Here is a 144179-nt window from a genome sequence, read left to right as displayed (position 1 = left end):
GATCTGCATACTTTGACGGAGATTTTTGTAAAATTTCAACAAGATTTCTAAAAAAAAAAATATAATTATAAAAATTTTTTAACATTAAAATTCTTGGCGACTAAAGAAGACCAAGATCTAAATATAAAGTAAGAATCTGACGAATTTTAACACGACAAGTATGTGTAATGCATTTGCCAGTCCATAGTAATTCTATGAAGGAGTTAAAAGCAGGTATTTGCATTATAAACCTAAATTATGCACACAAAAAAATTGTAAAAGATTTAAGAAATATTATTAAAAAAATAATTGTAGTGTGAAATAAAGTCCCATATGTGTAGCATCAAATTTTATGGCCATTAATTTCAATTAAAAATTTGAAAGTTGTCAAAAAGGAATCGGACCAAAACAATAGAAATTTAAACGAGCACACTAGCACAAATTATGTTCTTCAAGTAGAGACCTTTGTTAGTCCATCCATAGATAGTTTTAAATAATTGTGTCACATCCGATGTACCCAAGAATAATTCCCTGTAAAAATATTAAATGTTCCAATCAATAATTTTAATATATGAACTAAATTTATTGTGCAATATTACCGGATAAAAATCAAAATAAATTACTATAAGAATTTTCAGGTTTTTTTCTCTTTTAATAAAATTTCATTTCAATTTGTTTATTTGTTTTTTTAATAATAAATTTCATATTTTTGAAAAAAATAAAAATAGTCCATTTGAATCATCATATACAAACTTATATAAACAGAAAATTGTGTAAAAATATTTTTATTACGTTAATCAAATTTGAAATAAATGACAATTTTGTACATACATACTCGTATAGAGAAGAAAACATGATTGTATAGAACTCCTGTAGATGACATACATTTTATAAAAATTTTTTTTTTTTTTTTTTTCCGGGCTCACAATATTTGTAATTATACTGTGTTTTCCATATACACATAGATTTACTTGCAATTCTCTTGGTTTTAATGGAAATTTTTATGTAATAAAAATAAAACATGTAACGTTAGAATTAACTATAGGTATTTTATGTGTGTGTATGTGTATTGTAAAACTATATAAGGAAAATATATACACACAACCATTCATAAACACATGTACAAATTGTATCTGTTACTATCAAAATATTTTGTTTCTTTCTTTCCATTTATCACGTAACTGGACCAGTGGTAGCAGTGATTTATTTATAAAGTTTTTAACGTAATCTGACTGCTTTTCTTTGAAATAAAATGAATAACAATAAATAGTTAAATATTCTCTCTCTCTCTCTCTCTCTCTTGTGAATTCGATCCCCCATTCAACTTATACGAGTAGATATTGTGTATGTGAATTTTTGTTATTATGAATAAAAATTGCCTAAAAATAAAAAACGAATCTCATACAAAATAACTGACTACATACTTACATAAAGAAATTGAGAAACCAAAAAATATAAGGATGACATCAGTAATTTTTGTTGTCCTTTCCGGCTGTTGTTGTTTCTTTTGTTTTATTTTCCTAATTTTTCGTTTATATTTTTCGCATTTTTTTTTCTTTTTGTTCTTTGTCATTTGAAATAAATCTAGAAAATTTGTAGAGGATACAAGTGAGCTAAAATTATATTTTACTACTCATTCACAAAAACATTTTATAACGAAAAAAAAGGAAGAAACATAAGAAAAAAATTCCATTTTTTTGTGTCAGTCATCTAAAGTTATTACAGTTATTTGGTGTACAACGTAGTTTAGAAGTGAATCATCCCTAATGTTATGGACATTTTACTATTACTATTACATTACTACTTTCACTTATCATCATTATCACTGGTAAAATTTTACAAGATGTTATAAACATACACAACAATAATTTTGACAGTATACCAAGTACAGGGTGAATTACATTTTTGACCAAATCAAAAATTTAGACTTGTCACTTAAGTGGTAAGAACTTGTGCTCGTTTTTAATTATTTCGATAAGTTTGAATTTCGAATTCAAAAATGTTGTTATATGAGAAAAGTTTTCTTAAGTTCATGTATAAAAGTTTTATAATATGTTTTAAAAAATTTGAACTATTAAATATGCGGGATATCCGAAATATTTAATCGAATATTTATCCGAACAATAATATCAACATGTCGAAAAGAACAAGATTCAGATTAATCATCTCGGGATAGAGTCTTATCCGTTTTATATTTTCAACCCATTAAGAATGAGTAAGACGTTGTTTACCCATCCATTCATCGACTACCGCTCTAAAAATTTTTCAAATCCATATTTGGTGATAATTAATAGGAAGAGTAATAATTTGAGTTGTCCTTTACAAGACTATTCAAAAAGTTGTTCAGTTTTTAATGAATTAAAATTTTAAGAAATATATACAAAATTTTAGATTAAATGCTAATCATTTTGTTGAGATGATAATTTAATAATTAAGTTGGAGAAACCAAAAATTTAATTTATCTTCAACGAATTTTAAGTTTTTTTTTCTTAAAATAAAATTTGCTTAAAGTTAGTTTTGTTAGCACACACTCATTGTAATTTAAGCCACATTTATAACTTGCTTTATCATTATTTCAAATTCTTTCACATCCTGTAGATACTATAAAATTTAAAAAATTCTAAAAGAAGATACAAAAAGAATAAGTTCTAAAAAATTTCTGTCATTCATAGATTTGAATGGAAGCTACTTATACAATAAATTTCCTGTTGTCTATATTACATAAAATCCTGTGACATTTATATGTTATGCATATATTACTGTAGTACAAGTATTGTACTTGTAAAAAGGATAAAAAGTATAAATACCATTTATAAAAAAAAAAAAATGATTCACATTATTTAACTTTAACATGATTGTGGGCTCCTACATATGTACGTACTAAAGTTGTACACACTAATTTTATATTTTTTTAAAATGTTTTCGTGAATTTTATGTACCCCCATAATCTAAAGCATATTATACACAAACATGTGTGTTCTTAATAACTTTTATAACATTAAAACAAAAAAAAAAAAAACTGTTTTAGTTTGTGTAAGTTTTGTATAGGAAATAACTGTGTTTTTTATCTATTCCCATTATTTTGAGTACAAAATTTATAATTTTAGGTCAATTTCAATATTTTAAGTATAGCAAATAAAATTTGATATAGTATAAACATTTCACTTGTATACTATGTAAGAAAAAGAACCTATAAGAGTTGTTTGGCAACAGCTCATTTCTTTTTTGTTCTGATTTTTCAGAAAAGTTATGATGGACAGGTCCTTTTTACAATTTGTTTTTCCTTTCTTCTTCTTTTTCTAATAAAATTTTTTACTTTTGAAAAATGTATGTATATCATATGCGTATACAAATACGTACAAGTTAATGTGTAATTTGTGTAAATACAAAAATTGTTTTTGTAATGTAAAATTCTTATACTTAGGCTAATTTGCAACAGACATTTGGTAAAAGTAAAACTAAGGGTATAATAATATTGTACACAGAAGAATAAAAGGGAAATAAAGGTAGAATGAAATAATACTTTGGCCCGATTTTTTTGTATGAGAATACATTGAGGGGCAGATATCATGATACTACTGTGAAGTTCATTTAGTTTCGATTTGCACAATATTTAAATTAAAGCTTTTGAAGCCCGAAATTTATAAATACTTTTTATTGTCGTTGTTAAAGTTTTTGGTTTAACGTAATTTGAGGCAGGATGCCTGAATAGTTCTTTGACGAAAGATGAAAGCAAGCTGTTCTTTATGTCCATATTCTTTGCTATAATCAAATTTTTGTTCGCAACTGAATTATAAAAAATTTACTCTACATATATACAAATATTTTAAATTCAAAAAATTCTTCTTCCAAAAAACAAAATATCTGACAAAATTACTTTGAGCATATTTTAAATGAAGGTGTTACAAAATATGCTTATTTGTTTTTCTCAACTTGTTTGTCCTCTAACGTGCCTGTCTATTTGTGCTTCTATATTTTAAAATTTTGTATAAAAGTGTCTCAGGCTGAGAAACTCACTCTTCAAGAAGAAAATTTTTACATTCCTCGACTTGTTAAATTTTTTTTCCACTCAAAATTTTGAAATTGGCGGTTTCGGACAAATTAATAATATATAGGGATTTGCTTGTTTTACCTTTTTCCAAATATCTTATACATTTAGTCTCTCCTAGCCGGTGAATTGTTCAATTTTTACATTTTCAACAGTTAAAAATTTATTTTGCACAAAACACTTTTTAATTTATTTTGTTGTTTACCTTCCTAAAACTGCTAATGCTTTTTCAAATTTTCTCTAAAAGATAATATTCATGCTAATGGTGAATACCTTGACATTCAAAAATCTATATATATATATAGGACTCACTTAATTACCCATTGAATTCGATTGTAATTCCTACTAAAAATTTTTGCCCTTTCCCTAAAAGTATGCAATAAATATTTATTCCACAAAATCATTTTGGTGTGTTAAAGAAAATAACTGAAATAGAAGATTGTTCTTCCAGAAAAAATATTTGACACTTCTTAAAAGAAAATGTACTATTTTACAAGCCTTTGATTTGATCTGAATAAATTTTTTTTATAACTTGTCAGCCAGCAATATCATATAAAATTTTATGGTAAATGTTTGAAATATCATAACATAACACCCCAGCTACATTTAATAAAAATGCTTAAGGCGTTTTTATAAAATTTTTACACTTGATGAAATATATGAGTATAACTTAGATTAAAAAGAAAAAACAATAAACAAAAAAATAATAACATGAAGAGAAACAAAAAAACAAAAAAGGAAATTTAGGTAAGGTTTCATTCTGTGGTAAACATGAACAGGAAAAATATGAAAATAATTCTCTATAGGATAATTTAGTTAGGTGGTGTGAAACTTTACACTGATAAATATAATAATGAAAACTAAAACAACAAATAAGAAAAAAGAGAAAAAAATAAGGGATCAGAAGGCAATTTTAATTGAAAATTTTATCAAATTATGTTATACACAGTTGTTAGGGTTAAAATTAGGTTTAGATTTTTTTATTATAAGAGGTTAATAAACCTAAATAAATTTTAAGTCTAAAAAAAGTAAGTAGATAGGTAGGCAGGTATAAAATAATATTTCAAGTAAGAGAAAAAAAAAATTTATTTTAGTTTTATAATTTACTAGAAGGGGCAACGAAAAATTTTTAATAATTTTTTCTTTATTTCTATTAAGAGCCTTAAAATAATAAATTGTAGTGCTTTAAAACTAAATAAAAGAGAGCACCAAATGAACAGAAGTAAAAGAACGAACCTAATGAAAAAATATTTAAATTAGAAAATTTTAAATTTATTAAAAAAAATTAATCTTTAAAACGGGAAACAAGGAAAATACATACATATGTATGCAATTCAGCTGAATTTGGAGCAAGTTGTCCACAAATTAAATAAATTCAATACGGTTAGTTACGTTTAAATAATACGGTGATGACTTAAGTGAATAAACTAATAAAAGCAAGTTAAACTTATCAGTATCCTAGAGAAACAAGTTCCCATTTTGGAAAATATAAAAAAATGAAGATTATTGGGAGAAAATACTTTGTATTTAAAACTTGCAAATATTTTATAATTGACTTACAAAGTGGAAAAATTCAGAAAAAAAATATTAGTCTTTGTAACAAGTGATTGCATGAATTCCGCTAAAGCTTATGGAAAAGTTAACCGACATAAACATTCATAAGCCTCTTCCTTCAGTTTCAGTTTTGTTTGCAGAACTTGCACATCCTTTAACGTGAAAGCTGGAATTTTATATGCAGATATGCATCTTAGTGAGAAATTTTCCTCCTATTCTCTCAGTAGTTGTATTCAATCAGAGTCCTGAAAAGAATAATTTACGTCAGTTGATTTTTTCCAAGTCACAAACCTTGCATATGGACTATTATACAAAATCACCGTTTTATAATAGTTTAATGTTTGCAAAACTTACCACTACCATGAATTCATTTTTCTCTATGCTAGTTTTCTCTTTCTCGTTCGTTACAAGTCTTCATTGTCTTAAAAATAGTAAAACAGTAGTGCGATAGTTTGTATTGTGTATAAGTATACAATACAACTGCATTTAATAAAATAAAATTTTTATTTTAATCTATACGTCCTTTTAATCTACAAATCCTTTGAAATTCGTCTCATCTTCATTGAGCTGAAAATATTATAATTTCATTCATAAAATTCATTTACAATTTTCCGTATATTATAAAATTAAAAGAAAATTTTTCTATCAATGAATTTTAAATTAAAATATTAACAGTTCTCATCCTTCATTGATTTTATTTACAAAATTTTTATATATATGTATAAAAATAATTTATGATAATCAGCATAAATAAATAAATTTAAATCTGAGGAATCCCAACAAATTCTTATCTAATTGCTTATCTTAATTTAAATGGATCTAAAACCAGCAATCTAATACAATATTCTTGAAAAGAACAAAATAGAAAAAGAAAAAATTCTTATATCTTACAGATCTTTTACAATCAAATAAAATATTCATTATGAAGAAAAGAGATTATGCTAATATATGTACATTGTAGACGTACCTACATATATATATATTCCATTTACATATATAAATATATATATATACATTGTTAACATGTGCACACCCAAAATAATTTTTTTGTTTTTATTTTCAGTTTTTGTTCCAAGATTTCTAAATTTGATTGTAAATTTATTGAGCCATTATGCAAATAAACCATCTTGGAAGAAGAAAATATAAGCATATCACATGAAAAAGAAAACTGATGGAATCATCATCATTATCATTATTATATACAATGTTCAAATAAAGTATAATATAAAAGATGGAGTAGGAAACTTCTTTGTTTCCATTGAAGTATTTCTTTTTCTGATGTTATTTTATCGCGATTGTGGAGTGAATAGACGCAAATAGGTAAATGTATGCAAAGGGAAAAGTGTAAAATTTTATACGATCGTTACAAATTGTTTTATTGTTTTTATTTTGTGTTTTGTTTTTGTTGTTTTTCATTTATAATCGTCGTGACATTGCATTCTTGTATATGTCTTATTTTATTCTGGATATTATGGATTCTTATGAGGAACGTTTTACTCTTCATTTAAAATTCTCTTTCCATTAAACTTTTTCTCTCTGTCTTTTTTATTTCATAGGAAAAAAAAAATGTTCGTCATAGGGAATAGTCTAAATCAGGTATATAAAACTATGGAAGCATTACAAGCGGTTGGAAAATTAGAAAAATTCCAGAAACAGGAGAACTTTAACTGAGTACAAAGAGTAATTTTTACCGACCGTATTGTGTAAACAATAGGTAGGTTATGTGATGGCAACAAATTTTGCATATCGAGTTTTCGGTGGGAACGTACTTCTCCATAGTAGGGAAGTGTAAAGAAACTATTTTTAGCAACCTGTCGGTCTGTCGGTCTGTCGGTCTGTCGGTCTGTCCGTCTGTCGGTCTGTGTGTGCACGCGTGTATCTCAAGTTCGGCTGAACCGATTTTGATGAAATTTTATATGTAAGTTTGTTTCCACCATGGCACGGATCGATCAACTTTTGGTATATATCAGGCCTCGGGAACTGCACTTTTTAGCGGGCCTGTTTTACATTTTTGAACATTTTGAAGAAAATATTCAACTGATTTACTTGAAATATATATAAGCTCAGCTCGACCGTCCGCAAAAATTCGTATGTTTTGGAAGAAATCAGGCATTGGCAACTAGACGTTTACTACGGGCCAAATATACATTTTTGTGTATATAAAGAGAAATAATCAACCGATTTCATTGAAATTTAATATATGAACTCCTCGTATTAAAACAATGAACATATAAATTTTTTGGAAAGATCAGGGCTCGAAAACGGATTTGCGGGCCTATTTTACATTTTTCACCATTTTGAAGAAAGTATTCAACTAATTTACTTGAAATTTCATATATAAGCTTTGCTCGATCATACGCGAAAATTCCTAACTTTTGGAAGAAATCCGGCATCAGCAACTGGGCGTTTACTACGGGCCAAATATACATTTTTGTGTATATAAAGAGAAATAATCAACCGATTTCATTGAAATTTAATATATGAACTCCCCGTATTAAAACAATGAACATGTAAATTTTTTGGAAAGATCAGGCATCGGCAACTAGACGTTTACTACGGGCCAAACATACACTTTTGTGTATATAAAAAGAAATAATCAACCGATTTCATTGAAATTTAATATATGAATTCCTCATATTAAAGCAATGAACATATAACTTTTTTGGAAAGATCAGGACTCGAGAACTGATTTGCGGGCCGATTTTACATTTTTCACCTTATCCACAGAACAAATTGATGGAATTTCTTGAAATTTGATATTTGAGTTCTGGTTGTTACCGAAACTAACTGGCGAGCATTTCAGGGAATTCGGGTAGCACAAAGCGAAACTCTACTAAGAGCCAAATTTACATTTCTCTAAATTTATGTTAACTATAAGCTTACTAATGTCCTAAAAATTGGAAAGAAGTATTTAACAGACATTTTTATAATATTCTGTAACACTTTCATTTAACTAGACAATACACAATGCGGTCGGTTATGTGCTGACCACATCAGATTTTTTTTATTTTTGACAATAAATATATGAAAAACTCAAATGAAAATATATGAGAGTTATCTGGCTCAAATAAGGCTATAGAACTTAATGTGAACTTTCGAATTTGTTAAAGCGTCAGTTTTTCAAAGCATCAGAATTAGTTCAAATATGTGTAAGATTTTAAAAAGAGGATTTGAAAATAAATTAAAAATTTTACTATCATCATTAAATCATCTTCCTCTGGAAATAAAATTCAAGTTAATATACGAGATGCACCGATGATTTGAAGACGTTCTTCGGGTAGTCGATTGTACATGCTTGTTGTAAATAGTATTCAAGATTGAATGAAATAATTTTTAAACAATAGAGTGAAAAAAGGAGAATTCTAATGATATTTTACTATTTGTATACTTACAACTAAATTTAAGGATATTGAAACAAAATTATGACAAAAATGGAAAGAATAATAGCAATAAGTGTATACGAAAATCATTGAAGTTTTTTTTTAATTTACGCTATGGTTAAAAATGTTATCCATTATTCAATATCTATAAGACAAATCAATATGATAGGTCAATGTTCGGCTGAAATCACAAATGGACATAACAAAAGCAAATAACAAAGAAATAAAATATGTACCTAGATATTGTATATGTAGAGTGAAAATAAAATTTTCTGTTAAATAAATTTTAGTTAAAGGGAACATTTATATATTAGGATTACGGGTTAGGCGTATTCAATTCGATTTGAATTTAATTTAAATTTCAACATAATTAGGTAGTATTTTCAAAACTAGTGGCTTAAAATTATCAAAAGAAGCATTCAGCGATCTGCAGGCTATTACGTAACCGGCCTCCATTATCATATATTGCGAAATATTTCGTTGGTACTGAGTCTGAATGAGGAACCTAAAAAATCATTGTTCTATTGACTATATTTCCCAATTTTCAAAACAATTTGTATACAAACACTGTTGAAAACTTAATCTTTTGTAGTAATCAAATCATGAGCATATAATCTGTTATATTGATTGTTCGCATCGTATTGAAATTAAAATTTTCATGTGAAATGTAATTCATAAAATAATCTGGGTAAACACTAATAAACTAATATTTTAATGCCCTTTCTTTGATCCTTTATGTTTTTTTTTTTTCAAAAAAAAAAGAAAAACTTTAAATTTGTCAACATAACATTTAATATTCTCCTGGCATGAAAAGTTGTTTTTACCGCTGTTTTACCATGCTAAACATTAAATATTCATTTATTGTAAGTATTGTACTTCTAGTCGACACTATCATCACCCAGAATAACATATATACGTATATATTAATTCATGTTTCAATATAATGTGTACAAAATTCAAACGGGCAGCTGACAAACGTTCATTTAACATTTCACCTGATACTCAGTATTTCACATTATCCGACAACATCTATTTACATATTCAATATTATCACATTTATAGAAGAAACACACACTCATATAAAAAATGAAAATAAGGGGAAACTATTAGATTTTAGAAGTCAAAATCAATAAATAACGAAAAATGTATATCTATAAAAAGAACCATATATTAAGTACGGCGTCCCATGTAGGTATTGTTGTATTACTTGTACAAAATGATTTTTATATTGATGGGCAACAATATTCTGTTACTCACAAATTTCTACTTTATCATTATTGAACATATCAAATAACACTACTAGTATACGACTAACATCTGTAACACTAAAAAAAAAAATACAATGGTTACAACATAAAATTTGATGGGGCTGTCATTGTAATTCAATATCTTATTTTCTCTATCTCATTTCCTCTTTCAATATACCATTACAATTTACTATAAAATTTTTGTTTCTTACTTAAGTTTTCTTTTTTGTCTTCAAACATACATACATAATATATACATATACTAGTAAATGGAAATTTTATAAATGTAGCTTTAAGTATTTGAAAATCGTTTTAACTCATATATATAGGACAGTTTCGGCTAAAAGAACATGATCAATAATAATAATGTAACGTAATAATAATATAAATGTAAATATTCTAATTAATTTTCTACTTTAAAATTTTACTGTGTTTTGAAATATGTGAGGTTATTGCTTAGTGTTCGAGGATAGGTTTTTGGGTGATCGATTTTAGATTTAAGCAAAACCACTAAAACGGCATTGCATAAGGATGGAAATTACTGTATTTGTATTTATTACGGAATGTAACGAAATATCTCCTATTAAAAGGTTCTTTGTGACAGAGTATAATTTCTAATGATAATTTCAAAATAATCCACTGAGAGACAAAGTTTAAGTATAGGTACACTCAAAAGGAACCTTTCCTGTATGGAAATATGGCAACAAAAGTTTAATGTTTATTTAGTTTTTATATAACACTAACTAAACATCCTTCTCAAGGAGCAATACGAACTCCCTAATGGTCAAAAATAAAGCTGTTCGACTGTATGCTACCCTAAACACTTATGCTACTATAGTTTTATAGAAAAAAAATTAAGAAATAAAAAATTGAAAATAAAAATGAGAATGAAAGAATAGAAAAACTGTAAGAAAAGAGGAAGAAAAAAAATAAAAATATAAAAATCTATAACAGTATATAGAAAATCACCGGTCCGAGGAAGCCTTAAGAAAATTACTTTTATTACGGATCATTTACTTTGTTCACAAGTCCGAATGAATTGACTTGACTTGAATTGAATTGAATTCAGCTGAATTCATTTGGAATGAATGTTTTTTTTTTGCCACTTTTTCTGTATTGAGTGGGTGGACTTTAACTATAACCACTAATAAAGAACAATATAGTATAAGGTAAAGATATAAGTTAAAATTGCATTCGATAATATCATTGAATAGAGTGCCGAATGTTTTGTTATTACAAAGTACAAAATAATAAATGTATACAAAAAAAAAACAAAGTGAAAATAAAAAATATCGTAAAAAAATATAAGTGTTATCTAATGTTGTTTCAATTTTACAAAATGTCCGATAGCTTCATTACTTTATCCCGAATTCTATATAATTTATGCAAAAGCAGCTTAAGAAATTCTACAAATTGATTGTCATAAAAATAATTCTACAATGTTTTGATGGTCAGTTTATTCATTTCTATATGGATGTGTAAGTAAGAATTTAGACATAAAAAGAGGAGTGATAAGCATAACAGAACGATTTCATGTATGAACGCATCTATGAATTTTATATGTAATGTACGTTATTGTAGAACATTTGTGTGTGGTGTACAAACAAAAATGTATTTGCATAAAATTAGGAGTTTGAAAACTATGAAATGGTGGAAGTTTGATTTGATTAAAATTACCTTTTGAAAATTTTTATTGCCAAAATGTTCGGAATAAGGAAAATTTTAACTTAGATTTTTATATTTCCAATTATTTTAAATTGATTTTTTAGTTTGAGATGCAATAAAATTTTATTTTTGTGAAATTAAATATGTTTTAATAAAATTTTCAGTTGGTCGGGAGTTATTCCAGATTTTCAATTAATTAATGAAGTAATCTAAATTTATATTGGAAAATTTTTATTAGCGTGGATCTGAATAATTGTTTTTTTATTATTTGTTTTTTTTTTTTAACGGTTTTAATACCATAGTTATTTTGTCCTACCTTTTGTTGCTGACTGTTGTGTCAGGTAATATCTGATATTTTACTTTGTTAACAGCGAAAAATCCTCCCCCATAGTGATGATAGCAATTCCATCAACGTAGACATGAACTCATGATGAAACTTTTCAAGTTTCCCGTCTTCCACTTGGCCTCACCTGAGTGAAGAAAAACCTAAACCCTATGGACACCTCCTGGTAAGTAGGATATACATACATAATTTTCTGCCCGATTAGAGTCTCCGTCATTCCCGTAATCTTCACTTAAAGCGATGTAGTTGTATTGCCTCGTGTGAAATATTATCGAAAACTCGCTCAACCGGTTCAGAAATCCGCAAGGCGCCTCCATTTATGTCCTTATAGTGTCTTGCTTAGGTGTTCGTCAGTTATTAAAGAGCGATGTCCATCGACTTATAATGTACCCAAAAGCCATGCTGAATATTCATATTAAGAAAGGCATAATCTCCTCCAGATTACTTTGCAGAGCATCTAAACGTTGGTGGCGTCCAGGCTCCTTTGCTGTTCTTTCCATTACATATTGAATCAAACTTCAATTTCATATTGAGAAGGAAGAAACAAGTAGTTAAAAGAGTTTTCCAAAATTCTCATGGAGAGTCAAAAGTCAAACGTTACCTTTTGGTAAGTTGAATATTAATAGAATTATATGGAATAGAATTATATTAAGAAGTTATTTCAGTGGAATAGAGCAAAGTCAAAAAGGTTTTGTGAATTTTCTATTTATTGTTAACACGTAATTGAGATCAGAGTTTTACCGGACATAAATTACTATGTTTTTATAAATGTAACAAAAATCTTGCCTTCATTTTGCGCATTTTTTAACATGTCTCGTTTTCGTACTGATTTACGTTTCTAATGATTAAAAACTTCTTTCTATTCCCTAGCACTATTGTATAAATTATAAATTTTAATAAAGAATAATTAAAAATATCTACCCAAAATATTTTGAAAGCGAACGTGTATCACAACCATGATTTACTGATTCCTTGCATTCACATAAAAATAGTCTTGTTTTCAATAAGACTTGTCCAAATTATAATAAAATATTTCTGTGACGTAACTTTCGCAATAATTTGCAAATATTTTAGGAAATGACACTGTTATATTTTCGTTATCTTAAGATGACAACGAAATCATTAACCGAACTCAATATAAAATTTATGACTGATCTGGTTTTTAATTGATCTTATTTTTTCTTTCAATTTATGAAAAACATAAAATTAAATTTGTTGGCAAATTAAGTGGCAAATTTCTTCCAAATAATTTCTAGTTTATCTGCTGCCCAAAAACGATTTGCTTAGTTTTTTTTTCATCCTCTCAGAGTTCTATTCGAGAGACCTAATAAACATTTACAGTTTCTTGCATGTGTTTATAATTCTTTACCATTTTATAGTCATGCATTAACATCCTCATTGTTATTCCTATCTATAGCTCACTTGAAATCAATAGAATACTCATCAATAAGTAATATTCTTATAACAATAAATTCAATTGATATTGAATTGAATTGTAGAAAAAAGATGGAGAGAAAATAATAATAAAAAATTTTGGTTGTTTTTTTTTTGCTTCTTATTGAATCCTTCAATTTTTTCTTCCCTCTCTTTAGTACAATTTTCCACTTGTTAATCAAAACTGTGGTCCGATGTAAATAGATAAAATAAAAAAATGTATGTGTATTGAAAATTAAATGTATGAAAAATGTTGTCTGTATGCATAACATATTCACATTTTTCATAGACTCAAAATGAAAACCGGTTATACTACAAAAATATTGTCAGGTTATTGTTTACTTTAAGTTGTTGAAGAGGAAATGTCCGAAACACTTTTAAGAAAATTGAAATTATTTTCTTTTACTCCGTTCTATGTGTTGTCTCTTAAATAACAAAAAACAAAAATGTTTTCATCATCACCCTTATCTCTTTTCTTTTTCCTTCTCTAGTTAGTTGTTGTTCCTTTAGTTTGGATGTTTGTGTGTAACAAGTAAAGTGCTGCTAGTTTTACAAGTTGTACGTTATTTTCTTTTGATTATGGTTGTTGTGAATTTTTTAAAATTATTGTTTGAAAAAAAAAAATTGATTTGGTTTTTATTTTCTTATTGCCTTTATTCTTTCATATCTTCCATAAAATATGAATAAATAAATATTATTGAACAAAAATTTATTTCTATGTTTTGTAAGAGCATCAATCATTTTGATGGCAATGATATGTCAAAGTCAGATGTTTAATTCTATAAAAATTTAGGTCAATAGATGTTAATCAGATTTTCGTTTTTCCAAGCAATTTAAAGGATGGTTATTGTTAAAAAATATCCTTGTTTTGGATTTTTTACTTTTAAAATAATGTTGACAAGCTTCGGGGTAGCCCAGGAAAATTGAAGTCAAAGCAATAAGATCTTAGGCAAATAACATAAAGAGAATATTGATTACTGACTTCAACTAGTGGGCTTTTAAATTAGAACATTGACAAATCTATATGTACATTTTTTATGAAATTTTAAGAAAAATCTACTTTTGTTGAAATTTAAATCTCCCCACATAAGGCCAGACTAAATGTTATGGATATTATTCTTAGACAATAAAACCATGTAAGCGCAGCTGCAATTTCATAACACATTCGAATTTACATTATCTTTATTGAAAGAGATAAATATTATGACAATAATAAAACTATTTTGCATATGAAAATTCCCCCAGAAGTATGCAACACATTTATTACTTAATTTGAAAAATAATTTAATTTAAACACATTAGTAAGCTTATGCATGTACACATTTCGAATTTGTTTACTCAAAAATTTGACATGAATAATGTACATTGAAATTTTATAAATAAATCTTTCGATATTGTTGGATAAGTGCCATTTTTTAAATTGTTTTATAACGTGTTTGTAATAATTTAATTTTTTTTTGAAATACAAATGTTTGTTTATATCAAAAAAAATTTGTTGTTAGAAATTACAAACATATGTACGTACAGTTTTAAGAAAATATTTTCAAAAAAAAATTTCCAATTCTTGAGCTTCTTGTTTACTTATCTCAATTTCAAAATTAAAAAAAATTATAGCCTCTCATTTCACACATAATTTGCTGGTGTTTTCCACATTTTGAGTGCAATAAATTTGCTTCGATGTTATTAAGTAAAGTTTTGAAAAATTGTGTTTTGTTCAAGCACTTTTCAATTTTGTATGAGATTTAAAATATTTAAAAATATAAAGCAAAGTTTAAAAGGAATTTGGTAGCACTTTCTACCCATACAATTATTAATTGTGAGTACAAATTTCAAATTACTACCCGATTATTATTGCTATCCGAACTACACACAAGAATATACATGTAAGTATAGATGTTATTGGTTATTTTTTAATTAATTCTTAATCGGTTCATTGCAACAATATTGATAAATTCAAAAACTAAAATTTTAATATTAAAAATTTGTACACTCATTTTAAAATTTCATTATCGAGTGTAAACTTAATTCCTACTTCCAATTATTAAGGAATTTAAAGGATTAAGAACAACGTAACGTACAAAATGAAATTAATGATATGAAAATTTTAAATGAATAAGAAGATACACACTTACAAAACATTAAACTTTCATTCTAATATACAAAAGAAATTTGAAAAATTGCTTATTTAAAATATTGATCCGATTATCTGCATAGGGAACCGAACGAAAAACAACCCTAATAGTCGAAATTAGAAGAATGTGAGCACTATGAGATTTTAACATTGTTAAAGCTTTTTGGTTTTGATTTTTTTGAAAATATGCAGTTTGCTTTAATTTTCATCTTAATTTTGTTGGAACCTATGCCATGATTTGTAAAATCACCCATTTATAGGAACTTCCGTTAGCCATCATACCTTTTTAAACAAAAATACTTTCTTCATTTAAAATTCGTATAATTAATCAGTTTTTTCCTTTATTTTATTTCCAGAAAAACAAAAATTCTGTTTAACATCCAAATCCTTTTAAATATCCTTTTGTTACAAAACTTAGGACACAATTATCTTAAATGATTATTTAAATAATTTATTTTTGGTTTTATGTAAAATAAAAATTTTTACAATTTTAATTTAATTAAAAAAATTCAAAAAAGCTTTTGTAATGCCACAATATAGAGAAAAAATTAAATTCCTATGAAAAACCTTTGTCCATTAAGAAAAATTATATTATTTATGTAATAAAAATTTAAATCAGGACAAAAAATCGAAAATTGCTTGTCAATATTCATTCAAAACACTCGAATTGCTTGATATTATCATATTTGCAATTCTTTCTAGCCCAAACATGAACGTGAATGAAATACTGATCAGTACACTACATAAACAGTAATCTTTTACAGTTTTTACTTGACTAATTGAATAAAAATTCATTGTAATTGAAAGTCGATAACTAGAAGGTTAAATTACTGTTCCAAGTGATTTTGTTCATCAATATATATGGATGATCGGTAGACAATTAGTAGTAATTTTGTGACTTATTAAGGCCAAGCTGGTGAAAATTTAGATTTTTCAATAAAAATACAAGAACATATTTCTATGCTAATATATCTAAAATAATATTTTGCTTTATAGTTCATCCGGAATAGCTATTGCTTTTTTTATATTTATTCAAATTAAAAATTCATAACTATATTGTTTGGCGTAAAGGGATCATGTAATTTAGTTACAAAATATGCCAAAGAGATCATGTAATTCAGTTACAGACACAAAATGAATAACTTCTGTTAGAAATAGACGAAATTTGAATAATATTATAATAATTAAATTTCTTATAATAGAGTGTCCAAATATTAAAATTTTCATCATAACAATTTAATGAAAAAACAATTTATATAGGAATTTACAGATTATTATAGGAACTTACAGATGTTTTCAAACATTTCAAAAACCAAAACTGAACAAACCATTTTGTATCCAAAAATTTTATCATTCTTAAAATTCAATTTCAAATTATAATTTTCGTATTATAGTTGAGGAAAATCAAAGTTTTAAAATGATTTATGAATTCAATTTCCGCTTCCTTTTTTGTTTTTTTTTTCATCCTGAACACTCTGTTTAAAACTTTTAAAATCACAAAAAGGAATAAATTTTCAAAAGGGGTTTCTCATTTTGTTTTTTACAACTTCTTTTCAAAATCTAAATGACTTGAGCCATTAAGAAAAATGAGGGAAAATGAAACGTTTAAGAAAAATAATCAAAAGAGAAAGAAAACCAACTGTAAGAAGGAAATAAAAAATTAAAATATTCTAATATAAGATTTTACACTATAAATGAATACATACATGCACATATATATATTACCGTGTATAATTATAATATATGTGTATATTTAACTTAAATAATATTAATGCATAAAATGAAAATAAAGAAAATTCAAGGAAAAATCATATTTTAATATTCAAAAGCGATTTTCTTTTAATTTTTCAAAATTTTCAAACACTTACACAAACACATGCACATCTATATTTGTGTACACAGCTTGTATATGTATGTATATATTCACATTTATTTTTATTGTGGCAATGTATAGTTATGGGGAAGTTTAAAATGTTTTAAAATGAAAAGAAAAAAAAATAATAAAAAAAATAATTTTTTTTCATGAATATTCAAAAAAGGATGCCATAATTCTCATTAAACTTCAACACGTTGTTGTTTGCATTACCATTTCGCATAAATTATGATCACAAATAAACGTTTGCTTTCATACTAATTTTGTTTGTTTTTTATTTATTTTCTTCTTTTTCTTTGTTAGTACGGTGTAGTCTCTATGTTTGTTATTTTTAACCATCTTTTTTGTTAACTACATTAAATTTATTGTGTAGAATAGAGCAAGATTTTATTTTTTTATTATTATTATTATTGTTAAATACGCAGAAAGCTTTTGCACGTACAATTACGCTCTTCTATATATTTGGGCATCTATTATGCATAATAATGTTATACGAATATTTATTAAGGTATCCGAGAAGGTTAAAAATATAAGGAAAAAAATTTTCTTTTCTGCGTATTTTAAATTATGAATATTGTCGTATTGTCGTAATTGTGATTTGATAATTATTGTATAAAATCAAATATTGTCTGTTCTATTCGAAAAATATTGTTAAAATAAATAAATATCAATGTTCATTTTGTCACATAAAGATGGTCTATTCACGTAACAGTGCAAATTAGTTCTCTAACGAACGATTGGGGAATCAGTTGAAATTTTCGAAAGAAATGATTGTTCGCCACTTTATTTTTTATTTGTCTAAAATCGGACTAACTTTGAGAATGTGAAAATTTCCTAAAAGAATCTCGAGTATGTGTGTAGGAACTTTTCATTTTGTTTTTTAATTAGAAAATTATCGAACTAAATTCACTGGGTACCGAAACAAAATTTTCGTAGTTAATTAAAAATTAATAATTTGCAGTTATTAACCGTCTTTAACTCAATTTTTTTAAAAATTCCAATGACTTCCATTGAAATGCCATTTCATTGTACAGTTCGAAGGAGCTTTCATGATCGTCTCATTATAAATCGCAGGTTTATATTTAGGGTTGTTTTTCTCTGTCAACTTAAATATGAAAATCCAACAATTTTAAATCTTAAAGTAAGCTTCTGTTATTTATCTTTTCAGATCTATATTAAAATCTAGAACTAGATTTCCTTATTACTTCATAATTATTCAAGTATAGAAAAACAGAACTACATTTTAAAGTATAAAAATTGTTATAACACAAAAAAGGTTTTTTATTCTATATAGACCTAAAGGTAAGGACACGACAACCTTGTCAATCAAATACTTTAAGTAAATTTTAATAATTCAGAAAATTTAATATTGTGTAGAAATAAGCAATTAAAAAAATTATATTAAATATTTAATTTACTCTCCAATGAAGTTTTGGTAGCACAGGTGACATCTATAGGTATTATTTTTAATTTCCTAATTTTTTTTGTTGTTTTTGTTTTTGTTTTTTATACTCTTAACTAATGAAAAAAGAACAAACGCACATACACTTGTGTTATAATTTAAAAATTTGCCACATGTTATGTTTTTAATCACTTTTAGTATAATTTATGCAAATAATAATATGAAATATTATAATTTAAGAAACACACGCACATCTTAATTGTTATAGCAATACATCTCTCTTATTATATAAATCCTTTACACTTAAGAATTTTTTAAAACTGAAGCTTAACGAATAAAGTAGAATAAAAAAATTTTAAAAAGTGTTTAGACATTAAAATATTCTTCAACCAGTTTCGCGGGTGAACATAACATATTTCACATTTATCGTCAAGTTTTCAATACTGACAAATGAAATTTGTGTTTAGAAAAAATGTCACATAAAAATGATTCCTGTTCGGGAAAAAGAAAAACCGAGGGTCGACGTGAGCCGAGTATTCACGAATCGAAAAATTTTAAGCCTTTCTAGATTTATTAAAATCTGATAACAATATTCAATTCATCCATTTGTTTCGTTTGCTCAATTTCGTCAAAAATATTCTGAAGTGAAACAATATTCTCGGGCTCTTATACATCAAAATTTGAAAAATTTTTACGACAATGCAATTAAACAATGCACTGACAACTTTTAATGTGTAAACGACAACTAAACCAACAACAAGAGTATCTTTATGTATGCTTATAAAGTAATGGAATGATGTATGTGTACCTATACTCTGATATATTTTCATCTACACAAAATATCTAATATCTGAAACGAGGCTGTCTTAAAGTATTTCTTTATTCAGATTCATTATGTTAATGTAGCTTGAATGTTATTTTTTTTCTTACTTTTCAGATCCTCTTTATTAATATTGTCATCTTTATTAAAATAATAATAAGGGTTTCCACATTTTTTTCTGTTTTTTATTTTTGTGTTTTTTGTTTTTATTACAACAAGTATTATAGGTTTAGAAATTATTCACTCCAGTAATTTTAATGTAACGAAAAAATAAACAGGAAAAAAAAACAATAATCGCAAAGGACAAAGATGAAGAAAAAAAAGAACAAAATGTATGTAGATGAAAATATAAAAATTCAGGTGAATTTATTACACAATTCGCAAATCTTTAAAATTATTCGCTTTTAAATCTTCTTGAAGCAAGGATCATATTAGAATATTTTTTAGAAAAACTTACTGTACAAATGATATAATAATATAAAATGAATAATATTTTTTAAAGTTTAAGATGAAATTTCTACTCCGTTTGTAATATATAATGAATAAATAACCCCGAATGTTAATGAGTAAAACAATAATAACCGAATTCGTTCCGGTGATATTGCGCCAATTGTATTAGCCATTGTAAAAAGTTCATAGTAAACCAATCAAGAACCTATAATATACGAATATACAGGGTGCTTCAGAAAGCTATAAAACAACATATACCATTGGTTAGAAGACAGAAAATGGGTGAAACTTTTATTCCAGACTGGGTGCCAGATCTCAAGGGTTTTCGAGTTCCACCGATTTTAACGAATTTTCACGAAATTCTAATTTATTCAAGTTTTTTGGATTATAACTAAAAGCTTTCTAAATATTTTTTTTAATTAATAGATTTTTGGATTATAACTAAAAGATTAAACTATAAGATTTTCTAAAAGGCCTCCTGAAGGACTTAAAATAGACGTGCTACTTATTTCTGTATTTTATGTACCTTGAATTTTTTCATAGAATTTTTCCCAGCTGCTTAAACATTAATTTAAGTCCTCAAATATTAAAAAATATTTTATGGTATGGAACATATAGTACAAAAACCACAAATACTGTGACCAACAAATTCAATTAAATTCATAAATTCCATTAAAATCAAATCAGATGTTGATAAAACTAAAATTAAATTCAATTTAATTTTCCTTAATCCAAAAAATTTTGCAAAAATTTCTTAAAAAAAAACACCAAATTCTCCTATGAAATTCTTCTAGTTCGGCAAAAATTTAAGTTTTTCTTCTTTCAAATCTGTTTCTATTCAATCGCATATTTAAAATTGATTGCTTTACTGGAACACATCTTTAGTTGCATCAACCGTACACCAAGTTCAGCTTTTGTAGAAATAGGTTTAAAGTTTATTAATCCCATTAAATTATTTATTAATTATTTATTAAATTCATAATGTACCTACCATATCACTTACAAACTCCATTTTGTATAAAAAAATTAAATTTTCCTATTAAAAAAAATTTTTTCAAATTAACATAAATGTCAAAATTTATATGGGATGACTTTAAAAATTTGCTCCAGCGGGATAATTTTCATAACTTCAGATGCTAAATGGTGTCTAGATTCCGAAAATTATTTTTTTAAATTTTTAAATTGCACCCAACCTGAGAAAAATGCATTTAAAAATTTCAAACCATATAGGTACCATTTCTTATAAAAATTGGCAAAAATTAAAAACCTATCAATTTTCTTACCAAGAAAAGTTTCGAAAAAAAATTTTTGATTACTAGATTTTTTTTATTTTTCGTAACACAAAATTCTAATTTTCCTTTTCAAAAATTAAAAATTTTTTAAATTCAATTTTTGTTTTCCAATTAAAAAGTTTCTATAAAATTTCGTTTCAATTTTGTTATTATTTGTTACACTTCAATAAAAACATTAAAATTTAGATTTTTTATCAAAATAACGGCCCTTCAAAATGTCAACTGTGTCTTCGAGTGACTGTTACTACCAAAAATTAATGATAGTTGACAATTACAACCCTTAAAATTCTTGCTTTGACTTTCAAGGGTTTTCAAAATCTTGACATAGTTTTTGTGTTACATCTTCTGTAACATAAAAAATTTTTCAATGTTTGAGGGCTTAAAATAAAGCTTAAACAGCTGGTCAAAATTATATAAAAAAAATTTCAAGGTTTTAAAAAATTTCTTACGAAATTATCTAGCTAGAAAAAACTGAAAGAATCAAAGGAAAAATTTTATTTTCTTTAAAGTTCGAATGCTTGGTATTCCGAAGGCACATAAAATAAAGAAACAAGCAGCATTTCTATTTTAAACTTTATTGCTTGATTAAAGTTCCTATCTTTTTCAGAATGGAAGTTGTAATCTAAAAAACTTGGATGAGTAAAAATTTCGTGAAAATTCATTAAAATCCTTGGAATTCGAAGACTCTTGAGATTTCGCATACAGTCCGGAACAAAATTTTTACCAATTTTCGATCTTCACCAATGATATATATTGTTTTATAGCTTTTTAAAGCACCATATCAATAGTATAAAAGGAAGATATCAGTAGAAACCCTAGCCATAGGGCTGGTATGTAGTTTTATTTAGCACCAATGTGTTATTACTTAAGGCTTATTTTAAATCTGTGAAACTAAGTTATTCCTTTCAAGTTTCAATATCAAAATAAAGTTGTGTTGAACCATTGGTTTGTAAAGTAACACTTTCCCCATCAAAAACTGCTATTAAAAATAATCTGCTCAACAACATTATTTAAGTTGCTTTTATTCATATACCAAAAGATTTTGAAAGATTGCATGTATTTAGGATAAAACAAAGAAAAAATTTAAAGAGACGTTTTCATAATGGTGAATTGAAGTATTAATTACATCATCATATTTTTGATGGCATGGAATTTACCCATACTTTTGTAGATTCGTGACTAATAAATAGTCAAAAAATGGCATTTTTAGTACTTTGAGGGGTTTTAGTACTTTGAGGCCATCTAGAGAGAGGCGGTAGATAAAAATTTTGTTCTACTGAAATAAGTTTTCAGTAAAGAACTATGCACATATGAGATTTGAGCTTTCTATCTTAAAGGGTATAGAAGTTTTCCATACCGGTTTACGGACGGAAGGACGAACGGAAATTATGCAATTTAGAAGCACATTTTTTCAAAACTTTTTTTTAAAAATAATAAACTGTGATACTTCTTAGAGAAATCGAAAATGAGTCTGAATTAACTTAGTTACAACCTAGAGACCGGTTTCAATCAACAAAGGAAAAAGAGGAAAGTTTATCTACAATTGGTATTGTCGTTAAGACATCGCTTGTTTTATGATATTTCCTTGTACCTTTTGAGGTATCCTAGAGTTAGCCAAATCAATTATATATTGAATATTTTCATAGTGTTGATATCTTTTACATTTCTTATTTTTTGGTGAATTTTCCATATTCATTTTGTATAATTTTTTAATTTATTATTTTTGGTTTTGTATTTTTAAAGGATATTTTACCTATCAGCAGGAAAATTTTTTCTGGTTTTCATATTATTACCCTATATATCATTTAATTCTCCCTCCATTTATTTTTTTCTACTTCTTTACCGTTGTATCTCTTTGATTCTCTCTCTCTCAAGAAATTTTAATCAAAAGAAGTAATAATTCATTTTCTCAAATTATTGTATTACGCATTTTTTTGTTTTTCCATTTTCCTTATATAACAGCACACTTCTATAATAATTATAACAGCAACATGAGCAACAAAAAAATAAAACTGGAAACAGAAAAAACAATGTTAAAGATTCAACCATTAAAATATAAGCACTGCTTAACGACATTAACTTAAGAAAAATATGACAGCTTTAGGTATACCTACTCCTATCATTGTGATTGTTATTATTAGTACAGAAAAATGTAGAAGAAAAACCAAATAACAGTAAGAGCGCAAATATATTTTAATAAAAATAAGAAAAAATTATATTTTATACACCTGAATGTGATAGCAAAAAAAAGGAAGAGAAAAGGTTCAAAGGTGTCATGTTGCTTTCCAGCCTATACCAAAAATACCACATACAGTTTGTATCTACTTCTTTTTCATTTCTCTTATCATTACCTAAAAAAACTTATTTTTGAAAATTTTACATCTTACCTTAACGCTGCGTTTTGTTTTCTTTTCTCTTTCACATTTTTATTAGCAATTTATTATTCATTAAAATATTTTTTCGTTTAAATGTTTTCATTTTTTTTGTAGGATTAAGGATTCTATGAAAAATGAAAATGAATATGAAAGAAAATTATAAAGAAGAATAAATAATAAAAATAATGAAAATTTCAAGACCACAACGTAATTACGATAAAAATTCCATCTTGTGATTATATGGGTTAAAAATTGTGGGGAAAACAAAATGAAAGTTATTTGTTTTATTTTGTTTTTGGTTATTCCTATGTAAACATTTTTCTTTATTCTTTGAGGGAAGCGTAAAAGATGAAAGAAACTGTTAATTTTTTACAGAAAAATTGAAACAGAAAAAAAAAATATCAGTTTACTATCAGAAACAATAAGGTATTCAATCTAAACTCCAAATAAAAGCTTTTTAAAGTTTTGTATCAACCTCTAAATTTTTCATTAATAATTTGTTTGTATAAGATATGGGATTATTGCTCCGAATATGGTTTCTTTTGCCAATTCGAGGGAGCCTAATTTTGACAGTTTATAAATTCAGCGGTTTCACGTATCGTCAAATGCATGTTTTCAGGGCGTAAGATCCTAATTATTTTGGCAACCAAAGTATTAATAGATAAAGCAAAAATATTTTTAAGCGAGGAAGCGGCCGTTTTATGGTTTTATGCAGTGATGTTAAAATCACTGCGCGAAATTTCGTAACACAAAATAATATTAATATTCTTCAGAAAGAAAATCATACGTTATAGAAATAAAACCAACAAATTTGTATCGTCATTTAAGCATTCTTTGTTTCAATATAAAATAAATAAGAAAAAACTATTATAAAATTCACGGGGAAAACGTAACGAAACTATGCTATTGTTTTTTTTTCCAAAATAATTAAAAAAATTTGTCGACTGGTTTATTTTTCCAATGGCTACCCATTCTTATTTAAATTTATTTTAAATTTTCTATATAGTATTTATTTATTTTACTAAAAATAAAAAAAAAATTCTGGAAATGCCAACATTTTGTAATGAATTCCACCGCGTTAAACAGAACAAGAAAAATAATAACACAGAAAGTAGGTAACTCTGTGGTCATAGGAGGATTCTCATATTATTTCAAAAAAGACAAAAGGAACTATACCTAAAAACTTTTACTTTAAGTTGATAAAAAGTAGGTATATACAAAGGGGAAAATTGTTAATTAGTTTTTTCGGTTTACAAAATTTCAAGGAAGTTTTTAGGTGAGCTTTATTTAGAAAAAAAAAATATATGTGATAATAAAACTTATTTTAGCATTAAAGGGAAAAAATATTTTAAATTTTTTAATAAATTTTGTGAGCAATAGTGTCACGTTGTGAAGTCATGTCAAATGCCATAGTGTAAACGATGTAATTAAAATTTTTTTAAATTAAAATTATTGTTATTTATTGTAATTTTAGAATCTTGTTAAATTATGAACTATTCCAAATAATTATTATAAAATAATTGAACCTTAATCGATAAAGAATGCGCTTCAAATGTGCGATTTTAAATTATTAAAGTTACAAAATGGAAAAGAAGAAACAAACGCTTTTGTTGAATTAAGTTAAAAATTAATTGATAATAACAAAATTCTTGAATTCTTTATTCACCTCTTCTCAAATCTATAAAAAAAAGACATATTATATACTTTTCTGATACACTGGTAATCCGCTGGAAAAATACGCTTATATGTATGTATAAACACATGGCATGGAAATTTAACACAAAATTTATACCCAGAGGATATCCAATGTCCTCATCAGTTCCGCTAAAAATTTTGTAAAATGATACCCTTTTAGCACTTTTCTAAAAAATTTTTGAAAAAAACTGCTTATTAGTTTCACTATGTCCGTCCGTCCTACAAAAACTCTGCACAGTTCAAGATAGAAACCTTAAATTTTATATGTACTTAGATCTTTACTAGAAACTAATTTTCGTAGAAAATAATTTTTACACACCTCGCCCCCCCCCCCCCCTTCCTAAAAGTTATACCCACCCAAAACCTTAAAAATACCATTGTTCAACTATTTACTATAGTAGAACCGTATGCATTTTTCAAATTTTACAAACGCAGAAAAGCAGTGGGTTGCTTCATCTATCACGGCATAACAAACTTTTACTTAAACTTTAAAAAAACAAAATGGCCGTCAAACGGTTTACTGTTACATAAAATCTGTTTTTTTTTAAATTTTAGATGTTGTTTTTCTTCTAGACCCCAGGTTGTGGGAGCCTGAAATTTTGGTAGACACTAACAAATAGTTCATTTCGTTAGCAGAAAATTTTTTTCCATCTCCAACCTCTCTCAAGTTATCGCCTCTTATAATTTGTAAAATTTGAACTTTTGACGATTTATATTTCCGAAACCGCAAGCTTTTTCTAATTTCTATAAACGCAAAAATGTAACGGTGAATTCCATAACCTTAAAAAATATAATTATTTCTCTTAACTCTCGTAAATAACTCTTAAAATCGAGCATTATGTTAATCCCTCTTTAAATTAATTTTTGCTTTATTTCAAAAACTGCAAAAACTGTCCATCCTAAATATATGCAATCCTAGAAATAATTTCGTACGTCAATGAAAATAATAATTTTAATAGTGGGTTAGGTATACATAAATTGTTTTCCAAAGCAGTATTTTCACTTGTTGAAGGGAAAAGTGCTACAATACAAACCATTTTTTTGATTTTATGCAGTAAAAATTTTTTTGAAACGCAGTAAAAACGTAAAATTTACAATGTACCATATTACATTTTGTATAATAAAAGCTCTTGACATTGCACACTATTCTAAATGTGTTGTATACTCAGTCGAAACGTAAAGTAAGAACAGAGCGAAAAAATTGAGACTATGCTTTTCTAGAGATGTTATAAGAAGACTATTATAATTATTTATTTACCATAATAACATTACCCCTTTATTGTCAGCGGTTTCAAAAGCTCTTCCTTGTTGTAAAACTGTATATGATGCGTTTCGGAAGTTACGGATTACTAATAATAAATTTTATTGCAACACTTTTATAGCTTGGAACTGTTGTGTATTTAATACAGAAGATTATTATAAAAATCTGCTTCATTACAAAATATTTAATTATTTAAAGAATAATTTGATTTAAAATTTTTTTCTCTTATTCAAATAATGCCCACATTCACTTCACTTTAATTTTGCTATTGGAGTGAAGTTACTCATGACATAATGAACCCTTCTTCTATAATTTCATTCGAATTATTAAAACATCGCTACTAATTATATTTTATTGATTTTTCTAATTGCTTTACATGTACTTTATCATACATTTTTTAATTAAAAGCTGATAAAAAAACGTTGAACTGCTTGAACTACATACATATAATATTATTATACATAAATACATTCATATTCTTGAAATACACGTATGTAGGTGTTTTATGAAGTTAATCTTATAAAATTTGTAATTATTTTTACGTTTTATAATTTCACTATAACACATTCATTAAGCGTATTATTTTTTTAATTAATTTTAAATTTAAATACAGAAAAACTTTTTTATTTTATCTAAGTATTAATTTTACTTTTTTCTTATATTTTAATTTCGAGTGATGCACTCTATTAGACAAGCTATTAACTTTTTAAATAAACGAAGTTTAACATCTTGCATATTAAATATTAAATGACTAATTTGCATATTATTATGACAAACTTTAGAGTTTCTTTATAATAGGTGTATAACAGTGTCGCCAAAAAGACGAAGTAATTTATATAATATTTGCAAACTTAGTTTTATATTTGTATATCACTTATAATATTATGACACAAGTACATAAATTTTATATTAATGAAATATACACGTATGTACACATGACAAACCGCATTTTTATAATTATACAAATAAAATGTGAGAGTTAGTTCAGGTTAGAATATTCTCTGTAACCTGAAGATTTTGACAATTTTATGAAAGAAAATTTTTAGAGCATATCAGAAAAGCTCTTGAAATTTTATTAAAATTTTTAAATTTGAATTTTCATACAAAGAAATTAAAATTAACACAAATTATGAATAATTATTCTTAACCCAACTTTAAAAATTTTAAGTAATAATTTTTTTTCTTCATCTTAATTTCTAAAAATGCACAACATAATATTCAAGCGTGTTTAATATTAAAAACAGGTAAGTACCTTCATTTATGTTACTATCATTTCATTTTAATTACAAATTTTTTATATATGCTTTGGAATATATTGTATAAGCATCTACCCATCTAGTATAGTTGTATTCAGACATACATAGATGAATACTTACATTACGTATAATTTGATATGCAAATAAGCATACAAGAAGACATTAACATCAAGTAAGAAATAATATTATAAATTCTAAAACTTGTTAACCTCTTTTGTATATAAGAAAGTTATTAATATTTATAATACACAATAGTCTGTATATGATATAAATAAAACGTATACATACTTATACACCTACAAGTTGTTATACAAGATAATGTTATGATAAGAGATTTTGACAAATCAGTTTATTTCGTGATTTAATACCCTAATATTAAATATTTTGCAATAGATATAGTGATATTTAATGTTCGCTGCGATTCATTCAAAAAAATTAAATTAGTTGAACATTGATCTGAGTTAATTAATATGGTCTGATAATAATCATTAAGGTAAAACGCAAACTATAATAAGATTAATACTATACAATTAAAATTAAGCATATAATTATTATCACAAAATATCTAAAAAAAAATTAAAACGCGCTAGGCAATAAAAGTAAATTTATAAAATCTAAAATCGCCAAGGCAAGTCCAGCCAAATGAATACATTTTCTCGAAGAGTTTCGTCGTTTTTTAAGCCCTCATAACTTAAGATTTGGTATTATAAGCGGACTCATTATATACACGTATATAAATTTTCAATTGTGTAGCTCTTACAATTTTGATTATTATTGACATCTAAATAATCCAGATTTGAGCATTGACACATTGATGGTAATCTAAATTAATAAAATGTACTCTATAAAGTTTCTGAAAGCTGGAATTTGGTATGTAAATTAGTTTATTATTAGAACAAAAATTATAACAAAATATTTCTAACATTTAGAATTTTAGTGCTATCAACACTTTAAACTAGAAAATGGAAATTTATACGAGACTTACGATACATGGGTCCTTATTATAAACAAAAGTAATAAAATATAAAGGTTGCATCCTCGGTCCACAGTAGTAGTTAAAATTAATCATCCTTAACATAGTAAGCTCGTCGATTTTCCATTGTACTGCTTGATTTAAAATTTTTTGGAATATTTTTTCAGATCTACCTTTCAAACATTTACAGGGACGTGTCGTGCATCTTATATTGTCGTCAATCAACATACAAAAGTTATTAATATCCCAATTTTGCCAAGACGGGGTCGTATGACTCGCATTGTCAAAAATTTATCGCATTTCCTATAGAGCAAAGCTTTTTACTCTGCCCGTCTTTATTTTAAAAGACATAACTTCACAAAATCTATATCCTAGCCTAAAATATGAGGAAAAATTTTATTTATGCATCTCTATGAGAACTTAAAGTATTTAAACCGTAAAATATTGTGCCTTCCTTGTAAATTTTCTTTCACAATTTTTTACCATAAATTTTAGTATGTATTACATAGAAGGCAACAGAAGCTTCACATACATTTCAATACTTAAATATGAAAATTTAAAGAGTTTTATTTTTACTTTTACTGAACCATAAATATTTCAAGTTGATCATCTTTTGAAATATTACATTTTAATTTGGTACATATAAAAACTAAAGTACTTGGTGACAAATTTGAAAAAAAAAATATGTTTCTTATTCAAGTAAGGCAAAATTTATTTCCGTTTACAGTTCGCTTAGTGTTTGTTTTTACTATAAAAGTTTGTTGTTCTTATACAAGTATAAGAAAGCCAAGTCTGGAATCAACAGCACATATTTTAATAGTGCAAGTATGTGTTTAATGTCTGGCACTATTAAAAAATGATAACATGGTGTATTCAGGATGTCCTTTTGAATATACCTGAATTGACATCATTAAATATTTATATTTGACTCTTGAATTATAAAACAATTTTTTAAAATCAAGTGAATAAATATTTTTTAGAAAAATATGAAATAAATATGAAAAAAAAAAAATTTTTTTACAACTCCAATTTTGAGTAAATTTAAATGATTTCTTGTTTTTATTATTATTAAAGGTAGCTTTATGTTAGAACTTGAAAAAATTATTTTTAATGTCATCACATCTCATTATAGTACAGCTGAAGGGAGTATTATATAAGCGCTGCAAGGATTCCTTGCATAAAACATTTTCCAATGTAATTTCTTTTTAAGGAAGAGGAAACACGATTTATATTTTTTTAGAATTTCTATATACGATATGACGTATTGTTCATATTAAATGTATTAGAATGAGTATGATGATGAGTGAACAAATGAAAAATGCATCAGTGCATAATTTTAATGTTCTTCGTACTCATTTTGTATGTATATATGGTTATGTTAGTAATTAGATATACTTACATATACACTTGCTATGATTGCGTACAGGTTGTTTCATTAATGCAGCTTGCAAAAATTGTAAATAATTGGAAAATGTAATAAGAGTGAATAGGCTTTTATATTTCTTAAAATAATTTTGTCTTGTCCTATTCCTTTGGCAGAGTTTTAACTGTTCCGATTAGAAATATTCTAATTTATAATAAGAAACATTATTTTAATTTTCTCGACATTAGTAATTCTATAACTTATAATCTACTCAATATTGAAGAGTCAATTAAAATAATTGCCCTGGAAAAATGAGAAAAAATACTAATAACTCTTGAAATAACTAGTAGGCCAAATAACTAGTGGGTAAAATTTACAACATTTCTGTAGATAATTATTTAAGTTAATGAGGAACATCTTTTATATAGAACCCAACTGTTCAGTAAATTTGTTTTTATCAAATTCTGTGGTTATGTACTTTTAATTATTTCTATATAAAATTGTCAAGATATTTGAAGAAATTGACCGGGATACATAAAAAGTAATAAAAAATAGTTAATAAAGGCGTGTTTTTAATTCTTGCTAATATTCTTGACTTCACGGAATACTAGGTAAAGGGCGTCAAAAAAAAATTCAAAAATTCATTAATATGTGACTCGTTTAGGTTCAGAACAATGTGTTGTTCGAATATGGAAAAATTTACCCGGCAAATTTTTTCCGGTAATCGATCTAAATTCAAATACCTCGTTGTTATATGGAACATCTTGTAAATGAGCTCATGAATAATATTCTAATCATATGCAATATTCTATTCTTTATGTCATGATACTGCTGCTTTTTGGTAAGGGGTTTCTAATAAAATATCACATGTTTTATATTGTGTATAAATATAATAATGACGAAAGTCATATGAGAACTATAAACAACAGGAGTCACAGACCCTAAAGCAAAAACAACAAAAAATAATAGAAAATTTAAAAAGTATGTACCTACATATATGAATAAATATACATACATATGTACCTTAATTATATGAAAAAAAAAAACTAAATCTGTTCTGAAATAATCAAAAATGAGAAAGAGAAAGAGAGAGTAAGGAAGAGAAAGATACGGAAAAAAAAAAAACGGTGATATAGAGGGTGGGTTGGTTGGTGGTAATCGTTAATGAGAATGAGATGAAAATGAAGAAATATTGAGTTTTTAGAGATTTATAAGAGAAGGAGAAAATATTGCGATTCTTAAATTTTTTTTTTTTCATTTTGCATTTTGGTTCCTTCCTTTTTGCAAAGAATCCCTTTTAGTCTCATTTAAGTTGTTTTCAGTTTTTTTTTTTTTAAATTTTCTTTTGTTTTATGGCCGTTTCATTTTTTTTTACCGTTTCGTTTTCACTGATGTGTATGTTTGCTTTTTAATATTTGCTGTCAAGTGCTTGGTTCCGTCATGTGTAAATAATTTCGCTTTTGTTGTTATCCTTTTGGATGAAAATAAAATTGTAAAAAAAGAATCACATGGAGAAAACAATTTTTTTAATAATTTTATTTTTTATAATTTTTTTTTTTTATTTTATGATTGTTTTAATTTTTTTTTTTCATTTAAATCCACGATAGAATTGTGGTGCATTTTGTATGACATGATGTGCATATGCCATATTGCCTTTTCCAATTTTTGTAGTTTTTTCTTTCTGCTGTTATTTTACTCTTGTACTCTTGTACGTAAATTTACATATTAAAATGTGTGTGTATATGGTTAGCAAACCTTTAAATGTAAAAAAAATTTACATTGACAAAAAGTGAGACGACATTTTTTAAATAGAAAATAAAAGAAAAAAGAAAAAATCCATAGGAAATTCGGAATTTTCTTACTGTGTCTCATTTGTTAGAGGTTCGTTAGACTGGAGTGTATTTCGATTCAAATATCTTACATATGTTTTTTCTACAATGAATATACGATACTGTTGCTGCTGCAGGGTATCTGGTTTGTTTTCTGTTTTTTAATGATTTGTAATTTTTACAAAGATTTTAAGAGTTTTTTTTTCCTGCTTTTATTCCTACTTTTATGTTTATTAATTTTTTTCTGTTTTGCTTATCATAGCAAGTTTTTCATACATACACGCATACATCAAATAATTGCATGAAAAAAGGTACACATATACAAACTTAAAAAAAATAATCCAAATCGAATCGAATTGTGATTTATGAGAGGAAGGATCTCTATACACTTTTAAATTTTTTATTTTTAAAGTTGTGCTCTTTGTAGTGCAAATGACAAGAAAAATTATATATGAAAAAAAAAACCGAAAGCAAAGGAACACTGCCTTTTGATGTATAAAAATTAATATTGATAAATAAAATGTACGAGAGTTGTTCGTTAAAATTTCAATTTAATAAATACTTTAAAAAGAATTTTCCTAAATATATTTCGTTATTCTATTCGTTCACTAGTGCAACATGAATTTTATGTAATAAACATGACAGTTTTATTGCTATATTATCCAGAATATTTGACATAACTTCAGGTTATATTACAAAAAAAAAAACTTTCAAGTTTATCGACTTATAAGCCTGCAGCCAAAATGTATCAAACTTTTAATAAAATAATGTCCGAATTAATTTTAATGTTTAAATTGTATGTTTGCTTTCAGTTGGTTTACAATGATTTTTAATCACAAAATGATTGATATTACATAATCGTACTTTTATACCAAATCGGAGAGAGTTTTCTCTAATGTACGAGAATTATTATAGGGAAGAAACAAATATTATTCCTTATCACTATTTTTTTACCTAAATATTTATATATCCGTATTAATATTCGAATATTGCTTTAGAAAACTTATAACTCTCACTTGGTTAAAAGATTCCATTGCTGAACGTATTTTCGTAAGATAAAATGGAATTCTGAACTTGACCCATGCAGAGTTGGATCTTCATATTACATTAATTGCCGAACAAAATAAATTGAAAATCAGTTTGCGCTTAGGTGAACACTCTTAAGTTTGTAATAATGTCATGACCAGTTCCGAAAATACAAAAAGCGCTTCTGATTTCGATCGGAATCTATTTACAGAACTTTAATATTAATATTCTCGGTCTTAAATATTCTCATTCTTATTTTATGATTTCTGATGAAAAATATTATAAATGAATTTTTTTTCTTTTTTTCAAAATTTTCATTTACATTTTAATAAACAAAAAGAAAAAAAAACAACTAAATCACTTATGAATAAGTCGTAACACATCGTTATTATTTACGGTAGTTCTCTTACAACTGGATTTTTACATATACACATAAGCATTTTCATATAATGAAGTAAAAACAAAAACGTAAACACACATCACCTTCGAACTTATCTGTCACTCTTCTACAATATAATGTAGGTCTACGAAGATTCCTTTTTTTTTGTGTTTTTGCAGAAAATTCCCATAAAACATGACTATGGAAACCTGACAAAAATTATTTTTTTTTTGAAAAAAAAAAACATAAAGAAAATGAAACTAAGAGTTCCAAAAGATAAGAATTTTTCTCTTTATTTTGTTTTTGTTTTAATTTTTCAGTTTATTGTTTTTCAAGTAGTATTATCATAGGAAACAGGAGGCGGCTTCAGCAACACGCTACGTACACGTAGAATAAATGTACAGCCTTAAGCATTTAATGGGAGCGTATATTTTTACGTGCATACATACGAATATGTGTGCTTACAAATATGTGCATGGTGTATTGCATGTATGTATATATAAATATATTTATGTACATATGTATATCAATGTGTTTACAAATGAACAAACATAAAGTCCTGTATGTCTATATATTTTGAAAGCAATGTGGGCTTTCAAAAAAGCAAAAAGGTGATGTGTTTTAGTCTCTTCTCTATGGGACTGTATCGTCATTATCATCATTTGAAGATAAATATGCCACAAATGGAATGAGATTTTGGTGCTAACGATAATAGATTTTACAAAAAAAAAAAAGAAAAAAAAATTAAAAAGAAAACAAGCAAAAATAAGAATAAACAAAAAAAAATCTAAAACAAAAAGAGAAAAACATTTCAAAAATGACTACATAAGATTTTCGCAAGGACCACAAACAAAAATAATATTTGATATAACGTCCTACATATTGGTATGCACATATATATGTGCACATGTGCTTGTGAGTATGCACAATATACGAAAAAGATTGATATATAAAGTGTATTACACGTTAGCTACCATAATACTTGCCCCAAAGAAATATTTTAATGATGGCACAACCGTATAAACAAGATTGCTATATTATGGGAGCTGAGAACATATCGTTAACCGTGTAATAAAAAATAAAAATTAGAACGAAATAAGTTTTTCCCCTTTTTTTCAATTCTAAAGATGACACTTAAGAAAAGTCAGAAATTAAAAAAAAAAACAAGGAATGCAAAAAAACTAATTTTTTGAAGGAGTAAAAACATAAAGTTTGAACATGAGTACAGTGGAGTTACAAGATACTACTAAATTTATAGTTCCTTCCTGTCGGTTACCTATTATGCAAAATTATTCCATATATGGTTAACATTAATCATAACTCTTAATATCAGTGAATTCGGCTTCCCATTGCGGTTGCATCATCTATAATCTTTACTTTAATAAAACTATCGCAACTAACTAACAATAGAATAGGCGGAATAATGCTACAATGAAACAGAAGCACTTGTAATGTAGAGAATGTATGTTATTCATTATAACTTATCGTCTCTTCGATAAATTGCTGCAGAATACAATCAATAATTTGTATAATAAATCAATATCACATATCTTAATATGATCCTTATATATGAATCTATTATGCATATGGATTCACCCTAAAAATTTCACTGTATTAATAAAGTCGATCTTGAGGTTAGGTTTTAGAAGAATGTCATTGTGCAACCAATAGTGTGAAACTCCTTATCATTTTCCTTTTCTTTTGAAAAGGAAAATACTAAAAGTCTTAGTATTTTCTAGAAGGGATAATGAGATCTCCTATACCTCGCATTAAAATCGACATATGCTTTTAAGTTTCTACGCCCAGCTATTTGGGAATCTTTAATTTTGCAGTATTTTTAGAAGACATCCGTGGGAATCCGATTCTTTCATTTTCCTTTAATCTTTATCCGCTTCCAATGGTAATCTTCAAGAAGTTCTATTGGCTTTTATACGAGACCTATTCAGTACCTTAATCGCAGGTTTTCCATTCTATTCTTTAATTCACCACGAACAATATGTGATACAACTCTGAAATATGAATAAAGGAATCCGATTCAAAAAAAAAATTTACTTATTTGTCCATTCGCTAATGCGTCCATCGATTTATATTTCTCTATGTCGACATATTTAGATTCTTATTATACTTAATGCACTTAATTCACACGATTGCACATATCTGTATATGTATTTCCTTGAGATTCAAAGACAATCACATGGTTTTTTAAATTTTAAATTTGATAGGGCAATGAACTAATTTATAAAACCTCTTCTTCTGATCAAGTTAAGATTGGAATGTAAATAATCTGTTTATTTTTGCGATTTTTCAGCCAATTTTGAAATTTGAATTTCAGAAAAATTTTACGTTGTAATTTTGATTTAGCATCTACAGTTTATTTGTTTCTCTGTTTAATCCAAATAAAATTTTAAATTGGTTTCCTCTGTCAATTTCTTGTATAGTCCGTTTAATCATAATATTGTTCTACTCAAACTATGTATAAGAAGAAAAAAATAAAATTAGAACATACGAGTACTATATACATATTATTTTTTGCTTTTCTATTTTGTGGTTTCCTCTGAGTAAAATCTCAAAATGAAAATCTATTTCAACATTAATAATTTCTGTTTTTTTTCTCTCTCTCTCTCTAAAATACTAAATACTACTACTATAGTATAGTATCATTCACATCATTATGAGAATTGTAAATTTCAAGAGGTAAAACATAATATAAGAGAAACCACTTAAAAATCTGTTAAGCCACAATTTCATCAAAATATGTATATATGTATAAAATGCTTATAATATTATACTCATATATACGTAAAATATAAGTCCATATGTTGGAACATACAGATACACACACAATAATAAAAATTGATATATGGGGTGAATAGTATATATGATAGGGGTAAATTACGATTTTAAAGAATGAAAAAAAAAATTAAAAATAAAAAAACAAAATATGAAAAAAAATAATTTTAAAAAATTCAAGGAGAATAGAGACGAACTAACATTTTACCAGTTCGACAAGAAGAACCATAAAATAAAAAGAAAAAATGATATCCTGAACAGGAATAATTTACAATTTTTTTAAGCACATACGTACGTATGAATTTGAAAAACGTATTATAATGTATGAGTAGTAAGTACTTCCTTTTGATAAATAAATGATACAGTAGAACCATAATATATGGGATCTTGATTTATTAATCAAATTTGCATTAATTTTTACTAAAAATTTTTAATTGTATTTGAAGGAATGCTTTTTATATTGATCACACTTTAGTTTTTTATAATAATGTCAAGAAGAAACTGCTAACAAGGGTAGGTAATATTAGGTTTATGTATTACATTTGCCATCTATAAATACTCGTAGATCTAATTGAATGAAAAATTGATCGCAGGCTAATTGGTTATCAAGAACCTTACCGCGCGTATACTATATGCTCGCGCGTGATACTCAGGTAAAATATCAATTAAATTTCACTGTAAAATTTTAAAAAGGATATGTCAATGTGAACATTGTATGCAAATATAAATATGAATTATTATTTTACAATTTCTTTTTTGTTTTTTATTTCATTTTCCTTCTCTTTATTCTTTTATAATTTGCAAACTTATATATATACTCGTATGTAGTATAGGAACTAAACAAATATTTGTGCCACATTATTGTACTTGAAAGAGATAGGTATATTATATTTATAATTGAAAATCTACAATATTCCTATTAATATGATATCCTTATAAAGCGGCTCTGTTATATTACTATACATTCACATTTTCATATATACGTATGTACCTACTCGTACAAACAATGTATTATGTATTAATGTCATTATGTAGAAATTGTGTGCATATTTATTTTATACTGCACATATACCATTTATTATAAAATATTTTGATGTTCTAAAAAAAAATTATAAGATTGTATATAACATGTGTGTTTGTATATACAAGTATAACAAAATGAGAAAAAAAAAATTTAAGTTTTTAAAAAATATCATAGATTTTTCTTCCAGATTATAGAATTTTCTATATAATATGTTTATTTGTTATATATTATATGGCATTTAATCATTGCTTTATTTGTACATGGATGGATGGTTGAATATTAAATTATAATTTTAGTAAAAAAATTTTTATTTAAAAAATCCTGTTAATGGTGCATACTTGGGTATATTTTACCATAATATAAAATGATAATAAATGTGTGTTAGAATGACGAGATTTTTTTTATTCAATTTCTCATTTTGCCCACAAATTAATTTTTTGAAAGGTTTCTATTGTTGTTTTTTTTGTATAATTTACCATTATGTAAGAAAATGAAATTTAAATCTTCCTGTTATATTTCCTGAAATTTGTTTTATTTGTTTTGTTTTTTCTTTTTTCTCTGTGTAGCATAATAAATGCTTTTATAATTATAATTTAAATTAGAATGTAGGTTTTCAAAATCAGGATTTGAGGTGATGAGATTTCAATTTTCTTTTCTATTCTATTTTTGTTTGTTTGTTTGTTTGTCATTATTGTTAAACATAATTTAATTCTTTTTTCTTTTTCAATATAATATTTTTGTTGGTTTTTAATTATGATATACACGAAACCACTTCAATAAAAATATTTTTCAAGTATACATTATAAATATGAGCCTGATGATTTTTATCAAATAATGATGTTGAATTTAATTTTATTGCGACATAAATTTTAATATTTTTATATTTTATGGTTTTGGTTACCATTTTTATTCCAACTTTCAATAGAAAATTTGAATATGTGCAAGTATATGTGTATATATGAAAAAAAAAATTGATTTGCTGCATTGGGTATTTTTTGTTTTAAACATGACGTTTAGAAGTGCTTTAGCCTAATTTAGATTCAAGATTAATATGTCATATAATTACAAAGTATTTAAAATTTAAAAAAAAATATTGTAAATTAGCAGGAACATAAACTTTTTTGTTATATATAAGTACAAGAGAGCCTGAAAATTTTAGGATTTGATTATAAGATAAACAAAAATTTGACTTAAAAAAAAAATACTTCATTTAACTGGAAACAGTCACATACACTAAGTCCTCGAGATACGACATCTTCTAATACAACATTTCTAGTAACGAAATGATATAAATTTGGACCATTTCTATTCAGCTTGCAACATTATTCCTGATACGGCATTACTGTTTACTGTTTTTTGAATAAAAATCTATACCGAATTTAGTTGTAAGACAATACAAAAGCAAACACTTCAATAATGAACTCTTTCTATTCAAAAATTCTAGTCAGTAGTTAAGAATACGAATTGAAGTGATATATATCAACTTAATCAGATTTAATTTTATTTATTTTTGTTACAAAAATTGAATTTTTTTGGTTTCGTTAATATATTTTTTTGTTTTCTTTTAAAAATAGGTCAATTATTATTATAAAATAGTTTGTCTAATTCACCTTTTTGTTTTCATACATTTTTTTTCTTCCTCAAACGACAATTCGAGTCACGAAAAATGTGGTATCTCGAGGATTTAGTGTATTTTAAATTTAAAAATTTTGTATATAAGTAAAGCTATTGCAGTGGGATATGATATTCTCGAAACCATAGTCTAACTATAGTCAAAGCATGGTCTAGTAACATAGTCTAAACGCAGTCGCAACAAACTAAAATTTTTTAAATTTCAAATACGCGGGGTGAAAAAAAAGTGAACTACATAACCAAAAATTTTTAAAAATCATATTTTACATTGTAATTTTTCGATAAAAACGTAAAATTGTTTAATCGTGTAGTAACTAAATTTAATTTGAAAATCATCAAATGTGATACGTAAAATTAAAAGTTGTTAATGAAGAACTGGTGAAATAGTGTCGTCGAATCCGATAACTTTTGTTTATTGAAATTTTTGGAAATTTGAGATCCTGAAGAAGCTATTTAAAAAAAATCGTATATTAATATAGTGGATATATTCCGTGGACATTCCACTACTATGATTCTGTGTAATTGATATTTAATAGATTTTTGTAAATTTATGAAGAAGTTTATTGGAATTCAATGCCCTCGTATCCCCGGAAAAGTTATACATGAACAAATTTTTACCATAATTACAGGGGGTTTCAAGAAACGGATCACAATGCGTTCGCGAACTTTCACAAAGTACGCCAGAATAAATGAAAAAAAAATTCCTTCTGAGATTGCAGTAGAGCACGACGATCTAGCTGTACCTTGTTTATAATAATTAAATAATTTAAATAACTTTAAATATTTCACAGTAACTCTATAGCAAAGCAGCCCTACAGAAAATTTTAACATAAATTCACGAAATTTAAAAATGTAATTTTACAACATTGTATGTGGGTACAGAAAAATATATGTATTTTTGAATATAGCCCTTTATGTATGACATATGGTCAATATTTTGATTGATTGCATTGTTATTTTATTAATTGTTTATATATTACAGTTTGTACGTAACATATATATATGTACATAATGTGTTATACACATACATATATTATTTTGTGCTTATATTTAAAATATTGAATACCTTGTGAATTATCATTTATGAATACGTTTTATAACCAATATTACATTAATTTTTGGAAGCAGCCATTTCATATAAAATATTTTAATGTACGCTAAAATTGTATTTAATGTAATATGCATATATGCATGTATATAATATGTTTAAACATATTATATGCCATGAAGTTATACATAAATTGATTTCTATGTATATAGATACAGCATTATATATTTATAATGCCATGTAAGTGGTTGATGTAAATATTTTAAAAAATTCACTCGACCACAAAATTGGGTTAACATAATCTACATTTTGTATTAAATATATAATTATATGTACATATATACATACATATGTATATTATTTTATTTTTATTTATTAATTTAATTTTAATATTCTTTACTCTACATACACACATAAATATATCTTTTTAGCACTTTAAAAATAAAAAAAAAAATAGAAAAAAAAGCTCTTTAGATATTCCAATGTATGTGTGTTTAAAAAGCTGCAAGACAAAACTTCAATTAGAGTTAAGTAGACCTTTACTAGAAACCTTCTCTAGGGGAAAATTTTTTATTATCTACCAACTTCTGGAAGTAATGACCCCTCAAAATCCTTAAAATACCATTTTTTAACTATTTATTGCAACGAAACCACAAACATTTTTTAATTTCTTTAAACTCATAAGACAAGCGATATACCTGTTTTACTAACACATTGTTGAACATTAAAATGACAAGGTTAACCATTATCTAAAGCCTTTTTTTTTTCAATTTTTTGATATCTTTTTTCTTCTAGACAGTAAATTTCTAAAGTCTGAAATTTTAGAAGCTTTTAGAAACTGAAAAATAGTTCATTTCAAAGCAAAAAGTTAACCGTAAATGTCATGCCATCAAAAATATAATTTCTTTTTTCATATTTAACTTTCAAAATGGTCTAATTCAAATGTTACTTTAATGCTTCTATTAACTATTTTTGCTCTTCCTAAATGTATGCAATTATTCAATTATTTGGAATATGAATGAAAATATGTATGCAATTTAAATTATGTAGTAGATTTTTTAAAAAACAGTGTTTTCACCTGTTCAAGTGAAAAGTGCTACTTTTAAAAACATTGGTTTAAGCCAACTTGATTTATTTTTGTTTTTGTATGTTTACATCATTATTAATTACGCTAATGAGTTTCATATTTTTCCAATACATATGCAATAATTGTTATACACATACATAAATGTTCTTACATTTCCTATTACAGTTTATTTGTAATAAAATAATTTTATACCTTATAATCCAATAATAATCATTCCTAAATTAAAATATTTTTCACATTTCATCTCGTGTTTACGTAGCCATACACATATTTATTTATACATATGTACATTTATAAAAGATTGTAAAATTAATGTTCAGAAAAATTCAGAAAAATTAAAGAATTTTTTAATACAAAATTGAAAATTATTAACAAGTTAAAAATGAATAAAATTTTAAAATGGAGCACGAACCAGCACAATTTTTAAAACTAATTGTTCTCTCAATTATTTTGTGAAAAAAATTGATGCTATTTTAATTTATGAAGCAATATTTTAATTTGACCTATTTTAATGAATTCAATATATTAAAAGCTTGGATTTGATTAAATATGTAGAGAACTGAAAAGTTTTATATTTAAAATCAAATAAAAGGAAAAAAAATAAACATTTTAATTTCCTTATGTAAAATTGATTTACACAACTCAGTCCGCAACTTAGATGCATTTTGAAAATTGTGAAAATGTAAAGAATCTCGTTCCTTGAAAATGTCTACGTCAAATGACTAATTTTAGAATGAGTAGTTTTTCCACGACTCCCAGCAGTAGGCTTAATTTTAATTTCAGTTTTTTACTCAATTTTAATATGCACTTATTTTATGTATACATTAGTAAGATTATCACCCACCCACTTTCAGTATTTAAATCAATTTCAAAGAATTTTGTTGATAACAAATTAAGGTTCCTTATTTATTTTACACCTACATGTGAGATTGACCCATTTTATGTGATGAGCATCGACTTGTAAATCCTCCTTTATATTATGCTCTACATAATATTATGCATTATTGTAAAAATGAATATTATATTTTAAATAAAATATGCGTAAATATAAAATTGATAAAAATTAATGAAGTACGTTGAATCAGGAAGAAAAATATTTTTTTTTTCTCTTTTATTTTATACAATTTTATATTTGCATATAACATGCATGTAGTACATATACACAAGAGCATTTATTCAAATAAAATTTTATCAAAAAGGACAGCAATAAAGAGAAAACAGAAATGAAAAATAAAATTTTAATAACAGGAAATAATAACACAACAAAAATTATTTCATCAATAAACACATTTTACACACCCAATTGATGGGAAACAATATTGACCTACATGCGTAAATCAAAAAACACAATCTTAATATACAAATGCATATACATACATATTTTAATATATTACCATAGAAAATGCATAATTTTGTAGGTCGACTGATAGATAATCAGCCTGATTAGAAAAAAAAATCTGATGTATTCAATAGAATTTCACTTTGTGCATTTCCTGAAAAGTTCACCAGTTAGTTTTAGTCACAATCAGAACTCACATATCAAATTTCAAGGAAATCCCTTCAATCCGTTCCCTAGATATGATAAAAAATGTAAAATTCGATGTCCGAGCCCCAATTTTTCGAAAAAAATTTTAAATTCATTGCTTTAACACCATTAATTTATATATTAAATTTCAAGGAAATTGGTTGATTATTTTTCTTTATATTCGCAAATATGTAAAACTAGCTGGAAAAAGATCTACTTCCTGATGTCTGATATAGGCCAAAAATTTATCATTGAGATAGCCAAAACAAACTTACACATAAAGTTTCATCAAAATCGGTTCAGTCGAACTTGAGATATGCGCGTAAAAGAAGTTTATTTACTCTCCCCTACTACGGAGATGTGCATTCCCACTGAAAACTCGACATCCAAAATTTGGTGCCATCACATAACTCAGCTTATTCTCTATAAAATGCGATCGGAAATTAGAGAAAATATTAATAGGTGGAAAAAGAGGCAAAATCTGAGCCTTCGATTTCTCTCTAGTGTTCATATAAAAGATTTATTGTCTGGTGAGTTTTGTGAAATGAAGTTAATGGTATCAGTAAAAAGGAGTCGTTTGTCTTCTGTAAGTTTTGTTACTGTTAGAGTTTACTACTCTTACTGTACTATTATACCATTGTTATTGTAACTACTACGTCACTACTAGTACTAATATTTCTTTTAGAACACACTAGCATCAGTTTTTTATATCATTTTACCTGCGATTTTAGTAATTAATCTGTTTAGTAATTAAGGCTGTGGGAAAATCAATAAAATCTATTGAGATCTAGGAAAAAATGAAGATTTTATTGTTCAAAACTTTTTCAGCGTCCAATGTATTTTGATAAAATGTATGAATACTACCTAAAGGTATATACAAAATTTGCACATATATTTTAAATATATTATGCATATTTAAATTTTCAGGAAAAATTATTGAAATAATATTTTTTTGCTTTGGCAAAATATGTACCAATTTTTTGTTATTTTTTCTCTCTATGTTTTTATTTTTGTTATCCACCTGAAAGCAATTAACATTGTAACAAAAATTTTCCCATAACTTTTGTAAAAACTTGCATCTAAATATCCGTTTACCTACACACCACACACATATGTATAATATTATAAAATATATTTTATATGGCAGTATGTAGGTAATTTTAAAAAAGGAAACAACGTAATAGGCTATGAATGTGTACAAATTATTTTAAATTTCATTTAATTTGTTTCTTTTTAGTTTTTGGTTTTTGTAAAAATTTTGCATATAACGGAAATAATAATTATCCTTTTTGATATTTCATATAAAATTTGTTCTCTTATAGTCTAAAATAGCGCATAAATGAAAATTTTAAAATTTTTAATTCAATAAAAATCAATAAGGACAAAGTAGATCAGTGTGAGGACACAAATAAATTTAAAAAGTATTAAAAACTTAAAAGATAAGTAATAGTAAATAAATGTGAAAAACTCAAAAGATAAGTCCTAAACTTTTCCGAAGTAGATGATTCCATGAGATTGATTTTTGAGCTAGACACTAAATAAAATGTTAAATGCTTGACCTTCTCACGAATATATGAAGCATAACCATTCTTAACATTTTCTTATAATTCTTAAGAACATTTTATACATTTGTATAAGAGGAAAACATTCCAGTCAACCCATTTTAATCTTTTACAGTGTGTATATCATTTTAAAGAAAAAATGGGCAGGAAAAACATGCATGTGTGAGAAATCTTTAGCTTTTTTTTTCTCAATGACTCTCAGATAAATTGACGTACATCAAATTAAAATCTGATTGCTAACCTGTGTATTTTGTGAAGTCAAAAATATAGTGGTTTGATTTCTTCCTTTATATTACAAAGTATAATTGTGTGTTTCTTCAAATGTAAAAGCATTGACTGAGATACCTTCTTCAGTTATACGAGAGAGCGACCTCTTTTATAACATTAAGAGGCACAATATGTATAAAAAGAGAAATATATTATTTGCACGTAAAAATGTTTTTATTAAAATCGAATATCAGAATTACGCGTGAAACTAAAAAATATTTTTCTATCAAAAAAAAACATAACTTTCAATACAAAATCTTATTAAAGGAGCCTAAACATATTTTATTAGAAACCATATAATTGCAATTATTATGTAATTACGAATCGCATATACCTAAATTATAGATGCTTGAGGAAAATTATAGATGTACAAAATTTAACACCTTCCAAACATCACCAACGCTTCTCAAAATTTGAAAAATTTCTTTTGAAACTACAATCGAATTTCAATAAAAGCAAGAACGTATTGAATAATTAAGTTTGCTTATCATAAAATACAAATTCCTATATATATTTTTATTTTAAATAACCTTGTAAACGGATTGATTCAATTATCATGATCATTTCTTTTCTCCAATTTCTTTCCAATTCTTAAAAAATACAACACAAGACACAGTTTAATGATATTAAATGGATATCGTAATTGGTCTATGGTTATTATTTCAACAAAATTTATTCTAAAACTAAATTTCACAATTAAATCAGATTTTAATTTCCTAAATTTTAAACTAAATCAATTTTGAATGATTATTTTGTTAAAACCATAAATATTACCGAAGAAACTAAAATTTTTTTACAAGAAACGAATTATTCGAATTAAATTCTTAAATATATAAAAATTTCATTCTATATCAAAGTTATTATCATTGTGAACTAATAAAATTATAAATATCCTTTTAGTTACATATATGTATATGTATATAATTTTAGTGTCACGCTATTATTGCAATAATTATCATTAGCATCATTGGCTTGTATCATAAACGAATTTAAAAATGTAAGTGAATGCATAAAATTAGTGTATATATTATATACAGGCATATTTTACATATTATTGTATGTATGTTTATGTATTATATTAAAATATGTATATGCAAATTAATATAATATAAAAATAATATATTTGCATAAATGAATTTGTATTGCGTATGATATTGTGTACTGTGTACTTATAAAATAAAAATGTTAAATCAAACAACAAATGTGACTATACGGTTTACTGCAACCTGAAAACAACTTGAAATGGACAAAACATAAGAAAAACAAAACAACAGAAAAAAAGCACACAAAAATTCGTACATGTATGTACAAAAAGAGGAAAACATAACAGAAAATATAAAATGTTAGGGCGTTGGCTTTAAAACATTTTCATTACAAGTGAATGCATTTAATATTTCCTTCTTAATGACAGTAGCCTACTATCGTTATATAACAGCATATATACATATTGGGGTACATGAATAATGTGTCCAATATAAATATATTTAGAAAACAAAATTTATATATACATACACGCTTACATGGGTATTGATATATGGAAAAAGGATATTGTTGGTACGCTACCGCAAGGCTTTGTTTAAAATTACGTTTTTTCGTTCGTTCGTTGTTTTCTTCTTTCTATACGAAAATTTTGTTTTCCCATTTTTTTTTTGTAATTTTTTTTCTTTTTTTCAACCTACATTTTGCCGCACACACAAGATATCGACTCCTATTCTACTTTAAATATAATAAAATTTCGGATGTTATCGATAAATTTTTATCATTCACAAAATTCTGAACAAAACAAAAAAATAAAACACATAGATTTGATACATACATAAAAAAATTACTTGATTTTTCATAGTTACCATGAATGTAAGTTTGTAGCACATAATAATGTCCTTCCATACAGCTGTTTTATGTATATAGTATATTTGTATGTATTTAGGTACAAGTTTATTTGTTTTTACATGCACATAATGCTATTTATTTTTTCTTTTTGTTCTTTTTTTTCCATTGAAAAATGTGAACCCATTCGTTTATGTTTCCTACATAAATACTAATTAAATGTATGAATACAATACATAACGGTATTTATGCATTATATACATACATATTGTGTATACATACTCAAAATATGAATGCAAAAATATTGGTGGTCATTTTTTTTATTGTGTGTTTTTATTAATGTATTTCGATAATAAAAAGATCCTTTAAAATGTTTAAAACAATAAAAACAAAATTACAATAATAAAAAAATTTTTTATGTGCAAAAAAAAAACAACAAAAAACACAAATTTTATAAACAAATTACGTAAGTAAAATATTGTAGGTGATCCAAATTTTATTTGATAATAAGTAATACTCGTATCTACCAATATTACATAAGTATATAAGGACAATTACATAATAGTATGACGACAGGCGAGAACGCGTAAGTGTAACTCTTCAGGACTCGAAAATTTTGTTTTAGTCATGTAAATGTGCACATATTCGCATGTATCTGTTGTGACTAGTTATGCGCTAATTGCAATACTTCTAGAATTATTATTATTTTTTTACATATTCAATTACCTGAGAAGCATAGTCAAATTTGGACACATCTGTACCACTTCGACTATAAGTTTGTAGATAAGCTCTATATAGTAACGAATTTTTCTTTCTATTGTAGATCGGAATAAAATTTTTCATTTTCATAAAATGCATTCAATCCATTCGAAGTTATGTTGAAATTTAATTTTCTGTCCGGTTGCTAGCCTGTTCGCTTGATAACAATTTGCCCGTTTCAGCGATAATATAGTAAATTACAGAAACCTATTTTAATTCAATTAGAAAATATTTTAATTCAAAACTCGTTCCAATTATCAAGTATTTGTGACATAGAGTCGTCTGTTTCTAGCAGACAAAAAAAACAACAATACTTTAAGAAGCCGCTGGATATTATGATTAAATTTATCCCACAATACAAAAAATTTTAGAATGTAATTAATTGTTTTTTTTATTTTAATTAATTTAATTTGCTTGAAAAATTATAAATTTTAAAAATAGCAACCCACACATTTTGTGTAACTAAACATTTTATTCTCTGTCACTCGTTTTTTAAATAAGGGAAAGCTTGAGGAATAAAGTGACAGCAGTCATATGACATTCAACAGATCTTTTTGTCATATTTTAAATGAATGTCAGAATAAATTCCAATATATGCCAGATTGGAAATTTAATTGCTTTAAAAAGATTTCTGCATTTGTGTCAGAACCTAAGAAATAGAAAACGGAAATTTAATACTGTGAACCATTGTAATGCGATTATTGGGCTTATTATTTAAGTACTTATCCTTTCTCTACTGTATTTTAAATATTTCTATGCATACTGTAAATGCGTATGTATATGAAATACAAATTCTAAAATAAAACATATATTTTTATAGAAATCCTTTTCAAGTGTCATTATTTTAAATATCATAATTTTATTTGGAATAGAATTAAAGCAAAAAATAAAATTTTATAATGTAAAAAATAGGAAAATAAATTTTTTTTTTAATTTTTTATGTAATAATTCTATTTTTATATATTTATGCAGTTACCGCAAATATTAAATTTTAAAATGTTTGTAATCTTATTACAGTAAAAGGTCTTTATTTAGCTGTCCATAATAATCTATAATAATAGTTTTAAATATTATGCATTCACCAACATATTTGGGTACCATATTATTTGTTGTTTGCTTTAATAACTTTTAAAATTTCAAAATAAAATAATTAAATAATAGTATATGAAAAAAGTGTGTAGTTAAAAATTTTAAAAGTGTGTTACATGCAATTTATAGAAAAAATTTTTATTTTGCAGTATGACATATGTATGTATGTGTATACCAAGAGTATATTCGGATTTATGAAAATATCATTGTACCCAATGCATTTTGTAAAATTTGCATATTATTGTAAAAATGAAAATATAAATTTATATCAAGTAAAATTCAAAATATGCTTGTACATATAAAGTTTGCAATTCTTCATATTAATGTTATTCATTTAGTATATGAGATTAAATTAAAATTTTGCTTTTAAAAATATTGTCATTTAAATCCATGGTTTGTAAAATAGCACGTTTTCTTATAACAATTTGAATTCAGAGTTTGTAATTAAATAAATTTTGATTTATAATTAATTACACTGAAGTTCTATTGAAATAATTCTCTTATTATCATAAATTGAAATTCTCTTAAAGTGATAACAAAAGATACAAAAGATTGTAAAACTTTGTGAATAGCAAATCTGGAGAGAAATGAGGTAGAAGGAAATTTAATCGATAACTATAAACATTTAAAGTTGAAAACAGAGCAGCAACGCCACGTAAGAGAACCAGACAAGAGTAACTCTTGAAAAACTGCAATCTTCATGACTTTCAACAGTTATGGTTGCACGAAGGAGAAATACGAAATAATTTGGCTCCAGAGAAAACGTCTACTTACTGAATTGTGTTTGTTAACACGTAAGAGCATTTTCAATATTTGCTTATTTCATCCCCATACCCTTTGAGCTGCAGTTTTATAAGCAATCCGACAGACAAAGTGAATTTTCAAAACATATTTTTTTCATTTTTGTTTTCAAATACCCAAAACTTAAGAGTACTTGTAATTAAATTGTATTAATTATTTTTAATTAGCATATCCTTTTAGAGTCTTGAAATATTAAATACGATAGTAATAATGCACTCAAAATCTTCAAAAATTTTTGAAAATCAACTTAAAAAGTTATCAAGAAATTAATAATTTCAAGTTGATTTTCAGTTCATCTTGAATCAAATATTAAAATTCTTTTTATGTGCATAATAAAAACTTTAAATTTTAAACTAGAATGGCAAAAAAGTTTTATATCAATTGATTTTGTAATAATTTATTTTGAAGAAATATTACGGACTACACAGTCTGCTTTTAGGAAGAGCTCATAATAAAGAGAACAAAGTAAGCAAAGTATCGTTTTTAAAAAAATATTTTTGATTTAAAGTTATTTAAGTAAAAATCTAGTATTACAAGTCAATAAATTTTAGTTCTAAATCAAATGGTAAAAATAAAGTAAGAAAATGAAGGTTCAGAATTATTCAGAAGTCAAATTATTTTTATAATTTTTAACTCCTGAAGAAGCATATGAAGAATGTTAATGGAAAACAAATTTAACTCATTCTATTTTCCATCTTCTCATAGGGAAATATTATCGGTTGAGAACATCATCCAGTCTCAGATAACTTGAATACATAATACAGGGTATAAACAATTTCCTACACGTGTATAACAATAGTCTTCCAAATTTGGTTAAGTGTTGAAATTATAACGCACTTTTTATTCAGCTTTAACGTATGTGACATTAAGATAAGGTTTTTTTACGGCAAAAAAACAAAAAAATTTCGGCAATAAAATTCAAATTTCCAACATTAAGAATATTTTTATTTTTATTTTTGTTTTCGTTTTCTTTTTTTCCTAATTTTAATCAACAAAACGTCAACATACAAAATATCGTACATCATTTTTATTTTGTTGTAAAAAAACAAAATTAATAATTTTTTTTTACCTTTTGAATTTACATGTTTATAAACTGTCTCCATGTATCATAACAATAGCTTTACTTAAAAAAAAACGAAAACAACAACGAAAAAAAAAGTAAAAATAAATAAAAATGAATGACAGAATTACAGCTATTTTTTTTCTTCTGAATTTGTTGGGGAGCCTCACCATAGCACCATCATCCTTCTACATTTCTCCTATACCTATATGATCTTCTGTACAATTTATATGCTTATATGGAAATTACATGTACACATACATGTATAAAACCACAACAAGTAGATATAGAGCAAAAATTATAATGAAATACAATTTTTAAGTAAATTGCGCGTTTTTCATCAGTTTTAATAACTTTTCACAATATTTGTTTGTCACATTTTTTGGAAAATTTTCTATTCAAAGGTTCTGTGTATGTGCAATGTATAAAATATTTTTTTGCTAATAAACTTACATAACTTTGTTATTAAAATTTTTTTTTTTTTCAAAAATTTCTATTATATGAGAAAATCTTCTATTCCCATGAAGGTGAAAAAACTCAATTATATTTTAAGGTTTTTCCTGTATAACATGTGCGAATTCATATATTTGACTACATAAACGAACATAACGTACGCACACATATAAGTAGGTATATGTAAGGAATTAAATGGAATTTCCTGATGCAAACACACAAAAAAAAAGAACTTAAAATTCTTAAAATGCCTCCCTGAATTATCATTATTATTATTTTTATTGTTATTATCTATTTTAATTACCATAATTTTTACATACAATTATATTACAAATATGAATAAACACATACTACTTATAGATAATATACGTACGTATTAATACATAGTATATTTTATGTAGATATACGAGTACATTCTGCTTATCTTATGTGAAAATGAAGAAAATAATGAGAGTAAAACAACTGGTAATTCAAATATCATAATATACATAGATTTTAATCTGTTCATGTATTGTTGTAGGCTGAGAACCACTTTCAAGTGAATAACAATCTTTAAAATGAAATTTGAGTTATTTTCTGAATAGAATATTATAAAAATTACGGGGAGAAACAATAGTTCCTCTCTGTAATTAAGCATCCTCGCAAGCATCAGTTACTTAATTCAAATAAAATTAAACCAAATCAAATGAAAGTGCAATTTTTTATTTAGAAAAAGGCATTAAAAGTTCTTAATATTGCTGATCAAGTCAACTCTTTTATAATATGCAAATATACAAAGTTGAAGGAGTGAAATACAAAAACTATGAACTATTTGTGCAATTCATTTTTTTAGCCATCTTCCTGCTAACCCCCCCCCCCCCACCACCCCCCCCCCCCCCCCCCCCCCCCGGCCTTCCGAAACTTTCGTAGATTTGCAATTAAAACACTTGATTACAAAAAGACTAGCTTTAAATGGATTGCTTAATTTTTTGTTTTAAATAAGTATTCGACGCTTTATTAAGAGTAAAATTTTATATTCGGAATTTATTATAATCAAAATTAAGAAGCCCCGTAGTTTTGATAGTTTATCATAAATTTATTTTTTCAAATATTCTATATTATTTTTGCTTTTTGCTTTTATTCTGCTTTAAAAATGTCTAACACTATCATTCAGAATAAACAAATGATCGAAAAATATGTGCTATAAATATGTCATTTAATTCATTATTTAATTTGAGTTCGATCGTTGCAGCTGTTCGACTTGATAATATTGGTCAAAAAAAACGTTTACTATTTTTAAGGATGTAATTCTAAACTCTTGTAAATATGTCCATTATTTACTAATGGCTATGGTCGTACAAGCTCTTGCGATAAATGACATTATAACTTCCTATTCAAAAACCGATTAAACTACAATGTTCAAGCTTTTCGCTGAAAAGTGTTCAAACAGAAATTTCTTAAAAGTAATTTACTGGGTGCTGTCTGTATACATAGCTCGAATTTTCAGTTGCCAAATATTTCTCACAAAATATTCGAACAAGTTGTAATGTCATTGTGTTGTAAAAACTTTCTTTGTTCGTTTTTCTTTTAAATTTTCATGAAAGCTGCCGCTTCTATATTCAAACGTCTTGAAAAAATTTAATATTATTTTATGACAAAATTAAATTTAAATTCATTTCATGTTAAGTGATCCAAAATAATATAGGCACCTTGGAAAAGGAGTATTTCTAAAATATTATTATGCAAAACACAACAATAAGCAATAAGACTTAAGTAAATACCGTCATTTAAGTGTAAAAACAAAATTTTCATTTTCTTTTGCTTAAAAAAAGAAAAATTACATGTTTATTTTGTTAAATTAAAAAACGAGTTCGCTTTCATTATAGTCTTGGAAAAATGAACACATATTTATGTTTATGTGAAATGCCAACTTTATTATTATTTATAACTTTTCATATATGAAATGGCCTTATTTTTCTAAATAAACCACAAGTTATGATTTAAAAAAAAAATCCTTTTTTTTGTTGTCCTAAATAGTCATTTATTTATTTTTCTGGAAAAATTTTTCGCAAACAATTAATAATACGGTATTTTCAAAATTCCAAAAAATTTTCATATTTTGTAATTATAATTCTGTCATTTTATGTTAAGGCCTAATTATAATCTACATTCATACATACATAATATACCAAAAAAATATAAGGTTTACAAAATTTTCAATTTAATACGGCAATTCAAATGAATATAAATGAATAGATGTGTGTGTGTTTGTAAACTGGAAATTTTATTTTAATCTTTCTCCATAAATGTAGAACAGCACTAGTCAATAAAATTTTATTTTTTGGTTTTATCTAATTTGAAGATATCAGAGAAAATTGTATGAATAATTGAGTCTAATAAAGTTGTCAATTAAATTTTGTAAAATTTTACAGGTTTTAATTTTAATTTTGTAGTTATTAAAAATTTTAATAATAAGTAACATTTAAATAGCTAATCCAATTCCTAAATAAACTTAAAAGTTTCATTTAAATTTCAATGCGATTTAAAACACTTTAATATTGGACTAACATCCTTAATTGGTGCATTTTCTGCAGTGTTTGTTTAATATTTATTTGCAATGTAGTTTTACGTTTGATTACGGTCCTCTTAAACTTTAGGACTTTTAAGATAAATCCTTGTTATCTTCTTCGAAAAAAAAAATCGACTGTTGTACAAAATTGAAAATCTTAAATATTGCGAAATATTCTGCGCCGCCCATGATTGTTTTGTAATATTAATAAAGTTGGTACAAACCAATGGTTTGTAAAATAGCACTTTTCCCTTCAACAAGTGAAAATACTGCATTTAAAAACAATCAATTAAATTATTTAAAGCACTTTCTTTCATATAACAAACGATTTTAAATATTGCATACATTTAGGATGCGCAGAACAAAAAAAATTTAAAGGGGCTTTAACATAAAGCCCGAATAGGATAATCGCGTCTGTTAAGAAAAATAATTATATTTGTTGTTGTTATTGCATTCCCGTTAGCTTTCTGTATTTATAGAAATTTGAAAAAGCTAACAGTTCCAGAAATATAAGATACCGCAAATTAAAAGCTTTAAAAATTTCGAGAGGCGATAACTTGAGACGGGATGGAATAGGAAAAAACTTTATTCTAACGAAATGAACTAGATAACGGCAAATTTTACCGATTTTGTTTTTTTTTTTTAAAGGGGAACAAAGCCGTCCTGCGGTAGAAAATGTATCCTCACTGTATTTCCAAGTTTGTTGAGTTTAAAAAATATTTGTCGTTTCGCTACAACGAATAGTCAAAAAATGGCATTTTTAGGACTTTTAGGGATTATAACTTTTAGGACAGATATGTAAAAATTTTCTAGTAAATTTCTATGCACATATGAAATTTTAGCTTTCTATATTCAAGGGTGTAGACGTGTCGTAAAAATTTCCACGGACGGACAAGCAGGGTGAAACTAATAAGCAGTTTTTTTTCATAATTTTTTTGGAAAAGTGCTAAAAATTAATTTTAAAGCATACATACACTTAAATTTTACGCAATATTTTAGGCATAAAATTTTAGAGATGATAAAAAAAGAAATTCGTTGTATGTGTTTTTGAAGCAATTACTTAAAAATGTGATAATAAAATATGGCGTATATATAATGTAAAATATACATACGTATACATATACACAATTATTTTCTAAAATATTATTTAATTTATAATATTTTTATTGTACATTATTTTGCTAAAATAGCCAATAACGTGAATTTAATAAATTTAATTCAATTTCTTTTTTCATCCATTAATTTTAATTTTACATCCATATGTACATATTGTGTATATACATATATCAAATGATGTGCATACACATATATAAATCTGTATTAATTTAAACCATTGACGTGAAAATTTATTGATTTTTTGACCTCATCACTTCAACTATATTTTTTTATTTTCAATTTTAACTCTATTTCATTATTATTAAAAAAAAAAACAAAAATATTATTTACTTTGAAAATTATTTACTATACAATTATTTTATGCACAGGTAGGTATATATACATATATATATACAATATATGCATAAGTTTGTATATAAGGATTAATTTGCTTGTTTTCGAAATTTTATTTTAAAAAGTTAATCAACCAAATAACTTTAATTAATGTTTTGCACTATAAACAACCCTAATTATTATTTAATTAAGTTTTTGTTTTTACGCTCTCCTTTTTTTTTTTGACGGTAAATTATTAAAACATATCACGCTTAAACTTTTTATTTAAAATTTTTAACAATTTTACATAAGCTATACACGGGTGTAAGCCTTATATCGCACATTGGGAAGAATAACAACACAACTTTAAAAATATAATTTCGATTTCTGGAATTTAAAGTATATGTAAGTGTAAACTACTATCGAAGGCTAACAATCATTGGTATAGAACTATTATACAAGTATATGAACAAATTTCCTGCACTATTTTGTCACAGAAAATCTTTATATATTAAAGTACAATAGTAATAAAAGTAAGTTTGCAACTTTTGCATTTTGACTTATGTCTGTCATTGTTCTCGCAAATGTGCGATATCAACTTATAAAGCAAGTCATTCGTTTGAATGTATGTATGTATTTGTATAAAAGAATATTCTTTGCTTTTCTTGAGTTAATAAAATACCTTACATACGAGTATTACAATATATATACTCGTAGAATATGTATAAGTTTATATTAAGGTTTAAAAATTTTAAAAATTTTTGCATATACATACATTTAATTATATTGTTGGTATTTATATGCCAATGTATATTTTTCAGGTGCAAGTGAAAAACATTTTTCCATATTATAAAAACGTATAATAATTCCATTTAATAAAAATGATGAAGAAAAAAGTAGCAAAAGAATAGCAGCTAAATATAATAAGATGAAAATAAAATAAAAAGTTGAACACTTTTTTTTTTGTGTGTGTGTTTTTATTTATCTTTCTTTTTTTTTTTTTTGGGCCTTGAGCTTAAAAACACGTTTTTACACATCAAATCATACACCAGAACACCTCTAAAATAAACAAATAAATTTCTTCCATCCTTCGTCATTTTCTTTTTATTTTTCTTTTTTACTTCTTATTCAGTGTGTATGTATTTTAAATATTGTATACAGCAATCATTATCAATAGAATCATCAATATCAATATCATTTCTAAAAATTTTGTACCATTATATTTATTAATACACACACTATACATACAAACATTAATTTATACCACTGCATACATAAAATATACCATAATGAAAACTGACAGTGACTAACTTTGAATTTGTTGGATGAAAACCTTAAATGAGAGGGAGCCCCCCTGTTGGTATAAATTGTGAATTGTGTTGTGGCTTATTTAAAAGAAAATGGTATGGTAACATTTTTAAAATCACTTTCGCCCACTTCTTTTCCTCTTTTATTTAAAAAAAAAAAATAAGTTTTAGAATGGAATGTGGCTGGCTGAATAGCTTACAGAGTATATAAATGTTTACATGTTAATTTATCACCATAGGGTATAAAAATAATTTTGTTTTTTTTTTGTTTTTAGTTTTTTTTTCTTTTTGTATAAATAAAAACGAAGAAGCAAGTCTGCAGAAGTTTTCTGTATTTTTTGAATTTTTTATTTTTCTTTTTTTGTTTTTACCCAAAAAACCCAAAACACTTAAAATGACTATGATGAAAATTTATTCACCAATTTCATTTTCACACTCAGCAAAAGAAAAAAGTATGAATAAAAATTTCATTTTAGTATAAAATTTTCTCTTACATAATTAAGAAGAAGGTAGAACAAATTTTTTCGTTCAGTTTGTAATGCATTTTACGCATACTAAAATCTGCGTATTTTGTCATTACAAAAATTATGCTGTCATAAGAATTTGCAATAACAAAATCTTGGTTACGACTAATTTTCTGAAAATTCATCAAATAGACTGTTTTGATAGACGACTGCCGAAATTTTAGCAGCTATCAAATAAATAAATTGGTGACTTTGTTCATTTAATCACAAGAACAGATGATATGTAACTGCCTTTTTCGTATGGTATGAGAACATTCTCCGGTTGTGGTAACAGTATTTCATTTCCTACAGGAATCGTCATGGCGTTTTGATTTTACCCAACACATACACTATATTGTCGTAACAGACATCATTGCCTAGTTACACTAAGTATTGAAATTATTTGAATTTTTTTATGCACCACTGTATCTCATAGTTTGTGGAACAGCAAACTAAATGTTTTCTTTTATTTTCAGATTTCAAGTTTATCTTATACAAAATTACCTTGAAATATTATAAACATTTGCTTATTATACATAAATCTATACACGTATACGTCATGTATAATCATATTCACCGTTAGAACAATTTATATTATACATATAATATGTATTCAAATGAACTTATACTCGTACAATACCTATGTACTTAAGTCAGCATAACATCAGGTATTTATAAGTCATGTACCAAAAATTTTTTTTCCTCAGTCATGTATACATATACATGTAAACGTTCATACAACATGGTATTGTATGAAGTTATACAATGCCAATAGAATTTTCTAAGAATTTTAGTATGCGGAAAATTATGAACATCTCTAGATGCGAAAGTTAATTTAGAAAAAAAAATTATAATTTTTCTTTTGTTTTGCTTCTTTTTTTTCATATTATATTCATACTTATAAAAAGAAAATCGTTTTAAATATAAAAAAACAGGTAAATAAAATAAAATTACGAAAAAAAATTTGAGAAAAATACGGGAATAAAGAAAAAGACATGAATTGTTTTCAGTCATGAATGAAAAGGCACATGAAAGGCATAAATTAATTTAAGCAATTCTGAGAGTAACTTGCTATCCTGCATTTTCATTTTATTGCGGTAATTGTTCAAAAAGTCCTATGATAATATTAAATTCAAGGAATAACATGTGGTCAGCACTTGTATTTTCTCAATAACATTTTGAAATTCTTATTCTCAGGGTTGCAGAAAATTGTTGAGAAAATTATTTCTCACTCTAATTTAGATCACAATCTTTCTTTTGTATAGACTACACTTTCTCCGTAGCAATGCCACTTTTCATGACATCCCCGAAAAAGATTTAGATATCATTGGCTTGCGATCTAACTGGGACGGGTGGTACCTCTCTTATTTGAGTTCACCATAAAGAATAGAAATTGACCCATCCCGTGCTCTTTTCTGATCCAATCCTGTTCTGTTACTGCAAAGACTCTGGAACATCTTGTAACACTCCAAGACTGTTCTTTAGCTGATTAGCGAGAATGATGGCGATTTCGAAGTAACCTAAACCTTGAATCCTTGTATTTGCACTTTGCATTTCTTTTGCATTTCTAGAATCTCTGCTTGGAAAACACTGCACCTATCAAGTAGTTTGCAACTTGAGTTAATCGGGAATGCGGCATTCATGTTTACTATATCTTAGCAAGAAAATGCTAAACAAACTTCAGGGGGGGAATTTAAAACAGATTTTCGGATAAGGGGTTCCGACTGTGGATTATCTGTTGAAGCACTATAGAACAAAGTAGAGATTTTATTATTATTAGAAAACATACATTAAAAATTACGGAATGTTACCGCACTGTTATTGTGGTGTGATTGTGTGTACACCTATAGACCCACGATTCCTACCATAGACCCATACAGCTAGTTTTTAATTGAAGAATTATGGTGAAATGCTTTCATCCGCAATAGCAACTTTTTAAATTCAGCAGTTTGGGCTAAGCTATTTCATTCAAAAACAAGCACTCACTCTCAATATCTCTCTCTCTTTAAATCCCTTTTTCAAAATAAGTATAAAAATTTTAAAGAATATAATTTTCAACTAAAATAATTTAATAATTAAATTTTGTGGTGTATTCTTTATAGCAAAATTATGTATTCAAAGAAATCACATAAAAACTAAAACATCACAATTATCAAAGTAACAAAAAACTTTTATAATATCATAACACCTTTACAAGCAAGAAGAAGAAGAATAATACGAAGAAAGAGCAAGAGAAACACTCTCATTCAAAAAGATGTTCAAGCTATACCCTAACTTTTTTTTCTTTTTTCACAAATAAAAACTCATCAAGAAAATCATTCTCTGTAAGTCACTTAGTATGTTCTCTGGCTATAAATAGAATATATAAAGTTTTCTTTTAAAAAGAAAAAAAAACAAAACTCTTTAACATTATTTTAAAGTAAAAGAGTAAACCGATTTCGAATTTTATCATCTTCTTCTTTTTCTTATTCTTGTAACTATCAAGGATATTCCCTAGACGATCTTAGTGGTAAATGCGGTGTTGTTATAAAAAGGGATACCGCATTTCGAAATTAAAATTTATTTCTTATATTGTTTTTTTTTTTTTTTTGCTGAGATTCTTCTATAAAAATTTTTACTGCAGGGTTATTTTCTTATTTGCAACTAAGGAACAAGAAAATATCAAAAACAGAAAATATGTAAGAACAAAATGATAAAAACAAAATCATTTCATTTCGCGGATGATTTTCAGTTACATAACAAAAACAAACTCCAAAGCAAAAATATCATAAAGATTCATTCCTTTTGATAAATCCTTTTTATAGAGATTCAAATTGAAAATTATTGTTGTTCTTGTAATTTTCCAATCATTTTATCCTCATTTTTATATTAAACATGAAAGTATAAAAAATATATCTAAATAATATTGAAAAAGATAAAGGTATGAAAAAAGAGAAAATATTAAAGAAAAAAAAATCAAAAGGATCACAAAAGGAATAACAAGAGATTTTTCTATATTGTAGAAAATAATTTTATTTATAACAGTTTATGCATTGCAATATGACTGTTTTTACAGCTACAATATTCAAATTGAAATTTATTAATTTAATATCTGAAAAGTATAGACTTTTATTTTAATTTAAAATTAATTTTTTTTAAAATAATATCGTAATTTATACTGTAATCTAAAAGCGCCCCTCTATTACTTTAACATATTGCAAATAGGTATATAAAAGCTATATTGAAATTTTCTTTTTAAAATAATATTTTAAATTTTAATAATGTAGCAATATTGTATTCTGATATTATAACAATAATTTGTAATAAATTAAGCAGATACTAATTTTGTAATATTACCGTATTATGTTATAGGAAATATGAATTGGGATTTGTGTATCTTAAAACTAACACCATCGACATACGCAAAGCATAATCGTCTTTCCTGTTTTGAATTTGATATGAAGAAGATATTTGAGGGAAAACACTACGAATGGAAAATCAAGAAATTTGAATTTGGTTTTATAAGTTAAGACCTTGAAGCTGTTGGCTCATTTTTCGAAAATATTCGATTAAATTTGTCAATATTTGAATGTGAAAAATCTGATATGGACCGCACATAACCAACCGCAATGTTTATTACCTAGTTTAATGAAAGTGTTACAAATGATTATGAAAATGCCTTTTGAACACTTCCTTTCAATTTTAAGGAAGTTAGCAAGCTTTTAGTTAACATACCTAAAAAAATGTGAATTTGGCTCTTAGTAGAATTTCACTTTGTTCCCTGCACCCATCCGAATTCCCTGAAAAGTTCTCCTGTAAGCTCCGTTAATAACCAGAACAGAAATATCAAATTTCAAGAAATTCCATCAATCCGTTCCATATGTTATTTGGAAAAATTTAATATCGGCTCCAATTCGAATTCCGAGTCCTGATTTCCGAATTTAAATATTAAATTTTGTTAATAATTTAATATTTAAAACAATATATTCAATTAACAAGAAAATTGGTTAATAATTTCACTTTATATACGCAAATATGTAAAATCGGCTCGCGAAGAGGTCAGTTCCGAAGTTTGATATAGCCCAAAAATTGATCAATCCGTGCCCGATACGAGTGTATGTACACAGACCGACAGATCAGCAGACCGACGAAAGAACAGACCGAAAGACCGGCAGACCGACCGACAAAGACCGGCAGTTTGGTGCAGCCCCATCGAAAACTCGACATCATTATTGTCTGCAATGCGGTCGGTAACGGTGTGACCATACGATATAAGAAAGTGATTAGTCAGATATTTTTCACTCTTATATTTCTAGCTTGAATATCAAGAAACAATACTAGACTGACAAAAATTTTTTCACATTTTTCAATTTTTCATCTTTCATCATTCACATTTCATCATTCACATTTTTTCAATTTGCAAAATTTTTCATAATAAAATCAAAAAAAACAAAGCATGCTATTTTTAATATTGTCAAAAACTTTTGTCAGTAATTTGCTGAAAAATTAAAATCTATTTTCAATTACGTTAAAAATTCATTGTTATCTGAAAACCAAAATTATGTGCACAAATTTAATATAAAACTGAAATACAAAAGCAACACGTTTTCCATATTATACACAAAAACTGAAGGTATAGTGTCTTCAAAAACAAATTATTTTTTTTTGGTACAGAAAAATAAGTTTTCAATATAATTACATAATATACACCACATATTATATAAAATATTCTTACATAAACTTTTAAGTGTTATGTAAACTCTTATAAAATATTCAAACAATATTTATAATCACGTTCTTACAGTTTTAATAGAAATAAAGCAAAACGATTTTTGTTGTACTACAATGATAACGTTTGAATAATTAAGAGTAGATTTTATTTTTTCTTTCTTTTTTTGTTTTTGTGTTAAACCTCTTAAATTGTAGGAGAAAAAAAAAAGAAGAGTAGAAAACACACACAAAATCTTTTAATTTCAAAAATTACCTCTGAATAATTTCGAGAAGAGTAAATTTTAAAACAACCAAAAATTAACATTTTCCTTTCCCTACACAGCTTGTACATACATATATATTAGTAACTAATCCGATCCTCAGATGATATAAGCATGAATATGAATGAACTAGATTAGAAAAATAATAATGCATGTGTTGAGTACTCAAAAACTTTTCTTATACAATAAACTGTAATTTTCTTAAAAAAAAAACATACACAAATGTGTATGCATATATAAATGTATTGTATATTAATGTATTGTATATACTTCTGTGTATATACATAAGTATGCAAATTTGTTTTGATATCTATGCGTAAAATATTATATCATAAAAATAAAAAAAAATAAAAAAAAGGGTAAACTTTTTTATTACTTGTATATGTTACTCCTAAAAGTATGCTATATGAAGGATAATTACAAAAATTATTTATAAATTTCAGTATTGCCATAGTATTGTGATTTAATTTTATTATTAAATGAGATTGGAGTTTAGTAAATTTGAAATCTTTAACCGTTTAAAATGTTATACTCATTTAGAGATTCTTGTTTCGACTACCACAAAACTTACTGCTAACAAATAAAATTATTACCAAGAACCACGAATGAATAACAAGAATAATTGAATATTTGAAACTTATGTTTCAAGTTACATAAGTTTCAGATTCAATTCGTAATCTAGTTAATATTTTCTTATATACCGTGGAGTTTGTTAATTGTATTTCTTTTGTAATATAAACACATCCACTTTTAAGATGTGTGTGATATCTAAAAGTAATATGTTTGCAAAGGAGTATCTTCACCTCGACCATAACAGTTACCAATTATTAACTGTAGTTCTCCCATATCCATATCTATATTGTCCCGGCACTAAGTGAGTGGTCTCATGATCAAAGCAAAGCTGTTCCAAAAAATATATGAATGTCCGTCTTATCATCGTCGAAGACCATAATTGCGACATCGAATATATACAAAATGGTGTCACATTTCCCTACTTGTGCAGATGATACCGGATAACATTTAATAAAGAAGTTTATAATAGCACTAATTTTTGATTACATCCACAGCAATTCCGAGAAAAACTTCCAAGAAAAACACAGTAAAAAGCTTTATGTGTGATGGCATCCCTCCGGAACTCCCCAACGAACATGGTGTCTATAGCAAACCATGTGCAGCACATAGAAGATGCCTCGGACTCATTTCGTCACAACCCTTCGCCAGTTTTGTTGCCCGTATATCCTAAGTAAAAAAATTATGAAATTCAATAATAAATTAATTTTCAAAAAATTTCCAAGCATAGACGAAGTTGATTAAATTGAAATAATGGAAATATTTATGTTACGACTTAGATTAGTATGCAAACAAAAGAGAAGGAGAATAAGATGTTGGAACAGAAAAGAATTAATATTCTTAATAACTTTCCAAATATTACTGTAACTCCTGCAGTAATATATGCGTACAACATAAATATAATATAAACTAAATAATATACGAATAGAAACTAATTTATTGTACATCACGTCTTCTATTACGATATTTCATAATATACTCTGAATTGGTAACCATTTTCAAGCATCCATAATACTATACTACCATATCATTTTGTGGTTTCCTTTTGTTTTTTATTTTTCATATTATATTATTTCATTTATACATCAGCCTAAGTGGATCTATCCCATAATAATATGTACCTAACATTATGTAACTTTTGAACTACCTTTATGCTTATTCATATATCCAATATGTTAGCTCTTACATATAATATGAATATCCTTAAGGATTTCAATGCCATATAATATCTATGTACACAAAATGTAAAAACTATAATATGAAAAATGTTGAGCAAATTCATTATTATATATATACATATTAGATATATGTAAACACATTTACTCGTATAGGTATACATTTTTAATCACATTTTAATAAAAATCATTATATTCTTCCAGAATAGTTGCTTTGCTACAAAACAAAAAAAAAATTATAACATTTGATTGCGTTCCTTCATATACGTATGTATGTATCTATGCTTTCAGCTTTATGAAAATTATATAAAATTGCATACATATTTAAATTATATACATATTTGAATATTATATAAAATAGTGAAGAGGAATGAAAAGATTTTCATTAAATAAGGATCCTTAAGGATGTTCATAGAAAATTAGTTAAAATAAAAATTATAAGATTTTATAGTAGAATAACAGTATTATGAATGTATGACAAAAAAAATTATTCTCTTAACTATTCATAGGGAAATTTTTTTTTGTTGCGCATCGTGCATAATATTTTTGTACATACCTTTACGTATACATATCTATAATATATACTAATATAATATGTAAATAGCGTATAAAATAACTCTTATAATTATTTGTATATTTTGTAAGAATTTTTCTTTATCAAATATGTATAAGTTCATTGATTTAAGAAAAAATTTTCATTACAAACTCCAAAATTTTATAATTCATTTGTACGCACTATAGTTAACATGTCTAAAATCTTAATAATTATTTAGCCGCTTTAATTTTTAAATAGAAGAGCAAGAAATCGTGTTCTTTATAATTTAGAAAAAATGTCCTCAAATTCTAAATTTTAAAAATTGTTAAATTTTGAAAACGCTAATGAAGCAGATCCTTCTGCGTTTACAGGAATTGAAAAATATTTTTTGTTGCCATGACAAAACTATTGTTATTAAAAAAAACTAAAGAGTCATTGGCGAACAGAATTTTTAGTATTTTGTTCGGTTATATCGTTTGGACGTTCAAAGGAGAAGATGACAGACAAATGTCTTAATACTGAAATAAAAAAAAAAATTATAAAAATAGATATTTTTAATAATTCAATATAATATGTAGGTAATTCTGTATTTAAATAAATAGAACTGCAAGTGGAAGTAATTTAGTAAACGGCATCAACTATAATTTTTCAAATATAAAGTTATGAGCTTGAGAAAATCATTTATGGACCTACTTGACTGCTTAAGTCAGGTTATTTTTTACAATTTATTTTAAAATTATTATTGTTATCGTAAAAGTATACCGTAAAATCAATTCACTTAATGTTGTTTTTTTCTCTTTAATTTTCCAATATTGTTTAATTTGCAATTTCTTTTCTTTATTTTAATAATAATAATATAATAAAAGAAAGATTGGCTATGGTACACATTGTGAAGAGCATGGATAATGTACCTTTAATTTTATATACTCATATGTATATATATATATATATATATATAAAATCAAGTGAACTTTAAATTCAATAAACGTTTATATACTTTACAAATAATAATATAGGCACAGGACGTTGTTTTGTAAGCTCTTAAATTTCTATTGTATATTGTATTTAAGTAGCTCTGTATGTATTTATGTGTTTGTATAAAAATTCTTCAGAAACTCATTATTAATTACATAATAATATGTGGCTTTTATTATTTTCAAGTGTTCACTTTTGTTTTGAATTATATTCATTTTATTTTTTTACATTTTCCTAGAAAATTTATATACGTCTGTTTGGATATTTTAAGATGATAATATAAAAAATATAATATAATATTATTGTGTATATATAAACTCTTGAGTAATTAAAATTTATTCATAAAATACATAATAATTTATATATAACAATAGTTATACAATATAAGAAAAAAAAAAATAAATGAAAAACAAAGGAAAAATGACAACAACAACAACTATAAAAGCAATAAAAATAAAATGAAAGCAACTTATGCTCGAGTTAAGAGCAATGAAATGAAACTATAATAGAGTAAACAATAAAATGTTATATAAATGAAATATTATATAACCGCACAAGCACCGGGAACAACGAAAACGAAAACGGCAAAACAAAAAAAAATTCATCTCATCTTCATGACTGAAAATAATGGTAAAGGATAATTGGATACTCAGCTAGTATATTATGCTAGGCAATCGTACGTACCCTTATAATATTGAATTTATACATACACACGTGTGTTTGTATAGATAATAAAGTTTTGTACATATGTGACTTATACGTAAACTATTCAAGAATTCTTTTTCTTTTGTTTCAATTTTGAACTATGCCTTATCTTCTTTTTTTAATTTTAATTTATCTATTTTTTTACCTATTTTAGCTCATTGTTTAAAATCACTATGAAAAAACAAAACTTTTACTATAATATAGGAGTATTGCATACTTTAGGGCAATTAGTTTGGAATCAAAATTTGGAAAGAAACAGTACAATTTTTTGTGGTTGACACTCCAAAATACTTGTTGGTTGTTTCAATTTTCAAATTGCTGATCAAATTGAAATTTAGATGAAGCCAATTAAGAACGGCTTTTAAATTAGATCGTCTAATGCAGCAAATCGAAAAATTAGGAGCAATAAAATATTTCATTATTAAATTATTAAAGAGATCCTTCTGAACTTTCTAGTAGATGGATACAATTAATTCGCTTTTATCAAAATCTTAAGCATACAATTAACTTAATTTTCTTGTTTTACATTTTGTTTTTTCATTAAACATTTTATGCTTTAAACGTTAATGACTTAAGTCTAATGATCTTCTTCACTATTTTTTTTTTCAAATTTTGTATTGTTTTCGTGTTCCTAATAAAACTAAAAACAAATTTAAGAACTATTAAAATAATTTGTTAGGATAGGTTGTGCATGTCCTTATAGCAATAATGTAAACGTGTACATATAAAAAACGAATCCTTAATTTATTTTTTTCTTTGTTTTATTTTATTTTTATTATTTTATTCCATGGTCCACAGAGAATAACATTATAATGTATAATATTTTTTTTATTTTGTTCACTTTGAATTGTTGTTCGTTCATTAAATGTTTTAAGTTGGTTAGAAGGCAGTAAATTATCCTTTCAAGGCTAATTAAAATTATTTACAGGAGAATAGACAATGAAACAAGATTAAGTGACATCTTATTTAGAATTTGTCAGTTATAGAAATATTCTTTAGGGATTCGTTCTTTTTTTTCCACTATTTATACATATACATGCATATTTATTAATTTATGTAATTTAATATAAATTCATACATATTTAATATTAGTAGAATATTTTATGCATTATAATAAAAGTGTATATGTGTATGTATAAATTAATCATAAACTTAATTAAGAAATTCTTGTAATTTATAATAATGTAATTGTGAAAGGAGGTCTGACCTTTTAGAAAAGAAAACCTTATAAATATGTATAAATTTTTATTACAAGTGTTATATATCTATGTATACATACATATGCTTTTCAAATAGCTTGGTTAATTAAATATGAAGTGATCGTTAATTAAATTGTGTAAATTATCTATTTATTATTTGATTTTCCTAATTGTTATTCATAAAATGGAAATAAAATAACTGTCAAAGGTTATATAAATTGATGATGATATATTGACGTTATTTCAGAAAATTGTTAACCTTTATGCCACTCAAATTGCTGATATAGCGGCATTATTTGTCTTACATAACACATATTTATTATATTACAGGGTATAAAAGTGTTTTTATACCCTGCACCTCCGTGAAAGTAAATTCACTTTGGTATGGAGTGTGTAATCACTTGAGGAAATGGACATGTATGGTGAATATGAAATTCTGCCTGATATAGACATGCTTGTTCGTCCGTCAGTCCGTCCAATAGCACGACAGCTCAAAAACGATTAATGCAATCGACAGCAAACTCTCATAAGTCGTTTCTTTTCTGACAAGGATGGCTGCTATTGTAATTGGACCAATTTGGACAACGGGTTCGGGTAGCTGTCATAAAACTCAAAAAATTCTTTTTAAATATTTCAAAAACTAATATAGATATTAATATCAAATTTTGTACATATGTACCATATCTACATATATTCTGAAAATTTTTATGCAATGACTGCACTGCTTTGGGTAGCTGTAATATAACTCCAAATGCTAATTCTATATATATTCAGAAAAATAATAAAGCTAGATTCATTAAGCTTGACAGCGGTATGTCCAATTATAGGTCATACATATTCGTGCAGTTTCTATAGAGTGGTTTGTCTGGTTCTAGTATTTGGTATACAATGCAATGCATTGAAAACTAATTCTAGATATTTCAAAAACAAATTTTAAACACAGATTTTCAAAATGCAGGGTATAACTCGGTCTGTTTATACAAACTGATATTTATTTATGATTTGACCTCTTATTTTATAAAAAAAACAAATATATAGCCTTTGGTTAATCCAATTCTGTTTTTATGACTTCTTTTGATGATTTCTGGAAATTATGGAATTCTGAGAAATAATTATAGCAGACATGGAAACAAAATAAAAAAATTATTATTAAAATTAAATGAGTATTTAAAAACAAAAGATGCACAGATAAAGTTGAATTTCCTTGCTCGCCGATTTCGAGTGGCAGTCATAATTTATAGCACTCAATAGAACTTTTATGTACATATATATACTATCTATCGTCTAACGAAATTTAAAATAAAATTAGCTTTCGGAACAGTTTTCTTGCAGTTTGACGTAGGAATATTATTCCTGAAGAATATTTTAATCAAAATCTCCACATTCTTGTAACTAAGCTAAGAAACGCATTTGATTTTGGATTATCCAAAATTTTTGATAAAATTCTTAATACAATTCGATTTCAAACTCTATGATAATACCATGCAAATTATTATATTAATAAATTTTACCGTAATTGAAGGTTAATTGTAATTTTTTGTTATAAAATTCAAATTAAAAAATTTTAAAATTAATAATTTTCATTGCAATTACTTTAAAGTCCTTTTTGGTATTGAATTATTTTGTATGAATACTTACAACTTCAAAAATTAAATAAAAATAAAAAAAATAAATAAAGAGAAATGTAATTAAAGCTTTATTGGATTTTTTTTGTGCATATTATGTAAAAAGCAAAATTGAACATTTAAGTACCTGCGTCCATTTTCCTTTTGTATTAAATTCAACCTAAATAAAGTGACATCTGCTATAAACAGCCAAAAACTTCATGATTTACCGAAAAATTCTTTGTTTTTTTTTGTCCCGTTTTTTGACCGAATAAACGTGTATTATTATATTTTTTTATGATCGTATACGAGTGGATTTAAAAAATTGAAAATTAAATAAAATATAAAATTAAAATTCATCAAGTGAGCTCTTCAAATGACACATTTACATGATCCTTTTCTTTTTAATATTTTGTTTTTCATATGATTTTTTTCTATTTTTGCTTTTATTCGAATTAGTATAATTTATTATTAAGCCAGTGCATATATATTATATAATATTAAAAATGGTTATAAAATTGTACTTTAGTTTACAATAATTGCCACAACATTTGGTTGATTATTGCAGATGGCATTTTATTGCAAATGTTCAATAAAATGTACTTCATATTTCTGTCTAATGTGCTAAATATCTTAACTATTATACTTATTGTATATTTATTGTTATACATTCTGTAGTATTTTTCTCTATACTGACAACTTAGTGAGGTAACCCATACTTCATTTATTTAGCTATACAGACAGTTATTAAATTTCTTTCACATTGATTATCGGCTAGATTTTAAGTTTCAGTTTACTTTTACCAAATCAACTTAAAATATTTAAATTAGATTTTAGGGGGTATTATAATCAGTTTCTCAACATCACCAGTGATAATTCTATACTTGTATTTATATGTACATCAAAAAATGAAAAGCTCTTGATCTCACAAATTCAATTTTGATGTCGACATCGTCATTTTTCCCGAATCTGTTTAATTTTAACGTTTTTATATTTAAAGAGACATATGATTAAAATTTTAAATTCACAAACTCAATTTTAGTTCCTTTCATCTGCAAAAACTCCATCTGTCCCTATTCCATCTCAAAGTATGTTTTACAATACAAAAAGGATGAAGAAATCTGATTTTATTCATTCTTTTTACAATATCTCAGAAAAGTAAGTAGTCGTTATAAATTTTATATTATTTTTCAGCTTATTTTTATTTATGTATATGTATATGTCCAAAAAATATGAATTGTCAAAAAAAAATTTTGTTTTTAAATAAAATTCATATTCGGATATTAAAGATAAAAATAAATAAAGAACTAAAAAAAATACAAAAAAAAAAATTGTAAAATTTTTGCAAATGACTTCTACCGCCCGGCCACGTACATTTTTCTATAAATAAAATTCATTTTTGCTATCAAGGGTGGACAAAAAAAAATTGTAAAATATTTTATATCGCTATACATACATACATATGTACATAAAACATGCTCCTATTTGTAAAAAAGAAAAGCGTGTATACAATGATGTGTGCAGTATTTTTATATTGAATAAAATATTTGTAATAAGATATTAACTGCGATGGTGAGGTACGTCACATACAAGATATGGATCTTACTTCATTTAAAGTAGGTAAAAAATTAAAATTTTTTTTTTAAATAAACTGGTCTTAAAAATATCTTCTTCAAGCTAGTTAAGATCGACTGCAATATTATTCATGTACTGCAGAAACAATAAATTTCTTTAAGTACTTCACAAAGGCGGGATTTTTGAGGGAGATAAATAAATCAATTGTGGAAGAGTTGATATTGAGTTGAATATACGTAATTTAACCGTATTTAACAATGGGAAATTTTAATGAAATGCAACGTTTCATATGACTTGTAAACTGCTTCAATCATCAAATGTTATTTGTGGATGAAATTGATCCGTGAAAGAATTGTGTTTCAAACAAAATAGTGTTTCATGCTACAGAACGACAACTCTCTTCACCTTACTGAGATTAAAATTCTTGATTCGAAATTGTACCTATATATTGACTATAAAAAACATTAAATTTGCCATCTACTGACTTTTTTGAGTGAGATAAGTGAGATTACTAGCTTATTGTTCATACTATTTGTAATCAAAATTTTAAATTCAATTACCTTCTTGTAAAATTAAATGAAATTCTTTGAAAGTCTTTGTAAAATAAAATTACCCTGGAAAATTTTTTCTCAATTTGCAGTTTAACAAACCTAAAGAAAAATAACAGAAAAAAATTTAAATACTAAATTTTTCATTTATTAATATTATAAAAATATATTTGTGCATGAGCCGATTCCGATCCCTTGACTCTTGTATACACACATGCTGAGCTCGAAATAATTCCCAAACCAATAAATAATTTTTGTGTATGTACAATAATTTTCTTTCGTTTTTCATTTTAAATAAAAATTTTGTTTTCACAATAATCAAAAAAAAAAAAAAATTCTTTGGTAAAAAATTTAAAATTGGAAAATTTATTTTTAAAATTCAATGGAATTATAAAAAATTGGTTTGGACACGATTTCAATTTTATTTAAAAAAACATATGGGTCCATTCACATTTATAACGCTCCTCATTACTTATTATTAGTAATTAGTAATTACGATCAGCTTATCCAGTATAATAAACGCAATATTTGCAATAAATCATTATTTATTTTGGTTTGCTCCTTCTTCAAGATGAAAAAATTTATAATTGTTAACTGCTCAGGGTATTGTTACTTTGTAACACTAAATCTATTGAGCACAGTTATAGAAAGCTTTTAACATACAGGTTCTCTATTATATAAGCATGCAGGTTTTGAATGAATTTTATTTATTTGTTAGTAGAGGGGCTCAGAAGCAGACTGGCGTAAGCCACAACGTGTGTTATACCACTTTGCTTTTAAAAAACCAGAAAATGTTTACAAAAGCGAAAGTACTTTTGTGAAAAATAAATAGAAAAAAAACTGTTTCGAAACTGGAAACTAATATCACTGATTTTAGAAGCTGTAAATAATATAGAATTTTTTTGAAAATCATAGAAGTTCATAGAAAATGTGTCTGTACTGAAAATTCCAAGCAATTTAAATTTAAAATTTAATTTGCATAGTTAAAATTCAAAATAAGTAACAAGTTTTATGTGGAAAAAACTTACATATAAAATCAAATGTGGAAAATTTACAATGGAATTCGATTCCAATTAATTTGTTTTATATTTTGGAACATTTGGGATATTCTACTTTTGAAAAATTTTTCGAAATAGTCTGAAATTAATGAACAATTCACGATTTCTGTAATATTTTCATAAAAATTCAAGTGGATTTTTATAAAGAATTCAGAAATTTCGTTAATTTTAGAAGGAAAATAATTCTCCCATGAGTTATTTGGTTTGAATCTTACTTTACAAAAAAAGCAGAAATGGAGGTCTGCTCTTAAATAAGCTTATTCTGTATTACTTTTCTGAGAACAGAGTTTTTCTTAATTGCGCAGGAAAAAGAAGAAAAAAATACACAGGAAGTACTTTTAAAAACATTTTGAATAAGAAAAAATTCAACAAAAATACTAATATCAACAGTACTATAGCCAATAGTGCCAATATCGAGTCCTTTCGAGTAGCTGTTGCGATATTTTTGTGTTTCAAAATTGTTTTAATTTTTAAAAGTTAAGTTGGGGTCAATGCTGGGGTAAAAACTATTATTTTTAACTTTATATTCAAAAATAAATATAAAAATTTGGAGATAAATTGGAGCCAGAGTCGGAATCAGAAACTTTATCGACCAACTTATTAGTTCTATCTATAACTGAAATACGTAACTAAATCATTTGCCAATTATATCAATTTCATGAGCCTAATAAACTCTTCTATTGGCTTGTACATTTAATCAATAGAACAAATAGTTTTCATTTAATTTTGACCCAGTCGGGAAAATATGTATTTTTGTAATGCAATTCAATTATGCACTTATAGATTTTTATTAAAAAAATAAAATTATGTAAAAGTAATAAACAGAAAATAAAAATATTTTGATAAATTTAATTTTCGTGTAAAATTGGCTTTTTATATTAATTTATTATTAAAAAAAAAAATTGTTAAGTACATGTAATATAAAATAAATTCTTTTTTAATAACAGAATTTTTATGAAAGAACAAAAAATAATCAGAGAAAAAAAAATTGTTATATTCCATAAGTGAACCTTTTAAAATATCATATTTTATTAATTTATTCAACTATTAACGATAATTCGTTTTAATACACTTCATATACGTAAATACAATGAAATTGAAAAAAAAAAGTTTCTGTAATTCTTTAGATTTATTTTGAACGAGCCGCCCTTAATCAACCTACAATTTATATTCAGGTACGTTGTACGATTAAAAAAAATACATATAATGTACGTTATATACGTATGTTGGTATAAATATGTAATGATGTTAATTTAATATAAATATTTTATGAACTAATTATGTTATTTAATGTATACAGTGCTGCATTTACAAGCGGGTTATATACAGTCTAATGTATACTCACGGTAGTCCTGGGCACGTGTCCGCAACAGAAATAATTTTTGAAGTCAATAGAAGAGTAGGACTCAAGCGGGTTTTGGATGACATGCCAAAACTTAAAGGAAGAGTACAATAGAAGGCGGCGGTGCAACTTTACTCAGGGTATATATAGTTTACAACATCAAAGCTTCTCTTGTACAAAATAGCTATAAATCGAAAGCTAAATCAAAATTTAATTTTTAGATCTAAAATAAAATTTGTAATAATTATGATAAACATGATATTTAGCAATTTATCGCTCAATATTGACATACAACATAAACGCTTATAATTTTCTCGATATATCTTTGGTGCAACATTAAAAAAGCAAGAAAAAAGTGCATTTCTATAAATTTATGTTTAAAATATTCAAGAATTCAAGTTTTTATTAATTCAATTATTTCAATATGATTATTTCCTTTGAATTTTCCAGAATTAATAACTAAAATTATAATTTCTTATGAATTGTATGATTTTTTAAATGTAAAAGATGCTGTGGGTTTTTTAAACCTTATTTGAAAACTCTATAGTTTTTACAGCAACTCTTAATTTGTGTTACACTCATTTTGTTAGGAGTTCCAACGTAGGGCTCATGCCATAATATATCCGGCTCTAATAATTGTATTTGCTTCCTGCAAATATAACAGAATATGATGCTACAATTTTTCAACAAATCCCTTATTATATATCCGTTAGGTATTCCATAGTAGTATTGCTTTGTATATTATTTTATTGAAAAACTGAGTTAATTTACATAAATTGTATTTTTATATTCTATATGTATGAATTTATTATGCTTAAATATATATTCATTTCAGTCCCCTTTATTATCAATCGCTTCAATGGGACAACACAAAATAGTTTTCGAAAACATTATTACTGACATTATCAAAATCAGCTACCATGGAAGTATGTATATGAAAAGAAGCCTATCGTAGCTAGCGTTTTATAAAAGCAATCTATCAAAAGTTTTCATAAAATCTATCGGAAATTTTCATTTAAAAAAATATGTACTAACATCTGTCTTTTAAAAAAATTATGTTATGTAATACTCATAACTTTAAGAATAAAAGTAGTTGATTACAAGAATTAAAATAAAAAATATTCAAGAAAACCTTCATTCAGCCAGAAGAAGTAAACAAAAAATTTACTGTTTGTTTCCAAGAAATTAAAAATTGAAAATTTCAAAATTGCACTTGGTTCGAAAAAAATTAATACCCTGTTGATTATAAGAAAACAAAACTATACTGAAAAATTTTATTTGACAATACCTTAATGAAACGGATGAGTAACCACTTTACAATGCATAGATGATATGGATAGTATAATACGCCACTAAAAGTCCTGAAGAAATCATAGTTCCCGAAGGCTCATCCGTCGCGAGCTTCAGATTTGGTCTGTACCTATGCGCCATAGAAATGCGAATAGAGATGCATTTTGCTTTTCAGACCAACACGCCGTAGCAGCCTCGGTTGTCTTGGATAGTTAATTTACCAGATAGGGAAGCGTGTAACTGGTAAACTCTTTTTAAACAGCAAGAATTTAAAATACTGTCTTTATGTCTGCACTGATTTGGTCTGACGTCGAATACTGCCAAATTTTAACCTAATCTAGATATTTGAGTGGAAGTTGTTACATACTTTCTTGTAGCTTGAGTTATTTTGCAATAAAATTTATTGACTAGACGAATCTCTATGTAATTCCTGAGTTGTGTAAGAGGTTTCTTATTTAATGCTATTTTAATTTGTTTTTTAACAGTATTAAAAAACTTTTTTATTAAAAAAGCAGACATTCATATATATACATTGCAAATGATAAATAACAATAAAGTTAGCGCAAAAGTTTACAATCATATTTGAAATTTCAAAATTTTTAATGTGAAGTATTACTTAGAATTAGTACACGCATACATTTCTATATATATATAAACGTGGCGTTGTACATTACATTGCCGAAAGCTACAAAGATGTAGAGAACAAATTCCTTTTTTATATGATCACTTTGGTTTACGTAACTTTAAGTAAATAAAACAACAATCAAGTTTAGTTGGAAAATTTTTTTTTTTTTAAAAACTTTTTTCATTACGTGTTTGAGCTAGACACAGAGGACGTGTAAAATCAAGATTCTATTCATAACATCAAAAATATTGAAATCAATCTGTTCGTAACTTTATCCTCATCTCCTTGATTTTATAATACAGATTGTAGATCATAGTGTATAGAGAAATTACAAACATTGCGACCCATTCACGTTCCGAACTTCTTTTTATAGAAAAACGAAATTTGCAAGTTCCTCATTTAATCTAAAATTGAAATAATTGTCTATTATTTTATTAACAGTAATTTTCCAAAATTATGAAAATCATGAAAGGTTTTCCTCCATTGCCAATTTTCAGACAACATGCTTCTTTATATTTAAACTTACATTTGAGTAAAATGTTTTCCCTCCTCAACTTATCAGTGGTCAGGAAAAACAACATTAAAGAACATGTTGTTATAAAATATTGCATACTTTCAGGGGAAAATTCAAACTCCATCATTCTTTTGAGTTATGCATTCCTTTTACAACTAATAATCGTAAACTATAGGTAACTGGAAATTCATAACTGTTTTTTTTTGTTATTCTAACGGAAAATATTTTGTTGGTTGTTATTTTTGTAGCGAATACGTAAAATTGCAAATAAAAGTGAAAAGAAAAAAAAAATATTTTATTTTTTTTTGTTATTTCCTACTTTACAAAATGATGGTGCAAGTGCATTCACCCTGATTCTTCAGGGAGGTCTTGACAAGTACGTGCACAAATACACACACCTTTTTATTACACAGGATTGATACAATGTATACCTAGATTTATGTGTATGTATTGGTACCGTATATACAAACGTACTTGTGAAAATTGTGCATTACCAGATTTGTGCTGTTGCTTTTATAAAACAAAAACATAAAAATTTAAGAGTAGATGAAAAATAAAAGAAAAATGAGAGAAATAGAAAGACAAAATCATAAGAAATGAAAATAGAAAAAAAAATTTTTACATGATGTTTTCCGCTTCAAGAAATTTAAATTACGAATAAAAAATGAAAAATTGAAAACAAAAAATTGTCTGAAAGAGAAAAAAAAAACAAAATTAAATTTTTTGTACCTCCGGTAAATTATTTTCATATAATCTACAGGAATACGTAGGTAAATTATAAAAATACACAAATCTACAAGTGAAATTTATTGCTTTTCTATTCATGTATTTGTTTTCCAAACACAGCAGAACCATCAATCAAGGTACCTTGGTAGAAAAAATGGAAAAAGAAAACTTAAAATGCATTTACACTGCGTTCATTACACATTTATATATATACAACTACATATTTGCGTAATTACATTTACATAGATATTTTTATATACAAAATATACATAAAGTTTACATCTAAGGACTTTTTTTTAATAAGTTAATTTATATATTATCAATGGTGAACTAATCAGATGATGCGTCAGTTTCGTTTCACTTTATTTCACTCATTCATTTTCTTGTAGTTAGTTATTTCTAACTAATCCTCAATTTATACTTTTCTATCCTGTGCTTTTCTATACATTTAAGCACAGTTATCAAATATAGAATTGTAATTTTCTTTGTATGGCTAATATCTTGTATCTTGCAAGCGTACCAATGAAGTTTTGGAAAAGATATAACTGAAAACTTGATTAATTCATTTTTGATTAGCAGTCACAAGCTAGATCGTTTTAAATTGAAATTTTAACAAAATTTTTTTAATATTTTGTTAAATTGAAAGTGAAATGTTTGTTTTTGCTAAATATTTCAAGACGGTCCTTTTTTCCCAATTTTTTTTACGATTCCTCTTCCATTAAAACAGGATTCAAAAATTTTAAAAGCCTACAGTTCTCAAATTTTAAGCTAGCAATCTTACTAACAGATCCAACATTTTACCGAAATGTTGACAACACTAATGTTACAATTTTTGTACATTGTCTCATGAGTCTTCGTTTGTAATGGTATAAAAGAATAGTCACTGTCAACGAGCAGATACTCTTGAATTTCTAATGCGTATCATAAATGAAAAACTTACATAAAATTCAATAGAGTCGAAGTATACGACTTTTATTCAATAATTTAAACAACAAATAGAAACAGAAAAACAAAAACATTTAACAGAAACTTCCATATGTTTTCGAATCGTCACCACTTGAACGAAATCAAATATTATAGCAAATTAACATATTCATATGCAAAAGTTTTTTAATTAACCTTTAGGAATTTAAAGCATCAAATATACAAAATTAACGTCATTATCATCAAAAGCAAGAATTTACTTTGAATTTTGTTATTTTAATATGCTTAGACTTGAATAGAAATAAAACTTTTTCCGTATATTAAATATTATGGAGTTTAAACGGAAGAATAATTACATTTTTCCTGTTCTTTGTGCACAATAACATGTACAAAGATATTTCCAACAAAAAATTTAAAAAACTTAAAATTTGTTTTCTGACTAAACCATAAGAGAAAAATTCGGAGAAGTTTTCGATATCACTGCATCTGTACAGAGAGACATTTGGGAAAATAATTATTAATTTGTTGAATCCTGCTATATACATACATAATGTGGATCAACCAAAGTCGATATTTTGTAACATATTTTGAGAGATACTCGAAATGAAATTGAAACTTCAAATGCGCTATTTGGCTAAATTAGAAGAGATAAAGTAACTCAGTGTGTATTTAGACGATGATATTTTGGGTTTTACTACGAAATTAATAGTTTTTGGAGTAGCTAATAGATAACAAATGTTCTTAAATCTAAAATGGAATTTGATATTAAAATATAAAAGGGATAGAGAACCGTGAACGTTATTTCAACGACATTCTAACATTCTGTCTATCGAGAACAAATAGAATGGTACTTATTTTGAAAACATGAATTGCGGCTAAAATAAAACAGTGTCATTTCAGATATTTTCCGGAAGACTGAGTACATGAAAATTCCAAAACATGGTGTTCAGTTATTGTACACCTAATATTTTAGAGGTATGTTTAAATGATTCCACAATTTCTCATATATCATTAATCTTCTCATATTCATATTTATAATATCTTCTTTATTGTATGCAAATACGCAAGGCGTTCGGTACCTAGGAGACTATTGGCTTTCTTGTAATTTAAAATAACCGCACAAACCATTAAATTTTTATTATTTTGTACAACACTTACGGCAATTATTGAAATTTATATTAAGACTATGTTTTCTTTTTATAATTAGTACTCGTATAATTTTTTAGTGTGGATAATATTTTCTTGCCTTTATTAATAACAAAATTTTAAATGAGCTTTTTTTCCTGAACATTATTTTATGCGAAACACTGTGTTCCATTTATGGCAGGATTACAAAACGTATAAATGACATGAAAAAAAGAAAACATTGGGAAAGGAAAGAATTAAATAAAATTCATTTTTATGAAATATATTATTAAAAACAATTTTTGTACAGAAAAAGGGATTAAGTTTACAAATGGTATAAAATCGCGCACAATACATGTCTTTCTTTTCCAATCACAATTGGTACGTCGTTGTTTTTTTCTTCTTCTTTTGCCTTTTTTAACGAAATTCTACTCCATTACATTGTTATGTCAATTTCAATTCACAATTTTTGTATTTCTCTTTTATCGCTCTCCAACATACAAACTAATATACAACACCCCACATGAAATCATTTTTTTTTTAATGCAAATAATATCTTCAAACAAACATATTGTAAATATGCAAATACATCAAGCCACTACTTATTTACAAAGTATTGTTATTGTTATTTTATTCATATTTGGAGCATCTCTGATACCAAACACCACTTAACAAAATAACAGATATGAAATTTTATTCAGGAAAAAGAAATAGTAAAAAAAACATTGCAAAAATTGATTATTTCAATATTAGAAAATCAGACAAAAACTTCCGAAACATGAACAGATTTTACATTTTTTTTTTCAATTTATGTAAAATTTTACAAAAAAGCTAAAAAAAAAAGAAAAATTCCTTACGAATCTTTTCTCTATGTTTTGCATTCGAAATAAAAAAAACCCCGGCATAAATAGAAAAGTGTAGTGTAGAATTTTGGTGTAAACACACTAACAAACCCCATCCAAAGTAAATATACCGAACACAAACAAACAAATAAACTGAACCAAATATTTTATGTTAAACAGCTGTAATTTTATCTGACTGTATACATTTATCGTACTACATATGAATTTGTCAAGATTTTTTTTTTTAAACATTAACACAGCAAAAAAAAATTATTTATATTTTTTATTAAATTTCTTTTTTCATTTTTCAATTTAATTTTTTTTTTATTTCATTTAAGAGGGAAACATTTTCTACTATATCATCATTGAAAAATGTTTAGGCCAACCAACTGGAGGCATTTCATGAATGCCTCATTGGTCTTGAATTGCATTTTCCATTGGTTTTAATGGAACAATATGGCAATATTAATGCAGCAATTAGTTAATAAACTAGCATATTTCAGAACAGAAATTATCTGAAAGGTCATTCTCAGTATAAATGAATTCATGGTATTTGATAACCGAACGTAAATTTTAATTTTTCAAATCGCACTTCGTTCCGATAAATATCGTATGCATAAATAAAAAAAAACATCATTGAACATAATTTGGTAACGAATTTAGTCTAATTTTTGTTGGAGCAAATTGTAAAAAATCACGCATTTATGTCAGGACATAAAGGAATTCATGGGGTTTCTTGTTCATTAGTCTTAATTTATATGCGTAATATTGTTTATTCGCTATTATTTTGAAAAGCAAATTCGGTTGATTACTAAAGTGTTATTTTATGTACAAGTTTGCTTAATCCAATTTATTACGCAGTTTATACTGCTCATAATTATCAAAAATAAATTAGCGCAATATAAAATCTCGTTTGAAATTAACGTGTTACAATTTTGTTAAAAGCCCTATAAGTCTCTTGCCAATAAAAAACAAAATTCAATAATTTTCTTAAATTCTTATACATTATGTACCACTAGTATACCTTCACAACGGTTCCATTATTATTAGCTATGAAATTTTCGAAATGATCGTATGCCATCTCCTAAATATTGTTATTGTCATTATTTAAGTTGAAAATATTAATGCAAAATGTTGTTTATACTAAAACTTATGATGCCATACAAAATATTTCATTTTTATGTTATATGAACGCGTTTTATAGTAAAATAAGCAAAAATTGAAAAAAAGGCACCGAAAAATAAATAAATCCTTGGAAAGTGGTAAAAATACGTACATAATATTGATATTAGAAACAGTTTACATATTGTTGTACATTTTAAATAATATTTGACTGTTCTTGTATGAGAAAAATGAGATCACGTACACTTTTAAAATTGAAAATCTATGAAAATTTTCTCATTTCCTACAAAAAAAAAGAGAAAACTGCATAGAAAATAGACGCCTTTCAGTTTTTTTTTTGCAGTGTTAAAAATAAAAATATTAAAATTTTAGGACTTTTTTTGCATTACAATTCCTCAGATTTGCAATACTTAAAAAAAATATAAAAAAGCGATAAAAGGTAAAAAGTTTTTCGAAACGACTCAATTCCGATGGTAATTTCTAAGAAAAATCTATAATATTCCAATAAAATAGAATTTATTTCAACTTATTTCTATATTTTAGGTTATTTCTTTTCCATTATGTAAATGGCACAAAATTACTTTCATTGTCCTTTTATTATAACAAATTTATAAAACCATTGGTTTTTGCAAAATCATAATGAACCGAACCTCAATGGAAATGAAAATATTGTGAGATGTACAATAGTGGCGAATTTTGCCAACATTTCATAGGTATAGATACTCACATTTAAATAAAATTACAGACTCTTAGTTACTTCTACTTTTACTTAATATTGTCCTCTATATTTGCATATCTATAATCACATAATACTAATGGTGTAATAAAAAATATACCAGCATAATGATACAAAAAAAATCTACGTGCTTTTATTGGTTTACCTTAAAGTTAACAGTAAATACGTGTACCTATTAAGTAAATTGCAGAAATTTAGAAAATATTGTGTAGAAATAAAATTGCAAATTTAGTTTTTTATGAATTGAAATTCATTCCCGTATTAGATGACCTTTTACCATAATATAAAATTTATAATTTAAATTCATTTTATTCATTTAATACAGAATTTTTTAATTGTATTCTGTGTTATTTCCAGTGAATATTATTTTAATGAATTATAAAAGCCGATTTGCTCATTTTGTGTTTTTTTTTTTAGATCTCTTCCGAACCACAATATATTATAGTTTTCAAGGGAATCAAATAGGGCAAAAAGATCTTTTCATTCGCGACTTATTGTAGGCCAATGAATGAGCGTATTAGTGGTGAAATTGATTTCTGTTAAATTCAAAAATATAGTGCAGTGGGTTATCTCGTACAGTAAAGGGTTAAAAACATATACTTAATTTACATTTTATAATAGTAAATTAATTGTTTACAGTGCAAGGATTAGATGCGTATTTGTATATGAACTATTACACTTCGTTTAAAGAACGGATTAGTGTTTTATTTGAGTTAAGCCAAGTTTTTTAAAAGCTTTTCTCAAATATTTCTACTACAACTTATTATCGTACAATGGCGAATACCGCGAGTTGAAGTGAGTTTTCCCAGAGATCACGAAAAACGATTAAAAACGGTCTATCACTTTTAATTTAACCATACTGACGGATTTTTTAAGTTTTCGGCAATCACGAACAACTGTTGGAATCTTTTTTGAAACTGTTGGAAGCTCTTGAGAATTATATACGTTTTGTTATAAATCAATTTTGTAAAGCAAACTTTAGAAATTTATCGTAGAATTTTAGAATTTTATAATTATACAAAATTATGACAAATCAATTATAATTTCAAAATTCCAGAAATTAAATTGACATTTTATAAACCAAATATTCGTTTTTGCAAAGTGTTTCAGCTATATTTTCTATAATATATTGTTCTATAAACATAGATAATGAATTAACATAAAAATTTTTTGGAATAAGACTAGGAGTTTGCATTTTTTTACTTTTTTTTGAAAATTTTTCATTTGATTATATTTTAGATTTGGACATATGTAGTTCCTGCACACATTTTTTATTTTCCCGTAAATAGTGCGGAACATTTTATAAAATTTAAATACGATGGGGAAAACAATATCGTATTTTTTAGTTTTTATTATAATCTACTCAAACTATAAAATATACAAACAATATCACATAAATTATAAAAGCATTTTTAATTCTTTTCCGACATAAAAATTTTCAATTTTAAAAGCTCAATTGTGTATTCACATAATTATTTTAAAATTTTAAAATTAAAATGTCCTTGAGAAATTCAAAGTTATACACAGAACGCAAATGCATCTATGTACGTATACAATAATTTTATTTACAATTAAATAAAATTTTATTATGCAAATAAATTTAAAATATATTTATATTCATATTCATATATCTAGAATCTTTAAGAATTAAATTTCTGTAATACTAACTTAATTCATTCTGATACAATTTAAATCATTTACACGAATGAATTTCTCAAAAGATTCTTTCTTTAGTAATTTTTGTTTTTTTTGATTTTTTAAAATTTTTTTGTTTTTTTTTTTTGCATCACAATTCAATGTTCTTAAACAAAAGAGAATAATTTAAATCGTTTCCAGTTAGATGAATATGAATTAATAAATAATTAGTGTAATAAGAGTTTACAACAAGGACATAATGATAAATTACTTAGCATTAAATCCTTGCATGTAAAATCCATTTGTTATAATGTGTTTTAACTATATATGTACATTTGTATTTGTAATATGCACAAATTACAGTATTATTGTAATTAAATTAAAGTTACATGGAAAATTACTTGTAATTTTTAAAAAAGAAATTATTGTTCCAATATTCTTTTATTTAGAATAACTTAATTTTTCTGATGCAAATATAATAATATTATACGAGTATGTGTACACACACATGTTTCTGTGTATGTATTTAAATTTGAAATTAACTTAAATTTGATGACTAGCCTAAATTTGTTTAATTTAAAACAAATCAGTACGAGAATCAGTTTTAATCGTCGATTAGATATTTTAATACACGTTCGAACGTAAGTTCGAAGGAATTGAAATTTCGTACAAGTAAATATATTAGTAGGGCCAATGTGTTTGATAAAAGTCGTTGAAATTGCTTTGCTCTTTTTGGTAGCTGCCATACAACTTCAAGATCAAGTTTGGCCATATCGTAGAAAATATTGAAAACACAGTACTGAAATTTTGCATAAATAAATATGGTAAACGGCCATATTTATTTATGCAAAGTCCTCATATAAATATTATGTTTATATAAAACTTAAAACTAGTTATAACTATACCTTTAAATTTCTAAATAAGAATAAATAATTGAAGTATTTACAACCAATGAAAATTTATTTACTAGAATATAAAATTATTTTAAGTACAGTGAAATGAATATAAATAAATGAAAATCGTTTTCACAAACGGAATTCACTTTATGTCTACTTTATACGTATATATGTAACATTTTTTCCTCCGAAAAGTGAAAAAACTACTTCTAAAACCAATCTACTACATTGTATTTACTACATCAAACTAGTTTACGAAATTATATATAAATCTATTGCATACATTTAGGACGAATAAAAACAAATTGGAAGAAGCATTAACATAAAAGTTGATTTGAGCGGCTAAACAGGTGAGTTAAGAAAGATAATTACATATCTATTGATGACGTGATATTTACGTTAAGCCTTCTGCTCTTATAGAAATTTGGAAAAGCTTGTAGTTTTAGAAATATAAGGTGCCACAAATTTAAGTTTTACAAATTTTTGTAAGAAGATAACTTGCAAGGTGATCAAGGTGAAAAAAATTTTGTTCCAACGAAATAAACTATTTATAAGTATCTAAAAGCTGCTAAAATTTCAGACTCCTACAACCTGAGGTCTTGAAAAAAAACCATATTGAAAAATTTGAAAAAATTGATTTTAAATAACGGTAAATTTTAACGAACATTTGTTTTTTTAAAGTTCAAATATGATAAGCCGCGACTACTGCTTTCCGCAGTCACTATTTCTCTGCGATTGCAAAATTTGAAAAGTGCTTATAGTTTCGGTGCAATAAATAATTGAAAAATGGAGTTTTTAGGATCTTGTGAGGTTATAACTTTTAGAGGGGGGAGGATATGTAAATATTTTCTTCTACGGAAATAAGTCCCTAGTAAAAATAAATTCATGTAAAAAATTTCATCTTTCTATCTCCAAACGAGTAAAAGTTTTGTAAACATGTGCACGGGTGAAAAGACGAACGGACTAATAGAGTGAATCTAATAAACTTTTCTTTTCAAAATTTTTTTTCGGGAAAGTGCTGTATATTAACTAATTTATGAATCCTAAAATGTTTTTTTAATTTTTAGATTCATTTGAAAATAAATAAAGAACAAATGATAATTTTATTATCGATTAAAAATTTTTAAGTATTTTAACAAAATATTTTGAACTATTCTTAGCAAATATAAATAATTGAATAGCTGATCTAAAATACTGAAGAAAGTCAGCACAGTCTATAGCATTATGAATTCAATTTTTGAAAGGATTTTCTTTCACAATTTTTTTACAACGACAAAAAACATAATAACAAAAATTTTATCGCATAACAGGCAATTTAACCAATTCCCTCTTACATAAGTTTTGTTTAAAATTTTTGCAAAAAAAAAATAAAAGCAAAATAATACATTAATATTGTATAGAATGTGGAAAACGATTATAGTAAAAAACTCAATCAGATTAAAGTGCTAAAAAGTCAATCGCTTTAATGGAATGACCAGAACTTTATACCTCATATTCTTGTTAATAACTTGAAATCATTTTAATTCAATTCACAAGGATGTTCTCTTAAATGTTATATACGAAGATAATCTTTGTTAAAAAATATTCTATTTAGCAATATAACAATGTGGCTAAAAAAATTGGTAGTTAAAAATTTGCTAGGAGCTTTTACAAGCATTTGTTCTTAAAAGTTTCTTCAGTTTTTTAACTCCATTTAACAAATGTTTTATAATGTTGTAAGTCAATTGATATGAATTTGCTTCCATTTTGATAACAAATTGATGGTGACTGCTAACAGAGTTTCGACAAATGTTTAATTTAAAATCTGAAATTCTTTTTTTTGAATATTATAATATAAAAAATAAGACGGACGAATTCACATCTTCTTATTGTTTAATTTTTATTTAATAAATTGAATAGAAAAATTCCATGTTTGTACCTAATTTATTTTACGAATCATTTAAAATTGAGTATTTCATTTAGAACAATATTGAAGGAGTTAATAAAGGAAATCATTGTACCCATACGAACGTATATCCATCAGTCCGTCCGTCCAGTCGTTCGTCCGTGCATCCCAATGATAACTCAAAAACTAATTGAGTTAAGTTCACCAAATTTTCACAAATGATTTATTATAGTAATAGCCAGAACCCTATTTAAATTGGGTATAATATGGGGTACTGCTTTGGGTAGCTGCCATACAACTTTAAAATTTATTTGGCTTTATCTCAGAAACTGCGATGTTCAAATTTCACACTAGCGAATATATTAATAGGGCCCATATGTTTGAAAAAATTCGTTGAAATTTCGCGGCTCTTCTGGTAGCTGCCATACAACTTCAAGAGTAGTTTGGTGATATGTTAGAAAATATTGAAAATACAGTACTGAAATTTTGCATAAATTAATATGGGAATATGGCACCTTAAAGACATAGTCTGTCCCTTAGTCAGCAATGACATATTCATTCGCATGTAGGATAACAAATTCGTACGGTTATCACAGAGTTGACACGGTCAACTTTATCTTTTTTCGTTTTTTTTTAAATTAAGCAATTTTTGCACTGTTCGCAAAAATTTCAGTTATCTCTTTATTTTATTAAACATTTTATTCACAGGGAGAAAATTACCTAAATTTCAATGAACTATTAGTATAGTTACTTTGGCAAATATTAAAAAAGTTATTGGATTTGTAAAACTATCAAAAAATAATGAAAAAATTTGCCATATTCTGAGTGACAGCATAAAACGATAACAGCTAAAGCTGCTTAAAACTACAAAATTTTTTATTTCTTACTATCCTATAAATGGTTTGTATTCGATTTTTTGTAGATTCGGTATCTTATACTTGAATTCAAACTAAATCAATTTTTCTGATTTTTCATTTTAGTAGTTTGAAAGTATGTAAAAACAACAACGCTATTTTCCTATTGTTCATAGAAAATCACTAAAATTATAACTTTCTGTAATAAAAATTTGCAGAATATTTTGATTAAGATCTATATTGAACGACCAGCACTTTATATATAGAATTTTTATTTCAAAGAATGAATTGAAAGATTTTATGCTTTAGATTTTAGAATTTAATGAAAATTACAAAGCACATAGAGGAATAATTTTGTTTTAAAAACTTGAGGTTTTATTAAAAAATTATTGCCATAAAGTATGAAAATAATAAAAAAAAATTATAATTCGATTTTAAAATTTAGAAGACTTGGTTTACTTAAAACAATCATAGATACACTAAATAACATAGAAATGAATAATTTTTTTTGAATGAAGGCCAGTGTAGTTCCAAGGTTTTCATTTATGATGGAATCAGTCTAGACAAAAATTTGTTTAATTTATTTTAAAATATGAAATTTAAAAATTTTGCATTTTTCAAAATTTTTAGAATCAAAGTAAACCTTTTCTTTCTGCTTTCATAGTTTAACAATAATTTGAAAAAAATAAATTTATTTAATAAAAAAATTTTTACAAAGCAAATTTAATTTGTTGGTATTAAAAATTTTAATAAAATTTCAATTTCAATTGAATCTTGGAGTTATTTATAATTAATGAAATAGATCTGTGCCTGGTCAAAATGTTTCAAATAGAATTAACTTGGGTTAGAACAATTTTCAAGACTTTGGCGATGGATTTTCAATTTTCATTCATTTCTAAAATAATATTTTTGGATTTCTTGATTGATTCGCTTTTTACGGATGTATAACGTGGCCAACTGGAAATACGCATGTAAGTAAAGTTAAAATAAAAATATTATAAAAAATCAATTTTAAATATTCCTTACGCTTTTTAAATCGCAAATACGTGAAAAATAAATTTCTTTTCACGAACTATCTAACTTTTTTTTTAATAAAGTTTTCCCAAAGTTCAATTCATTTCAAAATAATGTGGTTACACATTTAAACGGTTGCGTTTAACATTTAAAACTTTACATTTCATATCCAAATAGAGCAGAAGAATAATATGGAAAATGTAATTATTTTAATGGTCTTCGATTTTCTTAATATTACTCAAAAATATTTTTGCTGAAATCAAAAACTTTTCTTCAACATTTTATTTTTCGAGTTTCAATTTCCTTCTTTCAAAGTATTTTTGTAAAAATTTTTTAACAAAAATGTACGATAGCAGAAAAATTTTCTTTTCTTTTTTCTTCTTTAGTTAAAAGTTTTGTAAAACAATTTTGTGAATTGAAATTTAAAATTCAAATATAGATAAGTCTTAGATTTTTATTTTCGTTTCTTGCAAAATTTTCTATTGAAACTACATTACTTCAATAATGTGGTTATTTTAAAGCAAATCAAGTTGAAGAAAAAAAGCAAAAAAGTTTTCTAAGAAAAAACAAAAAACGGGGGAAAAATGTTATCTAGCAAATTTTCTAACAGTTACATTATTGTTTTCGATTGAGACATAGAGATTAAAAATAAGAAAAGAAAATGGAATTTTCAAAAGTTTTCCTTCCCTTATTTTCGTTTACTTTATTAAATGTTTAAAGTTTTTTGTGGTAATGTTAAAATTATAGTATTGGAAATAGTTTAACCTTAAAACATACCATAGGGTAGGATATGAGAATGATCTTGTTTACTTAAGAACTTATTTATACATATACATACTTATTATGATAATTGTTACATTATTGAAAATAATTGTTACATATAGAAAAAATTACCCGAATTGTCTTAAGCTGTTTATAGATATTTAATTGAGTGGTAGCTCAACAAATCATTTGACTTGATTGACAAAATTTGTAAAATCTTATATTTTTTTAAAATAACGAAAGACTTCCAGTATTTTGCTTATTAAAAAGAATTTTTATTTCGGAAATTTACTTTTACTGATTTCTAGCTGATTTTATTTATTTTTATTATTTTCTTCCAACATAACACTGTTAGACAACATTCTGTTCCCTAACCTTAATACTGTGATTCCTCCGGTTGCCTTCAGATCTTATCCTACTAATTTTTCAGTAGTGCATTCAAAATAATGTAAAAGATAGTGGCCTCTGTTTCATTCCTGTGCCCATATTCTGATTTCTGTAATCTTGTTTAGAAAATCACAATAACATCTGCGATACGACTAAAGTGCGTATTGAAATAACTAAACTTCCTATATTTCCATAAGCATTAAGCAAGCCGTCATCTAGCATCTACTGCCGTTTCTTCAAATTCTCTCTACCTTTATATTTTCTGTTTATTGCGTACTTCTTGTTGCTTCTGATGCCTAATTTTTTCATACGTATATTAAAATCTCTCCCTTTCTAACTCTCTAACATGAATAGTGAATATGCCCAAGCTTACTAAAGTTGGCAATTCCCAGATAGTGCAATAAGGGATAGTCCGTAAAACTTTTATGCATTGTATTTATACCAAATGATCCCTGTATCAAGAAAGTTGTAGGGCTTTACGGTAGGTGACTTATAACTTCAACCAAAATTCAAGTAAATTTCACAAAAGAACCAAGCTGTGTCGCTTTGATACATGAGTTATGAAATTTCAGTATCTTAAATTTTAGAAAACATTTCAAAAATTCTAAAATGTGCAAAATATATCAAGTGGACCAAAAAATTGTTATTTGCAATAAAATATAAAAAATATGAGCCTCCTTAAAGTCAAAAATTGAAAATCGTCCACAAATATCCATTGATTTTCGTATTATTGGACTCAGCTAGTAAAACAATTTTTATTATTTCTTCTATTTTTTTTATCTTAATGTTTTATTTTTGTTTATGTAAAATTCTATATAATTTTAATAAACATCCTATTTGAATCTAGTATCTGTAAGGATAATAATTGAAGATTTTTTACTCAAAATTTCTATTTTATAACTTTTACATCTTTCATTTTTCTTTTTTATACTTTGATGCCTTTCATTTTATTCGTCTATCGAATCGGTGGTTTGTTTTATTTTATTTTTGCCTCAATATACACTTATATACATATTTTGTTATGCAAGATAAATTTCAGCCACACAATGTTTTCCGAACGATCAAACTTTCGACAGACTCAATAAAAACCAGAATGAGGTGATAGCTACTATGGAAAAGACACCAAAACAAAAACAGAACAAGAGAAAACAAAAATAAAATAAGAAGTAAAAAGAAAAACGAAAATAACAATGAAAATTCTATAAGATTATGGCTAAGAAAAACAACATGAAAAAAACACAGAAACAAAATAAAAAAAAATAAAATGAAAAAGAACTTTAACTTCACAGTATAGACATTAAGTCAACAAGTTTTTATCCTTTTAGCTGTTTTTCTTATAAGGAGTTTATCTCCTTCTGAATGCTAAACGAATTTTCTATTGAGGTCCTCTAAAAAAAGAAATGTTTTGGTTTTCTTTTTACTTTTTTCTTACAAGTTTTTTTTTATTCGCTTTCTTTAATTTTGTTTCCTTTCAGTAGTAATTTTTTGTTTTGACTCTTTCCACCAATATTTCCCTCTCCAATCTCTACACGCTCTGCTCTCTCGTTTTCTTTAAAATAAAAATTATTCTTGTTTAGTACTAAAAAGAAGAATAAAAGAAAACCAATGAACGTTATATTAGAAGAATTTTGTTAAGGAAGAAAACAAAAACAAAAATTCAAAATGAAATAAATAAAAATAATAGATAAAAAAAAACCAAAGGATATGAAAATAAAATTTGCGCGTCAATTTAAAATGGTAAAGTTATTATCGTCTTAAGGAATAAAAAATTGATTGTAAATATTTGCGAGAAAACATAAACATAAAACAAACAAAACAAAATAAGGAACAAAGAAAAATTCAATTAAATTAAGGATGTCTACACTATAAATTTGTTAGATTCGATTTATATTCATGATAAAAAGCTGATAAAACGTGCGTGTTGATATTAAGTTTTAATCATCTCACTTTTTCAACAATTTATATCAATTTTTAAAGGATAATTTGAATATAAGTGGAAGAGTACTTTATTATTCGGATGAATAAAATAGCTGTGATTTTGTTGATCCTATTCGTATAATTGAAATGTAGTATCTAAAATGATTGTATTACTAGCAATCACACTTGTTTTTCACTAAACATAATCAGAACGCACAATTTGAAACTCTTATTTCCAATATCATCGCATGACTAGCACTAACAATGTTTACCTCTGTGTTATAAAAAAATGCTAATTTATTTAACATAGAGCTGATACTTCATAAGAAATAAGATAGAAATATCAAATTACACGACTTGGAATGTCATTTTACATAAGCATTTCTCGGAATGAACCTTTTTCCAAACTTTTGTTTTAATAACTCGTTGGCTTGTACCCCATCACATTAAGACACATATCCTCAGTGATAAGACCATTTTTTTTAAATCACTCACATCTCCTTCTTAATTATGTGATTAATTATTGATTTTCATTTGCAAAATTCTTATATTTCGTATATTTCCCCCAGGTCACCAAACGACCAAGCTGAAGTTGTTTTCCCAAATATTGCGAATTAAACAGGTTAGAAAAACAATTCTTAATGTTTAATGTTTTCGAAGTTTTCCGAATTACGATTAAAATTTATTTTTTTCGTTGAAGTTTTGAGTATTCTTAGTAATTCTCATATTATTTAGCATATTTTTAAAGGTGATCTAGATTTTGTTTTAAGTGCATTTTTCAAACCACATTAAGTAAACCAACTAATTTCTTTGAAAATAAAATTTTAAATCACAGAAAAAATAACTCCTTTCTTCTATAAAAACTCCATACATGCCTAAAATTTATTTTGGAATCTTTATTTATTTATTATTACTCTCCGAGCTTGGTGTCCGGATAAATATACATAGCATTATGCAAAATTATTGATTAAATTATCTACTAATGACCTTCATGGATATAATGCCCACTCCAGTCTCATTTTCAAAGAAATAACATTCGAAGAGACAACTATATTCTATAAATAAGATTTAGGTAAGGTTTTTGTGTAGAGTAATTTAATATAGTCAGTCTTTCGGATTGATCCTATTGCATTAACTTGGCAATCAAAACCCAAATCAAATACTTTTTAATTTAGATATCTAATCTTCTTTTCAATTCAAAATAATTTCTATTAATTTGTCGTGGTTCTCATATATGCTAGCTATTCCTATGTATGCATGTGCCTACTATAAACAAAACCTGCCCTACTCGTTCTCTTTGAATACCTTGAAAATTATAAAAAGCATAAATTTGTCAATCATAATCTAAACATTTGTTTTGGAAATAGTAATTTATCTTAATTACGAAATTATTAAGATAAATATAGCTGGAAACATTATTATTAAATTAAAATTATTTGACAAAGATTAATGTACATAATAAAACAAATAAAGCATATGATTTAAAAGTAAGAGGAGCAGACTTGAAAAAGACAGTGTAATCATAAAATTGTACTCATAAAATTTTAAAATATTAAAGAAACGGACCACACCCTAAAAAAAATTATTTGCATCACCATATTGTACTCGCACCATTTTATTAATTTTCCTTTTTTTTTTTTTTGTTCAGAATGTGAAAATTTAATTTTATTTCTTTTATCTGGACTTTTATTCCACTTTCAATAAATAAACCTACATTATTCCATATATAGAGCCAGTTGGCCACAGTTAAATGCTGTTTCCCATTTTTTTCATATCAGAAAGATCAAAAATACAAAAAAAATATATAAAATTGAAATTCAGAAAAGCTTCCAATTTCAGTTCCAAGAAAAATAAAATTTTCCCTGTTTCAATTATTTATTTATTTACTTTTTGCAATAAATATTTAATTAAGATGTATTGTTTTCTCTTTTTTCACGAGAAATAATTAAAATTTTGGGCAGAAACAATATGTATATGTACACGCATGTGTACATACAAACGTTGTATAAGTAGAAAATACAAGTATATATTGAGTACATGCAAAGCATATAAATTATATTACGTATAGGTTTTCATTCATTGCAGAAATACTAAAATAAAAGATTTTAACGTTCAAGAACCAAAAATTTTATAAAATTTGCATAACTTGAGGGGATTTTTTTTTTCGTTTTGTAATTACATCTTCTTTTTTCAGTACTTCATTACTTTATTCAGACATTCAATTATCAATTACTATATTACGAAAATAAATATTGCATGAAATAAATTAAATTGAAAGCAAAAAAAATAAAAATATAAAAATTATTGCGATAATTGAAAATAACAAGGTGCCTACCTAACACAATTCCCAAAAATACAAAATAAAAATTTAAAGCAAACAATATTTTTAATTTTATCACATACTTATAGGCGTGTATTTAAGTTTTTTTGAACAACAATTATTTATAAAAAATCATATGGGTGAAATGATGGCTGCAAAAAAATTACCTCCTCAATGCTCTAAACCTCACAATAGTTGGTAAAGATCAAATCGAATTTTGTATCAATAAAAATTCTGTACTCAAAATATTTCAATTAAATTTAATAAATTTTTTAAATATTCGAAAACATATACATACATACATAATTATAAATTATACCATATATCGGATATATTATGTAAAACAAAAAATTTATGTAAAATTTTAATTTATCAATCCAAAAATCATTATATACTTACAACCTCATCATTATCACTATAATAGTTATCAATCAATTGTTTGACATCATCAAGAACATTTTGTACATATGCCTACAAATGCATATATACATATACATACATACATTTTATGTTACTGTAGGTATTTATTATTTTATTTTTCGATAACTCAATTTTTTTTTTGTTTTATTTTTACATATCTACACATAATACGCATGTAGGTCATTATCGATTTTGCATCAGGTTCAATTGAAAAATATCACACTATTTTATATGTATGTATATATTAATATAAGTATATATAGCAGAAGTTAGTACGTAAGCAGCAGTAAAACCGGTTGTAGCATTAGTAATAACACAAAAATATTTTAATAAAACTACAATAAAAATGATTTCCATGCACAATAAATGCATAATAAAAATTTTCGACTTACATAACAAGTCTGTAATATGCATACATATGTACATATTTCGTAATATATACATTCATAGGCATATCTGAAAAATTTCATGTGCATTTTCATTTTATATTTTATAATCTTATAACACCATATAAAATTTTGCAATAAAAACATATTTGAATGTATGTATGTTTGTAATTAGTAATTTATATTGCACAAAAATACATCTTATCTGGTATGCTTCTGCTGGGCGAATGGTCCAAGATAATACATATGTATATGTATAGTCCTTTATAATATACAAAAGGACTAACAGTTAAACTAACAAATATAACAATAATGACGTAGGAATGTAAATATAATAGATGTACATAGGCATATATGTATATACATAATACATATGTAAAGTTCGAATGACATTAAAACAAAATATATAACATGAGAATTTACCCACAAATACATGAATATAATTTGTTGTATATATTCATACTTTAATACACATATGTAGGTATACTCAATTTGAAATACAATCAAAAATTTAGTTATGTATACAATTCTTATCATTGCCATTTTAAATGCAATTTCCAAATTTTATACAAAATGTGTAAAATGCCTATACATTTCAAAGAAAATTTTATAGCTACAAATGTTCAAACATATTATAGTAAAATAAATGATATATAACATTGATACATATACATACGTGTGCATATTAATGTAAAGCAAATTTTAGCACAATATGTATATATACATATAAAATGTCCAGTTTTATAATGACAATCATATTTTTTCATATATGTACAGCCTATGAATAGGACCAAAAATATCTCCATATTGTACATATATTTTTATAAAATTATACATATAATATACATATGTACAATATCTGTGTATGTATTTGGATAAAGCGTACTTTATTTATTGAAGCGGTATACATAAAATATATAAAATCATATATAACATATAACAAATAGGCAAATATAACGTATATATATATATAAAGTAATTCAAGAGAATAAGGCTCTCACCAAACAAAAATCTTCTAAAATCTATGGACGAATTTATATTGAAAAAATATTCCGAACGAATACCGGTTCATTTGCAACGTTTAAGATTAATATATTTTACTTACAAGCTACATTTAAATTCTGAGCTATAACATGCTTGCCCATTCAATCGCCCATCTATCTTACAATCTAAAGTAACTCTTCAATTTGAAAGTAAATCAACAAATTAACTATTGCCAATTTATAAAAATTGATTATATTCGAAAAGTTTCTGTTTATTAATTAATCAATGATGAAAATATATGATTCACAAAACATTTACAGAAATATAAAATATTTCGTAGCCAAACTTTATTAGCCTAATAGGTCTTATTACCTGGAGTTACTATACACTTTATGCACGATATACACAATAATATTTGAAAATAACAAAAAAAGCCTAACAAAAGGCATATGAATATATCATAATGGTCCAGTTCCAGAAAAACAATTTTAGGCCTTGTGTTGAGAGAAAATTCAAAACCGAAAAAAATTGTGTACACAACAAAGAGAAAAAATTGACATATTATTGTTGAAAATTTTTCGAAAATGATTACAGTAAAACGCGTTTATAACCACCTGCCTTCCTTTCTATATCAATGCAAATTGATTTCGATTGTCAGACAAAATTTTCGTACCATAGTATTTTAATAGAAAATTGACTGAGACATAACTGTTCAAGCATTCCATTTAGTAGAATATACCAGCTACACCAGCCTAAAAAAAACGATTATTTGAGAGAAGTGATTTTGTTCATTTATTCCGATATAGATGGTTTTGAACTTTTATATTTCATTTGAACTTCAAATGTTCAATATTATCATTTGTATGTTAGTTTTCAGTCTTATATAACATCATTTCCATACAAAATAGCGTCCAATAACTATTATGACTAGAATTTATGGAAAAAACGCTATGACTACTTTAAAGGTTATATATCTATAAAAGTTACACCTTACTCCTATTAGTGTTAGTTAATTTAAAATTTAGATTTTACTGTTCAAAATTACATACCCATGTACAGAAATGTTATTTGAATATGAAATGAATTAAAAAAATACCATATGTTTTATTATTGTAAAAATTACATAAAATTGTGTTATATGTGCCTTCGTAGCGTAAGCGTATACCATCTACTTACACCCACAAACGTATATATGCATTTATGTACATATATTAAAAAATTATGTGTCTATATGAAATATTTAATAAAATACCAGTTAATAATATGCGTACAAAAGTGTATCACATACACCTACATTGATGTGCATACATCGATGAATTCATGTCCTGCATTATTTTTTTTCTATCTTCCGGTTCAATAAAATAATTGTGTGTCCTTTGTACCATGCAGATGTAATTACCATCATGTATAAAGCTCGATTTTTAGTGGGCAGTAAGTGAACCAAAAATAAAATATGACAAAAGAAATGATATTAAAAATAAAAATATATAGGGAAAATAAATTACAAACAATGTTACATATAAAAATAAAAACACGTATTGTGCCATACCTTCAAATTTAATATATGTACGGGTTTGTGTTTGCATATATATATGTAAATATTGCTTCTCATAATATTGTACAACTAAAAATATTTACCTAAGATCAATAATGCTAACACACAATTTTAGTAAATGAAAATTGGAAGAAAATAATAGCTTTTTGCTATGATATTTGGGACTATAGCATATGCGAGTACCATCGTGGAATAAGTACGCAGAGAAGAGACAAATTTTCACTAAATACCGTATTTCTTTTCCTTAATTCACAATAATGATATTCTCCTGTTTCACATTTCGAAATTTCAAGATTTCAACTCCAAAGAACTTATATTCCCAAATCTATTCAATCGACTTAAGTATAGAATACTTTTCTATATATTTATTTGAATACATTTTCCTTTTCATAGGACTGTTGTCACATTTTTAAATTAAAAGTAAATTTTTAATACCTTTATTATTAAACCCATTTGAATAAGCTTGCAAATTATTCGTACTAATTAAAGTTATATTAAACAATTTTCTAGAATGTAGCAAATAGTTTTCTTTGAAAAATTCATAGAATTTCCTAGAAAATGAAATTTATAACATGCATTTTTTGTCCGAAATTTCACTTATGTAATATAAATTAATAATATTAATGATACAGTAAAAATATTAAGCCTTACATAAAATTTTTACCCGGAAACTTTAACAAAAAACTATAGAAATTTGACTCAAAACGCAGTATAATTTTTAACTTCAAATTATTGCTTTTTATTTTAAAATTCACAAATATCCTTTATTCCCAAATAGATTAGGTCTTTTCCCACATAACTCTTTTTTGTTTGAATAATTACTTAGATACTTTTATAGTTGTTAGTGTTTTAAAAATGACTCAATCTATATATTTCTGACAACAATATTTCAAAAGCGCGTAATTATTAAGGTATGTCTATAAATAAAACACAAGAACGTGCATAATTATGTAAATTCTATTTTTATTTTTTCCTCATTTTTGGATTGTATATTGTTAATATAATTTTTCCTCAACCTGGGACCAATAAATATCATAAACTCAATATAAAACCATTAAAATTGCCTTACATAGAATGGGTAATTGTAAAAAAAGGACCTTTTTTTTTATTACTGATAGCAAAAGAAGGAAACAAATAAGTATATATAGGACCAAATCAAAGGATAGTAAAAACGTAACATTAGTAATTGTGTATAAAATAATATTATATCAGCTACAGCGTGTTTTCTTCAAGGTAGCTCCACCATTTCGCGGTAAGAGTGCTGAGAAGAATCGACAAATTTAAGAGTAATGTCGGCGAATACTGTCATTTGGTACTTTCCGTCAGGTTCAGTTGAACCATTCTCTAGTCAAGAGGATGGTCCAAAACTAAAAGAGATCCATATTTTAGGGTGTGGGAGGAGAAGTAAAACTCAAAAAAATGACAAAGTCTTCTAGGTTCGTCGACACTCAAGAACTAGTCAGCACCTCGTCTGTGAGTATTTGTGACCAATTTCAGTATATTTAACTTCAAGCGAAGTATCAAAAACGAAAAATTGAACAAACAGATTTACAAGGTTCACATCTTAACTTTCTAGAAAAATTCTACAAGCACTTTTTGAATTGGAACACAATGCTCATATAGCTACGAGTACTTATAACTATTACATACTTTGCAAGTGTATTATATAGAATTGACTATTAATATTGGATAAAAATAAGTACAAATATACAAAATTTCATATTTCTCTAATGGTTTATTTTGTACGTTCATGCACCTACGTTATATGAAGTAAAACAAATACATACAATGTGTATTGATATTGTACTTGCCTACATGCATATATTGAAAACTACTTGAAAGTATACTACAATACAAGAATATACTGATATACACAGCTATTACGATGAAAGCATATTCCATATTTACTCATATTCTGTGGTAAACATTGAATAGAGAAGATAAACCGTTATGTCAGTATAGGACAGCAATAATATGATTCTAGTACCTAACCTATTGAATAAAAAAAAATTATAACGCCATCTGTTTTCAAAAATTTCTGTATTTAATAAATTTCTATTCTATTCGTATAAGACGAAGGAAAAAATATTAGAATAATAAAAACGACTGTCGAATTAGAAGCTTTCAAAAAAGAAAAATTTAAAAGTTAGTCAAAGCAACTCTAAGATAATTTGAATAAAATAGCTATGTCACTTTTTATTTACAAAATCAAATGTTTAAAAAAAATTTGAATAAATTTTGATTAAAATTATTTTAATAGCAACACTATATTAGACAATAAATGGCAACATTATATAAAAGCAAATTTCAGCTTCATCTTCAAATATTTGTCACCTCCTAAAACAGAATAATTGAGTTTTGCATTAATCAATTCACTCAAAACGAATAACGTACATAACACCTAAAACATTCTTTTTCCTAAAAAAATTCAGTTTCTGAGTACTCATTTTGTTTCTTCTCACCAGAGAGTACTCATTTTGTTTGAGAGCTTTTTGTAAATTGCATAACCTCATTAATCTAGTCGCACCGTGGATAGTGGAAGCTGCAGTCTTGCCCGGTTACATTTTTCCGCCTTTCAAGATTTATCATACCTTTATCACACTATTATGCATGAAATTTGAAACTTCCAACAGACAAAAATTATGTCTGTTCGAATAGGCTTTATGAAAAACAAAACGAAAATTCAATCTATGGGGAAATTTCAAAAGTTAGAGCAATGTGTACCTACATTTTGTATTACCATTTTTATTTTATATGATTTTCAATAACAGTTCATAAGGAGCAGAACAAATCAGTTATATTTTACAATATTTATTAAAGGAATTATGTGGTTTCCATTCCACTTAAAAATTCCGTTTTTAAATTAGCTACGATTATGGTTTAAAAAACAATAATCGAAAGGCATTTGCAGTCATTAACCTTTTATAGAGAAAGAAAAGCAAGAGCAAAACAAAAAAACGAGAAACCTCTTCAACTTTTTTTCATACTTCGATGAAATAAAAAAGAAAAATGTTGAACATTTTGTTTAATAATGAATTTTGCATTTCAACTGTACATACCATGCAGAGTTAGTTATAGAGTTCAAGTCATTTAAAGCAATTTCTTTTGTTATCCGATAATTAGACATGCAATAAAAGAAATAATTAATTAATTTTCATATATATGTATTTGTATATATGCATGTTTAAGTATTAGTATTTATGTAAAGATTATTAAATAAATCACATAATTAAGGGATGATGGAAATGCTTACAAATGCTCTGTATCTTTATAAAAGTTTGGAACTTAAATTTGACAATACATGTCAGTTTTCCATATTCACTCCTCGTAACCTTCTCTCTATTTATTATTCTGAGCCATTTGTTTTTTTAACACAATAAATATTTTTTTGTTTGAAGAATGCATCCAATAGCGGAATTGTAATTATTTCAAATAGCCGCTTTAGAAAATGGCCAACACGGTCTCCTTCTTTTGCTTTGTCAAGACCCACAAATAAGCATTAAATCAATGGATTAAATCAAGCATTGTGTATTATACGTTTTGTGATTTTTGCTAAAGACGGTCACAACAAAAATTCCGTACAAATTACTAAATACCGTTCTGATCAACATCAACAGCTGCTTTAAACTCTTTCTTAAGTCGCGGAGTTATTTGTACTTATTACATCCCAAATAGTTTAATTTCTACACATCACACACATGCATTGAGTTTTCACAGCTGAGCTCAATATGTTTTCTCGATATTGATTACATTGCCTCTTTCGGCAATTTTCTTGCAGCTAATTTGATTTTATATGCATATTATATAAAATCTTAGTCAATTTCACCTATTGCAATCTACGTAATCTTCTCGACTGTCTATATTAATATCCATTGTATAAGTCTTGGGATGATATTACTGTTAGCATTATGCTTCTGAACAAACAAAAAAAGGAAGGCCGCACCTATTTTACCTCAGAATCTACTCAAATTTTTGATAAATATCATTTTCGATTTAAAATTTGGAAATTAGTTTTAATATTTGTGTAGAAAAACAATTACTGTCCTTAGATCATTAAATAATTTACGATGAACCACCTGGTTCAGCAAATTATTATACTATCATAAAATATCGGTTCATAACAATTTAATATTTTAATTTTATGATTTTTTACTAAGTATCTTTATTTATTATAAAATTAATAGTTTATGTCCTTTTCTTACGTTTACATCTTGCTCACATTATGTACACTTTGTAATGGCTTGCAAATGTTAGAATATTGCAATTATTTTGAATATTTTGAAGCACCAAATGTTTACAAAGCAATTTGGTTATCTTTAAAATATCTATGAAAATTTATTACAGAATTTAAAAGCAAATTAAATAAAATAAAAGCATTTAAAATTTAATCTTTAAGTTTACAGTAAAATTTTATTTATTAAATTTAGAAGAGTAAAATTTGATTGTCTATTGACATTTCTATATAACACAAAATTTAAACCTATTGACTCATTCTCCTTCGAATTAAACCCCTCGAGCACCAATATATTAAAGATAAAGTTTTTTTTGAAAATTGATATGTCACGAACAAAAGCAATAATTGAACTCCATAAATGCGGTTCCGATTACGAAGCCTCCCTTTTTACCTATTTCCCCTCCTCCTAAAAGTAATAGCCCCCAAAATAAAAAAATTACATTTTTTGACTATTTATTTTAAAGAAAACATAAGCATTTTTCAAATTTTGAAGAATCAAAGAAGCATGGCTGCCTTTTGTTTACTGCGACATACCATATTTAGTTATAAATAGTAATTAAAATAACAAATAGCTAATTTCGTGAAAAATATTTTTTCAAAGATTGCAAGCATCGCTGTTCCTAAATATATGCTTGAAATATATTGGTATATGTAATCTGATATGAAAGTATGGAGTTTAATAATTTTAACAGACCCCCAGGCGTCCAGAAGAACCTGCTGGGGGTCTGCGAAGGTCTGGTGGCAAATTGGGGGTCTATCAAATGAAAATGAAGGTCTACGAAATGAAAAATAAATATGTGAAAAGCAACTGATATGTATAAGATTGAATTTATTTTTTGTTTAGTTTGGCTGATGCAAGAATTACGTCTTTATTTTATTTAAATTTAATAACTAAATAATTTAAATTTAATAAAAAAATTAATTAAATTTATTAAGTTTAATAAAAAAATATGAATTTAATTAAATAAGTTTTCACTTCATAGGTGTACTGGTAAAAATTTAAATCTATCAAAGAAAGTAACAGAGGGTCTATCAAAAAAATGAAAGAAAAAGGTTTGGGAACCTCTGTTAGGCAGGTTGTTTTTAAAAGCAATATTTTAACTTGTTGATAGGAAAAATGCTACATTACAAGCCATTGGTTTGACCCAACTTTATTTTAAAATTTAAATCGGAATATTTTGATCAAACCTACAAATTCTCGTTTTGTATTCCGTTCATATGCTTTCGTAATGTTTTAAATTCTTTTATATTAAAAAAAAAAAAGAATTATTCAAATTTTTATTTTAAAAGTATTCAAAAGGAAAAGCTTTCCTTCTTTCTGTTCCTCTTTTCTAAATTATAACGTACTCCTTTTAGAATTTATGAATATTTTAAGAAAAAATTAGAGGGTTTGTATTTTTTTCAAAAACAATGATAACAAGCAAAAGTGATGATCACACTCGAGCCATAAACGTTCTTTAATTTTGGAAAATGAAAATTCTTTTTATTATTTGTACTTTCTTTTTGGAAAATTATAACAAAAAAAGAAACTCCCAAGCATTTTAATTTTTTTAAAATTTCGGAATAATTGGTAGGACACATAAGAAATCGCTTGCCCTCTTAAAATTCAATAAAATTTTTGTTCCATATTTTGTTTGCCGCTACATTATAGAAACTTGTATAATTGATACTTTTACTTTTGTTACTTTGTATTACTTTGCTTTATTTTTAAAATCTTATATATTATGCATTCACTGAAGCAAAAGAACAGAATTTTTATTTAGTTTGAATATATGAAGACTTACAATATTAAATGTTTGAAGGATTTCCTCTGTATAAAAAATTTATTTTATTTTATTTGAAGAAAATGTTTCCTTCTTTGTCACCTAAATCAATGTAATTTTAGTTTAAATAGTAAATATGTATTATTTTAAGAATATTTTAAGTCTGAATGGAAAAAAAAATTTTAAACTGAATCTCTAATGAACCATAAACTCTGAGAAACTCAAATGAACTATAATAAATGTAAAGTTGAATCAAGCTGAGGCCGTCTTCAGAAAACTATAGATTTTCTTATAAAAACCTTCAACTTACCTAAATAAGTTGTTATATTTCAAGAAATGAGCTTCAGAAATTAATAATGCTGGTTAGGAAATAGACAAGCAAAGAAAGCAAATGACAAAAAATGAATTTCAAAATAAGTTATTTAAAGTACATAATGTGAGACTCAAATGCTTTACATTCCAAAAAAGGAATGATTTTTTTTAATGTATATTCAGTTAAAAAGAGAATATGTGCCGAGACGATCAGTATGGCGTTCTATCAAAGTTGAGAGCGTTTCTTATATCAACTCATTTTTTAAATAAAATAATTTTTCTTTTTTATTAAAAAAGAATATCTACACAACTCCCAAATAACCTATAAGATAAGATTCATGTCCTCCGAAATATTTTGACATTTAAGAGAAAAACACTATACAACACGGTAAAATATTTTTTTAAATGTAACCGAAGTTATATTCCTTATACATACGAGGAAAATTGACCCCCTTTACTTTACTCCATTATATTTAAATTCAAAAATGTCCTTTGAAGATTCACCATTGTATAAATTTTTTCGATCAAAAAATTATTCCTAAATAAATTTCATATGTACACTTATTTTATTGTAATCATGTAAGGTAACGAAAAGCCTAAAAAATAAAGAGAGTAAAACATGAATTTAAATGAAAAAAAAACCACAACCCTTTTCTTATGTTGGAATCCAAAAAATTACAATGTAAATAAAAAAAACATCCTTTTGTTTTTCTTTCTTCATTGTTTTCTTTAAAAAAAAAAATAGTCCTGAAGCTTTGACATGTAATAAAAATAAGAACAAAAATTAAGAAAAAAGTTTAAACTTAAGAACAGAAAAATTGAAAATAAAGAAAAACTGCATAGATTTGGAAAATGTTTATTAATAAAAGGAAGGAAAGAAAAAATTCCGCCTCAGGCTATTCATTTCAAAGTCATTTTTGGTTCTAAAAATTTTCGGCTTCTTCTTTTCAAATTTTGTAAAAAATAAAAATTAATGTATGTGGATTCTAAACCTGTGTGTGCGTTTATAACTGTTACTCTAACTAAATTAAAAATAATTTTTTCTTTTAGTGTTCAAGAACTTTTTGTGAGGCTTTCTCTACAGAATTTACATAGCATTTACTAAGTGCAACAATTAAAATCAAGAAAATCAGAGCATTAAGAGCATCAAGAGGAATATGGAAGATTCTACTAGGTCAAATCTACTAGGTGTTTAAATCAGTAACATTCGACGGATATCGCTTATGGAAAATTCATGTGCAAACTATTGACTAGAATTGCTGTAACACGCCCGCTTAAGATCGATTTTCTATTGCAACTAGTGGGCATTTTGCAACAGAACAGCAAAAATAGTGAAAAAGATGACGGATTTGCATTTTTAAAAAGTAAATTGGAATTGTTTTTAATTTTATTTAAAAATTGATTTCAGGAATCAGAATTGTTTGTTTCGCTTAAAATGATCTTTAAAACTTTTAAAGAGCAAGCATTAGAGCTTCAATTTTGCATGGTTATGATTTTATTTATTTAAATTTTTTTTTTAAATGCATAAAAATTCTTAGAATGAAAACCAATAATGTGGTGCCTTTTTTGTGTAGAACCACAAATTAATTAGTAAATAAGTGAGAACCTTAGAAGGTTATACATTTTTGCCTTAAACACTTAGTAAAAAGCCCCATTAGTATTTCTCGTACCACGATTTGTGCTTTCAGTGTGGAATCATCAATTTAATTTTATTTGTTTGCATTGAAGACTCTTATTATATTCAGACCTTTCAAAACCTTTTTTTTAACTAAATTTCATACAAAGTTATTTTTCTTTTCTTATAATAAAAAATTCTATCTATAAATTCTTGAAAATGGCCATCCTTTAATATTTCTGTAATGTAGGTATGAAATAAAAGGGAAAATAACAAACAAAATGGCATTTAATATTATTTATGTATGTACATGTACATGGTTGTAGAAGCATTTGTGTTTGATAAGCATTTGGCTTGTGTATAGTATGTGTGTTTTGGTTGAAATTTTTGGAATTCCTGAATTTTCGAAATGTTGTCAAAATTTGTATCTTTTGTTCTTATGTCTTGTATTTCAATTTTTTTTTTATATTTGTCAGTTGTTTTTTTTTTATTTTACTTTGTTTGTTGTTGTTTTATCCTAAAAAAAAAATTTCAGGGTTTTTTTTTCTTTGTTGTTGGCCTTCCATTCCAGTTTCGATACATGTGATGTTGTTTTTCATGTGTTCGTATGCAATTCTAAAGGCTTTTATTTCCAAAATTATTAGGGTCATTAATTTCCTCTGTAAAATTTTTACCAAAATGAAAATTATTTTATAAAAAATGTTATCATTTTGAATTCATGTTTTATTTTTTTATCTTATATAAAAGGCCAGATACTTATACACACATATGTACATAAATATATGAATGTAAATTGTACATTTAAAAAATTGTAAATTTAAATGTCTTTAAAAATAAAAAGTTTTTGTTTTTTTTTCACATTTACGCAGTTAATAATTTTTGGTATAAAAGGATTTTTTTATTTATGACTTCCGTGTTTTGTTTTTTTTATTTTGTAACTTTTTCTTTCCTTATTGGAATTTTTTATGTTTTATTTTATAAAACATGGAAATGTTTTAAGAAAGGGACTATGTACATATTTCAAATTGTTGCTTAGTTGCCAAGATCTTTTATTTTTATTACGAGACAGAAGTCAAAAATCATGCAAAGTTGCCCTTCCTGTGTTTTGTTTTTTTTTAAGGTTTTGAGTAGAGGGTAAACAAATGAAAATTTACACTTTATCTTAGGCCATTATTATGTTCTTGCCCGAGTACATACGCACTTAATTTTACGCTTATATAATAACATTCTTAAATTTTTCAGGACAGAGAATGTGCATGACTAAAAAATAGACAAAGCAATATAAGGAGTTGCCACCGCTTTTAGTCATGTTAATTGGTAAATATTAATAAAACAACTTAGTCATTTTATAATTAATAGTTTAGTACAGGGTATTAGTATAATATGTAAACTTCAAAATATAATTGTTATTCAATGAAATGAATAAAATTTATTTTTATAGTTCGCAGAATATTTCATTATTTAAAAATTTAATAAAAAATTATTAATTTCCACAATATTTTATGAAAGAAACACTAGCTATATTTCATATTTTAATTCACCCATTAATTTTTAAAATTAAAAACACATAATTAATTCATAAAATATTTGCATATATTGAAGCATTTTGCAATTAATTAAATTTAAAATGCTATAATAATAAATTTTAACACAATAGAAATTTGCATAACAAATAACTTTTGCAATAGAATTATTTTATTTCGATTTCAAACAGAGAACCCATACATGATATAGTAATGAATCTAAATTCGCGTTTAAACCGTATATAAGAGTAATGGAGTTAAAATAGTGATAGCAAAAACTTTTTTTAACATTTTGTTTAGTTAACATTTCATTATATAATACTATTCCAACTATTTGTCGAACTAATGTGAAACTGGGCACAGGTTTAACGAAAAAAAATAAATAAATAAATAAAACTAAAACTGGATAAAGATGTTGAGCTTAGTACAGATGGAATAAATCCACCATTGACGATTATACTTGAATACCTCTTCAATAGTTTATCAGAAAGAAGTCTTTCTATTAGAATTTTCTACAGCGGAAGCTTGTCGTGTCAAATATATGAACATTAAACTATATTTTCAATCATCGTTGCAATTTGAATACTAGCTATATTTCTTTTTAGTTGGCATAAATATGAAAGTGTTGGTCTACACTAATAAAGCTTGATTTAATAGAAAGAGTAAAACCGTTCTATTGATTATTTCTGTTGTTTTTAAAAAATTCTATTGTTTTAAAATTTTTCAATTATTAACTACAGTGAAATCATAAGCATTTTTCAAATTTTGCAAATACAGCAAAATACTGGCTTGCTTCTTCTACCGCGGCATACTTGAACTTTAAAACTTACCATACTTTTTTAAACACTAAAAACAAGTTCATTTCGTTAGAACAAAATTTTTTTCCACCTCCATTCCCTCTCAAGTTATCGCTTTTCGAAATTTCTGAAACTGTTTTTCTAAATTTTTATAAATGCAGAAAGCTAACCGTAAATGCCATGCCATTAAAAAATATAATTTTTTTTATTAACTCATGGAGTTAACGCTTAAATTCGAACATTATTTTAAAGCCTCTCTGAATTTTTTTTGGTTTAACTGCAATGTATTAAATATTTCTTACCCTAAAGGTATGCAATTTTTTAAATATATTCGTATATGAATGAAAGTAATTTCAATTATATAGTAGCTTGTAGATTGTTCTTAAAAGCAATTTTTTCACTTGTTAAAGTATTTTACCTGCTTTATCTATTTAAATATATGAAAATAATTTTTCCGAAATTTTTGATAAACAATTATACACTTCAAATTATTTGCAATACTAAAAATTCTAAATACTCATTTCTAAATTCTAAAAACAAATTTCTGATAGTAAAACAAATTTAACTATGCAAACTCTTGTATTTGAAAATTATTAATAGTTTCATATATCAGTTTTACATTAAAGTACCTATACACAATATTTATACACTTTCAAACTTTTCAAGAATATTAAAGAATTGTTAAGATCTTCTTACTATATAGTATAAAGTTTTTTATTCTCATTTTATTTCTTTGTAGATTTTTGATGTACATACATGTATATGTACATTATAATAAATGATTGTCTTGAAACTCCATTGATTCTTTAATCTTTATAAAGCTGTTAAAACAATTTACAATACAATCATAAAAACTTTCCTAAATAAAAAACTATTCAGTGGAAAACAAAAAGGAAGGAACAACATAAAATGAAATTTTAAATTTTCTCAAAAAACCCATGAAAAATAAATATTAGTATATCATGATTTTGGTTCGATTTAAGCGAAAATCAGTAAAGAGTTTAAGTTATATTAAAAATTTTCGGCCATTAAAGCTCCATTAAGTCAAAAGCACACTGTTATCGAAAATAATATAAATGTAAGTAAATAGAATATAAAATTGCTGCTACAGAAATTAAGGATTGAAGGAAGAAAACAACAAAGTTTCTCTTAACTTTTTCAAGAAACTTTCATGAACGCCTTCAACCTATTTACAAGAAAATTTTCCTCATATTATATTACGAGAGTTTTCCTATGGAGGTGCTACGCATCAATATTTGATTTAGTACATTCAGGGTGTTTTCAATGTAAATTCATTCTTTAATAAAAAAAAAATTCTTCACATAACTGCAGAACTGACTCATTTATGTCATTCGTCAGTTCTGCATTTAAGGCAGGAAAATTAACAAATTTTACTCCTCAAACTGGAAAAGATGCAAATACTCAAAACACGATCAAAATTTCGCTTAAAATTGGTGAATATTGAAGGGTTGGAGTGTAATGAATTTGATTGATATACTCCAAAGTTCGGTTAGATTTTCAATAAAAATTACAACACGATTAGAGAAAAACACACCCCGTATAAATTATATTTGTACCCACACAATCTACATTATTTTACTGATCGTTTCGTAAAATTTTAATTCGTATTTTTATTGAAACAATTCAAAAAGTTTATCAAAAGTTAATTATTAAGGTTTTTTTTTATATTCTTATAATTTTTTGGTATTTTTTCCATTTTCCTATCAAGAAAATCATTTTTTATATTCTCCACCAGTAAGCAAGACACTAACACTTTTACAATGAAGATTTAATAAAAAATGTGAATATTCGATGGTATTATACGTGTATGTAGATGTAAAACTGTTCGAAAAGCTTATATAAACTTAATTTCAGGATAATTTCAATTAAAAATCAACTTTAGTCCTTAAGTTGAATGAGTTTTTTTTGACTGAAATAAGGAAAAGTTTTTTTTTTGTTTTTGGTAGTTCCATTTCAGTTGCTTTGCTGTTGGATGGTTTTTTGTTTTGTTTCTAGCTTTTGTTCCGCTCTTTATTTCATGAAATTTTGAACTTTTTTTTTTGTTTTATTTACATTTTAAAAAGTTTAACAGCTTTACACTAAACTTTTTCTTTAATTTTTATTTATTTTGATTTTCGACTTGTTTTACGTTCTCTTTTTACGTTTTGCTTCCTTTCCCATTACTGTTATTGGAGAGAGAATGACGTAACTGACGTGAAACAAATTTTATTTTATATCAATTTTTAAAGGAAATGAAAATTATAGTTTTGTACTATATACACATACATACACATTTACAAATACAAGCAATATGTAGATGCATAAAGTAAAATAGAATATTTTTTAAATGGCGCCAAAAGCAGAAGTGAGAAGATAAAAATCGGAAATTAATTCTTTTATGAAAACAATAAAGTTGGATACACACTTCTTGGTTAGATAAAAAGAGATGCACACTTCTTAGAAGATTGATAATCAAATGCGGAATTTAATCCATTGCACATTTTGTAGATTGTAGATTTTGTAGATTTTTTCAAGGGAACCGAGTGTGGCAGGAGTATCCCCTGGGCCGCTGCACACTTACTTTTAACAATAAAAAGATGCCTTTCATCAGAATTTTTAGATTTTTCAGTTGCGTGAGGAGTAGAATATATGTAAAGTATTATTCAAAATATTAATACAGACAAAAATTAAATGCCGATTACCCAAAAAAGCGTAGCCTCGACATAATCTCTTATAAAACAAAAACGATTCAGGCTAGGCTAGAATTCAGTTTTCCAGTCAACACAAAATTTTATAAGAATTCAGAATAAGTCTACAACATCCAATATATCCAATTTAAATTTACAACATCCAGAACCATGTGAATTCGATAAATTTTTGAGTTGTAAGACCAAATAACAGATCTTTGCATAATTGACTTAATTCAAATAATAAATATTTTGTAGTAATTGCAACCGCAGCATAATAATATCTTGAATGTTTTATTATAAAACAATTTTAATAAGTTCAAAAAATCCTAATGTTGGTTTTTCGGTTTAAGGATATTCTTCAATAGATGAAATTAAGTTTTCTTTTAATATGGTTCCTTTTTTTTTTAACTTAATTCTCACGTTTAATTTTTTTTTTCTTTTTTTTTACTAATTTCCATTGCGGTTATTGCCGATGTTGATGATAATGGTGGTACTGGTGGTGGTAATGCTTTTCGAAAATGTAATTAAGGATTATTATGTTCTCTGTTTAGACTTCTTACGTTATTTTATTATTCATTTTTAAAATTAGGTTAAGTCGGAAGAAATAGTTCTTGAATATTGTACCTACCCACATATACATTGAATTTATAGGGAAATGAAACGTTCTATAGAATAAGTTTTTAAATTAAATAAAAAATAAGAAAAAAAAAAGTAGAAAAACTTTACAATTTTAATATTTTAATCCCAATTTAGTTTCGTGAAGAAACTATAGAAATTGTTCTTTAAAAATTAAATGAAAAATTTTATAATATAAAATTTTTACTATAGTTTCTATTTGATTAGTTTTTCGATGGCATTTTAAAACAACAAAAATGAAAAATTGAGTTGTTTATGGAAAACTACTTTTTATAGCAATAAAAATTAAAGGAACTTAATTTTATACAGTCAATAAATAAATATTTAATTAGATATTATTTTTGAGTAGTTTTAATAGCAAATAAAAAGTTTGTGAGTAATTATAATGAGCAATAAAATATCATGTTCTTGACTATATTGTTTTTGTCGGTGAATAATAAGTGTACAGCTATAAAAGATATTTATAATTATGCTATCCATTGAAAAATAAAATATAATTCCATTTAATAAAAGTAATTCAAAAAGAATCGCTGTACTTCTCAACAATAGAATTCATCCTTGTCGGTAGTATTGCAATTAAAAACAAGGCAACATAAAAACATAAACAAATATTTTTGTATGAACATTTTAATAATAAAATAAATTGGGTTGAAAAATTGCATGAGCTTTGAACATACTTAAGTGCGGATTTCAGGAGCCAAAATTCTGCCTTGAGATATGAAAGAAAAAGTTTTGATTTAATTTTATTAAATGTCAACCAGGATACAAATATACTCAAATCTGCTAAAATGTCGAAATTGGCTACCTTTGAAAATTTTTCTGAAATATGTAGTTATTTATTACTCAAACACTAAATAAAAATATTACAAAACTACAAAAAAGTGCTAATATTAAATAGCGAAATTGTTTTTATCTTCAAAAAATGTTATTTGCTAGCTTTTCTAACCAGACTTCCGAATTTATTTGAAGAAAGTAGGAAAGATACTTTATTAAATGAGTACCGCCTCTTCCTGTATTCGAATCTAGAACATTAATACAAGAACATACCAGAAATATTTTGGTGTAAGTTAGGTGTAATAGAAAATGCATTGGTTGTACATATTTTCTAAAATTTATCGTTTTCAAGGTGAATCGTCTTCACCATATAGTTCAACAACTACAGAACATATACATATATGTATTTTCTAACCTTAACTTTTACATTTAAATGTTTTTAGAAGTAGTATGTGATTTCTTAAAAGCTTTACTATAAGTAACAAAATTCACATTATTAAATAAAGCAAATTAATATTAATAATGAGTTAATTTGTACAAAATAAGACGACTTAGTAGAATAATTCCATTTAAGAGGTTGGATATATTTTGGATAAATTTTTTTCTCGCAATTAGATACATTTTGTTTTTACCGAGTGGGAACACTGATGCCAACAAATTAATTTTTTTGACTAAATGATATAAAGAGTAAAAACAAGTAATTCTGAATGTGGATACTATTGAATTATTGGCGACCCTTCGAGTGAATAAAATAAGCCTAGTAATCTATTTATGTACATATATAGAATTGATTTATTTTTAAGAGTTTTTTCTGGGATGATAAATTTTTTTCGTAATATCATACCCCAAATAACGGACATAACCTTGTCTGTAGCAAACAACACTGAAGTTATAACTTCTGGAATCAAACATTTACAATTAGAACTTAATCTCTGTCGAATATTTGAATGGAATTTTATGGTGCAAGGTTTACTTATAAAATATATTTTAAGTTCAAATGCAATACACTATAGCAAATCTCACATGAAAAAAAACAAAAAAAAGAGAATATTCAATTCGATAAAAAAATTTTCAACATTTTTACATGTAAATCATTCTTTATCTCCCTCAGGACCGCACACATTCATATTGCATACATATATGAAGATGTTGTACCTATAGTTGAGGTTTTCTTTTTCAACCTCACAAAAAATTATATTTTAAATGTATATAAAGTGAATACGAATTTCATACATATTAAAAAAGTAGACGAACCCATCAAATCATTATCAAGAACTTATGATAAAATTTTAAATGGCAACAATTTATTTGCTCTTGAATCGCAATTCTTTTTAAATTTTTTTTTTATTTTCATTGTTAAATGCTTAAAAGATACATATATGCTTTTTATAATAAAAAGAATTGTCTGTAACTACTTGTGCTCTTAAAATACGAACAAAAGCAAAAATGTAGAAAATTGTCTGGAAAAATTATATGTAAATGTACCTTAAAGTGCAAATTAATAACAATAATTCTCTAGTCAGAACGTGTCATCATAATAGGCTCTTCTAATTCTATAGAAATTTTATAAATTACTATCTATACATGAAAGTAAAATAGAATCAAAAACACATACATACATATATAAACATTCATACACCATACAACAATACAATCAACATAGTCTTTCTTTTGTATTCCAACACAGCTAGGCCCTTTCAGAAATTTAATAATTTTCATGGAATGAGATAAAAATAAAACATTAACAATAATTTTTTCTATTAAGTCTTCTCTTTTCTAAATTAATTTGTGAAAAGTGTTTATTAAAAGAAAAAAAAAAATTTTTTTTTTTTTTTCATTTTATTTTGCTTCTCTTCTCCTCTCTTTTGAACAGTATTGCTTCTTATACAGTGCCTTAGATTTTTTTTATCAACGTATAAGGACACATAAAATATTATAATGTAAGATAGCAATCGTCTTAGTCATCATCGCATAGTCGATTTCCGTATACGACATTAAAAGAAGCTTTATTAGGGATTAAATGATTTTATCTCTTCCATTCTAAATTCCTCCCTTATATATTATCTGCCTTCAATGTGCCTACATATTTTGTCAATTTCTTCCATCTTATTCCATTTAATTTTTGCTTCTATTTATTATTTTTATTTAAGGTAATCGGGGGTGAATAATAATAAGAAGGGATGTAAATATGTTGCCGAAATAATCAAAACAATTAAATCCGGACCCTCTTTTATAATTTTTACCAGAAATCATTGTAAAAACTAGTAAGAAGATCAAAAGAATCAAATTTTTCAGTAGCAAATGTAAAAGACTTGTTAAATGCAGTATTGATGAGGCCCGAAAAATGAGTGATCTGTATATATTCTAAAGCTTCTAAATGCTGGCAATTTAAGTAAAATTTCAGTTTTTCATTTTAGGTAGAAGATAGCATTAACATTCTAATAAGAATTTACTTTTAACACAATTTCCATTGAAGTGACTGGGAAAATTTTCTGAATTCGAAATTGTGAAAAAGCTATGAGCTTTGAAATAATATACAGCAAATGGAAAATCTATAGCTATTTTATTTGACAGATGAAACGTAAATTTTAATTCGTAAAAATTTTAAGATTGGAACATTGCTTCTTCATTCCCCTTTTTACCTATAATTCATATGGCTGAAAATATAGAGACAGGAAGATAGTAGCAATATATTTCTGTATTTAAGAAATTATGTTTGAAAGTACTATGCATCTAAATACGTACATTCATACATATATGCTCGCCTACCAATTACAAATAATCTTAATTTGCGACACATTATATTCGTTAACACCACACAGATTAATTCAATTCATGTTGCGAAAAATAATTGTTTTTTTCAGTCCTATATACTTATAACTATATAATATATGTATTATAATACATATAATATTTAAGTATAATATTAAATATTACATAATTGTATTCATATATTGTGATATCGTCCGTGTTATTCTGCAATTCTATTTTTAGATTTTATATCACAACTTTAATTATCCTTGTGCTGTATATAGATTTTAAAAAATTTAAAAAAAAAAATTAATAAAAAGAAAATCCAATATATTTAAAATGAACTTTCAATGATATTCTTATATATATACATATATATATATGAATGTATATATGTATGCAAAATACTTTAATGCAAGATTTGTAAAATTTTTAAGAAATGAATTATATTTCCACGGATGACTCTAAAATCCTGTAAAATTTGAAATAAATGAAATTTTTGAAAAAAATCACACCGGCTTCAGCCTTTGAAATATGTGTTCATTTTGAAAAAAAGGTGACTCTATCTACAATTCTGTATTATAATTTATAATATAATTGAATCTTTTATATCTTAAATTAGAAAAATTTCGAAAATTTTCCCGACAATGATCTCTGTTTGAAATTCTGTGTATAGAAAAATTTACTTGTTCAATAAATTTATATGCCAAGTACTTACTACATATATAGGTAATACAATTAAACGTACCTAAATATGAATATACATATACATAAAGTACGTACAAGAAGTGAGTCTATAAAACTCACTTCCACTCTATTTTACTTAAAACATTAAATTTTCTTTATAACAGATTCTTAGCGAACTTAAAATTTAATAAATTTAGTATAGCAGGCAGCATTCTTAGCTCTATATACCATAGCTCTTATATGATTCGTTATGCATATCCTAATATATTTGCTATTATAGTAAAGGAATAGAAGAAATAAATAGGAAAACACAAGAAAAAAAACATAAAATCAAAGCAAATAAGAATAACGGAGTCACAAATAGAAGTAAAAAGCAAAAGCAAGGCACGAAGAAGAAACAAAAACAAAAAAAAAATAAAAAAATAAGAACCGTTAAACAGATTTTCGCTTAAATCTTTTCTTAATGTGTTTTGATAGCTTCGCAGATTAGCAATTTTTGTCTACGTTTTGTTTCTTGTTTTTTCCCTTATTCCTTGGTGCTTCTTTACCATTTTTGGTACATAACATAATATGAAATTTTCAGAATATTTTAATGCGATTGTTGTTATATTTTTTTTTTCCTTTTTCCTTCATATTGTTTTTCAACTACTAGTTGTTACTACTAAATAAATGGAAAATATTTAATCTTAAATTAATTTTTTATGGGAACTGAGTTTTATGCTTCCACAACTTTTTCTATTTGTTTTTGTTGTTTCGCATATTTACAATCTTATCGCCCAGTTTTCTCTCATGTATTGCTTTTATTATGGTATTGTAGTAAAAAAAATCTTCTGGTTATAATTTGTATTGCAATATAAATCGTACGAGATTTTCAATTTTTTTTGCTCTTTTTTATTAACTTTTGCTTATTCTGAAATTTTTGAGGTCCAGTTCAGTGCTCTGTAAACTAATGACCTAAACAAATTACTTCTAAAGGGAAAAAAGGAAATTATTATCAGTGTTTCTTTTATTTTTTTTTTCCTTTTTTCTCCTGTTATTTTTTGGTATTAATAAAAATTTAAGAAAAGTTTTGAGTCTTGTTTTTTTGGTTTTCTTTTAAATTAATTAATTAAAGGAGGAAAAGAAAACAAAAATGGCGAAAGAGAGCACAAAATATGAGAAAAACTTGGAAGATGCAATTTAAATGGAATTGAAAAATTTCAGACGGGAATTAAATTTTATTGCTCATTTTTTTGTTCCTGTGTAGTTTTTTTTTTTTACGGTAATAGAAATAGCGATGGAGGAGGTGGGAGGTGCAAAAGATAAAAAAGTAATAAATTTTAAGAACCCATGAGACATAGAAATTATTACGTTTTAGGTAAAATGAACATTTCAGAAAAAAAAAGTAAAAACACAAAAAAAATTAAAATAATGCTTGTAATTGAAAAAATTGAAATAACTGTTAGAGTAGATCTATATATTAAAAATATACTAAGAATATAGATCCACTATAACTGCTATAAGCATAAATTAAGAATATTCTTTAAGAATTATGCGAAAAAAAACTATTAAAAGAAATTAGTACAAAAATTTTTAAATTTCATTTTCTAATTTGCAAATTTCCCTTGATGAAAAAATATAAAATTAATGTAAGAAAAAAGCAGCCTTTCCTTAATTATTATCTTTCCTTAATTATTATTTCTTATATTACATTAAAAATTTGAGCTGTCATCAATTATTAGCGGACCTTGTAAGTTATTAAAACATCATTGTTATCTCAGAGTAATGAAGATCTCAAGGTACAGCAACTGAGAGCACATAATCAGAGCAAATTATTGCAACGCTTTTAATGTGATTTAGTTATTTTCCAGTATAAGAAGAATAACAAAAACTATGTGCGGCCACTTATTTTGCAGGATCTCAGATTTACAGAATCGGACAATTTAATATTATTCATTAGCACCTGAAACAATTTTTCAATCGAAAATCTTAAATCTCTCGTGCAAAAGCTTAATGATTCTTAAATTGTATTTGCAACCGTAAACAATATTTCTTAATTATTAATTCAATTTCTCATGAGAATTATAAATCAATTTCTGAATGCAATTTATATGAAGCCCTTATACTTAATTTAAACTGCAAATTAGTTTTATTTCATACACTTATAATTCATTAAATTATTATTATTTTTAAGAAATTCCCAAAAATATAATACAAAGAATACATCCCTTTACTCTCATCGTTCGTTTTTTGTTATAAAAAAATAAAACTCTTTCTATGTACTCAATTCTCATTCAATTCTCTTATACTCGCAAAAAAAAATCGAAAAAACTTTAAAGAAACGGAAATGGCCATTAATGAGATGAAATTTATTGTGCTTCTTATTTTTTACTTTAGATTATATAGAATGTAGCAAGGTGAAAGTTTATAATGATTTCGTATTACATAATAAAACTGTTATATATTTTATAATTTTTTGTTTTCGCATAACAAAGCGCTATTATTAAAGTTGTTTCGTGTATTTTTTCAATAAATATTTTTTTCTTTTGTTTCCCTTTTTTTGGTCTTTTTGTATAGAGTACAGATAATTTTTTTTCTTCCTTAAAATAGAATTTATTTCATAAAATATTTATACAATATCCCACCTGGAAAATGAAAATTATTGACAACAAAAAAAAAAATCAAAATAAAAATTTCTCTACAGACATGACAATTTTACAAACAAAAGAAATTGATAACACATAAATGTGCCAATCGAAATTTAATACATGTGCCGTTTTCATGTCTTAAAAAAGAATTTTATGGACAGTTTTCAAGACAATGTACAATCTTATTGAACCAATTATTTGTATTAAGAAACAATTCAGCGTTAAAATAATTATAGCAGTTTACTGGTCATTTGAAGAAAGTTATCTGTATATTTTTATAAAAAAAATTTGTGTCTAACTCACAAATGAATCATCATAAAGCTGGTTACATCGAGTGTTGTTAGAAAGAGATCTACCATACCAAATCAGAAGATATACGACTGTTGTTTCGGGAGAGTTTTTGAAAACCAGCGCTATGAGGCCTCAAGTCTTGAAAAAACAATTCAGAGCAAAATATGTACTCGTAAACATTTTAAATTTATTTCTATGCACAGTACAGAGTTTGTGTAACTAATGTATTTTAATAGATTTTAGAAACTTTAAGAAGATTTTTATCTGAAAGCAACTTGTGATGAAGCACTACAACATATTAATACAAAAAATAACACTATATTTCTTCTGAAATCGGAGCAGCAGCGGACAGGTTAGCTATTTTGAAATGTTCTTGAATTTTAAATGAATTTTTTTACAATGTGACCATTGCGTTGAGTTTTTCATAATATTTTTATAATCAAGCAGTACAATAATTACTGCAATTTTATTATTAAGAATAACTAAGACAAACAGATTTGACTCTCATGAAGGTGTTACGCGGAATTGACAGCAAATATTAATTTGTTATAACTATACTAAACATAATTACTCTGTCAAAAAAACTCTTCTACAATATAGAGGACATGCTCATTTAAAGTTTACAACAAAACCAACTTCCATACTACTACTATCTCTCTTTTAATACTTATCTGACAACAAAGTTAGGTAGTTTTATTGAAAACAACCAATATGGATTACCAACAAAATTGTAAAAATAATAAATAAACTTATCTGACAAGTTATTTTCTTGTATAAAATTATGAATTTAATTTAATCGAGTCTATAATAAATTTATTTGTAATGATAACCTCCATTGAATATTAAGAAGAGCAGAAAAAAAATCATAACACAAATAAAACTCCTCATAGTTATGGGCAAACACACACCAATATCCACACATACTTATGAGTAGTTTTTTTTGTATGTAACTTTATGTTTTCTTCGCGCGTCATCTGAACCTCTAAGCAATTTTTTAAATATACTTTTTTTTTCCTCTTTTCATTTTTATAAAAGAATAAGAGAGTAAAAAAAGTTTTTCAATTTTCAAATCGTCTTCATTTTTTCAAATATTTTTTTGTATTTTTTTTTTTTGTATACCGCTGTAATATTTTTTTTTCCTTTATAAATTTTCTTAACCGTTATGTTTTGTTTTTACTATACAATTTCCAAAAAATATTTTTCTAAGAAATTTTTCAAATGGTCAAAAACAAATTTTTTACGTTAGTTCGTCCTTTGCAAGTTGTTATACTTGTTTTCTAAAAGGTCCTTCTCAAATCCGTTCGATTTGCTTTAAGTCCTAGCTTCAATTAAATTGGGCCAAACCTTACTTCTCTCATAAACTTTAATATTTTACCCGATTTGATCTGAAGGACATCTAAGGATTTCATAAATACACTACTAAAGAGTTTTAGCTTTAGTCAAGTCTCTGCTTCCCCCTCCTCAACATAGAGCACGCGGAGATATATACTTATAGTTATAGATGAGAAGTATAAAAACCGCTGGTTAAGGATTTAAGTTTTCCTTATACATTTTTCTGTTATACATAATTATATTAAAAGCAATTTAAAAGCTAGTAGCATTTAATAAGAGTTTCGACATAAAAAGTTCTACTTGAAATCTAAGCAGGCGGCACAACAAAAGAAGTAACAAGATTTCAGAGACATTTTTTAAAATTTAGTCATAAAATGATTTAACAAAGTTGATTAGATTGTCGATTTCTAGAGTTCTAGTAAAGTAAATGGTACCAAAATAAATACAATGCAGTCGTCTGACCTATTGTGATCACCTCGTCTGCTTGAGCCGTTTGTGCCATCACGTTACAAGTTCCTAAAATACGAAAATAGTATACCACGCCTGCGCTACAAAATCTGCATAACGTCATCTGTGGTCTCCATACAACATGAGGAAACTCGTTCAGTCGACCACGCCCCATCAGAAATTTCTTTACTAGGCGAATATTCTTTTTATCTACAAATAGTAACTACAGAAAGGACGAAAGTAACTTACTCTACCACCGAAACTAATTTCAATTTAAATGAAATATGCAATATACGCTTGCTTTAAAGCCTTTGCTTTTGAACTAGATTATTATTTTCTATATCGTCATTTTGCTCAAACTCCTTTTTCTTTATGTCTCCTTGTTCGTTTCCTTAAGGATCATAAAAATGGCAAAAGACCTGTAAATGATATTACATTGTTCGCTCAGGGATTTTCATTCGTTTCTTTACAATTTTTTTTTCTTTTTTTTATTTATTTTCTTATTTTTTTACCAATTTAAAGTTTGAACAATAAAACATAAAAAAAAACATGGATCTGAATGAGAAAAAAATTAAAAAAAAAAAATAATATTAAAAAGAAAAAAAAACGTTTGAAGCACAAAAAAAAACTTTTCTCTGTTTTTTTCGTTTTTTCTATTTTTTCTTTTTCTGCCCGTAGTTGTAAGGAAACGCTGTTGAGTAGATTTTTTTTTTCTATGCTTTCTCGGAAAAGTTTTCATGTCCAAAGATAATAATGAATTGGATACAACACTATATAAGTAAAAATTGGTTTCGTGAGAGATGAAATTTTGTTACTTTGAATTGGATCTGTGATTGAAGCTATTTAATAATGGGAATATCAAAAAGGAAGGCAAAACAAAAACTATACACAGTACCGTAACATTGCAATATTGAAAATATTATAGAGAATCCAAACGAATTCCGTTTTTGCCGCCATTTCAAACACTTTTCTATATTTAAAAATTTATTTTTGTATTTTCTTAGTGACGTATACGACACTTGTTTATAGTTTCCATGTAAGTTCTTTTGTTAAAATGGAAAATATTCTCATATACATTATTATTTTTGTTGCTAAAAGAATTTAGACAAAGTATAGTGTAAAAATTAGTTAAAGCAAAATCTAATGTACTCAAAAGAGCACTTAATGCTTTTCAAAGGTTTTCTAATATTAAAATATTTTTCCAAATGTAATCACTCTAAACTGTCAAAGCTTAAAATTTAATAGTGCAATAGAGCCCTGCACACATTATGATATCGTAATTTTAGTTTTCATTTGGAAATTCATTTACTGGTGAAAATTTTTTACTTCTTGATTGTTTGAAATCATTTTCTAACATTACACCAAATTATTATTTAAATAAAGTCTACATAATTTTGTCAAGTCTATTATACACAGTTAGGAAAATGACAATGCGAAAACGAAAGCAATGTTGGGAAGTCTATATTGTCTATTAGAAAATATTCATAATAGAAAAATTAAGTTTTTCTTACTAGCTGTGAAAGCTTTACTCAACGGTGGCGTTGACAAAGCAAATGTTTGAATTATGGAAGTCGACTGCAAACTAAACCCACTCGTCTTTAATAAGTCGATCGAAAAAGTCATGCTATGATATGTTAAAAGATTTCATTGAACAGATTTGCTTACTAGGTTTCAAATAATGAAAGTGAATACAAGTACTGACTAGCACTTAAAATTAACAAGCACATTATTTTCTTAAGCCTAACTGAAAATATACTAAAAAACTAGAACGTGACAAAAGATTGTTATAGCAATGCCATTTTAAATAAAAAAGTCAGTAAAAAAAAAAGAAGAAAGAATGAAGAACGTTTGGACTTTACTAACTAAAGAACTTCGTATTTACTGTTATTTTGTTGTTAATTTGCCGTTATTCTACTTGTATTTGTGTATTTGTTGTTGTCATTATTGTTGTTCAACTCGTTCAATTCTAACTTTTTGTTATATTTTGTAAAAATGAATTTACAGTTTGTTGCAATGTTGCTGTTTATAGGATAGTTAAGAAAAATGATTTGTGAAAGTTTTCAAACAAACTTTTCTTTTCTCTCCATGTTTTGTTTTTTTTTTAACTACTTTTTTTAATTTGTTTTATTATTTCTCACACTTTTTCTTTATACTTACGCAATTCTTTTTTTGCTACTTTTCAATAACTTTCTACAAACAAGAAAAAAATTGTAAAACAATGAAATAGTTTTAATAATATTGAAATAATTGTACAATAAAAGTCGCTGGTTGGTCTGTGTTTCACTTGACTATTCAATTTTGTTTCAAATTAAAAATTTTATAATTTTTGTTATAAAAATTTGTTAAATTTGTATCAGAGTCTCATTCAGAAAATTGAGAAACTTTTACTGCAAAAAAACATTTCTCATATTTCAATTTTGAAAAAATCCAGGAGAGGCTTACATTATAACACTGGTGTGATTACCACGTAAGCGAGTACAAAGGATATTTTCTTGTATGGCTTATATGTTGATAAATACAAGACGACAAAATATCAATTCAAATTTTAAGGAAATGGGTAAGTTTTCAGTTAACCCTTACGGAGTGTAAAGTTGTAAGGTATAAGTAGAACGTACGGTTTGCACGCTCTGATATTTCTAACAATCAAAAATTAAGTATAAAATTTTAAGGAAATTGGTTGATTATTTTGCAATATACGGAACCTCATTAGTTTGTCGTATTGTCACTGAAAACCTTATTTGTTTATCGTATTGTCAAGACGGAGCTTGTATATATAAAATTCAATGAAAATCTGTTAAAATTATTAATGATCTTAATATTTAATTTTTAATTATTTTAAAAATGATTAATAGGGTAAAAGCAAGTAAAAATCTAGTTCCCGAGATTTGACATATCCTTAAAGTTGATCAATCCGTAACATGGCCAAAGCAGACTTAGATTTATTTATTTTTCTTCATCATGGCAAAATACATTTCTGTTGGAAACTTGATATGTGAAATTTGATGCTATCACATAACTTCCATTATGGTATGCAATGCGATATAATTATGCAAAACATACAAATTTGAAAATTACTGTATGACTAATTAAACTCATCATATAAAAAATTGAAAGTAAGCGCATTAAAAATGAAATCCTGTTTTTAAATTCGAATGTTAAGATTGAATCCTCCCTTTAAAAAAAAAATTTTTTCGTCAAAATAATTTCACTTAGATTTTTTGAATGTTTCATACTCTCTCAAACCTATTTCTTTCATATGTATTATCTCAATCACTGGACATTTTCATCCAAAATTGTGCACCAAAGTAACTGGAACAAGAAAAAATAATTTTTTGTCGAATGGAAAATCTTTTCGTTTTCTTAACTACTACAATTTTTTTTTTTATTTTCTAAATTGTCATTTACCCAATACAAATATAAACGGAATAAATCCCCAATAAAAAAAATATTAGAATTAAATCAACTCCCAAAAGATTAGTTAAAATTTAATTGAAAAATATTCACCTAATTGTTAACTTTGTATTTTATTGCTTGGCAATTTCTATACTTTTGCGACTTAAATTAAAATTTATGAGAATATAAAGACGTTTCTCTTTAATATAAAAATTCCAATCTTCTATTCCAAAAAGGAGTAACAGTAATGGAGAAACAAAAAAAGAACAACTAGATCTAGTATTAAAGGACGTGAATTATCCTTTAAAGCATTACAAAATATCCATTATTTTTATATTCCAATTTCTCTTTACATAGTCTAAAATACATGGATATAATTGTGAAAATTCAGCATTAAAACATCATGGCAAAACAAAGTAGAAAAATTTAAAAAGGAAGTAAGCAACCGACAAATGAAAATCCATAATTCTTCAAATATAATAACAAAAAGTAGAAGAAACATTCAACAATTTGATTTTAAACACATTTCTTCTCAGGCTGCCTCTTTTTGTTCCGTTTTCCAAATTTATTTATTGATTTTTGGCTAAGAAAGAAAGCCCATTAAATAAAAAATAATTAAGAATTTTTTTTGTTCATTATAATGTGCATAATATGAAATTAATATAGAAGGATTGGAAGTTAATGATGCGAGTAAAAATGTTTGCTTACTATGTAGAAAATTTGCTTCATCATACTTATTTTAATAATGCTTTTAAAATAATAAAAACAAAATGAAGTATATACTTGTAGACTGATTTTTCGAAGGTAAGAAAACATTTATTTACAAGAAGATTAATATGCGCAGCTGTGATCTATGTCTGCTCAGAACCTCAATAAACTTGGGATAATGCAAAACGCACAGGCTCGCTGAGTTTTGGTCGTCCCATAAAAATTCTTACACGAATTTCTGTAATGAATGTAAAAGGAAGTTGGGATCCTATTTCCCCGGCCTTACCCACTTCTCTGTTGCAGAAGGCAAAAACGTCTTATGTTGGCTACGGACGTAGCGATTTTAAATATTAATCACCGACTCCACTTCCAATTGCTTTATTTAAGGAATATAAGGATCCTGTCCTGTATGATATATCAATCGAACTATTTTTATAGACAACGATCACTAAGGTTGATTGCAAACCTACTAATCTATAAAACTACTGAAATTATTAAAATGAAGAACTGATTTTTAGAAGAGCTTGTCTTAATAAATGCTTGAGGGACATTATACAAAATTGTAACCCAATTTCATGTGCAAGTCTTTAAGGCAACTATATCAAATTATGTTGCTCATTAAATAAATTTAGTTCTACCAAAGGTAGTTTTCAAAATAGATTTCACATTCTGTGTCAGAAATTCAATATTATTATAATATATTTATTTCATTCTCTCACTTATATATTCTGTCTCTTTTTAGCAAAGCCGTTTCTAACGCATTGTTATATTATGACTTCCACACCTTTAATTTTTAAAAATGTATCAATACAGGAGAGAATCAATTTTACTTAATCAAATTATTAAATTCTATACAAACTAAACTAATTTACACATACGTATGTACTTATATATATATTCATTGGAACTTGTATAATATAAACGTATGTTCAATTTGAATATCATCGCTATTGATACCTGAATATCGAAAAATCAATTCAATCTCTACCAGTTGTACCATCAAATATATTTCACCTCTTCATAAACACACAAATCTTAATATATATACATACTCAAACATTATAGGAAAAGGTGAAATGGAAAAAAAAGTAACCGTTAAGAAACCAACTGAGATTTATATTAAATGTTATACTCAATTTCTTCCTTTCTATATTTTATATTCTTTTGTTCCAAAAATACTTACACAAACACATCAACATACCTGCATATTTGAAGAGTTAAAATCTTTTATATTTAAAATTATTTTGCGATTACCTTTAACTCCTACTACTTCATCTGTAGCCTAAACTTTTTTATTGTAATAATATCGGGATATTTTTAGTTGAATAAGTATTGAAAAAATTGTTAATTCAGAGACCTAGGAAGAGTATGGAATAAAATTTTCGGAAAATATGAAATCAATGGGTGGGCCCGACTGGAGAGTTTGGGGTGAAAATAATACAGAAAAAGAAACGAAAATATGTAATAACATGAAAGAGAACTTTGGAAGGGTAATGACTTGGAAAATCGATTTTATTCTTTTCTTTTTTCTACTTTTTCTTCAGCTGTAGTATGTTTGTACAACTGAGTGTGTTTGTATATGCATCAGGATTTTTCTCGCTCCTAACAAATTTTCATTGTTGTTTCTTTTTTTTATTTTGGAAATTTCACTATAGGAGTTTTTAAAGATGGTTTTTCTTTTTCAAACAAAAAAAAAAAACATAAAAAAAAATTGAAATTGAAAAGGAGCAAAAAAAAAGGAAAAAAAAAATCCCACAATACTTTTAGACTCAATTGAGTCAATTGACGACGTTTTGCTTATGTTGAATTTTTTCCTTTTTTTCAAATTTTTCCTTTTTTTCTACTTATGTCTTATAGGGTGGGGTAATCATCATTTTTACCAGTAATTTCATGATAAATGAGGTAGAATAATTTTTATTTTCCTTAGGAGAATGGAATTAAATTCGATTACTGTATTGTATTCTGTGATTGATTCTTGACTACTACTGTTTCGAAAATTCGAATCAATAAGAATTTTTGTGCATTAAGGAATTCTAAAAATTAAAGAAATATTCGAAAGTTTTGCTCAGTTTTTATTTTGTTATGAATTTTGTTGTGACATCGATTGCGTCTTAGACTCTGTTTGTCGACCGGTCTCTCTCTCAATATATACTTGTAAAACGAATTACTGTGCCCATATCAATTCATGAATCCTGAATTCTGTAAAACCACAAAAAAAGTTTGAAATTATTTCTACTACCCCCTTCTAATGGAGCATTACAACAAAAGTTAACAATCAGCCTCTGGTTGTCATCCAATTATGAATCTTTATTAAGAAAATGTAAAACTGTATACAAATATGAATTCCAAACTTAAATTGATAGGAACCATTAACTTGATGGACTGCAGTTTTTCATGTTATTCTCAATGTATTTCTCGAAATTTCTGATTTCTTATTGAGATTAACAGAAAAGTGCATTGAGAACTCATTGACAACACAAAACCCTCACTCATTGCTGAAATTGTTGCTGAAATTTGACTACATCTCATATTTTTTTAAAATTTACATTGATTAGAACGTACCCAATTTAAACTTAAATTGCCCTCTTTTGACCAAAGACAACACAAAAATAAAAATATTTGTTTTTTCGTTTTTACTATTTCTTTCATATTCCTTGTCTTTTTTAGTTTAATTTGAGGTCTAAATTTTTTTTTGCTATTATAAAAACCAAAAGTATAGAAAAATAAGCATGAAAAAGTTTTTCTTTTTATAGATATTTAATAGTCCTATATTCAATGACTTCTGAGCGTATCTCAGTGTAGATATAGACTATACTTATTGTTATTAATACAAAAACAACACATTGTTATACTCCCTGTATAGTATTCAACCTGTATGTATATCAACTTTTGATATTATACTTAATTTAAGTTTGCTATTACAGGTCCTGCACTACTATAGTAGAAGTATTTACATTATAGTCTTCTATTATTTGTACATTTATATATACTTGTACACAATATGCACATTAATAATTATGTATATAAAATTTCGTATTAGGTATATAAAGTAAAAGATTCGATGTCCTGAACTTGCGGTAACAAAAAATTTTGTGGTAACAAATAAATTTATATGGGAAACAAAAAAAAAATGTTTTTTTTTATAATAGGTAAAAAAGAGATTATTTTAAACGATTATATAACAGTAACGGCACAAAATTTTTAAACATGTATACACACATGTACGTTAAAGATGTATAAAATGAAAATGTCCTTTTTCAAGTTTTCTATTATTCATTTTGTTTTTCCAATACAATTTTATGTTAGCCATATATGCGTTAGTCTATATATTCAAAGACTTGTAGAATATGTTTGTATGAATGTGTATTGCAATTAATGTTCATTTGTTTCAAGTTATTTTCATGGACAGATTAAATATATTGATTAATTTTAACAGAGAGAAGAAAAAAATGATCAAATATTGAAAAATAAAATTACAACAACGTCGAAAAAGAGAAAAAGAGAAAAATATTCGTTGAGAAAATGTTGCGGTAATTATTTCGTTACATTATTTTTTTTTCTTTTTACTTCTCTTTTAATACCGTTGATATTTTTTAATTCATTTCACAATATACAAATAAACATTAACATTTACCATCATAGAATGTCTGAGGTAATGCTTAGTAATAAAAGATTGAGCACATAATTATTGTGTATATATATACGTACATGAATTATCCTTCAGACGGAAAAAATTGCCGCCATTGACAATTAAATTTTAAAATTCCGTTCACAATTCACGATGAACATAATTGAGTACAATCGGATCAGAAATTATTCATAGCACGAATCGAAAATTTTCGAACACGCAACCCGTTAGAGAAAATTCGCGCTATAGGGTTGAAGACAAATTTATAATACAAAATACAAGAGGAAAATTTGTGTTAAGGGGAATTTTGTTTTACAGGGGTTTGTTTGCGTGTAAAAACAGATTCTTTTTGGCAAAAGTGACTTTAACGCAAGTTTTGCTATTAACAACATTAATACATATAAGTAACGAAAAAAAATTACAACGTTGTGGTACTGTGGCATCCTTCTGAGTACAAGTTTCATAATAATTTAATTTCTGACTTAAATATTTTCTTTAATTATTAGATTCATGCATAATTTAGGGCATTAATTTGAAATTGAATAAAATATAGAAAAGTATAGAAAAGCACACACAAGTATAGAAAAGTATTTTTCGCCTAAAAAAAAACACTAACAGTTTAAGGAATTTGTAAACAATCACTTTTCAATATATTTATTTATTTATTTATTTATTTATTTATTAATTCAATCTCAAATGAGCTGTTTTAGCTCGCGTAGAGTATATAACTTTAAAAAAAAAAGAATACATTATGTCTAAACTAATTCTTAAAAGAACAATAATTTGAAAGATTAATAAAAGAAAAAGCTAATCATTAATTTCAGGTATTTTAACAAATTTGATTGCTATAACAATATTTGTTTCCGGTTACTTATAATAGGAAGCTACAACTTTCCTCCACAATTATACTTAGTTTTTTAATTATTTACATTTTTTTTCTTCGTATTTTTTTATTATTTTTGTTTGAAATTGATTTATTTGATCGAAGTAATAAAAGATATCATCTCAAAGGTAATTTATTTTAAAAGAATGGAAATCCCAACAACAAGGGTACCAAAAAGATTAATAGCCTTACGAAACAATCAGTTTATAATTATTGTAATAATGTTACTATAGTTTGTTGTTGTTTTTTTTTCTATGTGTACAAATTCAAAAAAGAGTTTTAAATTTCAGTTTGCCTTTAAAGAGAATTTTTAGCTTTAAGAATTTTTTAGATTTTTAAAAAATTTTATAGAAAATTTTTATATTCTTGGTGTTTAAATAAGATTTTCTTTTAGTAAATGCAGATTTACTGAGTAACAGCAGTTTTTTTTTTAGGAAATGAGATTGAGTTCCATTGAATTTGTTAATATCAACTCAGGTATGTTTCCGTATATGTTCCACAAATTCAGTACTCTATTAATCGTATTAAAACAAAAAAAGAACCAGAAAAACATTGTATTACGCCAGAAATTTAACTTTACTAGCGCCAGTAAAATGTCGGAAGTAATCAAGCCGGATTTCATAAGTTGAAAAATTAATATTTCAGCCTGCGACGATTAGGTTTAAAGCTTGATATAAGACAATTAATATATGAACTTACTTCCAAAATGCTGAAGGTCAATCAAAATAAACTAAATTAACAGAATTTCGTTAATATGAACATTGTTATGAGATGGTCTGGATGAACGTATTCAAAATGAGTACGATCGATAGGTGAGAACAACATTTTCAGATTCTTTACAAATTATTGATCTCCTTACACTTATTGTCTTAACTTATTGTGTTATTGAATTTGTCTTAAACAAAATGAATCTATTTTTGGAATTTCATTATGGATATGGTATCAGCTTAAAAATAATCGGCATAACATTGTAAGTCAAAACGGACACAGTACAACGCATATTGTATAATAACAATAGAACCTAGAGAAAATTAGTATAATATGAGGGATGTAATCAGAAAATATCATGTTACCGAAACAAAACCATATAATATTACAAGAACAATATAATTCACAAAACCCACATATTCTAAGTAAAAAACCAATTATCTATCCAATTTTTCTTGAACATTTTTGACATCAACGGAATAAATCAAAAATAAAGGACAAAAATTTACTTTCTCTTAAATCTATAGGGAAATAAGAGCCTATATGACTATCAAATATCTTAATACCTGGATAAATTACCAAATATCTAATATTATTATTCTTAAATTACATTAAGGTGAATATTGACCAAAATACTAATATTAATGGAGAAATAAGAGAAAAAATACAATAACGAAAACAACAATAAAACGGCATATAAATGAAAAAATAAATAAAAAAAAATAAAGGACTCATATGTCACCTTTTATATCCCATTTATATTATCCTTATATTATCCTTAAAATCATATTATATTTTTTTCTTTTTCTATTATTTCATTTATAATCGATGACTGGGTGACTATTATTAAATTGTAAATAGAATAATGAAAACCTATAAAGAAAATAAAACCAAAAAAAAAAAATAAATAAAAGCCAAAATTCATAATGTTCAGCTGAACTCAGAGAACCTAAAAATATTTAACGACTATATTGAAAGTCCTTTTTTTTACACTTTTTGATTTTATACTTTTTAATGTAGAGTAACTAACATACATGTGTACTTATAAAATAATGTCATTTTAAGATATAAATTTTACTGCAGTGCGTACATTTTATTGTGAATAAAAAAAAAAAATATTTTTCTTTTTCCAAATTTTCCAATTTTTTTATTTTTTACGACTCTGGGCTTACTACCGAATTGCGCTATCTAAGATATTCTGTGTTTTCTTTACTTTTTAGCCACCTAAAATTTATACAGCTATATATACCAAAAATTACTTCAGGCCTTTTGCCCAAAAAAAAAAAGAAAGAAACAAAAAGTTCAATTCAATTTTCAATGACACAAAAACTTTTTATAGAAATAAGAAACGAATTGTAGAAGAAGATGGGGAAAAATAAACTTTGAAATTTTATCGAAATCTGATGTGAAAATTGTTCATAAATCAGATCATAATAAAATATTCACAAGTAAAATAAAAACAGCATAAATAAGGAAAAGTTGAAATTTTTTTCAAATAAGGACCTCTATTAAAAAAAATTTTTTTTTTGCTTTTGTTCCTTGCTAAAAGTTACTTGAATTAAAAAAAAAATTTATAATCGCTAAGGCAACCTATTCAATATTACGCCATTATAATATCTGAGCTAGATTGCTATTATGAATAATGTATACGTACGTTTGTATGTTATTTATTATGGGCTCATGTAATGAAGTGTACAAAATAATTAATAGAGACCTGGTGAACATTGAGAAGTTAAATATTGTTAGTTATAAAATTTATTATTTGCCTCAATTTTTATTTTAGAAAATAGATGTTGAATAGCTCTCGAATATTAGTAGCCAGTTAACAAAAATTGTATAAAACATATAAATATAGGGGAGTTTGCGTTTATTCAGTTCTAGAATAGTTCTAACTTGTAGTATGTTCGAAAATTCACGCTAAATATCCTGAAAATATAGATCGTTCGGGAATTACTGGCTGCAATTACGTGCGTTCGGAAATTCAACCTGCAATAAAGAAATGTTAGAAATGTAGCGCCCACCTCTAGTATAAGCTTTGTCCCTTTCTCATGAAATTTTTTTCTTTCTTTTAAAATTAACAATTCAAAATAAATTTTAAATTTCAAAATGGCAGATTCAAATATTGAAGGGTTATTAAAGTAAGTTTTCTTTAAGGCTTGAAATCTAGTTAAAATTTCCTTATTTTGCAGTGAATTGGAAGATGAAAAGTATTGGAATACAATTTTATAAACAATGTCATTTCTGTTATTTTCGAAAGAGTGGTTAGAAGTTCTAGAATTTGTAGACTGCGAAAACAAAGAAAACTTAGCTAAAGTTTTTGCATACTGTTGAACGCTGTGACTTAGAAATTTCAGTTCTAATATAGAACTTCGACCGCAGCGTGTATAAACGAAAACCCCCTAGTTTGGTTTGCAGATTATAGAATATAACCTTAACGTGCAAAGCTTAAAAATGTGCCGAACAAAATGAAAATAAAAAATATTCTTTTTTAACAATCGAAAAATTGGGTAGCATTGGCGTCTGTTGTTGCGTTATTGTTGATATTGTTCTTTTCCTATTTTTTAAGTCCGATTATTCAAATCTTTCATGTGCAATTTTACAATTCAGTTGTGCCCGGTTTTTGAATAAAGCTATGTTTTAATTTATTAGAAACAACATAATCCGTTTTAAATGATTTTGTAGCTTCATCTGCTACCAATACTTTTAAAGTTATTAATTTCCGTTTGAGTTTTGAAAACGATACTTAACTCTATTATCATTTTGAGCACAGTAATGAGCCGTATTTAAACAGAAATCAAAAATCAATTGAAGAAAAAATTCAGTCTATAATTAATTAAGTCTGACGTGCTCTGGTAATTTATTTTTAAAATTAATTATGGAGTGAAGTGGAAATTACCCATATTCTATACTTTAATGTAAAAACTCTTTTATCACTTTACTCATCCTTATGACTTTTAGATTGTCACTATTTTCTCAATTCTATTTTCATTATTGAAGACCCCAGTATCACACAAATTATATTAATTTAAGATCTACGCATATAATATAAAAGAATATGGTTAAAAATAGAAAATTTAAAGTATATATACATATTTAAAGTTAAAGGTACATGAATGGTATCAAATTTTAATTTTTATGACATAAAAAAGGTTTCCTATTGTGTAGAGAAATTTTAATGAAGTCATTTCACTGTTAATAATGTTCAATATTATTATTGTACTTAAAAAGGACGACAATATTGATTCTTCTATTTTATGTGAAATTTATAGAATTATAATATCATTTTCACGGATAGCTAGATATATGGAGAAAATCTACATCACCATGCATAACCATGCATATCACATACTATAAATAATTTTGAAAGTGTGTTTTTCAATATGGAAGGCAAGATTTATTTCACAGTTAAACCTATGTTTATACCTTACTTTTGAACACTATATAGATGTGAAACTCTTTTCGGCAAACTTTACGAACGTGAAATTAACTCCAGATTTCAATTATAATATATGACTTCAAAAAACTTATTGGTATTGTTCTTTTCTAATCTTTAATAAAATTTTAAATCCATAAATATTTAATTTCGATAATAACACAAAATTTTCCCGCATTTACTAAATAATATTTTATTTCTCAAATTTTTTATAATCTTTAATTGAAACAAATTTATCGACTGGTTGCCCACTGCCATATATTTTATTCATTCCCATGTATGGAACTAAACTATCATGTGGTTTTATAATTGCACGTTTTTCAAATTTAATATCAAACTCTTGACATACTGGTATTTTATAATTGTCACGAGTTTCTGATGTAAATCCACTATTTGGTACAGGTTTAATAATTGAAGGGAATTCAGGTTTTTTTCTCGGACAAATATTAGATTCACCTCTTGGACATAATTCTTCTTTGACATCACTTAAGCATACTGGCCTTCTTGTTTCCATTGCTGAACAAAAATTTTTTTTGTAAAAACCAATCCAATTCCAAACTGTAAGAATATCATTCTGTTGAAGACCTTTTTCCGTATATGGAACATAAGTTAATAAATTTGTGGTTGCCATCATGTCTAAATGTTTAGTGAAACCTGGTTTTGCCGGATCAATTACTAAATCAGGTTGCTTTAATTTGTATGATGTAGGACGCAAAATAACTGGTTTTTCTCTAATAGGTTCAACTTTATATTCATAATCAGTGCCAGTTACTGTACGAAATTCTTTAATTGGTTTCGGTGCACTTGTATATTGCTTTTCATCTAAATCTTTCATACTATAAACTTTGTCTAGTTCCAAATGAGGATTTTGAATAGAGCCAGGATTAAATGGCTAGAATTTATTGTAAAATAATTTTCTACTATATCAAAATTTATTGCGTCATTTTACCTTTCTGACATAAACTTCCTTTGTTTCTGATTCATTCTTTAGATCAACGGTTGGTTGTCGACTATAAATATATTCAGGTTCTGGAACTTTACTGAAAGTGGCTGTTGCCGGTGGATCACGTAAATGACGATGACCTCTGTAATATGCTGTTCTCATATCATCATGATTACCAATTGGCTTTAAAGGATCAAAGTTGTGATGTTCTTCAGTTTTCATTGTTATTGTTTACTTTAAATAGTACCACAGAGAAACATAAAGCAATATGTACACATATATCAACTGAACATAAAAATTTTATATTTTTTTAATTTTTCTGACATAAAATTTTAAAACAGACAACTTTATAAATAAACTCTAGAAATATGTGTAAAGAATATAAAATCTGACTTATGTATATATTTTCTAAACAAATTTTGTTTACAAAATGATTAGCCTAGCAACTAGTTGCTAATACAAAATCTTCTAAATTTAAAGTTGCTATTGTGGTAACTAGGTAATAACAATTTAGATAACAATCGAATTGTTTTAAAAAAATTTTTTTTTAAGAAAATACAAACGTCAAAATTTAATAAGTTACTCACAGCTTGAGTTGAATCCGATGTCAAAATTAATGTTACGGTAAATAATCGCATATACATATTTTCCAAAAATGAGATCCTTTTATTGTGTTTATTTATGAGATCCTTTTATTGTGTTTATTAATTGTGTTTAATTATTTTTCAAATTATTCTAAACGTCTTATGCAATTTATACAATATAAAAAATTTCATTAATCGAAAGTTATATTTTCTCTAGATGAAGCAAACATTTACACTATTGTTAGCAAGGACAGCGTAAATCCACTATATGTTAGCAAGGAAAGCCATGCCTACTAATCCTCCAAGTAAGAACTGAATGACAAACAAAATTCAATCATGAAATTCATAACAACAACAATTGTAATAACTCTTTATTTGCTAGAGAACTGAAATAGAAAAAAAATTGTTTGACACAACACTCTAAAGCGATCCGCATTTTCTCATTTATAATTTTTAGCGATTTACAGGCTAATTACAGTTTACTTTTTCCAAAACCTATTACAGAGGACCTTCCAAAAATCCTCTGGAATTTTATGCATTATCCTTGTAAAATATATTCAATAGTTCCCATTACCCTGTAAAACATACTCTCTGTTATTATCCTATTAAACATATCCATCTGTTCTTTTCAAAATTCTAATAAATTTATTGTAATAAAATTTTAATAAACAACACCAAGATTTAATATCAAATTATTCATTATACGAATAAATTTTCAAAATGCATAATTGCAAGGATTTAAAACTGTGAGCTCCAATAAAGAAAATATTTTCATAAATTTTAAATAAAATAAATCAAAAAGAAAAATTTTACCGCAAATTAATGTATAAGAAAAAAAAAGTTGGTTCAAATGTTATCAAATTACCAACTTACCATGTTAACTAAATTATTCTTGATTAAAACAAAAAGCAAAATTTTTTACTTACATTTGTCAACTTTAAATTACTTAAGAAAGTTTTTTCTTCCTTTTTGTTTCTTAACTATTCTATGTATATTGCATAAGAAATAACCTTAAATAATTTCTTTTCTTATAATAATTTACTTTTCCTCGAGTATTTAATAACTTAAACTGTATACAACATTAAATGAAAGTTAATTCTAAATTCTTTTAACTTTTATAATGTTAAGCAAAAAAATTAATTTGAAAACTAATTGTAATGAAAAAGAAAACTGTTATAATAAAAAGAACTGTTAATCTTCAAGGCACGACAATTAAAGTTAGATATTTTGTTTTTCTCCCTTCTTAAAGAGGACACTAACGAGTTTCTTTTTTACTTTGCTAATGTTTTTATCAATGCGGAGACTATTGCATTCGCTACTCAAAATTACGAAGAGTTACCCAAAAGAGAAAGTAACTTATTAGGTTAAAGTAAAGCTATTCAAAATAGAAGAGTAACCTATTTCAAGATCATTATTTTCTGTACAATCCTAAAACCAATTGCGAAAAACAAATTTATTTAATAAATAAAAAGAATGAGTTTTTAAAGAATTCTTTTGAAAATTATTCTCAACAACTCACGCTGAGCGCTTCTAGCGAAACGATGAAGGACTTCCAAACTAAACATATAATATGGAAAATGAGAAATTAATATTCAAGAGAAATACGAACTAAAGCAATCTTTCGCAATACGACTAAATCTAAATTGTCGACTCATCACACATATTTTTATTTTTCGATAGCACTGCAAAAGAAAATATGCAATCCATAATATCATCCTATGATAACTCTGTCTAACTTCAAACTTAGTTTATATTATTAAATTTAAATTCAGAGGAAATTTGTTACACCTACATACACCTATCAAAATTTGTAAAAGAGAAAGTTTTTATGCAAAAGACTTTTTTAAAACTTTTTACTTTCTCTCTCATCCTTTTCTCTTTTGCATTTTCGCTCTTGTTTTCATTCTATGTACGTAAATTTAAGTACTTTTAAATATCTTTATTCTTTTTTCATATTTTTCATCTCAGTTTTCTCCATGTTCTTTTTATTTTACTTTTATTTACAAAAAAATTCATCTTAACACTAAAATATTTTGGTTGTTTCTTTAAAATTATAACGTGTACCTACCAACTTACCAAGGGAAACTGAAAAACTAACAAAAACTAATGGAATTTCTTGCATATTTAGTAGGAAGGTACATATACATTTTAGGCTTCTCTTCTGTATAGGCTTCAGGTGTTTTTATATTATAATAAAAAGAAATTTAATTTTTTTCTAATACTTTCCATTTTTTATAATAAACTTTATAGCATTTTTGTTACAGTAAATGCAAAATTTTATATACCACTTCAGTTGCTTTTGTATTAACAGTTGCCAAGAAATCAAAATGTGTTTTGAGTCAATTTGCAATTGAAATTCGCCTTAAATACGATATTGTAGTTTTGAAATTTATTTTTTTTAAAGATACGCTATTGCTTGCCATAAACTTTTGATATTTATTTAAAAAGAATTCTGGTTATTGATTAATATATTGAAAATAATTTATAAGAACTAAATTATAACGAAAACTCTTAACGAAAGTTAGAGATTTTCGAAGAAAATTTGGTCAACTCAATTCATATTCTCCAGAACATAAATAGTAAATCTCGCGCCCAGAGGCAAATTAATGTCACATATAGGTATTAAAGGCACTTTATGAGTAACCGAACTAACAAAACAAAATTTTATTATAAAGTAATTTTGATCAATTAACGAAACTATTGCGTTTTTTAAATTAATAAAATTTTTCAAAAAATTTAAAGTATGTAATTATGTACATAATCGCAAGCACAATATATACATAATATACACAAGCCCCATTGTATTTTAAATCGTCATACTGAAAATTTTCTCTAAATGTCCCGTGTTTTTTTAATTAAATCCGTTTTTAATTTGTTTACCTAATATTACATGGCCATAATTACGAATTATGAGGCAGGAAATGCATTCGTAAATTAGGAATACTTAGCTATTTCTATTTAGAATGATAAAACGGGATTATTTGCATAAGTGTGAAAAACGTAATGAAAAACAAAGAGTGAAATATTATGAATTTTACTAATACAACATCATAGTTGTGAAATTAATAAGTAATGTGCTTATTATACTAATAATTTAACTTAATGGAAATTTCTTCATGCAACTGCAGAACAGATGGATGACGTAATCAAAGGAACGAGTTAAAGGCAGAAAAATTAATTAAAAAATTTTTCTCCTCGAACTGGACTCGAACCAGTGACCTACCACGGTTCTGCAGTTCCATCTGTTCTGCAGTTGCATGAAGAAATTTCCATTAAGTTAAAGAATGAAATGTTTTGTAAGGTTTCTCGTTAAAAAAGCCGGTGTAAAACGTATATGAAATCAAAACGAAAATCATAGCTAAATAAATCCGATTTAAGCCGTAATTTACAATTTGTTTATCATTACATTTTTCGAAAAATGTTTTTTCTAAAAACGAAAATCATTTATTGCAATAAAATTTACTTTTCTCTTTACCCGAATTAAAACAACGCTGGGCTTGTACGTATCTGTCTACGTTTAAATTTCATTCAATCTTATGCTATTAGTTTTGTATCAGTGCGCTGGAATACAAAGAATACTGGTAAAGGACAATTGAGTTCATAATAGCATATGAATTTTTTTTCCTCCTTTTTTCTTATACAAATTAAAATGAAAATTTATCGTTCATAAAAAAAAAAAATATTTTTGAACTTTTTTATTCATATTATTTTCTTACTCCTTAACTTTGTTTTTGTATTCCAAGAGTATAAGAAAGTTAAGATATAAGAGAGGTGTGTTTTGTGAAAATTATGAAAGAAAATTTATAAAAAAAATACCAAAAAAAAATAAAACAAACAAAAAACCTAAAATAAAATTATTTGAAAAGTTTATGTGTGAATAAAAAAAAAATTAAAAAAAAAATTTATTCCTCCACTTGAATAACATCGGAAGAAGGTTGAATCCTTACAAAAATATTGAGTGTACCTACATATTCGTATATCTATATAATATATGTGTGTGTATAAAAAAAATCTTATTAGAATAGAATGGCAACAAGTTTAATTTGATAAATTTCTTCCTCTTTTGCATATACAACACACATTCCACCATTGCTATATGCTTGGAGCATTTTCAATAAACAGAGAAGAATGTTTGTGTATGTAATATTTAAGCATAATTGTATAACAGAAATGAAAATTTCTTGGGAGGCTTCATTTATTTCAAATATTTGGAAAATTTTTGAAAACTATTTCCTTTTTTTTATTTTTTTCTCTTGTTTTCCATTCTTACAGTTAAAAATATTTATGAATAGGATAAAAAATTAGGAAAAAAAAATAATATTTATGATAAAAGAAGTCAAACGAGGAAAAAACTAAAAGAAGAAACCGGAACCATAATCTGTTTGGAATCAAAAGAAAACGGAAGTTTCGCATTTAAGAGTAGCTGCAATATACAGAAAGATAAATGAATATTTTTATTTTATTTTTGCAATATTTGTTTTAATTGTTGGTTTGCAAGCAAGGTGATTCAAATTTGATTAACCTTTCGTAAATAAAGATCTGAGATTAATTGATGAAATCACTCGTATTCCCTATAAACATAGCCTGAAAATTATTAAATATTTTGCAACTCCAACCAAATATTTCTCCAACATTTCCACAAACAAAAAAAATATAGTTGAGAAATCCACTTCAAAGTAAGAAATAAAATTACTTTTTTGTTATTTTGTTCAAAATTCAGTTTTTACTGCTAATAACAAACTGCTTTAAAGCTCTATTCCTTTCGGCATAAAAGAAAACATTACTTTTAAAGAGATCAACTCATTCGGGAACATCCTGTTACTTATACGTATATTTGATATTGCGCCTATAAATATGTTAATAAAATACGCTATCTTTTTTCACAATCATAAAGAAATGGCAAATTTCCAATAAATATATTTTTCATTTTGTTATTCATTTATTTATTTTATATGAAAACATTTTATACTAATAGTTAAATGAAATGTCAAGGAAAGCAATCTTTAACCAGTTGTTTGCCAGTAATCATGTGGCTTTTTATGGGTTATTTATTCCTTATTATTACTGCAAAATATTAATTTAAGTTACCGCATTTTCAAATACATAAATATATCAACGAACTTCGTGATAAAGTGCGTGAACAAGAGTTTAAGAACTTAACGAAGAGTTTAAGAACTTCACGATTTAAATGATAATTTTTGAAGAGAAAAAAACAGACTATTTCTGTTACTCGTATCTCGGCCAAATTATCATACAAACAGATGATTTTTCGGAATTTTATTGTTGTACAAATCATTTCAGAATGTAACATATTTGTTTTTTCATTTTAAGAAGCTTTGTGACGTTCAGGTCCACAGTTCCACCGCTCCTATGGACAAATAAGCAAGAATTTAGTAATTTTGATTTTCATAAATGAAGCATTTGAATTCCTAAAATGTCAAGCACTTATTCACTAGGCACGAATCTTGAATTACCAAAATGAAAGTCTGGTCGCTAAAATTTCAACACTTAAATATGAAAATTTTTTATATTTTATTTTTTTAATATTTAAAAAAATGTCTTTATAATTATATATTGGCACAAAATGTAGAATAAATTTGAAAGAATGCCACGAAACAAAAATAATAAAATTAAACGAAAAATAAAAATTGCTTTGGTTGTATTTTTGGCGCGATTTAACAAATTAAACGCAGAATAAAATTTAGAATACTTTATAATGTGATTATATAACGATGACATTAAATAAAAGTTTTTTTTTCTGCCTGTTTTTCAATATTTTGGTTCCTGCTGATTTTATATATAATGATGCTGCAGGAACGTTTCTATTCTAACTTTGTCACGAATTTTTGTTCAAATAAAATATTTTGTATTTTCCCTATTTTATATAATATTATGGATGGTTGTTAAAATATGCAAAAAACAAACAGAAAAAAAAAACTTTTAATCGTTTTATTTCTGCATCAAAAGTTTTACCAATGCGTATCATTAAAGCTCAAATACCTCAATTATAGGCTAATTTAAAAAAATAAAAATAATTTTGTTTTTTGTTTTTGGCTCTCTGGCACGAGTTTTTAAATAGTGTAATTTATGATAATGAAATAAATTACTTTCATGAATTGAAATAATATTTTAAAAATATAAAAGAAATTAATTGAAGGATGTGGATGTAGGAAGATAGTGGAACAAAAAAGAAAATTAATTCAATTTAATAATGAAAGAGAGAGAGATGATTGTACTTACTGTCAGGATATAGATTTCACATTCTCTTTTTATGTGTACATATACATGCTTAATATATAAGTTAACCTATATAACTGTAATTTAATTACTCCATTAATTGATTATTAAGAAAATTTTATTATTAAAAAAAAAGTTTTTTTTTATTTTATTGAACAGCGAGCGAATTAATGGCTTTCAAATAAGTAGGTCACATTAAATTTGAACTTTATTTATATATTTTTACCTATACATATAATAAACAACAAAATGGCGTAAAAACAGTATACTAAATTTATTAAAATTTATAATTCGCATATAAATCACAATTTTATAATATAATCATAACTAATTATCAAAAAATATACTAAATATATAGAGAAATAATTTTTAATGATGATTTTATGAATTTTCAATTTACATATTTATCTTTTGAATTTTCCAAATAAATTTAAAATTATTTTATTATTCAATTCGCTAATAAAAGCTAAAATGTTAAAACTAGTCGTACGATACAATTTTGTTAAAAAAAATATAAAATAATGTTGTGTTGGTACATACATGGGTATTTTTGTTTATGTGATTATTTATTGTTGCAGTAATGCCTTTCAGCAATTTCATATGTAAATTTATGTAATTATGCTTTTCAAAAATTAGTTGTAATTATATATAATATTATACATACGTATGTGCATAGTAGAAGAAGAATACCGCAATAAATTTGTGATGGGTGCATGAAAACTATTCGAACAATAGAAGCAGATAAAATATTTAGAAATAAATTTGGATAACACATTCTAAAACCTTCTAAAAGCACGTTCACGAACTGATTAGTGTGTCAGCAGCAGTTAATGACCGAATCTTTTAAGAGACACCTTTTCTTTGCTTGCTATCCAGTCAATAATATTGTGTATAATGCGAATATGATGTGATACGTTAAAAGATGCTTTCGATTAAGAATATTGTTTTGTAATGTGGATAAGCTTTTCCAATCAGCTGCTGTAATTCCATGTTTTAAAAAATAGCAGCTCAATCAAAAAATTATTTCAGAGACAATGATCAGAGACATTCACATACCCGACCAACCTCGATATTTGCATAACGCAAAAATGTAGTAATTTTTGCTAATACATCCCGCAGTTTTTGTCTAGCCATTTTTTTTTATACTTACTTGTTTAAAACATAAAAATAGACAGTAGCTTACAAATAACGAAGCACTTTCAACCGTTGAGTTTTTCGAAGAAAACAAATAAAAAGGAAAAAGGCATGATTTAAGGCATAAGGTGCTATTGCAAGATATAAGAATAATGATAAAGATAAAGCGAACTAACGTGAAATATGATAGCGAAATAAATGCGGACTAGGTAAGCATCTATTAGGAGGATGTTTTTCATTATTAATAACAGAACAATAAGGTTTTCAATGTCATAATGATGCAAGCTCATTAAATTTAAAAAACAAAATATTTCTCCAAAAATTGGTACATTTTTTCCATGTAATTCCATTTTTTCCGCCACATATTGTAATAAGTGCAAATTAAACTAAAATATAAAATTAAATAAATTAGAAAATATAATATTTTAATATTTTAAATAATATATTAAATGAAATAATCTTAATTACATGGAAATGTAATACTCAACATTATATTTAATCACAAAACAAAAGAATCTCAAATTAGTGTGCAAGTAAGCAGCATTAGCAATTTGTATAATTGTTTAAAAATTAAAAAAAAAATGCATTGTGAATATTTGATGCATTATAAAATAATATAAAATATGTATGTATAATGCACATATTCCATAATATGTACTTATATGAATGTGTATGTACATACCTCAGAATCAAGCATAACTAATGTAGTATGGTACGTACCTAATGTATCGTGAAATACAGAAGAAAAAAAGTAAGGTAAAATTTTAGTAAAATTAATTTCTTTTCAATGAGTTGAATAATTTTCTGTGCTTTACTTAGAAATTTCTTAAGCAAGTATAATATTATATACGTCACGTAATTATGTAACAAATAATATACTTTTTTGAATTTTTCTGTTTTCCATTTTTTATTCTTCTACTAATTGCAACAATTAAATCATTCAAAAATTTAAATATAAGGATTATTAGAGTATATCAAATAAAGAAAAATGTTATATAATATTCTCCATATACCATAAATTACCATATTTATAGAGGCATATAACCAATAAGTTTAAAATTTCCAAAATTTGAACACATAAATGGAAATCAATTCTATTGAAATGAAAATCTTTATTTTAGTATACGGTACAGGCTGTATAAAATAATTCGATTATAATATACATTCGGTAGTATTACATTTAAAAGAAATATACGTTAATAAATTGGTTGAGAAGAAATTCTCAATTCTAAATGAAAATGTACACAAAAAGATGTTATGTTGAAAAATCCTGAAGAAATCGAATCAAGCTCCATGTATCCGCATCATTTACAGAAGAATTTACATTCAAATGAACTACATGTTTGGAGCTCCCCATGATAAAATCAATACAATCATAGAATTCTTAATTTTATCTCGCAGCTCCACTTTATTCCTCATTCTATCATTAAAAAAGAACATTTGGCCCACCTAGCAGTCCTAAAATAAATCTTCAGTTGTACTGGTTATATACCTACAAGCGCAGTTACCAAATCAAATTTCTAAGCAATTCTAATTAGATTTACCATTTCTTAAACCCTCCTGAAAGTTGACATTACCGATATCAAATCTTATTCTTGATTGCAGTACTTAACAAAAAGCAAACCCAATTGAAATTTCATTTTTCATACAGTCTGCTCAACTTTGAAATTTTCTCAAAATTTAATAAAATAAAAAAAAAATATTGCTTTTTTCTTGAAAGAAAAATGAAAATCAAGACTAGAGAAAGGAAGCTTAATCTCCTTTTTTTTCGTTCTATACTCATAAAACAATTATTCGTCATCATGGATTTGTAAGAAATTTACAACATCTTACATGGTATAGGTATCAACATCTTATCGTAAGCCCTCTGTACTTTTTTAGAAGATTGATTTTTCTTTTTTCTCTTCTATTTGTTTTTACGTTGACGCACTCGTCACAATATTGAGTTTTTACTATAATTTTGAAAATTTGTATTTTCTGTACTCTTATGAGTTTCTTACACTCGTAATATAATAGTACTATAATTAAAGCAAAACCCAGAAATTCTTTACTATTTTAAAGTATATTTTTGCAGAAGCATAAATCGAAATTTTCCATTTAAATTCGATTCTCATATGAATTAACTCTTAGTTAGGTGCCTCAAGAAAATGACAGAATTAGTCACCTGGAGTCTCTAGTGACTTTATCGCAAAATTTGTTCGAAAAAGGCCTCGACATAAATTAAGATTCTCTACTATACCAAATGTATAGAAAATAAAAACCTAGCTTTAAAATTCAATCTTGAAATATAATAAGAAAATTCCTTCGTAAAGCCATTAATTTTGGACTTTTCTGGCTTATCTGAAATTAATGTCAAAAAACATTTAGCCAGAAACATCAGCTAATTTTGTTGTTTTGCGTCTGAAGTGCTTGTGAAGTTACAAAAAAACATACTGAAAACGATATGCCAAATTTGTCCTTTTTTCCTGAAACCGTATTAGTTCTGTTTTTTTTTCAAGTGCTTTGTCTTAGAACCAGGGAGTTTTAATGATGTAAACTAAAATAACCACCAGCTAGAAGTGAATGTCAAGGTTAAAAAAACATTTTATTCACTAATATTTTCTAAGGGGTCGTTATAACCTTAGGCATGTCAAGTCTAAGAGCTTACTATAATTCTTACTATAAATATAAACTCTAAAATTATTTTATTTGTACAAAAATCAATATTGATCACGAAATTATTCTTCTTGATGATTTACATGAGCGGATGATATTAATATTAGTAATATACCAGTTATTTTACTTTTATACAGTTTGCTAACTATACGCGACGCACAATTTTTGTACGAACCAATATTATACTCTAATTAATTCATGTTTCTAATTTTACGTATAGTAAAGAACTCTAATTCAATAAAATAATTTGATAATAAAAGTAAAACCTATTCTTTTGATCAAATTACTAAACCGATACAACTTTTCTAGATTTCTTCAACCGATACTGCTTATCTTGATTTTTAATTAGATTTTTAGGTGACAAACTAATTTTCATTGAAATTCAAAAGCAATAACATCGATATTCTACAATTCTACAATTTTTACCAAATACCCTAGATATAGGTACATTTACATAAATATTCTTATAAAAATTGAATTGAATGAAATCATTTTAGTTGTAGAAGTTCATTTCGAGTACTTTACAATTTTATTATATGTAAAAGGTAAGTTGTTACTTTATGTTGGATTGTTTGTAAATTACAAATAAAATAAAAGTTTTATTTTATAAAATAACTTTATATTCTAGTTAATATGCATACATATAGACAATAAGTTTTAATATATGTATGTAAATATAATGGGTTTATATTGTAATTTGTGTATGTGTGTGTATTAAAATGAAATAAATGTGTAATTACTTCAGACGATTCAGAAAATTTTCTTTAATCCCTTCATATTTTTTATTTTTCCTCTTTTTATTTGTTTTGTTAAACCATTCAGATGTTAGAGGAAAATAAAACGTAAAGGGTATATGAAATTGTTCTTACTAATTATAGTAGCATTATATCACATACTGTTTTGAAATGTTACTGTACATGAAAATTCTAATTTGCATGCTAAGAACAGGGATGTAACAGTATTTTGTATGATTTCAGATTATGTTGCTTGAAAACAAGCAGTATGGGAATGTGCATTAAAAGTTTCTGAACAAAATGGTCTGATACACATTAATGGAAAATTGGTTTGTACATTTTGGGTTGATACAACACATATTCCAAATTTCATTAACTTTTAAGTTGAGTAAAGCTATTAAATTGGATTTGATGAAAAACTTTCTATATACAAAGGAAAATATTGCAAGTTTCATGGTGAATTACCAATTTTTTTTTCAAATAAAAATTGTTTTTAAATACTGGTATGTTTCCTTAGAAGTTTTCCACAATTTTTCAAAGAGAATTCTTTAATACGTTTTGGATTTCATTGGATAATGGTTTGGCACAATCTGTATTATTACAGAAAACTTCCAAACTTATGATCAGCTGCGATTAATAAAGCGTGTATCCTAAAAGTATGCAATTTTTAATACTATTTAAAATTTAAATCATGTACTTTAAAGTTAATTTTTTAATGCTTCCCAATCAAATCATTCAAATACAAATAATTTTTAAATTATGATGTAGCTGTTCGACACTGAATATATGTAATTTAGTGTTACAATAAGAAAACACATTAAAAAATAAAATTTTATGTATGATGCAAAATAGAAATCCTAGAAAAGATTAAATTTTTCAAAATGAAACAACTTTTTAAGATTTTAAATTGCAGACATTCATAAATGTACGTAGTACATAGGAGGGTACATGCACATAGAAATTCATAATGCAAAAACATCATTGTATCCGGACATAGAAT

The 144179-nt window shown here is 25.7% G+C and overlaps 1 protein-coding gene across 1 annotated transcript; it reads right to left on the bottom strand.

Moving 5' to 3' along the window:
* Positions 1-34408: 34408 nt before the first annotated feature.
* LOC129610421 (uncharacterized) lies at positions 34409-132057 on the bottom strand. The gene is made up of 3 exons (XM_055522989.1): positions 131842-132057; positions 131134-131784; positions 34409-34477 (listed from the first exon to the last, which is right to left on the bottom strand). The coding sequence occupies exons 1-3, from the start codon at positions 132055-132057 to the stop codon at positions 34409-34411; spliced, it is 936 nt and encodes a 311-aa protein (XP_055378964.1).
* Between the last annotated feature and the right edge of the window lie 12122 nt (positions 132058-144179).

Source organism: Condylostylus longicornis, unplaced genomic scaffold (genome assembly GCF_029603195.1).
Source record: "Condylostylus longicornis isolate FDR11 unplaced genomic scaffold, ASM2960319v2 ptg000044l, whole genome shotgun sequence".
NCBI classification, from domain to species: domain Eukaryota; kingdom Metazoa; phylum Arthropoda; class Insecta; order Diptera; family Dolichopodidae; genus Condylostylus; species Condylostylus longicornis.
Note: the sequence above shows the minus strand (reverse complement) of the source record. Positions and strands in the feature narration are given on the sequence as shown.

What these genes read in the sequence shown, in the direction of transcription:
- LOC129610421 (XM_055522989.1), bottom strand. Translation starts at nt 132,057, where the DNA reads ATGAAAACTGAAGAACATCACAACTTTGATCCTTTAAAGCCAATTGGT. An exon ending in AGGAAGTTTATGTCAGAAAG is followed by an intron (nt 131,785 to 131,841) that starts GTAAAATGACGC and finishes AATAAATTCTAG; the next exon opens with CCATTTAATCCTGGCTCTAT. An exon ending in TATATGGCAGTGGGCAACCA is followed by an intron (nt 34,478 to 131,133) that starts GTCGATAAATTT and finishes TATTATCGTTAG; the next exon opens with CACCAAAATCTCATTCCATT.